This window comes from Perca flavescens, chromosome 14 (genome assembly GCF_004354835.1).
Source record: "Perca flavescens isolate YP-PL-M2 chromosome 14, PFLA_1.0, whole genome shotgun sequence".
Classification (NCBI taxonomy): Eukaryota; Metazoa; Chordata; class Actinopteri; order Perciformes; family Percidae; genus Perca; species Perca flavescens.
Window position 1 is genome coordinate 10678353 of NC_041344.1, and position 121896 is coordinate 10800248.

Consider the following 121896-nt stretch of genomic DNA (forward strand, 5'->3'; position numbering starts at 1 on the left):
ACAGGCCTCAATGCTCCCTCTCTGCATATCAAAAACACAACTGTTTATACACCGCACAACTGAACTCATCTCATCTCTCTTCTGAAGACTCATCCGACCATTATAGTTTTGAAAAGATCTCAGAAATCATGCAAAATATAATTAAGGGATTCCACGCTGCAGATATGAGCTCTGTGCACTAATTATGGCACTGTTGCAAATGTATTCCATCGTGTTTCAAGTTCACTCTATTGATTTCAGCGTTGTTCCCTCTTAATAACATTTCTTTTATGTCTCTGTGACCTCATGCATTAGTCCGCCTCATTTACATTCAGGTCTAAAGCTCCTCAAATGACACGATAAAACCTTTGAAGTAGGTGAAAATGATTTATTCATTTTAGTTCACCTTTTTTTCTAACCAGATATTGAATATCTTTAATATCTTTTTTTAAGGAAAATCTAACAAAAGACAGTAAGAGACACAAACAGAAAAGGGTTCAAATAGATAGACTAGATCTCTAGATCTCATATTACTGCAGCAGAAGGAAGTTTTATTTAGTGCTTTTTAAAACAGAAGTTACTAAGTACTAAGTAACTTAGTATATCTTCCCAAGCACTGTAGTTAAGTACTACAGTATTTTGAGGTACTTTACTGAAAGGTATACTATGTAACAGATTTTCCTAACAAACAATTTATAGACTAACACAAAATCTCTGACTTTGGTGACTCCGAGCGGTTGTTTTAAAATAGACGCCCTGGCAAACAGCAACGCGTGTTGCTAACTAGGGATCAACCGATTCTGGTTTTTCGAGGCCGTGAGTATAGTTAATGAAACCAATAACCGATATTTGGAACCAATGTGCATTTACAGTGAAAATGAAAATCTTTAAATCTAAATTAAGATTTCGGAATGTTAAAAACTCTATAATAAAACTTTGTTCAAATGCTTTAAGCAATTATTTAATACATTAAAAATGTCCACATAATACAAGAAGATAAAGTTAAAAAAAAGAGTCAGATAGTGTTGTGGGTGGGACATTAAGTCAGACTCAGTGGTGGGTGAAACCAAAGCAGAGGGACAGACACAGAGCTGTAGCGGAGCCAAAGTAGCGCCGTTTTTAATTAATTAACTTTATCGGTTATCAGGCCAATAAAATGCTGACACACCCCTAACCCTAACTGCCAAAAAATCAATCCCTATTGCTAACCACCAATGAATGAATACATTGTATACTGTAGCCTGCACATATTTTCCCCAGGATTGTCTCATTTTTTCCTCACAACAAAAACAACTATGTTAAAGATGCTGTAATGAGATTATATGATCCATACGTTGCAGCTTTGGGTCACAAGGTGAAAAGGTTGGGAACTACTGATTTAAAGCATATACATGTCAAAGTGGTATGCTGTCCTTATTCACAGAGAGGTATTCATGTATTCATTTTCTGCAACTAATTAGGGTTGCACATCAGCAGATAGATAATTAATAACTCAATACCACAACAAAAGCTACTATTCACTTTCCATCTGAATTCACTGGTGGATCCTCACTCGCTTGGGATTGAATAGCTGATGTACACGCCTCATTGTCAGTTGAGTGTTGTCTGGTGGGTACTTGAAAATGCATTAACCTACAAACCAGGGGGAATAAGCCAGAGAGGTTCCATGTAAAACCAGTGAACCCATTAAAAGGCCTGATCAGAGCGCTCTGTTTATGAGTGTCTCCACTTCATCCTAATGTAGCTTTTAGATGATGCTAATAGATCACAGGCCGTTGTGATCAGACAAGGTAATGGACCTTTGTCACAGCTTGCTGAGTATGGCTTCAGGGCCCCACACACACACACACACACACACACACACACACACACACACACACACACACACACACACACACACAAAGTAAACAGAAACACATCTGCATACAAAAGAAACACACACACATAAACAGACATGCACGCAAACACACACACACTAGAACAATGACCCTAATTAATAATGATTAGTCCTCTCTCAAACACACTCGCAAAATGTGCAAATGGAACAATAAATATAGCTCTTAAACATGGCTTTTACAAGTGAACTGAAACAATCTCTACTAATCATTAGTAAACATCGCCCCGATTTGTCATTATTACTCTGTGATGCGTGGAAAGGCAGATAAACCAGGGTCTGGTCTGGCACAGCAAGCACTCGTCAAAGTTTAAAGTGAGAATCAAACAGCTCAGAAAGTCCAAATACAAACTCAGACCAGACAAAGAGAACATCTGCTTAGTATAACTAGTGATAGTAAATAACTAGAGCATTTACTCAACTGTTCTCGTGTCCAATTTTGAGATACTTTACTTGAGTATTTCTGTTTTATGCAGCCTTATAGTACTACTACCACAATATTTAAGAGTGAAATACTATGTATTTGGTATTCTGCAACATTTATCTGAAAGCTACGGGTACTAGTTACTTTGCAGAGTAAGGTTTTAAATACAAGACGTACAATATAGTGTATTGTTATACATTAAACTACCCAAAATGAATTAGTTTGCTACACTGAGCACAACATTAAAATGCATCAATAACAATAATCCAATGATGCAACATGCTGTTCAGGAAATTATTATTCAGAAAATCAAATGGAAAACAGTGATATGGAAAGTCCAAGAATATTGAATTAAATTGATTATGCTTAAGATCTGTAAACACACTTTGATGTATACAATCTTCTCCTTTAAGCACTTGCCTCTTTAGAAGTCTGCTAAATTCGCCCTATTATTCTGGGCTGTACCAACAGGGGCGTAGCACAAAGCTCTGGGCCCTGTAGAAAGGCATTTTCTATGGGCCCCTCCCCGCATCCACAGCTATTCATTCTAGCATCTTTTTGGGCCCTTCTCACATGAGTCCCTTTTTTCCCCCCAGTCCGATGCCCCTGCCGACCAAAGTATCATTGTAACTATTTCATCATTACATGTTGCTTGTTGCCACCTTATTTCTGACTGACTCAATTATGCAGATACACTGAAGCTACCTGTAACCTGTGTGGTAGGTTAACATTTAAATTAATTCAATATTCTCAGATTTTCAGTCAATTCTCTTTATATAAAATTTTCTCATGAATAATTATTTTAACGGCATTCCATAATATGAGCATATATAGGCTATATATACACAACACTCTGAAAGGAATAATGAGAACTTTTACTTTTGATACTCGTAGTAAATGAGTATTTTTACGTTATAGTAATGCTAATTTACTACTTCTTCCACCACTGGCTTTACAGTGTATTTTTGAAACTGAAATGCCTGACCCAATCCTTGAAAAATTGGTTGTTTTCCACATATCAACAATTGGTTGTAAATGTCAAAAACATGTATTTTCTGTGCCGTCAGCCCAAATGCTCTTACATTTAAAACTCAAAACTATTAATTTGATCTGGAGATGTTGTTCCAGACAAATCGAAAAAGAAAGGTGGACCTTGGGCTAAATGTTTTGTTTGTTTGTTGGTGAAATTATTGTTTCAAAAGGTTATGAATAAATTTATATGCCCAATATTTAAGTTTAGCCTGGATATAGGCTGGAGTTTGGGATGGGTGTTTTAAAATAAGATACTTTTAAAAAGGGATCATTATATGAAATAGGGTATTTAAAGTCATTTCTCTATTTTTCATGTTAAATGTCATACCCATGTCTTCCAAATTTCCCTTTTGAGAGTACTTGTATCCTCTTTTATGAAATATTGAATGGTCTTCAGGCTTCAGGCCTCCTCTGATCTCTTATCAATGACACACAAGCTGAAAAAACTCAAAGTCATCTGAACACATGATGCAGCCTGAGACAAACGACTGTGAATCAGTTTTTCCTCAAAGATTTAAGTAAGTAATTGCGTTTTTGTTTGTTTAATATATTGAATATCTTTGGATTTTGGGCAAAACAAGCAATTTGAAGACGTCACTAGGAACTTTGCGAGAATTTTTCACTACTTTCTGGCTGATTATTCGATAAAGATGAAGCATAAAAAAATCTATATAATTGTTTATTAAGGCCCTCTCTGGGTTTAGGCGGTAGTCAACAGAACCTGTAGGAAATAGTGGGACAACATAACATGTTATTAAAATAAAAATAAAATAATAATAAATTAATAATAATAAATTGAATTTATATAGCGCTTTTCACAAACTCAAAGTCACTTTAAAATCAACTTAAATATCCCCAATGTCGGAAAATAAATCAGAGGGGGAAATGAGTGAGAGTGTGAAAGTGCTTCTGTGGGGATTTATATGACTTTAATAAAACTGCCAAATGCATTACAAAGAAAATGAATTGGTCACTTTCTTTGAGGTAAAAGAAAATGGAGTTTTGATCCAAACACTCGCTGCTGGGACTCAGTGTGTCTCTCTAAAATAATCTGTTGTCTTTCCGGCAAAAATCACGTCCTCCATCAGTGAGCCGACCATCAGAGCATCACTTCTGACAAACAGCTTATTGTTTTAGCCCAGAGAGACAGAGAGAGGCCGAACACAGTGGTGATAGTGGGTAATAGGGGACATAAAAAAAAATAATGATTAGCCTACTATGTAAATGGCAATTAAAGGACACTAAGTGCTGCAGGCGTTGTCCTTGCATTTCACAGTTGGTTTTGATAGGAACACACACAGCTGCTGAAAGCCTCTGGCCTCTGACACTCATTTGTCAAAATGAGTGTCAGAGGGGAGAAAAAAAATCTGGCACTATGCATTAAATCAATTACGTTTAATGAAGAAAAGTGATCAGAGTGATTAGTCCACATCCCAGTATCTAACCTGTATGTATACGTAGTACCAAACCAAATGACATTACTTTCTTCGCTTCTCCAAAACCCAAAACTTTTGAGCCCAGTCCACACATCCTGAACAAAACACTGATAAATGATGGAAATGGTCAACAGTGAGTGCTAATTTACTACTTTCTGTGTGCTGTGGAAAACGAGCATCATTAGTTTTACTTAAACTCAAAGGGCTCTCAGTGAAGTCGAAGGGGGGCTGTGTGAACTCGGAGATGACGAGGAAGAGTAAAGGAAGAAGAAGAAGAGAGAGGAAGAGACAACAAACAGCAATGGATGCACAGAGGTTGTCTAAATGCTCACTGATTTATCTCTTCAGTCAGTGCACACACAGATGGCAGAGGGAAATTGAAGATGATTTGCATAGAAGCGCCCTGCCACCTAGTGGAAGTTTACATGCAAAAGCACAGAAATGAGAACAAGAAAGACGTTCCTTCTCATTGTTGGATAATTATGATCAAAATAACTTTAAATGCCAGAACACTTCAATAACAGAAAAGATAGGGACAACAAAGAAGAAGAGGTTTGTTCCATAGAGATTGCTAAAATTTATTAAAAAAAATAAAAAAAAGACAGCTCATAAAAAGATCAGATAATGCAGAAACGCTGAGTATTAATTAGTGTTTAGTATAGATTTAATGAAAGTCTAACTCTAATGAAAGTCAAGTTTTTTGCCTCCACCCCCCAAAAAAATGGAGGTGGATGGAGTGTTATTTGTGGTATTTAAAGCACTGATGAAGTACATTTGAATATAGTTAAACAGAAATGTCTCTTTCCATGAAAAAAAAGTCCCGGTTCCTCTGGATCGTCCAGACAACACACTGTCAGCTCTAAATTAGTTTGTTAGTTAATTGTTGTCCACATTGTGTCAAATTGTCTTTGGCTTCTCTCATAAGCGTTAAAAACTAAATGAGGACAAACAACAGGACTATTCAGGTTCTTCCAGTTCACAATTTTGTTGATTTCCTCTGCTTTGAACACCACAAAAAGTCCACATACCTCTAATTTATTGGATTGGAGAAAAAAATCTCAAAACCTGGGAAAAAAAAAAATATATATATATATATATCTGCATGATACAATTATATGGTTAAGTTTGATACGATTTGGGTGAACCAACCCTTTAAACTGTCAGCACCCCATCAAACTGTTCTCTCAGACATGACCTCTGGGTGAGGCAGGAAAGAGGTCTTTGTTCCCACCCGTGGGGACCAGTAATGAAGTGGACTGGCTTCCTGCAGCAGCTCCTCTCAGGTGATCTCAGTGTGGACAAGAGAAGCGATCTGGACGTGAAGTCGCACTTGATTTCATTTTTCAGTGCCAATGAGAACTACAGCTGTTATCTGATGAAATTGAACAACCATTACTAAGCGAATAAAGCTCTTTTGAGAGCTCCCTAACAGAAATCCAGCACGTCACCCCCTCCTCCCCCCTTTGTCCACCGTTTTGAATTCATTGGCCCCCTCTCGACAAGATGATAGGAATAATCTAGCCAAGTGAGATTGACAGTTCATTTCAGAAATCAATATTTACAATTTACTTCTTTCAAAGTTCATTCTAGGAAAGGGCTCCATATTATCCACCTCCCAAATAAGCTGATCATATCTCCGCCGGCCCTGGAATGAGTTTCCTACCCAAAATGTGTCGGTTTATTTCTCCTCCACCCTCTCTCTCCCTCTCAGAAATCAATGTCTGCGTTTGTGCGCTTTAATCTGGCCTCTGATGACAGTAAATCTTTATCTGTTTCTGGGCGAGCAGCAGTGAGCGGCTGACACCATTTCCCATCAGAACAAAGAGCCAGGCCTGTGTGGACTCTGGGAGATACATGGGGCTCTAATGTGGCTGGACATGTTTCAGCAGGGCCATTAATCAGAGAGGGTGACAGCCAGACCTGCTGTGGTTGTCGTCAGCCCAGAGAGCCGCAGCATACTCAGAAAACTGAGGAGTCCAAGGCAGGTGGATAGAGATCAAACCTCAGGTCCTCTGTCACAACATGGGCCAAGATATTTCTATCTGAAAGCCTGTGTTCTCACCAGAAGTTTTTACTCAAAGAAATATCTACTAAGAATTAGAAATATATGGAGAAAGGTCCAGTCCACATTATCGAAATCATTTAAATACTGAGCCATGGCACTGACAAACTTTAAAATAACAGGAGCCTTTAATTTATGTAGCCTACTCCGGAAACAACAGACTCCCTGAACGCCTTTTTTCTCGACTCACGTTCCACTCTCCACACCGCTGTATTCAGACAAGAAGTCACGTCCTGAGATCGATAATGTTGTCAGACCCTTTTAGTAACAATCCGAGCCTGTCAGTAGCAAAAAATAATCACTTTTATAGGACAAAAATCAAGGCTGCACAATTGCCCCATTAGGTTACATTGTAGCTCGGGTCGCGCCGGCTCGTCATTGCGATCTCGCTCAACACTGGACCAAATTCAAAGATTTTTGGTCACATCAGTCTATTAGACACAAATGCATGGGGCAATGGGGTCCGGGCGTCTACCTGGACCTCATTGAAACCTTTAATAACGAAGCTTTCAGTCACTTCATGTCATCAGGGCAAATGTTTGACAAAAGGGGATCTCGATGTTTTTTTCATGCAAGTACACATGGGAAATGCAGTTCACAATTGTTAAAAGCTCTAAATACATACAGTATAAAGCTCTGCAGATAAGTAGCCTACGGCTGGGTATCAGTACTCAATCGCTATTGATCGAAATAACCCAGTGCTGAGTATTATCGGAATCTCTCCAGTCAAACTATACCTGCAATCGATCCTTTGTGTACCCAGTTCTAGATAAAAATTACTATTTGGTTCTGCTCGCAGCCAATCACCACAAGCGTTTGATTGGCCCACTACCGCAGCAGCGAGCGCTGGAGGCATTTTACGCAACTGAAGACTTCCATTCACATGATGAGTATTGAATGAAGTAGGAAAAAAAGGTACCAAATGAAGTAGTCTATTGGTACCGGTTTCACTTTAAGGGTACTGGTATTGTTACTGGTATCCCAATTTTTTAACGATACCCAGGCCTAGATCCAACACACCACAAAATCAATACAGAAATCCAAATAATGGATATATAGGTACAGTATATAATAGGGTATAATGTAGCATATTGGTCATATTACACATAAGCCCGTGAAAACTTCAAATCCTAAAAATTCCTGTGTAACATAAAATATATATGACTAAATAAGAAACAATCAATGTTTGAACAAGACTAGGAGTCCACAGCCATGCTGGCTAACACCAGCATGCTAACATGCTCACAATCAGAATGCTAACATGCTGATGTTTAGCAGGAACTCTTTACCATGTTAACTGTCCTAGTTTAGCATTGATGGGGATGTATTTGATCGTAAACCAAAGTATAGAACAAATAAAAATATCATGACAATCCATCCAACAGTTGTGGAGATATTTTGAACAAAAGTAGTCTGGCTCAACGGATGTACATTGTTGGGAATGAAATAGCAGCTTAGTGCCGCCCAGGATGGTTGTGATTGGTTTCAAGATATACAAACAAGCCAGAGTGTTTTTCCCCCCTATCCCAGAATAGATAGGTGGTGTAGCCAGTCCATAGCGCTGTGGAGCTAGGTCTGGCAATGCAAGACTACTAGAATGGCTAAAAACTGAAGAACAGTCAATATAGACAACAATCAGGGAATTAAATAATGCAAATACAGATCATATTAGAAGTAATAAAAGGGGAGGAAATATTGCTGGAAAACCATCATCAAGGACAGTGATGCAACGCACATCAAACTCCATCTATAGTATAATGCTCATATCCAAGTCAAAATGTATATTAATGTGTGCATCCAGTAGCTACAGTTCTCTTTGACAAAGGTGTTTCTCCATTTAAAGGGCAGCTTCATCTCCGTGGACATGATAATAGAGCTGCAAATCTTGACTTTTAAAGCTTTATTTTTTTCTGAGTTTTATGCATGAGCACTAAAATGTCTCAGCTCACAAAATGAGAATATAATCATTTACAGGACACTAAATCCCCTAATGAGGTATAAAATTCCAACATGATAGTTAATATATATATATATATATATATATATATATATATAGGCCTACAAATACTGTACAATAAGCTCATAGAGTGTATTGCCTGGCCAGATTAATCCAGGGCCCATAAAACTGCCTATCCCCTGATAACTCTGCTGTTTTCTCAACCTCTGTTTAATGAGTTTTTTGCTGTCTTTGCTACAATAGCCTATTGCTCCTCCTAGGTTAATTTTGTCATAATATGATTACATTTATGAATTAAGAATAGAATCATTTAATAAAATGAAACAGAAACATACAAGCACAGAAATAATGATAACTAATGTCTTCAAGTACATTTTGACACAAGGATCCTCAGGATTAAGAACTAATGCAGTAGAGTCAACAGAGTCATTTTGTCTGTTGATTGTTGCATATTCCCAGATACATTACCAATTAAACTAGTACAAACCAATTGCTCATGCTCACTTTACCCACTGGGTTATTCTGACTCACCTTCCTCGTATCAATGTGCCGCTGTAATTTCAGTAGAACAAATTATGAAGAAAAGGCTAAATGAAATACAATCTCATATATCGATGCTGACATTTATATCATACCTAAACTTTAATGACGTAAATCCAAATATCTGAAACAAATGATAGCTGGAGGAGTGGAGCAAAAACACACACAAAAACATCAAACAAATGCCACACAAACAAACAATGACAAGTTACTCTGAGAACCCTCCAGTGAAGTCCAATGATGATTCATAATCTCCTCTGTATTAATAACACCACCTCCAGCACTGAAAGAATGGACTGCAGTAATATTTATTATTCAGCAGATTTATGACACCCCCCCAACGTACCAAACAAGGCTGAATAGCACACTCACTGGGGCTCCATGGGGAATTATTGGGTGGTAATCTATTGTTAAACAGCTTTTAGATTGATGGATGAAAACAGCCACCACCTACACACAATCAATTCATATCTAATTAGCCCGTATTATTTATGACACTTTGAATAGGCGGGTTGAGAGTCTCAGGGGAGGGATAGAGACCTCAGCTTCCAAAGAGGGAAATGAGGAATGGGAGAGGTTATCAGGCTGAGGTATTGATTAGCATAGAAGATCTAAAAATGTATTTCCCACCAGAGGGGGAAGAAATCCAGGTTGAGTTAGGCGGACAGGAAAACCCCCGATCCACCAAAATCACACGAAGAAGCCAAAGTAACTGGGATATTATTTCTGGAAGAACATGTTGCAGTTTATGTTTCATTAAAAGCTTAGAGCCCCAGAAACTAAATTCCAAAGAGTTTATTCAAACAAACACTGAATATTGTATATGGTACCTGATTTAAAGATATACATGAAACATACTAGCATTCCCCAAAAACATGCGAAAAGATAAGAAACTCAGGACTAAATACCTGTACAAGCCTACCATCTGCTGGTTAACTGAGGTTATTGTCACTTTTGAGCAAAGTCAAATATCAAATGTCTTTGTGTCTTCACATTATCCTGATAAACATATAGATTCAGTCCTAATACTTGCGTAAAAAATACTTTTTACTCAAGTAAAAGTAGTCTACTTGTGTAAAGATGTACTAAGATAAAAGTAGGCCTCAGTCAAAATGAAATGTAGTGGTGGAATGTAACTAAGTACATTTACTCAAGTACTGTACTTAAGTACAAATTTGAGGTACTTTTACTTTACCTGAGTCTATTTTTTCATGCCACTTTCTACTTCTACTCCACTACATGTCAGAGAGAAATATTGTACTTTTTACTCCACTACATTCATCTGACAGCTTTAATTACTAGTTACTTTATAATTTTTGGATTTTTGCACACAAAACAAATTTTTAAAATACGATGTTTTATTAAAAATTTAAATACCCAACAATATGACACGTTATTATTTACAGAACCGTTTTGATCGTATCCAGTTTCTAAAATTGACTTTTAATACTTTAAGTACATTTTTCTGATAATACTTACATACTTTTACTTAAGTAAGCACGATTTTTACTTGTCACAGAGTATTTTTACAGTATGGTATTAGTTCTTTAAGATCAGAATACTTCTTCCACCACTGATTACATGTCAGTATAGGCCTACTGTAAGACCCATGGTGTCCAATGCAACAATAAGTTCCATGTCTATGCACACAACTGATTAACAGTTAAAAAATATACAATCATTTTCCTCAGTGTAGCCTCACTTAAATTAATAACCAGAAAAAGAGACAAAACTCAGACAACTAAACAAAAAATATCAATAAATAAAGATGCTGGTGACACCACGGCGGATGCAGCAAGCATTATTGTGCCACATTAATTAGGCCTAAATAACCTGACACTGAGTCAACAGCAGAATAAAACATCACCAAAGCAACAACGCAGAGCTGCTGAAGCCACCAACACACACACACACACACACACACACACACACACACAGCAAAACTGCAGTTTTTACACACCTTGCAGACGCTCTCATCTGTAGCTACAGCTTGTTGTTGAACTTACCTGTCTGAACATCATTCTTTGAGTCTCGTGCAGCGCATAGTTCCTTAATCTGCTCCAGGTTCAACTTCTCTCCTCTTAAATTCTCAATGCAAAATATAACGAGTCCACTGAGCCTCTCTGTCCGAATGTTAGCATATTAGCATTTTACCGGCGGGCATGCACCTTTTTACAGCATCTTAGGCGTGTTTGATTTCGGTCACTTAGCCTGCTGGCCGAATGGTGCATTAAATCAGTGATTGATTAAGGTAGATGCAAACTTGCTTTTTTTTTTAAACTATACTAAATAATGCAAACTATAATACATAGACGTGATCCTTAATTTAATTTGCTTTGCTGTGCTCATTGCAAGCCCCGCCCATGTGCGACCACACCCGGATAACCTGAGACTCTGGAGGTGGAAGATGTAGCTTCTGAGGTGGGCGATGATAAAGCGTTGTAGAATCTGATACTACCTCTCTCTATCTCCCCGATCCCCGCCGGCCATCGTTGCTGTATGGAGCAAATCTGGAAGTTGAGTCTCAAATCCGCCAAGATGCTTACATTTTTAAATTGCTCAATGCTTCATAGTTTTTTTAAGCTTTTACATAATATTCTTTTAATGACATTTGGCATAATGCAGATAATAGGCTACCTAGTTTAATTATCTGGTGTCTGTTGGGAGACTAACAATTGTCTGACTTTGTCTCTATGACCCGACGCCTCACTTCATGTCTAAATAGTTTAAAATTAGGGTAGCCTAATAAAGTATTACTTTCAAGGATATAAAAAAAAAAAGGCTTCAGTGGGGGAAAAGGCAGTGCAAGATCTTTAAACCCCATAAAATCTTCCTGTGTGTGTGTGTGTGTGTGTGTGTGTGTGTGTGTGTGTGTGTGTGTGTGTGTGTGTGTGTGTGTGTGTGTACGTTCTTATGGGGTGGGTGGGGGTGAATAACCAGTGATCAGTAAGTGTGGCCCTGATCTAAACATCTGATCTTTTCTCTGCCCTTGTCCTCTCTCCCGTGAAGCAAAACATTAATTCAAACAACATTCTCATATCTCCAACTATATTCAATAACTTAAACATTTACAATATTCAACAAGACCAACAGCAGAACAACAACATCAGCTACAGCTGCCGGTGCTGCTGCTGCTGCTTCAAGACTGCAGACAGAAAAGAAAGTTTAGGTTAGACCAGTGGTAATCCAATCTGTCCTGTAAGATGATAATTGTATCTAATGTATCTAAAACAGTTGCAGTATATTTAATATTGTATCAAGAAGGTAAATAAAATGTACTTAATGTACTAGTAATGTACTTTATTATGGAACTGACCATAATAAAGTACATTAAGTTAATTTCATTTACCTTCTTGACTGTGTATGGGTGTTTACCAATGGTGTTGTTAAATTACTTTTCATATGTTGGTTACAGCGTTACAGTAGTTTAAGGATAATTGCTAGCTGGTAACTTTGAAGTATGTTATTTGTCTTAATAGTCATAGAAACAAAAAAACTTTCATTTATGTAATAAAATAATAATTCACCTTGGAAAAATAGTTATGGTCCAGAGGTGTCCCATGGAGTGCAGACACCTCGTTTGGTGTGATAAGGGCCAGGTGGAAATACCCAGGTGGAGGGTAAGTCCCCCTAGTGTAGCCGGGGCTGTTCTTCAGGATGCTTCATCATGCACGCAGAGGTGTCAAGTAACTAAGTACAAATACTTTGTTACCTTACTTAAGTAGAAATTTGGGGTATCTATACTTTACTGGAGTAGTTGTTTTTAACGTGCTAGTAAGGATTGTGAATTTAATTGCTAGTCCAGTCATTTCATTGCCCAGTAATTCAAAACCCATTTTCCAGTTCTTGATGTGATAAAAAACTCCAGCATGTGATCAAGATACAACCCTATCCTGTCTGACCATTGACCAATGGAGCTGGAGAAACAGAAACATTGACCCTGACGTGATTTGAACACACAACCATCTGATCTGGAGTCAGACGCATTACCGTTGCTCCACAGAGTCTGAAATCCTGTTTACCAAACTGGTGACAAGTCCAACACTGGGGGAGACATTGATTAAAAACAGTAGTAGTAGTCAGTTTAAAGGTGAGTTATAAAGGCTATTTTCAGGTTCATACTTGTGTTTTGTGTTTCTTCTAGGACATGTTTATATACTTTGATATTCAAAGGACACTTTATTTTTCGTATACGGCCCGTGGGTGCAGCACCTGTACTCTCTGTTGTAGAGCTGTCTCTTCAAAATCCTTCCTAAAAAGCCCAGTCTGCTCTCATTGGTCAGTGTTTCCAGGTCACTGCATCATGGAGTCACATCTGGTTGAAACAAAAGGACAATAAACTAACACATGAATCAAGCCACGGTTTAAGGTTAACGTGACATTAACGTTAGCTAGTTAACATCTAGCTAATATCCATCCGAAAGTGGAGTTGACATGAAGCCGTTCGACACAATAAACTTAGCAGAAGAGTGACTAACTTTAATAGCAATCACGTTAGGCTAATTAAAATAGAAAACGTCAGACAGGGCCAACATGAAATTCCATTACACGTTTGTTCATTTAACATTTTTTCATTCATCTAAATAATAATAACTTACCGTTTAGCGTAATGTTCAGCGGAGCTCAATCGGTGCGTGCTGTCATATCCCCTGAAACTGAAGGTAACATTCAGTGTAGGTCTATCTGTTCCAGAGCGTTAGCTGAGCGCAGGGTGCCACCTTCATGGGGCTCTGCCACACCAGCAGCTCAGATAAACAGACAGACAGGTGAAAAGACAGACAGGTGTACAGACAGAGAGGTGAAAAGACAGGTGTAGAGAAAGACAGATGAACAGACAGACAGGTGTACAGACAGAGAGATGAAAAGACAGGTGTACAGACAGAGAGGTGAAAAGACAGGTGTACAGAAAGACAGATGAACAGACAGACAGGTGTACAGACAGAGAGGTGTACAGACAGACAGGAGTACAGAAAGGCCGGTGTACAGACAGACAGGTGTACAGACAGGTGAACAGACAGATAGGTGTACAGACAAACAGACAGGTGAATAGACAGCAAAACATGGGACTTTGAATTTGCGACATCTGCCTTTTCAATCACATTACATTAAATTATTAAATATTAATTAATAATAATAATAAGTGTCATTTACTAATTTCTCCCTAAAGCTCACCATTAAGTACTCCAAGAATGTTTTAATAGTGTTGATTGCACTTACAGAGTACTAGAAGTATGCATCGAAGCTTAGCAAGCAGAAGGTGAATTTCATTTTATATTGAAATGAGGTTATTGGCTGCATACTAACTGTTCATTTTCATGTTTTTTAAGACCTAAGATGTGATAAAAGAAGATAGTTATTCAACAGGAATTGTTAGTGGAAGTAAAGCAGCTGAGAAACCAGAAAAAAATACAAAAATCATAAAAAAACACCAATAATGTTTTATGTTCTGTATAATGTTAAAACTCAAGTTTTGTCAGACGTTTAATATCTTTATTTACATGTATTGAAAAGAAAACACACACAAAAACAACACATCCAAAATCCAAAAAAGATATTATTCTGTCATATTTCTGCTGCCAAAGACGTGACAGCTTCTCCGCAGTAAGAAGAACAGTTTTTACAAATCATTTTGAGCATTTGGGCTTTGAGTAACAGCAGGGTGTCTTATGCAATACAGGATATTAAAATGAAAACTTGTATGTTTTAAGCAGCCTGACTACCAATGTAGTAGTGTACCTGCATTTAAGAAACACCTCCATACATGAAATCCTCTCCTGCTTTGCATAAAGCCCTGTTTTTCAAATGCAAATCCCTTTTCTCTCTTTTCTGAGGCAGTATGAAAGGCTAGGCTGCTGTAACATTCTGTATGTACATATAATGGCTGCAGGGGGTGGAGAGGAACATGCAGCATTACCTGTTTGCAAAAGTCATCTTAATCAAATTCAGCCTTGGGGATAAACAGGAAACTGTAATCTGTACAGATCAGAGAGCCAGGTAAACCAGCTCTGGTAAAACTGATTAGATCCAAACAAACTGTAGCATGTCATGGATTACAGCTGTGCTAATGCATGTACAGTATGAGCATTTTTGTTTTAAATATGAGTAAATAATTGATTTGTTTGTATTATTATTATTATTATTATTATTATTATTTATTAATCTCTTTGTATAATTCATTCACTCACAAAGAAATATTATACACTTGTTTATGTGGGCTGACTTGAATGCATTTGTTTGCTTATAATAAAAAGACAAAAATGTGAAAACATTTTACAGTGGTGTTAAGTTTAAGAGTACAGACACTAAATCAGAAGTTCCCATTAGCAGAAATGGGGAAAATCCGACATGTACGGTAGGTTTTAAGTATGCATCTGCATGTTTGACTGTGGAAGATATATTAGCGAGAAATAGGACAAAAGACTACTGAAAACCATTAACGAATATCCGATGAGATCAACTTCCCAGACACTTACAATAACTACATCCGGAGTACCGTATTTATAAAATGTGTATGTACATGTGTATGTGTTTAAAATGTGGTGACACTAATGAGTAATGTTACTGAGTTTGATAGAGCTCCCTGCCAGTGATTCAGCCCAATTCAAGCACAGCTTTTACAGTATGTTAAAAAGAAATATATATCAGTAATGTGGGGTTTTTCCATCTCAAACATCAATATGTATTGGATTTAAAAATCCAGGATCTTTATACAGAAAACAGAAGATGCTCTCAACACCAGACATCAGAGCATTTTGCTGATCTGAGAGTCATGACCTTTGTAAGTCACACTGATGTTAGTGGACGGTGCCGTCTCCATCCTGCTGCGGAGCTCTCTGGTGTCTTTCACGGGACACTTGCTGGGCAGCCGGCACCAGAAAACCTGCTTGTAGGAGTTCCTGAAGTTCTCCGACAGGAAAGCGTAGATGATGGGGTTAACGGAGGAGTTGCTGTAGGCCAAGCAGTGAGCCACCATCCTGAACAGGAAGGAGGCCTGGTTCAGGGGGAAAGAGCCAAACTCCACCCACAGGTGAACGATGTGGTGAGGCAACCAAGACAGGCAGAAGACCACGACCACCACCAGGACTGTCTGGGCAGTCTGTGGAGATAATGCTTGGTAATTGTTATCAAATGTACCCGGTAAACTAGAACGTCTGTTCAGGAGGAGTAACACGAGATAACGATGAGAAACATAAGGTAAAGTAAAATAATAACAGACAGGTATTTTATGGATAGTCCAGATACTGAAATACAAGATGACAAAACATGCATTTCTACTGACTGAATTCCATTACCAACTAGACTTTGCACACAAGGTCACTTCCCCACAAGGCCCCTTCACTTATATTTTCAGCGATGTAGTGCAAAATGTATGCAAGTAGTGCTGCAAGTAACATGTCCTTTCATTATTAATCTGCCAGTTATTTTCTCAATTATCATTTAGTCTATGAAATGTCAGAAAGAAGTAACAACTGCCCATCCCAGTTTCTCAGAATCAAATAACATCTTCAAATGTCACGTTTTGTCCGACCAGCTGTCCAAAACGTAAAGCTATTTCCAATATTTAATTTACTATTATATATATGAGAAAGAAAAGTAGCAAATCCTCACATTTGAGAAGCCGGAACTAGTAAATGTATGGCATTTTTGCTTGAAAAATGAAACAATGATTGATTATCGAAATAGTTGCAGACTGATTTTTACAATCAAGCTAATCGATTAATCGTTTCAGCTCTATATGCAAGTCTACAGTGTGCAGTCATTCTTTTCAATGATAATTGTGCACACTTGCTTTTCAAGCACCACTAGCACAGACCTGACCCATCATTGAACCAACCGTCATACAAGGAGAAATCAGGGAAGCATTTCCCCATTGTACCATTGGCCCATTATTGTATAACATGTAGAACATATAGAGACAGAAATAAGCTCCCACCAACCTTCTTTTTGGAGAGCTCTGATTTTTTGGACACATTCTTCAGCTTTTTGTGCAGATGGTTTAAAACCTGCAATAATAAAAGTGCAAAAAAAAGATAAAGGCTGTAAATATGTTGTTTTTTTCTATTTTAAAAAGATCTTAAATATTTTTTTAACATAATTAATCAATGCAGCACAAGCTACCAGAGTCAATACACTTTTGCATATCATTACACATGCATTATACATTCCAGATGTATGTCAGCTGCTTAGACAGATACTGTTTCAGTAATCATTTGTCAATTTCAAACAACTGTGGCTGAAAAGTCAACATTTTTACACTAGAAATGACTTCATGGGAATTAAAGCCACAATCTAACATCATGTTTAACTTTGCAGGTATCTAAATTTGGTGTGAACTGGCACAAATCTGTCATTAACACTGTAGATTTATGCGCATTCATTCACTCTGATTCATGCTCACCCACCTTTGCATAACAGACAGATATCAAAGTGAGAGGCAGGAGGTATCCAAAAACAAAAGTGCACATCACGTAGACTTTCCTCTGGTGATCCGGCCAAACCTCCCAGCAGAAGGTGTTGTTGTCCTCCCTCACCACGATGCCCTGGTAGTGCGCAACGGGAGCTGCCATGGCCAGAGACAGGATCCAGATCAGCACCACTCCGAACTTAGCGTGCCTCCCCACCCGGATCGACGAGGATTTCCTGGCGTGGACGATGGCCACGTAACGGTCCACGGACATTGCCGACAGAGTGAAAATACTGACCAGCATGGACACGGTGAAGAAATAGTGGATGAACTTGCAGATGAAAGCTCCCAGCACCCATGTGGGCAGCATGTAGATGGTGGACTGGAAGGGGACGCAGAAGAGGAGGTAGGACAGGTCCGCCACGCTCAGGTTGAGGATGAAGATTTTGGTTGTGCTCCTCGGTTGTCCCGGTTTACTGCGTGCCAGCACCGTGATCACCATGGTGTTCCCAAGCACCCCGAGGATGAAAATAAGTCCAAATATCAGAAGAGAAATAAAGTTATCTACCCCCATCTCCAGTACAGGTTTACCTGGCAGCCTCACGGTGTTGCTGTTGAAAGGCTGGCTTTGGTTTTCCAACTGTAGCTCCATCTTTTTCCACTATTCAAGAAAAGTTACATGTTGATATAAAACATGCATATCCTCCACGTGAAGCTCGGGTTGGATTTTCTCTTGAATAAAGGTTGGATGGAGCTCATGCGTTTGCAGGCTGCTCCTAAGCAACGTCACCATGTTGTGCGCAACACAGCCAACCAATACCTTTCCACTGTTTCCAGTGACCTGCAGCCAGTGAAATGGGAATAAACTGAAATCCTCTTATACACTGTTTAAACCATTAACAACAGTTCACCAAGCATTCAGTCTTACTTCATTAAAACAAGTTAATAAACACATGTTGACAAATGTGTTACCAAACATGATGTATCAGAGATTCATATAAGGTAGATATGTATTTATAATAGGTTATTGTTTTGCAATATTTGTAGAATACAAACTCATATATTTCACAAGTATTAGATGAATATACTCTAAGATACCCACATACATGTGCCATTGAGATAGTCCACCCCCATTCCCATCCCCCCACCAGCTGTGCCTATCTATTACTCGTCCTTGTTTAAAAGGTACAGACTTATCTCAAACAAATTCACATTATTCATAATTATTTTGCACTAAGAAAACACAAGATATCAAAAGTGTGGCATTGTATAATTCATTATGATGAACTGTACAATGAATGTGTCTGCCAACATTAAAGAAGCCTTTTGTTTTTGTTTTGTTTAATTAAAGAGTGCACTTCAGTCTATTATAATGAATGGATTTGGATATTTTCTGAGACAGCTACTGTGTAGCATAAATATTTATTCTGCTGGTCTTAGAGCACAACTTTATCAGGTCTCACTGTCTGCATCAGTAATTCATCAACTGATTAATTATAAAAGACTTACTCAGTACACATACATATTTATAAATGTATAAATGCTTATCTATGCATACATATTTATTTCAAATATACTATTCCAGTTTGATCTGGATTATCAGAACTTTGCAGTATTGGTTTTGCACAACCAATTTCATTAAGGGAAGGGACGTGTAGGATCAAGCATTGTTGGAGCTTTACCAATTCTAGGACTTAAAAGTCAGCATAGCGTGGCCTCTGTTGCACAGAGTTGTTTTGTAAGAAGACGTTGAATACTAATATAAATTTTATGATCCATCCAAAAGTTGTTGAGCTATTTCAGACCGCCTGACCGACAAACCAACATTACCATCCCTAGAGCCATGCCACTAGCATAGCTAAAATCTGTATCTCAGAAGTCCCACAAATTTATGGAAGTACAAAATTAAATTAGTGGATTTGCCGGTTAATTTTCCTGTAATATTTAATATTTAAGAACATTTTGATTTAATCCTTAAATTCTAAACATATAAGTGAATGTGCACAGACTCAGCCAGGAAATACTTTCTCATTTTTCTCATTTCCATCGATCGTACCCAGCCTTCAGCCTGTGTTATTGATCTGCTGATCAGGTCTGGGAACAGCTGTATGATCATTATGCAAGCATTTGAGTCTCAGGCGGACCAATGCTGAGAGATCTGCCCCGGGGATAACCATCTGGAAATGACGACAGAGATGATGCACATGCTATGTAACCTGAGAGCAGAGGCTGATGTTATCTTGGGGTCCACTTGTCCTCAGATGATTGTACACATTTGAAGCTGTTATTGATTATGCGCCTGCTTAATTTGCTGGTGTTAATCAGGTAAATTCAACACAGACACTATACTCTTATGAAGATGAGGATGGTAATAATGCTGATGAAGATGGTGGTGATGGTTTGGATCTTAGCCTTTCAGAAAAATAATAGCAGTCATTATATCACAGGCTTATTATACTTCGGGGAGCAGGGCAGCTGTTTTGTAATTGGTTCATGTCCTGAAGCAGGCTGAAGTTTCCATGGTGACTCTTTACTCCATTGACTGAGATGTTATCCATCTATCTGCTGGGTAGAAGAAAGGCCCACTGAAGCTACATTAAATATCTGTGCATGAAGATGTATTGGTATATTGAGCAAAACCAGATACATACTGAACCAAAATACATTACATACTCTGTACTGCACACTCATTTTACCATATACTGTATGTTATATTGTGTAGAAGTCTGGGGAAATACTTACAAAAGAATATTTGCACATTGCAAAAAAAGAGCATTCAGGATACTAAATCACACCGGGTATCATGAGCTGAAATTTATGGACATTGTTACATTCAAAACTGCATAATTTATGTTTAAAGTTAAAGAAAATAATTGACCTTGCAACATACACGCAATGTTTAATGAAAGAGACGGGAGATATCATCTAAGAGGTCATTGTATGTTCAAACAACCTCTTGTGCGAACTACTGTTAAAAGTATGTGTTTCAGTTTGTGGGGTGACCTTATGTCATCAAACAGAGCCTTAATGTCATTCAGTTCAAAAATAGATTAAAGAAATCATTACTTGACCAGTACAGAAAAGAATAGACTGAAATGCAGGAACGGAATTGTAATATAAAGGTATTGTCATGTATTGTTTTACTGTTTTAAGTTATTGTAAGACTGAAAAAAGTGTATGCTGTATTTGCATATCTCCTTACTTTGTATCAATTTGATTTTGTTAAATAGGAGCAGGACCAAATAAGCTATTTGCTTCCACCTGCTCCTTCTCGAACTAATCCCTTTTATATTTTTATTTTGTTAAAATCTGATTGTTTGGGTTTTATTTTATATTTTTAAAATTTTGTTTTTGTTTTTTGTGGTTGTTTTGTCTTGCAACAATGTTGATTGTTCGAGATAAATAAATAAAAGGAAATTAAGCTTTAAGACAGCATCTAATTTCCCAAGAAATGTATCAATTATTCCTGCAGAATTGTGACACAGTTTTTGTTCTTGGCACTGTCCGTGGTGCTGAAATAGTTCAGCACTCATCAGCTCATCCGTCATCAACTCATAACCCTAAACCAGCTCATCTGTCCATTTGAGAATGACATCCTTCCTCTTTGCAGATTGACAGTAGTGGTGGTGGTGCTCTTAAAGAGGAAAAAAAAGAAAAAAATAATAACCGAAAAGAAAAAGTTCTTCCCGGACTCCTTGGTCTTATGTGAGGGAATAACATTTATTTCTGGTGCATTGTATAGGGTCCCCTTTATCATAAATCTGTTTTTATTATTTCTGCGCTTGTGAAGATCCTACGTGGTCAAAACCAGACTAAAGAAAGCCTTTTAATATAAAAGTTTTACTGTGTCCAAGAATGTCTGAAGAATTTATTCTTTTTTGTGTTCCAAAAGTCTTTTCAACCTATCATAACCTAATATTTACTGAATGTTATATGTTTGTACTTTCTTTTCTTTTCTTAATCAAGTGGGTTTTTTTTTTACTTTTAATACATTTTTTAACACAGAACACATCTGTGCACAGTCCTTGCGATTAGAAATGAAATGCATTTTTCAAATCAGGCCTTGTCTGACTCTTCCAATGGTGGACCAATAAAGCCTGCTAATGCCAGTCCAAATTATTCTTTAGGTATACTCCATGGTTATGGATGGATTAAGAGATTATGGGCCCCTGGGCACAGACGTGGCCCCACCATCTTTTCTACATTTGAGGAAGACGCAGACTTGTGATGCTTTTGCCATTTGTTATTTTGCATCTGTTTGTACTTGTTACACATCTTTCTGTGGTTTTGTATGTCTTCTTTGTGTTCACTTTGCATCTCTTTGTGGTCGGTACTGCATGTGTCTTTTCGAGTGACATTTTGCAGGTGAAGGCCAGGGGGAGCCCCGACACTTTGGGCCGGTGCCCGGTAGGCCCATTCAGTAGCTCGAGACTAATCTCCTAATAAACAAAGCTGGGGAGATTCTGGCAGCTGTTAATGCAACCATTTTCCAAAACTTTTAATTACTGTTTTCCAAAGAGCATAAACTAAAAAACATTCCCAAATCAAATGAAGGAAAACACCTGCTACATTTTAAACATCCAACAGTATTAATCGCCCATGAGTCCCATTTTTTAGCCATGCTACTTGATTTTGTTAACATTGTCATTCGGTTTGTCCCAACTGTAATTATACTTCCTCTGTGTCTGAGTTTTTCTTTATGCTAATCGAGAGTCTAAGGACAGAGGGTTTGTTGTTGCCATTGACAAATTAAGAAGTGAAGGAAAAGAAGAAGTCACAAAGAAGCAAATTAATGAAGTCTTAATACATGAGCTGTAATACACAGTAATCTCATGATATCATACCACAAAAGCAGTGTCACTGCATCAACTTCCTCCCACCTCTATGTGATCTTCTTTACCAACCTTGTTAGAGACTTAAGAAGATAAGCTGCTTTGGACCCTGTTGCTCTTCCTCTCAGGTAGTTATTCCTTTAGCTCAGAGCTGTTGTTACCATGACACTGAGGCATGAGAGGAGACCACAGCCACAGCTCATCCATTTACCCCAATCATTTGAAATGGACTCACCTTGCTTGGTAAATAGCTGGAAGCTGCAGATTGCCATTTGGGTGATTTAGTCCAGTGTTTTTTTCTCTTCGGTTTTGTTTTGGTCAGATGTAAAAACAGTACGTCTTTAGATTATAGTGGTTGTTTGTAATACTGGGAGATAAAAATGAGGATTATGTCACTTTAAGTGTGTTAGTCTTTCTGATTAAGCTGGCATCAATCTTCAGTGTCTGAAAACTGAAAATGTTGTTTGGCAAAAACATGTATTTCTTTTAATTTACTGGTTATTCTTCACATTGTGGACTGCAATGAATGCATTGAATTTATTTCTGAAATTTATTCTCACAATACCAGAAAGATCCCCTTTTTTGCTAAACAAAACATGTCCGATATACCCTCAGATATCTTGGTGTACTGTAGATCTGGAATGCCAAAGTCAAGACAGCAATGATGATTACACAATCCCCACAATTTGGTTCATCTGAATGTCTTCATATTTAAGTACAGACAGAAAAAGGTTGCTGTATAATTGCATGGTTTAGAAAAGAAGCCTAGTTTGATTTTTCATTTTGGCTCAAATGTTGAATATGAATCCTGGATTACAATCCTGTGGAAGAAGTACTCAAGTAGCAATACTGCTCTGTAAAAATTATCTAACTAACAAAGTCTCAGTGGAATGAAATAAGTGTTAGTGAAGCTTAATAAATCATCAGATGTTTATATTTTGTCCTCCTGCTGCACGTTCATGCACATCGCAGTTCCTCACACCAGCAGTAGAGGGAGTGAGGGAGGGCTGCCCCTACGCTCATGTCTTTACAATGTGATTCATCTTCCTTAAGTGTCTCAAGTGCGAACACAAACAGATGGTGTCTCTTTTACAACCTTTATTTGCTGCAGATAAATGTGTTGAACATGTGTGCTCAGTGTCACCACACACTCACACACTCACATTGGGAGCTGAAGCCCACCATGGCCTGTGAGCTCTTCCACTGAAGCAAATGCAGATTAAAGTTGTTTACTCGCACACAGCCACTTCCATATTCTGTACATGCCACATACTGCAGGAGGCAACATGGCGGTTTATTAAGTATTGAAGTGAAATATCGGTTTGTGCTGGGAACATGCTATTGTCAAACATGGCATCTGAAGTCACTTGTTCTAAATAAATTAACTTTATTTATATAGTGTCCACCTTACCATAACCAACATATGTGAGGCAGAAGAATGAGTAAAGAAAGAAAGAGGACATGACTGTAAAGTAAAAAGAATTACATATTTCATTAGTCGATTACACACATTTTTATATAAATAGTTTCCTGCACATGACACTCGTATTGCTATAAAATTGTTTCAAGAATTATGGTCATATAATCAGATAATTATTTAGTTTAAATGTGTTATAGACAAATAAAGTGAAAAGCTAAAAGTATATTAAGGCCATCTACTGTATGTCAAAATGACTATCATACAGAAAGTTGTGAACATTCTCTGATGCCTGCCAAAGATGACAGACTATGATACCCATTACCTGAAAATGGCTGAAATCACATCCATTTGTAGGGTGTCATGCTTTTCTTTCACATATTTATGGTGTAGTGAAACTCTAAAAGGTGAATGCAATGATAGAAATGGAAAAAAAAAGCTACCAAAAAGAAGCAAAATTATTAAAGATCATCAGTGTGTAGCTTCTTTTCTCTTCTGACATTTACTGTAAAATCAGAAAAAGTCTCCTGTTGCGTCAATCCTTTATTTACAGAAGCAGTGGCTCAAAAATATCCTCCGGGCCTCCGTTTGAAACAAGAGAGCATGATATTGTTGAGATGCTAAACAAATGATAGCATTATGCTCGAGCCCTGGCGGCAGCTCCTGCCAAATGTTGATGAAATTGTTGGCTTTCGACCACCAAGACATTTGCATTGAGTTGTTTACCGGCCAAAAGGAGCACTGTGAGGACGCAGTGTGGGAAAATAAACCATTCACATCTTACGGCTGATCCTATTAGTTCAAACAATAGGAATTTTCAGAGACAATGCAACGTTAAAATGTGTCAGAAAATCAGCAGTACGCCAAGTTCTGTTAGCTTTTAAGACCATGGTTAGTTATTTATCGAATACAAAATGTAAAGTTAGACACAATTACATGTTTTCATCAAAAGGAGAAAGTGTAGAGACTTATCTTGGCCCGAGCATCCACTGAATGGTTACATCAGCTGCTGAGCATCATAGCTATGTTGTCATCTGCGTTATAGGCGGCAGGGACTGCAGCATGAAGACATGAAGAGGTCACCCAGGGTGACAAAGACACACAACAACGCAAAGGCTTTTCACTCTCAAAGCCAATTATTGGTCCCTGATTACAGACAGAATCACGTATTCCTATTTTACCTTGAGCGGTTATCATCCCTGCTGGATTTGAGAAAAAATAAGCAGAACAAAGCTATTTGATACTTCAATCAACTTATGTAAATACAGTCGGATATCTGCAGACGTCAAGGCTTTACAGCTTTCATAAAAACGTCAGTGAATGAAAAAAACCAAATCCTCTGTTGTGTAACAGCAGCTTTCAGGGTCAGACTGATATATTCTTACTGAAGAACACATTTGACGCATTTAACACTTTCACAAATGGTTTCACTGCTTTTGGTAGCTGTTACTCTGAGTACAAGACAGACAGATGGATGTATAGAAGTCATTTTAAAAAAAAATAGGAGTCAAGATGGCTTCAGACAATACAACTGAACACCAGGTTCCATTGGATTGTGTCTTTGGGAAACAATCTAGACTCATCTGACTACTTTTAACTCAAGTGACCTGTAATGCTCGCTGTACAGTAGATAAAAATGTGACAGCATCAAACTTATTCTCACAGAGGTTTCAGAAGTCAAAATGTTTTAACTAATTACTGTAAAAGCCAAAACGTTCAGTTTCTGCACATGTGATAGGACAGAGGAAGGCTTTCTTTCTCTCCCTCTCTCCAGAAGCAGATATATTCAGCTGCCTCTCTGAGTGGGCGTCTTTGGTCTAGATTGACATTCCTGCCGGGGTTCAAGGATATCTCCCGTGTTTGTGTCCCACAGCTCTCTTGCAATGGCCGCTATTGTTTCCCCTGCGCTCAGCCTCAAACTTCCAGCCCCAGGAACAAATCCAAGACTCTTCTGGACATGAGGGCACAAGCAGTGTGACCAGCCCACTCTCTGCATTCCCGTACCCTACCTCTGTCAGGCCCGTGGGTGCTGCGCTGAGGCTCGGCCCTGCAGGACAAACAGACGGAGCACTGTGTACGAGGCAGAGTGGACAAACATGTCTCCCTCTGCATCTATCCCCATTTTACTGTGTTTATACAGGGAACTATGCAGCTATGTAGCCTCCATAGACTTCAATGATATGGCCGCTCATGTTCAGATTCAATTTTCACCCACTTTCGTATTCAGGATTCCTTAGCGGATGAGTTCAATTAAAGGCCTTGACTTTCTCCATTTTGACGAGGATTTGATTTAGTTTTTCCAAAGGACATAGTTGTTTTCCATTCAATTCAGTCAATGTGTAACCAGTCAGTAATCCAGTAATTCTGCAAAGCATGCCATGAATTCTCAGAATATTGATTTATTTAGATGTGCTCCAAATGTATAACCTTATATAGTTTCATAGCCTTTAAAATAATGATTTTTCTGTCAAACCTTATTTGAAATAAACATTTGTGTTGGGTTTTCAGGCTGACAAAAATGCTCAAAATAACAAGATGCAGATTTGATGTTACATTTTTTGGTCATATTCTTTCCTGTTGGGAGACTACAAGAAAAAGTGATTTCCTTTTTTGGGTGTTTAACTACGGTGGCCGACAGGGGAAAACACACTGCAACTTGAAAACGCATGCAAATAGGCAAAACACAAGTAAATGACAACACGTGTAGCATTTAGCAAACACGCTGCAAATACACAAAACACAACCAAATAGGCTACACAAATGCGCTGCAAATACAGAAACGATGCAAAATGGAAAGCACACAAACCCCGAAAACAGATTCAACAGAAAAACGCTGCATCCAGTTTACACAACAGAAGGCGAGGTTATGTGAGACACAGTGGATATTTTGTTCTCCTATTTATTTATTTTTTTAGATTTTTAATAAGTGTTCTACTTTTCAGTAACATTTATGGGCTTTTAACTAGTGTTAGCTAGCAAGCTCTTGAAGTCAGTCTCTAACACTGTAGCTACATAAACCTGTAGCTCTTTATAATACTATAAATTACTTTTCTTCGTTTCCAAAACATAAATTCTCTCTCTCTCTCTCTCTCTCTCTCTCTCTCTCTCTCTCTCTCTCTCTCTCTCTCTCTCTCTCTCTCTCTCTCTCTCTCTCTCTCTCTCACACATCACAAATCAAGCTATACGCTTCCCCTAGGTGCCTGGAGAACTTCCATTGTATAAACTGGATGCAGCATTTTTCTGTTTTATTCCTTTTTGGGATTTGTGTGCTTTTCATTTTGCATCTTTTCTGTATTTGCAGCGATTTTGTGTATTTGGATGTGTTGTGTTTGTTAAATGCTGTGCATGTGTTGTCAAATTAATGAAGATTTATTCTTAATTTGCTTGTTTTTTTTTTTTGTGGTGCTTTTTGGCCATCATAGATAACATGAAAAAAAAACAAGGTAAGACAAAACCAGATTAAAAAGGTGCTGTAGGTAGGATCGCGACAATCCAGGATTTAGCCAAAAAATGTGAACATTGACAACTTTTCAGTCCCTCCCCCTTTTCTGCTAAAGCCCAAAACTGTCTCCTAAGCCCCTCCTCCCACAAGGGAGAATAAATGTGTGTGCCCGAGCAGTGATTGACACGCAGTTAGAGACACCCCCCCCTGGCCCTGATTGGTGTATCTGAACAGGGAGCGGTGGATTTTTGCAAATCGCACTACAGGCTGGAGGTTTTTTAATTACCTGCTTCAACATATGGTCAGTTTAAGCAAATATGACAGAAAGTTAGTTTTATAAGTCTTATCTACTGCACCTTTAAGGGGCTCTAAAGTGGCTGTACATTAGACTCTTGAGGCACTAGGCTAACGCTAACATCATGCTAACATGCTCACACACAACAATGCTAACATGCTGATGTTAAGCATAATGTTTACCATGTTCCCCATGTGATTTTAGTATGTTAGCATGCTAACATTTGCTACTAAGCACTTAAAGTACAGCTGAGGATGATGGGAATAGCAAAAGTTATGCAGGTATTTGGTCATAAAACAAATAAATTGACACTTTGACCTGATGATGTCAATGCTAAATTGAGTCATCAAAGATGATCAAAGGTATTACAATTTATCCTGAGGGGAACATTAATGCCTGCAATGAATCTCATGTCAATTCATCCAATAGTGTTTTAGTTATTTCACCAAGAATAAAAACACGAAATCTTGTCAGGGATCAAAGTCATTAGGATTTATCATCTGAGAACCCTGAATGTCTGTACAATATTTTGTGCCAATGGATCTAGTAGATGTTGAGATATTTCACTGGATAAGTGAAAACTTTCACCTGCTGGAGTCAAAGGAAAATACTGGGGATCACCAAGGTCAGCAGGATTCATCTTCTGGGGACAATGAATGTCTGATCCAATTTTCATGACAATCGAGTTGTTGAGATATTTCAGCCTGGACAAAAGCAGCCAACTTTGCTTACTCAACAACCATGCTGCTAATAAATGGCTTTTGAAAAACATTAAAGAAGATCATAGTTTGAAATTCAATAAATCATCCTGGCCATTTTGCAAAGCATGCCATATTTATTTGATTCATAGCTTAATTGTTCCTCAATCTCTGTGGGTCTATAAATAAGTATTATATTATAAGTATTAAGTATTATTCATATGTGTCTCACATCATACGACTGTTCTGTGCTGCATCTGAATAAACATATGGAGTCTGTCGACTGGGAAATCCACCCAGAAATCATCCCTACTCTGTCTCTTTTACTCTCTAATCTTGTTTTAGCAAGAAACTGAAAACAGAAGATTGGGCTGCTGGATTTCAGAGTCTTAAGGTTTTATATTAGAAAATGATGCCAAAGGCATTTATTTAAATTCGTATTTTGGGGATAACATATTTCCTGATTGTATTTGGAGTTCAATACAGTACAGGCCAAAAGTTTGGACACACCTTCTCATTCAAATGTGTTTCCTTTTATTTTCATGACTATTTACATTGTAGATTCTCACTGAAGGCATCAAAACTATGAATGAACACATATGGAATCATGTACTTAACAAAAAAGTGTGAAATAACTGCAAACATGTCTTATATTTTAGATTCTTCAAAGTAGCCACCCTTTCCTTTTTTATTAATAAGGGAAAACATTCCACTAATTAACCCTGACAAAGCACACCTGTGAAGTGAAAACCATTTCAGGTGACTACTTAATGAAGCTCATTGAGAGAACACCAAGGGTTTGCAGAGTTATCAAAAAAAGCAAAGGGTGGATACTTTGAAGAATCTAAAATATAAGACATGTTTTCACTTATTTCACACTTTTTTGTTAAGTACATAATTCCATATGTGTTCATTCATAGTTTTGATGCCTTCAGTGAGAATCTACAATGTAAATAGTCATGAAAATAAAGAAACACATTGAATGAGAAGGTGTGTCCAAACTTTTGGTCTGTACTGTATACCCCTGACTGTTTCGCTGCAACACTAATGCAGCATCAAAACTTTATTTTAGTTTAAATTTTCTCTTGTTATAATGCTCATCTGGATAATTGTGCTGCATTATAAAAGCAGCAGGATGGCAGGACATAAACTAATTTCGGAAATGATGCAACTGTACTTCCACCTCTGAAATGATCTTGAAAGGTTTTTTGTTTGTCATATGTTCTGCGATGTGAAAACAGATTATACAGATTATAGTATAGAGTGTGGTCCAGACCTACTCTATCTGTAAAGTGTCTCGAGATAACTCTTGTTATGATTTGATACTATAAATAAAATTCAATTGAATTAATCTGTTGCCACATTGTTGTTTTTTTAACTCTAAAAGCTACTTTCTGATTTGAAATAAAAAAACGCTATAACAAGTCATCTGTTCTAAAAAATTTAATATTCTGATGCTGCATGGGTGTTTTCTAACACAACTTACCCTGCAACAGATGGTGCTTTGTTTGCCGACTGCTGCAGCCGCTGCGGATGAAACAACACATCCAGGACTCCTTGTAGTGTTGAAATGTGGTAAACATTAAATCTAAAGCTACACTCAGCCAAACACACAATATTTTAAATCATGCATATAAGACTGACAATGACAGAAAGTATTCTCACAAAGAAATAAACATTGAACTTGGCATTCCTTACCTTGGAAACAGTGGTGAACAAAACAATCTTACTCACATGTTTTGAAGCTTTTAACCCCACACACATGAAGTTTGCTCAGTTGCGGATGTTAAAACCTTTCATTATAGAGCGCTACAGGAATGAGTCCTAGAGCCCGGAAATTAGCTAAGATTTTTGCACTTCCGGTTCCCTTGTCTCTAATTGTCCGTTCATGCCACCTGGGAATATCAGGGACCGCCCCCATGATTACGTTGTTTTTTCCAACTGCCAGCGTTCATGTGCTTCACTGTCTATGGTCGGGATGCGTGTTCTTCTTCTGTTATATTGGTGTTTGGCATAACAACTTGTTGCATGACTGCCACCAGATGTTGGGCGTAGCCTAGAGCATCGGGTGTGTGAAAACATGAAGGCCACAATAACAAAAGGACACCCCAAATCTCTTCAATTACACATTACTTTCCTCACTACGGTTTGTACAAGAATTGTATTGGTTTACTTGTTACTGGCAATAGCACACAACTTTTAACTAATTTAAGTTACTCTGTAGAAACCTATGGACGACTACAACCTAAATCGATAGCACATTGTGGACGTTGGCAAAATATATTACATGCATGCTTGAATTTTCTATATTTAGGAAAAGTTTCTCCCTTCAACACATTTGAACGATCGGCCATGTTTCTGTACGTCAGTTGTCAACAACGCGTCACCAACTGGGAAACTCTGATAGCAAGATCTAGCCCCAGTTTCCCACCTCTGATTCCCACATGAAGTGATGTGAATAATTCCCAGTTTTCACTGGGAAAAATGTTTTTCCGATGCCCATGAACACACGGTTAGTCAATGGGTTTTGGTTAGAAGCCTGAAATAAGGTCTGTGTGGTAAACACAGTTGTCACATGGTTGTGTGAGGTCCTTTTTTTTTTTACCAGCAAAAAAAGTGTCACAGGATGATTCTTTTTTAATTTATTTAAAATAAATCAGGTTACTTCTGCACAGCATAAAAAGCAGGCTACTAAAAACAAAACTCTCCTCTAGCCGGTCACACCTGTGATTCTTTTTCTTTGTCCTCCTTCTCCTCTGCACCTGTTTCACATCCATCTTTAACAAGCACATCATACTATCCTGCGGCCAATCTTGAGCTGTGGAGGGGATGTGGTCCAGGCAATGACAGCTGCTTCTCATAGCCTTGATTCCCAATCCAACAAACAATTAAGGAAACACAGCAAATCAACAAAACCATGCAAATGATAACTGTTAAAACATGCACCACATCTACCAATAAAACCAAATGCAAAATACACACATAGCCTGAACTCAAACTGGGCAATTAACCAAAACAGGCAAAGTTGGGATAAAAATGAAAAGCTGCCTAAAGTGACATTCTTGGAATTTTAAATTCTGTGGATTTATGAGGACTATTGTTGACTGCTCCTCAGATCTCTGCAGGGTAAATTGAGACAGCTAGACTCTCTGTCCAATCTGAGTTTTCTCTCGCGGCTCCGTGCGGAGCTTAGCACCGCCCATGACGATTCGGATTGGTTAAAAGAAATGCAATTAAACCAGAGCACGTTTTCCTCCCATCCCCGAATGCTATGTGGAGTAGCCAGACCCTCCTTCAGCGAGCTTTGGAGGAGGAAACTGGCAAAGTGAGACTAGTAAATACCCCGCTCATGAATTCTAAAGCTTTAAAAAAGGCAGTTGCTATCAAGTGTCTGAATGAGACTACAAAAATTGTCAAACGTCATCCCACTGCACACGCAAAATCAGTTGGAAGATTAGTGTTGATGACATTGAAGTCATGCGACTGTGGTGTAGTTTGTTAGCCTAATGTTAGCTTTTTACTTCTGCCAATTGCATTTACTCTTCAAAACTCTTAAAGTGGTGTTCATTTGTGAAGATTATCTTGCTGAACAAAACGTGTAAATATCATAAACATTTGTTTGCCAAACAGCTTTTTTTCAGCAATAAAGCCCAAAACAAAATTCAAATCCCATTTGGATTTTTGTCAATGGAACCATGGCAATGCTAACTTCCAGGTTGGCCTACAAATAACATCAACCCTGCAGTACTCTACTCTGAGCACTTTTAAGACTTTTGCTCATGTTAGCTTAAATGTTAAGCATGACAGTTTATTCGTTTGATACTCAAAACATCAACAATCTTCTATCTTCAATCTTTAAAATAGTTTAGGATTTAGCCTTGATGTTGACCTTTAACAGCCATTACAGTACGGTACAACATAAAGTTTGGTTAAATCTTAATTTTTTTAAATCAGAAATACAACCTTTGAAGCTCCATTTGTGAAAACACAAAAATGGAGGAAATACGAACATGCAAAGTCACCACAAGTTTATTTTATTACAGTGCAGATGCAGATACTTGGCTCGTGTTCACAGGTTGTCACACTACACGCTTTTTCTTTGTCTTCTGAGCCTCTCCATTTGTTAATCTGGGTGACTGTACATCCAATTTAAACACAATCCATTGAGAGGATATACAAGGCCAATTCAACAATGGCCTCACAGTGCTGCGGGCTGCTTTGCATCAGGGTGTGAGTGCAGACTCAGAGATAACCCTTGTTGTCGCTGTGGCCGGGGTGAAGCAGATGGGGAGAGGAACAATGGCCGGGCCAATGCAGAGGGCGGCAGTGACTGACACAGCCACTGAAGCTCCAAAGAATGCTTGGAGTCGAGCCAGAGACATGGACCTCACTGTCGTTGCAGCCCCCACCACCTGACCCTCCTCATCGAGGGGACGACACCTTCAAAGACAGCCCCCGTGCGTCAGAAGAGCAGCAAACCATCCCGAAGGAGCAGCAGAGCCCAGTGTTGGTACTGTGGACTGGCTTGGAAGAGGACTACTGAGTAGATAGAAAGAGGTCAACGCCATCCAACCTCAGCAACTACTGTACTAGCATGGCTACGGCAAGCACCTCAGGGCAGAGCACCTTTGGGCTCGGGAGGAAAAAGAAGAACCCTGGTCTCATGGATCAGATCACCAAGTTCTTTGGGGGAGACAAAAAGAAAAGGAGCAAGGTGAGCATCCACGCATCTGCATCTAAAGGGATAGTTCAGGGGCGGTTTCTCCTATTGAGCTTCACTGCTCCATGCCTCTTAAAACGTTAACCTAATGTCAGAAAACTAAAAAATTAGATAATCCTTCCTCATTGTACTACAACACTGTGCTATATTGTATTTGTTTTTAGTGCTTTGTTGAATTTGGAAACATTTGTTAGCGATTGTCTGAGTCAGTGGGGCCTAAGCCAGAACCAAGAATTTCAGTTCCTCCATATAACTACCTGATCATCTGTCAAGGACTGTTTTGTCGCTGTCCTGTGAGCTATAGGTTTAAGATGTGAGAGAATGGTTTTTAATCCATGAAGTAACACACGCAAACAAAAGCAACATCACCAAATCTGGAGATTCAAGGTTTTCAGTGAAGAGCATATCTGAACTTCTTCAACTTGTCTCCATAGTTTTCCAGAAACCTTTTTATATAATAATAATAATAATAATAATAATAATAATAATAATAATAATAATAATAATAATAAGAGAGACTTTTCTCAGTTTGGGCTTTTTGAGCTGTTTTTGTAGCTGCTTAAAGGATGCTTAGCACTGATGGCTCATTGCCCCGACAAGAAACTCCTTAATTCATATTTGGATCTTCAATTCTCTCATTTAGGGCCTGCGTTTGAATATTGAGGTGAAGTTCCACTTGGCCTGCACTATATTTTGTGAGAAACGAGATGCTTCATCATTTAATGTCATTGAAAAAGAATATTTATTCTCAGAACTTTTTTTTTCTGGATAGAAGATTTATTTCTTGTTGCCAACCAAGCTTTTCCTTTAGAGTTATCTTGATCTCTCATACAAGTTGATCTAAAAACAATTCCTTAGAGTTATAAAAATAAAAATAAATAAATGAATAAAAATGGAACAGTTGACTGGGTCCAAAATGTTGAAGTTGGTGTAGTGGTTTTCAAAAACACTTTTATCTGCGTTCTCTTTGTACATTTTCATTTCTTCAAGTAGATCAGGTCAGTCTCGCTCCATGTATCCTTTGGCCTGTGGTGTTATTTTGACTCCTCCAAATTGGATTTTAAATTTAAACATTAAGTTAAAGAAATCATGTTTATAACCACATGGCCTATGCTAAGTCTACAGTAGATGCACCACCACCACCACCACCACGGTGCAGGTACATTTAGTTTGTAGTGTGAGCCCGGCCCTAAGCTGCAGACAGAAAAACCCCTAGAAAAAAACTCTTTCTAAGTGGAGTGCTCAGGAGTCAGAGCTGCTCTCATACATTCACCTTTTCATCTGACATCAGCTGATTTTGTGGATTTGTGTGCATTTGTACTGTTTGTTCTTAGATCGTGTGCCTCTTATGTTACAGGCTTTCTATCCTGCACAGTAATATAACACAGTGCCAAAAGAAAGCTATGATGAAAGGGTTCTGTACATATCAAAAGGATCTTTTCAGGCTTATGTTACTTTATTTACATTGAAAATACACATTCATTAGGATAAAGAGACGTGTGTATTTTTGTCAGACTGCACAGAGACAGTCAGATGTGTGAGATTGTTCTGGAGGTTGTGCTAGTGACAGTGTGTCAGCCAGCTACACCTAATAAATCTCTGAAACATTGTATCACACTGTAGTCGACTACACCATCCTTCACTCTCACACTGTAAACCGTACACACTGTTTTCTTTTAGTATTTTACTTGCCTCTATCTGATTAGATCTGCAGATTACCCATTGTCGCACGTGGTAATAGTCCTTTCATTGTGAGACTTGATGCCCAGGAGGACCTTAAAACTACTGTAATTATAATAATCTTAGGAGGTATGGCGCAGTTTTCAGAATAGAATTGATGTCTTTTCAAGCTCTTGCCGCAAAGCTACTTCATCATTAGTCGGATTGGATAAATTTCTTACGCTCCGGATGTCCCTCTTCTTGCGCTATCTCTCTCTCTCCATCGGGCCTAAGCACCGCCCAGGACGGCTGTGAATGGTTTAAAGAAAAACAAAAAAGCCATTTTTCTATCCCAGAATATATAGGCCGTGTAGCCAGACCATACTCAGGTGCTGACACAGCACTGTGGTTGGCTGTGGAGATAGGTCTGGCAATGGGAGATTTATCAATAACCATCAATCAATTAATCATCAATAATATAGTGAATAAAAATACTTTGCCATGCTGTTGAGTTACATTGTGCCTAAAAGTTTCACCGTAGCATTACTCAATATTATGGTAGGCCTATAGTACCATATGCCATGTACACTGGACCTCTGTTGATCCTCACAGGGCTCGTTCCGGGGTCACCTGGCAACCTCACCCCAGTCCTCCGCTCGCCGCCGGACCAAAGAAAATGCTGTGGTGCATTTCTTCAGGAGCATTGTAAGTTTCATATTGTACACATCATATCATACATTACATACCTTTAGCCGAGTACATCAAGTTTTTTGTTGTGTCATGCTAACATCCTGAGCTTTATTTAAATTTGAAACAGTTTTTAAGACTGCTGTGAGTTGCATTATCCAGAACGCAGAACAAACCAATTTTTCTCCAATTTAAAGCCTACTACTGTGTGAGTGTTGAATTCTTTCGATTAACTTTGGCTCTAACTTTTGGCATCATAAGTGCGGCAACGTTTCAAAGCTAAACTGTTTTCCTCAGCTCCCTCAGTGTGATTACAAAGCTGCCTGACTCTTTTTATACGTACTGATTAAAAAACAAACAGGAACTGGGTAAAGTTTCAATCAGCAGCTCAATCATTTGCTTACTTCAAAACAGAGTTTCTTGTTCTATTTCCCTGTGCAATCAGTCATTTTGTTGTTGTGTCTCTCAGGTTTCCTCTCCTCGTCCTAAATCCAGGGTGAGTCTCATTTATTTTTGGTTTTCAATATCTGTTTTGTTGATCACTCCAGAGGCGTAAAGCTGCAGAGGGAAGATGCTGAGATGCACTGACAATTTACTTCTGATCACTTGTTAGACTTCCTCATCTGTAGTAAATGTTCTCCATTATATTTCTCAATGTCAAATTCAACAGCTGCATTTTTTTTTGAAGACATTTTTTTTTAAAGGTCCCATGACATGGTGCTCTTTGGATGCTTTTATATAGACCTTAGTGGTCTCCTAATGCTGTATCTGAAGTCTCTTTCCCGAAATTCCGCTTTGGTGCAGAACTACAGCCACTAGAGCCAGTCCCACAATGAGCTTTCCTTAGGATGTGCCATTTCTGTGTCTGAAGCTATTGAGGAGGAGAGAGGGAGGGGCAAGGTGGAGGGTGGGGGTGTGGCCTTGACCAACTGCCACTTTTCTCGTTTGAAAGCCATGATGTCTCTCTCTCTCATGGGTGGGCCAAATTCTCTGGGCGGGCAAAGCATAGAAAGGGGAGGTAACCTTGCTAGTTATGACCTCATAACAAGCAGATTCCAAAACGGCTCATCTGAGCTTTCCTTTTCTCAAAGGCAGAGCAGGATACCCAGGGCTCGGTTTACACCTATCACCATTTCTAGCCACTGGGGGACCATAGGCAGGCTGGGGGAACTCATATTAATGTTAAAAAACCTCATAAAGTGAAATTTTCATGCCATGGGACCTTTAAGCATTTTATTTTGTTTGGATACTTTATGTGTGGGAGTTTATAACTTTGGCACCACCCAGTGGTAGTATCACATAGGATACTGTGTCAGACGGCATGTCGCTAGCCCCACTCCCTGTCCCCCAGTGGATCATCTGACCCGGAGACCCTCACTCACCGGCATTGTCAGCTTTTTTAACAAACAAAAATGTACGCCATCAAAATGTTTTAAAAGATGCTATAGTCAAACTCTAAGATTCTGCAGCCACACATAGTGGTCAACGTTAGCATGCTAACAAGTACACAATGACAATGCTAACATGCTGGTGTTTAGCAGGTAGAATGCATGTTTAGCGTCTTAGTTCTGTGTGTTAGCATGCTTACATTTGCTAGTTAGCACTAAACACTAGTTTGACACTATAAGCAAGTACAGCCAAGACTGACTGGAATGTCATTAGTTTAGCAGGTATTTGTTTGTCTTGAATCAAAGTTTGACCAGATGATGGCGCTAAAAGAAAATTCCAAGGAAATCAAAGTCATTCGGATTCATCTTGTAGGGAACATGAACTTCAATGGTAATGTTAATTCATCTTGTATGTGCTTACATTTCATTGAATAATTGAACACTTCGCCCTGTTGGTGACACTATATAAAAAGTCAGGAGATCAGCAGTGTCAGTAGGCTTCATCCTCCGGGGACCATGAATGTCTGTAGGCTAAACTTTTAGGATGTAAATGCATGTTTTACATGAGTGGATCCCAACCTGTACGTCTAGACCTTTAACCTTTTTCTGCCAACCAAAAGTGGAAGGTTTTATGGCGTAAGTTACTCTTATGTGCAACCACTCATGCTTAATTTTAAGTGGATACAAACTTGGGGCCACTGGATGACGTATTTACCTATATTAGTGATCACCAATGGAAATTACCACCATATCGCTGCCTTTTAACATCTTTAACTGGATGATTCTCAAATGTGTTGAGGTGGATGCAGATGCCACCACACTCTCACTGTATCATGTATCATCCCATCATGTTGCTGTCTGTTTCTTTTTCATGTCCAGTGGAGAGATGTCTTGGGCTTGGTACGTCACACAAACTTCTCTTTTCGATTCAAACAAAAGCCCCACTGCTGACTGCACCGTTCTGTGTGTGTGTGTGTGTGTGTGTGTGTGTGTGTGTGTGTGTGTGTGCGGATGGATGAGCCCATTTAAATCTGTCCAATGTGTCTTTTGTCTGCAGCGCACCTGTTACCTAACCTCCACACTCGCCCTGTCTCTTTCTCCTTTGTGTGTTTCACTGCTTTCCTCCTTGAAGAGAAATGTCTTTAATACCTGAGCAGAGCTGATTCATCAGCATCTACATACAGTGGCTGAAAGGCAAAGCTCACTCTTGACGTGTGTCACAGAAAATCACTTTCATTCACTGTTTGATCAGTTGAAAAGATTGATTTATCATTAATTTCTGACACACCAACACATATTGGCTCATTGGTAAATTCATCACATTTAAATAAATTCTTTTTTGCTTCAATCCAGAGCGACTCGCTGCTTCTGGATGACTTTGAAACTGCTCAACTGTTTATGAACCACAACCGGTAAACATTTTCTCTTAGGACCTCTTGGCCTGCATCACCCTCCTCCTCCTCCTTCACTTCCTCTTCCTCTTCCATACCTCTAGTTCTCTGTAACACCTCCATCCCCTCTTTGCCAGAGATGACGATCGATCCATCTGTTTTGGCTTCCCACCTTCTTTGTGTCTTCTCATCTGTCAGGCGACCCTGGACAGCCGATTCATATGTTACTGACTCGTGTCCTTTGTGTCAGTCATGTCAAAGCCGACCTTAGCTTTCCCTTGTTATCCATTTTCTTTTCCTTGTAGGATGCTCCTATCTGAGTCTGGTCGTGTCCCATTTTCATGTTTTACCCCCGGCTCGGACATGTTACTCTCTCACATAACAGATCGAAGCGCAGACACAACTGTTTCTTCCACATCACACTGCTGCTGTTGCAGAGAAACCACATACCTGCAGTTTTGTTGTTTTTCCCTCAGCTTACAAGTGAAATGATTGAAACCTTAGACCTTTAAACTTGATTTAAAAAGCCAATGAAAACTAAGATCCAAATACCAAAAGGTTGACCCCAATGCAATTAGAGGATAGGATGGTAAACAAAGAGATATAGCCTATGTGCAAAAAGTGCAAACGTTTAGCCACTAATAAGGAAGTATGCAGTCTTTTCTTCATTTTTGAAAGACTTATTATTTGGGGATACGTGTTTTTTTGTCCAACAGCAATCATTGTGCCCTCTATAACATTTTTAAACAATTGTTTTTGGCATTTTGGTGAAGTAGTGGGGCATCTACACTGATGCTCTGAGGTCAAATGTGTCTCATCTCGTAAAAACAAAAAGGCCATCAATGTAAAATGAATTAAACGTCTGGTTAAAGGTTATACAGTGACAGAGCAGCAAACGTGCTTTCAGGCCCCGGTTTTTCAGGTCTCCATCTGTGCTTATAGAGCGTCTTTTTCTAGGCCTCGTCGCCGCGTGCCGAGAGCACAAAGTCGCCGGTCAGAAGACGCAGAGACCAAAGCACACTGTCCAGGATCTTCAGCCTGGTGAGCTTACTGCACGTTTGCCTCATTGTTTTAATCAACATTTTCTCTTTCGATCTGTAAAACTGGGCTTCATAAACACTGTTTCCTGTCTGTGTTTGCCCAAATGCAACAGTGATGCTCTCAGCAGAGATCAGTGAGTAATAAATCAATACAGTATAATGATTCACCATTTCAGTTTCATTCATCTTCTTTCACCAACACGCTTTCACAGCAGCCTGTCATCATAATAAACTAACGAGCTTAAGAGCAACATTTTCATTTTTACAGTGACACAACATGTAAACTTAGATATTACATTTCTCACAAACATATTCGTTGATTATTTTTTACTGCAACTGCCATCTACCTCGACTCTTCTGAGGTTTTACTTTCAGTGTGGATGATCTCGTTGAATCCCAATTAATGTGAAGTATTCGACAATCAAATCTTTCAGCACGGTTTTAACAACAAAAAAAACACATTACCCCAGATTGCTCTTAGAAGCCATCTCTGGGGACAGAAAATACATGTTATTTTTCTCAGCCACCTCATCATCTTCCTTCTTCTTCTCTCCAGGGAGAAACCAAGTCCCGTCCACCCCCTAAACGCTGGAGCACCATCTTCTAAGCTCTCCGCCGAGAACCACACCACAGATCCAACGCCGATGGGACAAGACGGAGGAGGGGAAACAGATCTGCAAGCGGCGGACTCACAACCTCAAGAAACGTTAACCCACTAACAACATCCTCCTGTATGTTTAGACAGTGACATTGACAGAGTATGAAACCACTCTCCAGGGATGTAGCTGGTCACTGTGCCTTTTTTTTCTTCTTTTTTTAAAAATCCTACTTCTATGGATATCTTGTCTAGCTGTTTATAAGAGGTTTGGTCATGCTTTTAGTTATCTTACTGTAAAAACTCTCCCATTTGAGTATCTTGTCTGATGGTGCTAGTGTGTGCTGTCTGAGGTTCATGCCAGATGCTTGTTTTTCTATTTGTCTCCCGTCATCTGCATTTTGTAAATGAGTGACGCTTTATGTATGTCTCTGCTTTTTAGAAACACCACTCACACACCAAACGTGAAATCTAGACAAAGAGTGGTCCTGTTTGTGGCTGTTGTGCTCGAGTGAAACGTATGTTGCAAAGCATGTGAAAACACACCTGAAAAACCTACAGTATATGATGGACTCTAAAATTGCTTTAATGATACTGTTTGTGGTTCATTATGGTTCAATGTAATTAATAAACATGTACAGTATGATTACATTCAAGTTTATTGGAAAATAAAATGCCCTTTTCAAATGCACTGTTACATAACTAAAGAATGTCCTAAAAACAAATGGTCTGCTCTCTTTTCTTATAGAGTAGCTTTTGCATTTGATTTAATTTATTGTGAGTTATCTGTTTGCATCTTAAATTAAGTTTTAACTTTTAATGTTATTTGTGTTTAATTTAGAAGATAGACAGACAGACACCAGTTTGTTTTATCTGATGGTCAGATAGTAAGTGGCTCAAAGGTTAAAGGCGGAAGCACCAAGATGGTTGGAGAAGTACTAAAGGACAGTATGTTGATTTTAAATGTTCTGACGCATTATTTGTTGATTTCATTTGTTCATAACACAACAAATCACATTGCCACTCCCATTTGTACATGCTCTGTTTGTTTGTTCACTTTAACGGAAAAGTCAAAAGAAATATAAAGGTGTTTGTTTATTTTTTTTGCTGACGTGGTGGTGCTACAGGAGTGTTTTTTTCCCCTCTTAATGTAAAACTATGTTTTTAATGTTCAGCCTAACTGGAAATAAACATGTTATGTCTTCTCTCAGTTATTAAATGTTTTAAAATCTGAGTATTCTGGCAATTTGTTGTCTTTATTACATAATTTGTTTCCCTCTTTAGGGATTTTTGTATGTAGCCAAACAGTATGAGACAATTTTTCAATTAGCTTTACATTTACATTTACATTTTGGATAATGTGCTTATTCACTTTGTTGCTGAGAGTTGAAGAAAAAATATCACTCTCACATATGTAGCTGGAGCCAGGAGAGAGTTAGCTTTGCTTAGCATAAAGACTAACAACACTGGAAAAATCTGCCTACCATCATCTCACAATTCACTTATTATCAGATTGTATCTTGTTTTTTTTAAGCTGTACAAAAACCAAAGTGTAAAGACAAGAAAGTCATTTTGCAGGGAGGTTGTGTGCCAAAGCAGAAGCAGGCTAGCTGTTTCCCCCTGCTTCAAGTCTTTATGCTAATCTTAGTCTATATCCACGACATTCCACTTCCGGGATAGCCTCATTGCCACTGGAAATTCCGCCGCTTGTCCTTTTTTTCGACCGGATTTGTGTTGGAATTTTAAACTGCGGTGGATTTATGAGGACTATAGTTAACTGCTCCTCAGATCTCTGCAGGGTAAATCCAGACAACTATCTGTCCAATCTGAGTTTTCTGTCGCACACCTAAAACAACTCTTGAACGTACACATGTTCCACCAAAACAAGTTCCTTCCCAAGACTATTTTCCAGCGACACCGGGGCACCGTGCAGCGCTTAGCGCCACCCATGACGATTTTGATGGATTTAAAATGAATGCCAATAAACCAGAGCATGTTTTTCTCCCATCCCAGATTGCTGCGTGGACTAGCCAGACCCTCCTCTGTAGCGCTGTGGAAGAAGGTCTGACAAAGCGAGACTATGCTAAGCTAGGCTAACCAACTACCGGCTCCACGCAGCTCCATTATGTCGCACAGACTTCAAGCTTCTCTTGACAAGATAGCGAACAAGCATATTCCCAAAATGTGAAACGTTTCCTTTAATATTACAGGAAAGAATCAAAGTGCCTCGTCTTTCCTACTCATCTTTTGACCATAGGTTTAATTTACAGGGGGGGGATGGGGTTGGGTTACAATCCCCCCCAATAATTAAAACTGGCCAGTGCAAGCCACCCCAAATATCTAATAATTATTTCCTTTACATAAATAAAGACACTGCACCATAACTTGATGCAGAAAAGGCACAAATTCTTGCAGAAAAAAAATCACCAGAAAGCAGGAAATTAAGCATTTGATATGCATAACATTTTCTCAACCCCGCCCCCCAATGTTCAAACCCAAAGTTACGCCCTTGCATTTGAACCTATGATGTTTGTAACCATGGCAATAGCGGAGACTGCAACATCATGTCTTAGCCGTATTCAAGGTTTCCTGAGCAGCAACATAACTGAAGAGGGAAAGAATAAAGTATGTATTCGATTAGCCCCAAACTCAACCCATGATTCATAACTGAAGACTCCCACACACTCTGTAAACATCCTCTGGAGTCCAATCATCTATCTCAGACAGTAATCCTAATATCAAAGTGTTCTACAGACTACCGAAAACATTTTGTGCTACAGTTAACTGAACACTGAACAAGAATAATACTCAGCTGGGAAAAACAATTTTCACATCACTATAAATAATGCTGAGATAGAACCTTTCAAGGACAACTGCCCCAAAGACCACAATTAGCAAAGAGCTCCATCTCTCCTACGATAATTAGCTCAGTGGCCTAAAATCCGCATCACACAAAGGCAATTTTCCTGTTTGATGTATTTTAGCGTTCACACAAAAGGCTACATACAGCCTAAACCTTTCACTATGGTTTGTCTTTATACTGATTCTGGCCATGCAGATGTCTGGTATGAGAAAATATCCCCTACAAATGTATTCAAATCTCAAAAATTATATTCTGATATAAGCTCAACCCAATGTGATTCAAGCATTCAATTAACCCACATCACTTTACTTAGAGAATAATAAGAAAAAATATCAACAAACTTCTCTAACTTGTTCTAATTTACCTGGCTGTATATACAGTGCCATACAGTATGTTACACTTTTGTTCCTCTTTGACCGCCACAACCTCATGTTTGTCAATGAAATGGAAATCTCCATTGGGCTGTCCTCCCCAATGCACCTGAATCCATTAAATGACAATCCTGTTAATTGGCTTGTTATCTTTCAGAGTCTCTGGGTCTTTTTTTTAACAATTAATGGAAGATGCTTTCTTGAAACACAGTGAAAATCTTTTCCACAAATTGATCACAGGAAAGGGATGCTGCACTGCTGAGCAAGAGAGACCTCTGGTGCTCCACCGTTGTGCTGCAAAATAAAAGGAACTGTTGTGAAATGTGTTCTAGAATGACCCACAATGTTTTAAAATGAGCCTCAGTGTTCTAGAATAAATCTCAACAACTGGTTTTATTACCATATATAACAAGGTTTCTTTCCTTTACATAGTAGGAAGAGACATAAATATGGCATAGAACATTTTTTTTTTCATAACCTTGTATTTATTTTTATAATGTAGATCGATGGCAAATCATTTATGTGCAAAATGCATTGAACTTAAATCTGGCTTAAGATTACATTCACAACACAGATGTACAGTTTACAGCATCACTAAACATGGACTGAGGCTACCTGGCACTGCACACATTAAAAAGGATCACTTGAATGAAGCATGATTGTTCCTTTTTTATCTTCTATTTATATCCATGACATGAAAATAATGTACATAAAAAGGACGAAAACAAAAGCGGCAGCTCAAATAAAGCCTTCGATGATTTGTGTCGGCAGACTTTTGAATTCATCATGTAATGCATTGTCCTTCTTGCATGTATTTCTTTATGTATACACTTTTAACAATGATGTTTAATTTCCTCAAAAGCTCTCACTTGCCTCCTCTTTAAAAACATGACTACCGGAGTCCAAGTTTTGTGACTGAGTTCTCAGCTCATCCACAATCCCAGACACACTGCCCAACAGGCCATGCATCCCATCCTCCATCTCCCCGTGAAAGTCCACCTCTTCGACTTTCACTTGTCCTCCGGTTGCAAGAAAAGCAACCCCGTCTTCAAATCCATAACTGTAGCTGTCATCCACATCCGCTGCAGCTGTGCTTGCGTTGTTGCTGTTAGCTGAGGCGCTGGAGGCAAGTCTCTCACATCGGGCCTGATGCCTGAGGAAGCTGTCTCTCCAAATGACTTTTTTCCCACACAAGCCACACTCGTAGGGCCGCAGCCCTCCATGAGTCTTGAGGTGCTTGGTTAGGTGGTGCTTCATCTTGAAGGACTTTGTGCAAACGGGACAGCCGAAGGGCCGTAGATTGAGGTGCTGCATCTTCACGTGCCGGTCACGCATACTCTTCAGGGTGTAGGCTTTTCCGCAGTGGCAGAAGTGGACTTTGCCCGTGTAGGGGGCGCCAGCGAGGGACACGGAGGAGGACGAAGATGGTGTCGGGGGTGAAGAGGGTGGCGGAAATGCAGCAGAGGACGGAGACAAATGCCGACTTGAGTTGGGGGTCAATGAGCTACCCTGTCCCACGCTGGTGGAGGGCCAGTTGACCTCCGAGTCTGCCGTGGTGAAGTCAGGAGACACAGGCACTAAAGGCCTCTGGGAAACCTGTCCTGTGCCATCTTCAATCTCATCATATGTGTCTCTGCTAAACATCCCTTCTGTGAAACATTCAAAGTCCACATCCTCCTCCTCCTTATCGTCTTCATCCTCATCTTTACTGCAGCTGCCACCCTCTACTTCCTGCGGCCTCTGCTCTTGTTGAGACCAGGGACTCGTCTGCCACTGCATTCGGGCCGAGACTGGACAGGAAGGGCCCGGAACTGCTTCACCTGTTTGGCAAGCATGAACACTGGGCAGGTCTGAGGAAGGATCTCTTCCTACCAAATTTCTTTGCACTTTTTCCTTTGTCTCCTCCACACCCGCCTTGACCGTGACTTGTCCGACATTCTCATTCGAAATTGGGTTGAAGTCTGCTGGAGAAACGTAAAACAAAATCAAATCAAGTCTATGGACAGAACAAGGAGAAGTAATGTGTGACCCAGCGTGGACGAACAGCCACACTAAAAGGTTGTGTATCTAATCTCAATACTTTTTTGGTGGTACTGACCTAGAGGGGAATGAATGGTGCTCGGATTTGAAAATCTTTTAGTTTACCCATTTTTTAAATCTGATTTCTGATTTTTCATTTATTTAGGCAATCCTTTTGTTTGTGAATGAGGAAAAAACACTAACATTTGAGAATGTTGGCTTATTTTATTATATGAAAAGAAAAAGGGTTCGATAGAAAACATGTTTTCATTTCTTAAAGAAGGTTTTGAACAGAGTAAAGTTTTGATATTGGAACTGAAACTCTGCGCAATATTTGTTAAAGGCAAAATGTGTGTCAAACCATTCTCAATTAAGTATCGTGGTGCTGCAAGGACGTCCCAGCCTACAAATCCTATCCTACAGACTAAAGAAAAAATCTTTGTTTGGTACAGATCCTCGCAAAAATCACACTTTAATCATTTTAATTTTTTTTAATTTTAATATTTTTCAATGAAAATGAGAATAATGATACAAAAATGATCATTCCCTCCAATATGGTGAATCATATCGCAATATCAGTCAAAATAATCGCAATTAGATATTTTCCTCATATCGTGCAGCCCTATGAATACATGAAGACATTAAACTTCCCTCTGTCTTCCCTGTATTCAAACAGCCCTCTGCTTCCAGCAGCAGAAAAAACACACCCACCATTTTGTTTGACAGAGACATACTATTTGTGTTTAAAGTGAAATAAGACTTTTGTATCTTACCGCAGTGTCCCATTTGTGCAAAGCCTCCCTTCTTCTCCACCGCTGCTTCTCCGACTCCCTCATCTGCCTCGGTCTCTCTCTTCTTCCTCTTCTCTTGTGTCTCATCAATGTCCCCGCTCTCTCTGTTCTTATCAAGCCGTCTAACAACGCTCTGCGGTGCTCCTCGCTGTTGAAACCTGACTTTCTGCTTTAATGCTTCACCACAAGGGACCCCCCCATGGTACCGGCTATTGTGGCCAGGTCCATCATGAGCAAAGTGGCTCGTTTTGGCATGGCTTGATACCCATGCCTCCTCACAGTTGGTGTAATCACTCTCTGTATAGCAAGGGAGGGTGTCCAGTTGAGAGTCAGCTAAATTCTGGGCTGATGAAGGCCGTGGCCGCCCCCATCTAGGAAACTGCTGTGGACGTCTCCATGTAGCTAAGGGAGGCAAGGCATCAGGCTTTCTCTCTTTCCTTCTTTCCTCCCTTTCCAGATATAAGCAGTCTGTGCTGCTCGGGGACTGCTGGCGAGATGCCGTGCCAGGGTGAGCTGCAGCGGTCTCTCCAGGGCTGACCTCTGCTGGGGGCCGAGGCCTCTTCAGGATCTCAGTGCATTTGTCCACGATATGCCACATCTGGAGGAAACTGGCCACAGTGACATAGTTAACAATGTCATCAAGCACAATGCTCAGCTGGCCTGTGTATGCAGAACTCAGGACACTCTCAAAGGCCACTGGGTCCATAACTGAGGGTAAGGAAACAGTTGTAACATTCTTCAGTAACACCTGTCAAGAGAGAGGAACAAAGACATACTTTTGGACTTCTAAGTTTTGGGCATCTGGACAGAAATATGGGGTGAGTGAAAACAACAATAACTTATTATAAATGAATGAATCAGTACAGACAATATATTGCACACTGATGTACCCTGACTTACCTGGTCATGAAAGTAAGGTGAGCATGCAGCGAGCACACAGCGGTGGGCCCTGAACACTTGTCCTTGCACCTGGATGGAGAGGTCACACAGCCTGCCCTCTTCCCGCTGGCGGTTCAGATTATCCAAAACAGCCGCACGGGCACCGGGGAAACACACCTGGACAGTTAACGCTGCTTGAGCAGCCGAAGCACTACAGGTCGGATCCATGGTCACACAAAACTATAGAGAAGATTAAAACATGACAAAGTGGTCAACCTATCTGATATTTTGCTGTCAGTCGACTCAGTTATACAGTAGCTTTATATAATCGATTCAACTGTGTCAGCTCTAACATTAAAGTAGGTGTCAATAAAGATATTAGTTAAATGATAACCAGTTGTGTATCCCAAACTGTATTGATTAGTGAAAAGAATGTGAAGTAAGGGAGCTTCCACCTGATGATCACTTCCACATTTAGCTAGCTAATGCAGCAATAATCTCTAGCATCACATTCTGCAATCAATAGGAAACTTGCTAGCTTGAGGATTGTTAGAACATCATAAACAAATTGAGATAAGGACGGCCTGTAGGCAGAACACTTTGCACTTCACAAAGCATGTTTGGCTGCTACTAGCTGACACAAACATACGTTATCAGAATCAGAAATACCGTAGATTTATTGCCAAATACATTTTCACTTACAAGAAATTTGCCTTGGTGTTTGGTGCATACAATAAACATAATAAAGGAAATAAACAATAAAGCAAAGTACTGCACTAGTCAAAAACATAAATAAAGCTTCCACCTGATGATTACTACCACATTTAGCTATCTAATGTTAGCTACTGTAAGCATTAACTTAGTTAACATGGCTCGTCACATAAATGGTTGTCGTTAAAAACACTATTATTAACATGAAGTCTGGTGAAGGTCTGCTTTAGCGTGTTAGCATTTAACGTTAGCTTAGTTACTTTACCTTTGATATGTCGGTATGTCGAGCTTTTTACTTTTATAGGGAACGTCGCTGGCTATTTGCAGCACAACATTATTATTCGTGAATTCCAGATAAAAAAATACCATCGCTTCTTTGTGAAACAAGAGAAAAAGTAGCAAGCTCGTAAATGCTAACAGCAGCTTGCCCGTAGGCGTAGCTGATGCTAGCTGGTTGACAACTAAACAGCATCAGCAATCCTCACACACAACGTGAGTGGGTGTTTGGTGTCAAAGTTGAATTGTTATGAAATACCATCACACTGGCCACATTAACCCGCGGCGTTAGCTGCAAGATTATCTAATTGTATTATAAAAGCTGAACCCACAACTATATGGGCAGTTATTGGAAGTTGGAGACTGATCAATCCAGCGTTATGTGACCATCTTCTGTTGACAGAAAGACGGCATCATTACCCCGCCTCCGCCGCAGTGGAGCTCACTTAAAGGGCCAGTTCACCCGAATATCAGGTACCACAACGAAAGCCCATGTCGCTCATTAATTGTGCTATAAACGCTAGGTGAGGCCCCTGCAGTGGTTAACAGACAAAGCTAAACTAGTATCAGTTTAAAAGCGGCGGGGCAGAAGCTTAAATAGCCGTCACACACTGGATCTGTATGATCTGCTCAGTCATACACGCGCGGCCGTTTTTACCGCAGTGCATCTGCAGCATCCTCTGATCCGAGCGACTGAGGTGCCGCGGTGGCGTAGGAAAAATCACCGTTAACTGGCACAGCCTCACAGGACGTATTTTATTTTATTTTTGGTGGGCTGGCTCTACGATGCTCTGACGCAGTTTTATCTGCAGGAGCGGAGCATCTTTTCTACGAGTGCGGAGTCATTAGATAGGTGAAATTAGAAGTATTTCCACATTCAGCTGTCATCGAAGGAGAGGACAGTATTTTTTTTTTTTCCCGAGGAGACGACTCGAGGAGAGGAGGCCTCTATTTCAGGACAGTAGGCTTTGATTTCAGTGATCCGATATTGGTCTGCATTTAGCGTGTAGCCTGTAAAATGTAGCAGTTTCTTATCAAAGAGCATGCAAATCAATTATATGTGCTGGCATGTAAGTGTAGGCCTATTCGCATAGTAGCTTGCATGTTGCACATAATAAAAACACATTTATCATAATCTTTGTGCACCCTGTAATTTGCATTCATAATAGAGCAGAGCATGTGGCTCCAGGCATTATGATTGCTCCGTGCATCTCATATTAGACCTCAGGGAAAAAAAAGATAATCAGATCTCAGGGTGTTGATCTGGGGAACACTGTGAGTCACCAGCTATCTGGATTGTTTCATTTGCTGCTTGATAATTAAAAGCAGAAAACCACTACATTGCATCAGTTGAATCGAGATGAATTACCGGGCTCTGTCAAAAAGCAGCAATAATCTGTAGCAATTCGGCAACCAATAGGAAACTTGCTATCTTGACGATTGTTAAGACATCATAATCAAATGTAGGTGTATATCTGATATAAGAATAAGTTTTATTGCCAAGTGAGTTTTCACTCACACAGAATTTGCCTTGGTCTTTTGTTTGTTTTGTGCATACAATAAACATATTAAAAGGAAATAAACAATAAAGCAAAGTACTGCAACAGTCAAAAACATAAATAAATAACATTAGTCTTTCTTTTTTTTTTAAATAGGCTATATAAAAGAAAACCTTTGCAAATATCCCTTCATTTATTACAAAGTTGGAGGTCAGTTTAATGAGTGTCATGATGGTCATTTAAAGTTTCAACAACAGTCAGTTGGAGCTCGGATACAGGAGTGTTGTTGTTAGTACTTTTTGAGGCTCCTCCTCAAATAAAACCGGTGACATGGAAGTATTAAGCCTACGGATCCTTTTTCTTCTGTGCTGCATATTTGGTGAGTTGACCTGATTTTCTGTAGCCTTCATAATTTGTTGCCACATCATGTTAACCTATAGTAGTGCTTGTCTCGTTTTGTAGCAATGTCCGAGTGCCGTGGGGCGTGTGCAGAGGTGGACTCTGACACAGAGGCAGTGGCGGGCAAGGGCTTCAAACTGGGCTGCATCTCCTGCAAGAGGAGGAGTGAGGTGGAGGCTACTGCCACCGTCGAATGGTACTTCAGGCCGAAAGGAGAAGCCGACTTTGTTCATGTGAGTGCAAAACATTGCTAAATAATATCTTAGTCTGATGCCAGCACATAATATAACTGACACAACATATTGTGGAGAGTACAGGGCAAGGTAACTGGGTTTAACATTGGGAGGTGGGGGTTGAGATCTCCACTTCATTTTCTGCATTCTGGTGAATTTTTCTGCAACAATTGGTCCCTTTTCTGCATCAAGTTATGTTGAAAATGTCTTTAATTATGTAAATTATTATTACATTTGGGGCCAGTTTTGATTATTGGAGGGGGGTTTAACCCACCCATCCGTACATGGAGTAGACCATTTGTGCTTTTAAAGGAGATTGTGTAAGCATCCTTTATATCACACTTGTCATAGCCCACATTCCTCAAGGTACAAGCTATTTATATATTCATGTATAAAACCCATATCCAAGCTCTCTCTCTCTCTCTCTCTCTCTCTCAAGCACACACACATACGCCCTTGATCGCATCATAGCGCCCAGTGCAGGGGTCATCCTGACTTTCAGATGCAATCGATTGTGATATTTTACACCAGAGATCATTAAAGCTTCAGAGATGACAAATGGCTGTGGTGACCTTGTGTTGGATCATGTTTTCCACTGCAGTGCATGCTGTGATAATGTAGCTGCATTTATGGTTCAGTATATCCAAATGATAGACCCTTTCCAACAAAATAGCAACACGTTTGAGGATCAAATGGATGATGATGGATGTGCAAATATAGTTTTCTATCACATCTGAATTTTGATTATCCTTGATGTCTCCGTTCACCAGATCTACACCTACAACGAGGAAGGCCCCATCATTGAACACGACGACTTTATGGACCGTTTGGATTGGAACGGAAGTAAGAGGAGCCAAGACATCCAGGATGGATCCATATACCTGCTCAACGTCACCTTCAATGACACGGGCACCTACCGCTGCTTTTTCAACCGCATCCTCTTCTACGCTAACTATGAGTACAGCACCGTTATCAGCAAAGTGGTCCAACTTTCTGTGGTGGCTAAAGGTACGATGAAATTAACTGCAGTGCTCTACAACTATTTTGCTGATTGAATCACAAGGAGCAGGATTTAAAAACATGCCCTGGAAAAGTTAAAGAAGTTACATTACATACAAAAATTAAAAGTGCATTGTGGCAGAGCAAAATTATATTTAAAAAGTTTGAAAACTGTCTCGTGAGATGGTAAGAGCAATCAAATTTCAGTTTGTCTTAATCACATTTAAATAAGGGCATTCTGCGTTAAGATGGAGGGTTTAAAGTAATACATAAACTGTGGGTGTCCCTCCCATCTCTGCACCTTGAGCAGGAAACATCCCTCACTATTGACAGTGATGGACACCTCGCTCATTCAGCTTCTTGGTTATATTATGTACAGTTTACCTATGAAAAATGAACCGTCAGCATGTGCTCTAAACTAGATGGTACATTCTTCTTTAACTATGCATATGGCAAGCTGATAAGATCTACATCTATGTTAAAACAATGTAATGGTTTCTTTTAATTTGATGCAAATTATGTGATTTTAACATTAAAAGTCAATGTAAGGGAAGTGAAGCAAAGGTTTAGGTCATGTACATGACTAAAATAATGCTTAAGAAGTAGCAAGATAGAACTTAAATGTATGTTTCCTTCATTATCTTGGTTCCTGCACTTCTGGGGAGGAGTGTTGGAGAACAACAAATCGCCAGAGGGTTTTATTGTCCACTTTGACTGACAATAGTGAGGATACAGCCTCACTTGGCTTTAGTCATTTTGAAATAGTGGATATGGAGGTTGAGATAGAAATGGATGTTACGCATTCAGGATTAAAGGTCCAATATGTAATATTTGTACTGTAATAAATCCAAAAATGACACCAATGCCTCATCAGATATTAAGGAAACATGTTAAACTGAAAATGACAACAATGCTAATGTCAGTATTTTTTCTTTTTGAAATTTACATTCCGTGACGGAATTTATGTTTATGTTTTGATCTGTGTGTTGTTATCAACAGCCCAGTTTGACAGGCAGGCCGGGTTGCCAGATATACCTGTAAAAACATAAACCCAGCGCGCTACAGCTGTAACGGTAGTACAGCCATGAAAGCAGCAAACAAACGAACAGGATCAACGGAGATAGATTCTACATGACATAAAAACAGTTGCGTGACCAGAGACGTAACAACCCCCTGGTAAATATTGGGATGTATTTGAAAGATGGAGACAGCTTAGATCCCAAAAGGACGCGGAGTTGGCTTATTTTCTCCTGAACAGGTAAGCATTAGCTTCAGGCTAATTTATCACAGCTACTAGGGACGGGCATTTTTTGTCATTTCAACATTTGTGTACTCACATTGAATTATATAGCTAGAGTAACCGAGTTGGTTACTCGCAAAAACAATTGAGACCTAGCCAGTAAAGTGATCCCGACTGGTCCTAGCTAACGCCGCCATGCTAACCCCGCTAACTGTTAACGTTACCGGGAGGACCAGGCAAGCAGCCCATGGCTGTTTACAACGTGTAGCTCAGCGGCCGAAGCCGACAACGGTGAGTTATTTTAAGCCACGAGAGGGGGGCTGTAAATCGGAAAGAGAGGACTGTGAGTTTGCAGTGTGTTTAGCGATTGTTACCGTAATTCTAAGCCAATGAAGTGTGTTCCGTCGGCAAGCTAGTGGTATTTTTAGCGTTTCGTATTGTAATTCTAAGCCGAGGAAGTGTGCCTGACTGGCGTGTAGAGAGGACAGTGAGGTTGTTGTGTTTTTAGCAGTTCATACTGTAATTTTAAGCCAAAAAAGTGTGTCTGTCAGTTGGTTACAGAGCTCAGCATGAGCACGGGCTTTTATGACTGTCAATATAGCTAGCATCTACCGTTAGCTACTCCGCTGTGCTGTGGAGTAATGTCTGGCTATGTGAGACTAGCATCTAACGTTAGCTACTCGGCTGTGCTGTGGAGTAATGTCTGGCTATGTGAGACTAGCATCTAATGTTAGCTACTCCGCTGTGCTGTGGAGTAATGTCTGGCTATGTGAGAAAAGCGTCTAGCAACCTTGTTGTGAATGCTGCGGTCTCAGCCTGGCAACCTCCGTGAACTTTGAGTCTGGGCAGGAGGGGGCGGGGGAAACGACTCTCCAGTATTTTGAATTGGTAGTGCAGTAACTATTTTAACCGCTAGCTGCCAGTATTACATACAATATTACATATTGCACCTTTAAAACCAAACCGTGTCAGATGACTATGATACACAGGTAGCCTGTACAAAATCCCAGAGGGAACTCCTGAACAACGAGAAATCAGGAAGAATATAATGCAGTTGATTACGTTCTTAAAATGTATAAGATGTCAGCTGCAGCTGCGTACTCTCTTCAGTCTCACTCTTGCTGAAAGAAATCCTTTCAATTGCAGATTGGATTCATCCTGAATTCCAGAATGTTTTCATTGTCAGGTTGCCTCTTTGGTTATTGTCTGATTTCTTGGCTTTCATGTGTGCAGCGACCAGAGGAACGGCTTCCATCGTGTCCGAGGTCATGATGTACGTGTCCATTATTGGCCTTCAGGTCTGGCTCCTCATAGAGATGATATACTGCTACAGGAAAATATCAGCAGCTGGAGAAGAAGCATTAAGAGAAGCAGCGTAAGTATTTATTTTATTACATACATGACCTATATGCACATATGCTCACATATGTAAAAACCTTGTAACTCCACTTTTGGTGATTTGGTTTTCTGTTTTATTAAGGATTACAGTGCTTGCTTCTTCTCCTTCTTCTTGCATAGATGAACAGAACAAACTAAAGGAAGATATTGTAGCTTATTAGCATAATAGCTCCACTTTTCTTTAACCTTCCTCTGTCTCCACAAAAGAGCAATGGTTTGCACAGTTAGGAAGCGATGCTTCAAATGTCTCATGAAAAAAATTGTGAATTTTTGGTCCTTTTAGCGAGTAAGTTAACTGACAGCTAGCTTAACTGACAGTTAGCAAGCTAGTTTGTGTGGAGTGCTTTTTTTAAGTTCTTCAATATCTCTTCAGCGAATTAAATACAAAAAAAAATTATAACAAACAGAAGCTTGATGAGCTACTGTGAGTGACTAGCAGTAGCATGTTTTCCGGCTGGCTAGCTTGTAGCAGTTAGGTCTGCAATTGCTGCAAGTATTCACTATGTCGCCAAGCTTCAAGAAGCAAATATTTCACATAGCTGAATTACGTTGACACTTTCTGGTGTGACTGGGCCTTCACTCTAAAAACTAACTTCCAAACTCACTGATATGTTCAAAATAATAAATTATGCTTTGAAAAGTGTGTATTTCCCTAAAAATATTGCCATGTTTTTATTCATGCTCTATTGCTGTCACACAGCAAGTCACACATCATTTAAACTTTTACTTTGTTACATCCTCTCTTTGGTTCATATTCTTCTTCTCCACTTAGCCATGCTTCTTACCTACTTATGTTTAAGATTATCAATGTTTCCATCGTGTTTGTGTGTTTTCACTTGTGTCTCTTTGTCCCACGCTCCCTCCGTCTACTTGTCATGTTTTCGTCTTGTCCGTCCCATCCTGTCATCCTCCTCCCTAGTAAAAACCAAAACCTTCCTCCTGTAAGTCAAAAACCTGTCATACAACCATAGCTGTGATGTTTTGTTTTTGTATTTTTCACCCATTTCACTGTGTTAAAGTTAAAAGTTTGACATTGTTTGACATTTGTTTTTTCTCTTTTCCTCCTAGAAATGCTGAATATTTAGCGATAGCCTCAGAAAGTAAAGAGAACTGCGCAGGGGTGCAGGTTGGAGAATAGCACAGGTAGGTTTGTGATCCCGAGGTGAAAGTGCATGTCAGAAGCATCATTCCCAGGTACACTGAGTCCCTTGTTGACCACTTCTATCCAGGGCTGGGTATCAAACCTTAATACTTTAGTTTGGTCCCAACAATTAACATTTGAGAAGTTTGGCTTCTTTTGTTAAAGAAAGTGTTTTGTGGTATATTTCTGAAAGATATTGAAAATAAAGTGTCAGTACCTAGACTCTTCAGCTTTTAGTTTAAACACCTCTCAGTATAACTCAATGCAAGCCAACCGCACCACTAACTACATCCTCAAAAATGATCATAAAGTTGAATCAACACCTGTCTAAATCAGTTCAAACACAAACTGAACATTATAATCTTCATGAAGGTGGGATTTATTAAAGATTTGTTGTGTTAGACTGAATTAGTTTTAGTTAAGCGTAACTAAACAATGAAGTGTATATTATAGAGGATATAGTGTTTATTAATTAACAGAATTTTTTTTTATAAACAGTGGTTTTGAATCAGTACCATTGAATCTATTAATACATGTTGTCTTTATCTGCAGGCTTCTTCCCTGGACTAAAAACATCCTTCCACCCTCTGACCTGAATGTAGACAACTTGGGGTAAAACCAGTGACGGACTAAGATCAAGAAATGGCCCTGGCATTTGCAACACACCGGCCCTATTTTCAAATCACACCAACCAACCGAACATTGACAGAAAACGCAAAAAAACCTACAAACTGAATATAATGAAGAAATTCAGAACACATACTTAAATGACACGCACTATCGCTACAGTCGGTGACCTATGCCGATAACAATTTAACATCTAATAGCGCCGGCAGATCGCTAGGTGCTGCGAAATGATACGCTCCACTAAAGGCACATTCAGCACAAATACAAAGGCTCGACATTAAAGCACAGTACATAATAACACGGCTCCACCAAAACATGAAAATGTTTGTGGCTACATGCATAAAATAACTTTTTTTAAAACAACTGAAGACAAGTTAGTTATTACTGTAGGATATTTTATTGTGTTACCTCTGTTAAATGTTAAGAGTGTAACATATTTATGAAAAAAAATCCCATTCGAATAGTAATTTCAGCATTCGAATAGTATTGATTTTTTTACTATACAAATTATATTCGACTTTCGAAATTCGTACAAACAACCCTAATAGATGGCGGCCCTTTTGGCATCTGCCCAAATTCCAGATGGCCAGTCCTTCACTGGGTAAAACTCCTCTTCATCTCAAGCCTCTATTTGACCTTTTCCCTGACAAAGATCACACATGGATATTACATACAAAGAAGGCATGGTACCAGCACTGTATTTAGTATTCTGTGTAGAAAAAGCATTTTCTGCTTCTGCACTTATTTGACTAACCATTATGCATTAAAGAGCCACATTCTCATATTTTTCACATATAGTATTTGTATCGTAAATGTAGTCGCATATTCATATACACAGAGACATTGATGCATGCTTTTATTTCCTGTTGGATAGACCATTGTAATGCCTTACTTTCTGGTCTTCCGAAGAAAAGAATTGTTCACAATTTTTTTTAAATTCAGCTGCACGGGTTGTTGACGAAGACCAGAAAGAGAGCACACATTACACCGATTTTAAAGTCTCTGCACTGGCTATACGTGCGCTTCAGAATTGATTTAAAGGTCCTTTTTATTGGTTTATAAAGCTCTTAATGGTCTAGTCCTAGTTATTTATCACATTTGCTTTTACCTAAAATGTGGCACATCAAGAGGGTTCTCTCGATGATTGATTGGTATAATATGTCAGTGGTACTATGGGTGTCTGATGGACTCTGACGAGGATGATTTTAAAAGAAAGCTTTTTCCTGAATCATCACCACCTAATGTATAATTAATGTGACACGTTTTTTTTTTTTAAATAGAATGTAATGGACCTGGATAGACTGTCTTTCCAGTTGCTAGTTGTACATTCAAGTGTTCAAGTCTTAAGATGTACTAAAAAAACTTAAAAAGTATACGTGATGATGGAGAAATCTTCTGATTTGCCTAATAAATATTTCAGAGAGTTGAAATGGATGGCTGTTGTTACAGAAATAATGACAATGTAGACAACATCCATTGTTTTTTTAATTTTAATGTAGCTGAAGCAACCACCACGTTAAAGCTTTGTGCTTTTACATGAAAAAAACTCTCTTCCAGAGAGTGAATATAGCTCTATTATATCATCTTATTGGATTTAATGATAACCAATCAAATTACAAGATTTAAAAGAAATAGTTCCACATTTATGGAAACATACTGTACTTGTTTGATTTATTTCCAAAGGTTAGATGTGAAGATTGATACCACTCTCATGTCAGTGGTTTAGGTACAGAGCTGGAGTTGAGACGTGGAAATGGTTACAGCACATAACTCCCTGTACAACTACAACTTGTCATTTTTACATTTCAGTTTGTGTATGGATGAAACAAACGAGGTAAGTTTTAATTGGTGAGCTTTAGAAGTGCTAGTAGGCATATCTTACAACTTTGGACAGAGCCAGACAAGCTGTTTCCCCGTTTCCAGTCTTTATGCTAAACTAATCTAAACCAATCTAAGATAATCTAACCGGCCTCCCAGGAAGTGGTATCGTTCTCGGAACAAGGAGACAGACTTCTTGGGAGCAGTGAGAGAGATGAGCATGTCGGGCTGCAGGCCATCTGCACTGCCCTGCTCCACATCCCAACCTTTAAAAAAAACACTCCAGGAAAAGTAAAAGGGTCACCGAAAAACAATAGGATTCTTCCTTTTGTGAGCATAAACAGCCAATTTCATGCAAATTCTGTGATTGATTCATAAAATATTCTGGTAACACACAGATGAATGGAAGCAATCATATAAAATCTGATTAATTATGAAATATTGAACGATTCTGCTTACCAAATAACTGATACAAATTTAAAAAAAAGGACATTTCATATCTTATTTCAAGGATTTTAAGCGTGTTTTAATGCATTTTCGCAACTGCCAAATTCAAATATAATTAATTGGAAATAACTTATTGTACACAAAATTTGCAGAACACACTTTTTCTCAGAGTGTTTGTTTGGCCTCTTCGGGTACAAGATGGTAGGTTCGTAACCCTGTAAGAGAACACACAAAGTGGCAGGAAACATTCTTCAGTTTGAAATTTGAAAACAGCCAGTTAAAGTTAATCTCCAATCTGCACAGACCAGTTTGATGAAAGTAAAAAAGTAAAGAATGCCTTCAGATTGGTTCAAAGCTGCCACTGAGGATTTATTTACCAAAGACTGTCCTTAAATGGTCTTCTGTTAGCACTACTTACCCGCCTGAAGTCAGAATCCAGCCAAATACACTAATGGAGCAGTAATATAGTGTGTTGTGCAGCAAGGTTGGAAGAAGTATCGTTTTAATTTTTTTTTATTTTAATATTTTTCAATGAAAATGAGAATAATGATACAAACGTTATCATTCCCTCCTATTTGGTAAATCACATTGCAATCGCAATATCAGTCAAAATAATCACAATTAGATATTTTCCTCATGTTGTGCAGCCCTATGAATACATGAAGACATTAAACTTCCCTGTATTCAAACAGCCCTGTGCTTCCAGCAGCAAAAACCTGTACCTGACCAGTAATTCAATTTAGGATAAAAAAAAAAAAACAACCACACCCACCATTTTGTTTGACAGAGACATACTATTTGTGTTTAAAGTGAAATAAGACTTTTGTATCTTACCGCAGTGTCCCATTTGTGCAAAGCCTCCCTTCTTCTCCACCGCCGCTTCTCCGACTCCCTCATCTGCCTCGGTCTCTCTCTTCTTCCTCTTCTCTTGTGTCTCATCAATGTCCCCGCTCTCTCTGTTCTTATCAAGCCGTCTAACAACGCTCTGCGGTGCTCCTCGCTGTTGAAACCTGACTCTCTGCTTTAATGCTCCGGTGCCACAGGAAATTCCGCCGGATGCACACATTTTCGCTGATGTCCATTAACTCCCGCTTTCTTTGTGTTGGAAATCTAAACTGCGGTGGATTTCTGAGGACTAGGGTTAACTGCTCCTCAGATCTCTGCAGGGTAAATCGAGACAGCTAGCTAGACCATCTGTCCAATCGGAGTTTTCTCTCACACGACTATAACATTTTGTGATTGGTTTAAAGAAATGCCAATAAACCAGAGCGCGTTTTTCTCACATCCCGAAATGCTGCGTGGATGGTCTGGCAAAGCGAGACTATATACTCTAGGGCTGACTTCAGCTCTTCAGGATTTAAGTGCATTTTACCACGATGTGCCACATCTGGAGGGAACTGGCCACAGTGACGTAACTAACGTTTTTGTTTCCAACCTGGAACTCTGGAAACTCTAAGCCACATGGGTCCATACCTGAGGGTAACAGTTGTAACATTCTTCAGTAGGCCTAACACCTGTTGAGAGAGAAGAAAAAATACTTTTGGACTTATATGTTTTGGGCATCTGGACAAAGAATGAATCAGTACAGAGAATATTGTACCCTGACTTACCTGGTCATGAAAGTAAGGTGAGCATGCAGCGAGCACACAGCGGTGGGCCCTGAACACTTGTCCTTGCACCTGGATGGAGAGGTCACACAGCCTGCCCTCTTCCCGCTGGCGGTTCAGATTATCCAAAACAGCCGCACGGGCACCGGGGAAACACACCTGGACAGTTAACGCAGCTTGAGCAGCCGAAGCACTACAGGTCGGATCCATGGTCACACAAAACTATAGAGAAGATTAAAACATGACAAAGTGGTCAACCTATCTGATATTTTGCTGTCAGTCGACTCAGTTATACAGTAGCTTTATATAATCGATTCAATTGTGTCAGCTCTAACATTAAAGTAGGTGTCAATAAAGATATTAGTTAAATGATAACCAGTTGTGTATCCCAAACTGTATTGATTAGTGATAAGAATGTGAAGTAAATAAGGGAGCAACCACCTGATGATCACTACCACATTTATGGATAGGTGATATGATAAGCCTTGTTGAGCTTTTGACTTTTATAGGGAACGTCGCTGGCTATTTGCAGCACAACATTATTATTCGTGAATTCCAGATACAAAATACCATCGCTTCTTTGTGAAACAAGAGAAAAAGTAGCAAGCTCGTAAGTAGCTGATACTAGCTGGATCACAACAAAACAGCATCAGCAATCCTCACACACACACACAGGGCTCTCAAGTTTTGAACAGAGTTCAGAGTGAGATTTTGGCAGCAGGGGTTTGGGTGGGGACGGACTCTGATCTGATAAATGACATAAATGTAGGCCTGTGTTCGATTGAAGAAATTCTTAGTCGACTAACACTCATTCAATTGTATCGACTAATCGATTAGTTGATTTAATCGACAGATCTGTAAATCTGAGTTTCTCTGCAAAGAGTCATGCAAAATGATGCATATATTGAATAAGATAACGCCTCCTTTGCATATTTAAACACAACATTTCAGAAAATGTGTAATACAACAAAAAATTGCCTTAATGAAAGTAATCAAAGTAGGTTTCACGGTGATATCTCTTGGGTAAAATGTCAACCCTTAATTCTTGTGTTTACCAGAGATGTGCTCGTACATTTCTTGGAAATAAGTCATTCAGCATGAAAAAAGCATCAAACATGACTAATGGACTAAAGAGATCTAAGTTGACTAAGACCAAAACCACCGATTAGTCGACTAATCCACTAAGAGGGAGCAGCCCTACATAAATTCGTACAAATAATTTTTATTAATTCAGTATGTCTTTGTGTGTGTGTAATAATTAATACTATCAATTGTCTGGATACAATATAATGAAATAGCCTAGGCCAAAGGTTTTCACAATGGAGCCCGGGAGGTTGTGCAGTAAAAATAAAAAGGAAAGAAAAAACTAAAAATATTCCAAATTATTATGGGTACTGTTAAAATGGGTATCTTTATAAAAATATAAAACTGTCAGAGTAGCCCTGCAGCCGATTCAACATGTAGCTATAATAATAATAATAATAATAATAATAATAATAATAATAATAATAAAAGCTACCCAGTGTTTCCTCTATGTTGATTTCTGCCGCCACAGTATCAGAAATAGGGCAGACACACATCAGGGTTTCCTGTTCCTATGTACATGTAGTATATAAAGTCATAATTCCACGACTCTACAGAGCCGTGTGCTCTACTGAACTCAAGCCAACTGTCATCCGCTCTCTCTGAACTCAACTGGAACAGTGGCAGGACGTCATCACCCGCCAAGTCAAGGCAACCAGATAAACAACAGGGCGAGTACACAGAGTACACTTGTCACTCAATCTCAGGCAAAGTCACAAACAGCGACGAAAGCCGCAACTTGAAATCCGCACTCACTCAGCTTGTGCGTGGCAGGCACCAGGCAGGCACCAGGCAGGCACTAGCGGCGCCAGGATTTTGATTGTAGGTGGGCCTCCAGAAAACTGGACGGGCCAATTAAAATAAGCCAAATGTATTCAGATTCCCCCTTCATTCAGACAGCCAGACACTAATGGTGCGTCTTTTTGTCTTGTAATCGCCACTAGTAGCTCGAGTGTGACGTCACATCCATGTCGGAAAACGAGTAACCGGTTGTTGCGTTCTTTTTGTCACACAATACTAGGAGTCGGAGAAAAGATGGATTTTTGTAACATTTTTAGTAACATTTAGGATTCTATTCACCCAGTTATTGACATATTACACACATATATTTCACAGTTTGATACATGAAAATTACGTTTTGATTAACATTAACGTTCGGCTACTGCTCTGCTTTCTGCTCAAGGCTCGGCTTAAAGCCGTTGTTGTCATATAGCAACTGAGCGTCTCTAGCCAATTTCAGCTGCACAAGCTACAAAATAACTAATCAGGCGGTATTTAACTCCTAATAAGACTGTAGCAACATGCCTATATGTAGCAGTATACAGTGCTATGTGTACCACTTCTTCATTTGGTTACAACAAAGACAAAAGTGCTTAAAATTGTAGAAAACCACAATGTTTACTACGTGTGATGCACGACGTAGCCATCTTTGAAAGTGAACTCGGGGTCCTCTGAGTTCAGACGACTTGACGAGTTGTATATTTTTTTTTTTTATTGCAAAAAAAGGGTACAAGTCACATGTGAATAGCCAACATGTACATAACATACAACAAGGAAAATGATAAACATAATATAAAACAGAATTGCTAGGGGAAGCTTATAGGTCATTATAAAGAGAAAGAGGACCATATGTTGACAGTTTTAACAGCCTTTTTGTTGTTTGAGGCAGAAATCAAATTAATATAATGTTCAACTTCATGGAGAAAAAGTACAAAACTAGGTTTTTTAGTGCTGAATTTACACTTATGAATGTGAAATTTTGCCAAAAGAATTAATAAATTTATAATGAAGAATATATTTTCTTTACTGTGATATTTATAAAAGCAAAAAAAAACATCCTTCCACAATAAGGCAAATGCTTTATAAATATGGTCAATAATGAATCTGCTGAGGTTTTGCCAAAATGTTCTAGTGTGTGGGCAATGCCAAAAGAGGTGCAGAACAGTCTCTGGGTGGTCTTCACAAAAAGAACAGTATGTGTTGATGTCTCTTTTAAATTTAATCATGTAATGATTAGCAGGGTAATATCTGTGAATTATTCTGAAAGATACTTCTTTCACCTTGTTTACTATCAAGTATTTGTGAGGAATCATCCAGACCTTTTTCCAATCAATGTCATTTACAAATCGGTTCCAATAAAATGTAACATTTGGAATAGAAACAATCTCTTTTTGAAATAATGCACGAATGTTCTTATTATTATGAGGAAGTTGGGAAAAACAGATTCTTCCTACTGGTGATTCAGCCACATCAGGGAGGGAGACAGAAGTAGGTGGAAGTCTGCCAGTATACTTAAAAAGCATGATTGTGCCTGATGGAATGGCATCAAATACAATTGCGAATTCTTTTGGTGTAACTGGAATGTTATATGTTGATAAAAACTCTCTATAGGAGAAAAGTCGCCCCTCTACATTAAATAGCTGGTCCACCAGCAGAATCTGATTAAGTACCCAATTCTCAAAATAAAGTGACTTGTTCTTACATAAAATGTCTCTGTTATTCCATATTAGATACCTGTGAGGTGAGAAATTATGTTTGTAAATAAGAGACCAAGCTAAGAGGACCTGCTTGTGAAAAGTCGACAGTTTTACAGGAAGTTTGTCTACGTTGTAGTTACAATTCAATATAAAGCCCAGACCACCAAAACGAGAGAATATATAATGGGGAATAAAATTCCAAATCGAGAAAGGGTTTTTAAGAAAATGCTTAGTCCAATTAATCTTAAAGGTATTATTTAGAGTATTGAAGTCCAAAAAATTTAGCCCACCAGATTCATATTTATTCATAACAACACTTTTTTTGATATAATGGATACGGTTTTTCCAAATGAAGTCAAAAAGCATTCTATCAATGTCTTTACAGATTTTACTATCCAAGTGTAAGGAGAGAGCTGCGTATGTAAGCCTAGATATTCCTTCAGCCTTGGTAAGCAACACTCTGCCTTTTAGAGATAAGTCCCTTTGCAACCACTGGTTCAGTTTCTTCTGAGTTTTTTTAATGATTGGAGAGAAATTTAACGGACATCTCATTTTCTGATCTTTAGTGATAATAATACCCAAGTACATAACTTCTTTCTTGATCGGAATGTTGCAAATAGTTTGTATGTTACAGTCTTTTAAAGGCAACAGCTCACATTTATTAATATTTAGGCATAAACCAGAAGCCTCTGAAAACCGCTTAATTACTTGAATAGTATCAGGTATCTGGCTTGCATTTTTTAAAAAGATTGTGGTATCATCAGCTAGCTGACTAATGAGGATATCCCTACCTGCAATAGAGATTCCTTGTATAGTACTATTACATACATAAGTTGTCAGAATTTGTGTACAAAGTAAAAACAAATAAGGGGAAATTGGGCATCCCTGACGAATACCCCGTTCCAGATTAAATCTAGGGGAAGTTCCATTTTTCAGTTTTATAGAGCTATTTCCATTAACATATAAGGTTTTAACTGCTTTGCGGAAAAAGTGACCAAAACCAAATTTCTCTAAAGATAGAAAAATAAATTGGTGTTCTATTGTATCAAAGGCCTTATAGAAGTCTAAGAAGAGGATGAAGCTATCTTCAGATATTAAGTCTGAGTAGTCAAGAACATCTAATACTAGTCTAATATTATTAGAAATATGTCTGTTTCTCATAAAGCCTGATTGTGTCTCATCTATAATTGTGTCAAGAGTTTCTTTAATTCTTCTGGCAAAAATTGACGCCATAATTTTATAATCATTGTTAAGCACACAAATAGGTCTCCAGTTGTCAATAAGGAGCGGATCTTTTTTAGGCTTGGGAATCAGTGTGACCAGCCCTTGAGTGAGGCTAGGAGGAAGGGAATCATTCTCTATACTCTCCGTAAAAACCTGTAGTAAAAATGGGACCAAATGCTCTGAGAACGCTTTATAAAGTTCTGCAGTTAATCCGTCAGTGCCGGGGGATTTATTGTTTTTAAGTCGAGCAATCGAATCAGCGACCTCTGCCAATGTAAGCGGGGTGTCACAATAATCTTTGTCTGCCACATCAATCTTTCTTACATTATTTAAGGAGTTAAGAAAATGAGACGTAGCTTCTTTATTATATTTTGAGCTGTATAAGTTGCTATAGAATTTTGAACAAAAATTTGCAATTAATTTAGCATCATCAGTAACGATCCCATTAATATCTAAACTATGTATGGAATTGAATTTAGATCGGTATCTTTCAAGACGGAAAAAGTAAGCAGAATTTTGCTCCCCCTCCTCCAGCCATCTTTTCCTAGACCTTACAAAGGCTCCCTCTGCTTTTTGTCGATATAATTCGTCCAATTTGTTTTGGAGTTGTAAGAGAAGTAGTCTATCCTCCTCTGAAACTTCCTCGGGTGGTCTCTGATAAAATGATGAAATTGTATTTATGACTTCATCTTCTTCTGCTCTTTTGGTTTTAGCAATAAAGGTTCCATACTGTCTCAAAAATTTTCCTGACTCGAACTTAAGCAGTTCCCAGTTAGTGTTGTAGGATTTTTCCTTTTTAGCCTTGTTGTAATAATGAGTAATTAACCTAATCATTTCAGTTTTAACCTTTTCATGTTTTAACAGGGAATTGTTTAATTTCCAGTAGCATGATCTATGGAATGTATTAGGTACACTAAAGTGGATGTTTATATGAATTGCTCTATGGTCAGTAAGGGGTGTGGCATGGATAGTTACTGTAACTTTTTTTTGTTCAATGTTATTGGATAATAACCAAAAATCTATGCGAGACTGGCTGGATCCTGACCTGTTGCTCCAAGTAAAGGATCTTTCATCAGGAAATTTCTCTCTCCATACATCTACAATGTTAAATCTTCCCATAAGTCTTTTAAGGTTTGTGCTGATGGAGGAAGGCCGCCCAGGGGGCCACCTGTCAATAGCATTATCTAGGGCAATATTAAAGTCTCCACCAATTAAAAGAATAGAGTTTGGGTATCTGGTGAGCCATAATTTAATTCTTTCTTCTATAGAATCAAGTAATGTATCATTCTCAAGTTTGTTATTGTAACCGTAAATATTAATAACAATGCTAGAAATTTTGTCAACTCTAATAATAAGACATACGTAGTGTCCTAGGGGGTCACAGTCTGAGTGTAAGACATCACCTGAGAAAGTATTTTTGAGCGTGGTTACTCCAGCAGATCTTTCTGAGCCCTGAGAGAACCAAATATCGTTACCCCATTGTGATTTCCAAAAATTGACATCAGCAGATGTGGAATGACTTTCTTGAAAAAAACAAAAATCTGTACGAAGTTGTTTGGCAAATAAAAATAAGGCTTTCCTTTTACAAATCTGTCTTAGTCCCCTAGCATTTAAAGAAACAATAGATAAAGACAAAGTTATTAACGAACACGAACAATGAGTAATCTAGAAAGCGATCAATAACCAATTGGTTAGAAGGGTAATACTGGATAAGGGGACCGAGTGCTGCTTCATATAAAAAATAAAAAAGTACGGTAAGGAGAAAAGGATATAGTTCCGGCCAACTAAAAAGCACAGCGTTCCTAATCAGCTGCCTCGTTCATTAAACGGACTAAAAGAACAGAGCATATAATAGAAAAGGCAGCGATTTTGTAAATTAAAGTGCCATTGTAAAGACCTACAAACAGACCAACAAAAAATATGATAATACCAACTCTGAGTGTAGTGCAAATCAAACCAGTGGGTGTCCTTGTGTTAACAGGTAGCAGGCGAGACTGTTTCTTAGGTGGGCAGAGGGACTTCTGATCCATTGACAAATCCGCGACCACCAATGAAGAAGGCTGGTTTGCCCTCCTCTCGAGCTTTTTTTATCGCTGGCCAAAGTTTGCTCCTTCGTTCTCGGTCTTCTTTAGAGAGATCCTCCGCAAATCTTAACCCGTTGTCGCGCAGGTGCGGTGAAGTCTTCGCAGCTTTCCACACGGCGTCTCTGCAGACACGTGCAATGAATTGGATGATGATGCCTCTGGGTTTGTTGTCATTCTGCCGCTTAGTGCCGAGCCGATGTACGGTGTCGATAGCGTCAGCCAGCCTGTTCTTTATCTCCGGCAGAACAGCCTGACAGACCTCGATGGCCTTCTTTCGTATGTTTTCCTTTTCTGATTCTTCGACTCCGTAAAGTCTAAGGTTCCATCTCCTGGAGTATCTCTCTAACTCCGAGATTCTTTGCTGACATGTGTCTACTCGTGTTTCTTCTTTTGCCATTTTCAGCTCGAGTGTACACACTTTGCTTTTTACATCCTTGATCTCTGCACACACAAAGTCAATTGTCTTTTTAAGACCTTCAATTTTAAGTGCATTGGCACTGACCATGCTTTCAATGTTGTCTGACCGCGTGTTTATCAGAGCTGAGAGGCTGGCTATGATATCGTTGGTGTTGGTTTGTTCAGACCCGGTTGCGTACAACATTTTCTTCGGTGCTGGCGACTTACTGGGAGTGTTAGGAAGAGGTGGAAATTCATCCATAAAGTCTTCCGCAGTGGCAAGAGGCAGGAAAGTGGAGGTATAATCGTGACAATTGTCAACTAGAGCATTGCCAGCCTTAGGAGTAACGTTGCTAGCATCTGGATTTAGCTTCAGTCCGGCACTCTCTTGACCTCTTTTCCTGTCGCGTTGGTTTGGCATTGCTCAATACTACGTCTTACGAGTGCTGTAGTATTTCTGAGAAAAAAAAGTAGCGCTTGGCGAGATAATAAATTTTAGTTTTACCGTTTCCAAAACTTTTCTTTGCAGAGCTCGGTAGAAAGCGTCTACTCACTCGGCCATCTTGGCACGCCCCCCCTTGACGAGTTGTATATACGACCTCGGTGGCGTTCTTTTTGCAACTTCCGGTTCGTAACTCCGGAAAACAACTCGTAAATCGACTTCGGTGGACAAAAAGAACGCACCATAATAACGTTAAGACACTACTTGCCTTGCTGGTGTGACGGTGTGGCTACGGGAGGACTTGATGGGGAGAGGGCGGCCAAGCAGGACGGTAACTCGTCACTTGTAACCGCGTTACTTAAAATGTCCTCCTACTGCTCCTTGGAGTGTTTCTTGCTGAATTTAGATGAAAACAAGCTGCTTTGCTTCGCTTTGCGTTTCATATTAGCTAGCTAATAGCTACACTCTGTGTCTGTCTCATTGAGCTTGCTTGAAAAGCTTGCGCACAAATGTCATTCATTTCATTGGATCACTTGCTGGTGACGACGCAGCCTGTGGGCAGGCGGGTAGAAGCCGCTGATTGGCTGAGAAGCCTTCACTAAAAGCTTTCCTCAGGCTGCTTATTGGATGAACTGCTAGATGGGTCAAAATGGGCGGGCCCGAACCTAAAATGACCAATGGTAGCGCCGCGGATGGTGGCAGGGCGTTCTGAACTCTATGGGGAACTCACTTGATTCCTCTACCTGTTCCACTGTTAAAAATAGCGGCGCAACGTGGTGGGCGTTATCCTGGTAATATCTCTGCGTGAGAAATACAAAGTGTGGCGTGTGAGCGTGTGAACGGGTTGAAATGCGTGTGTCGAGACTTGAGAGCCCTGCACACAACGTGAGTGGGTCAAAGTTGAATTGTTATGAAATACCATCACACTGGCCACATTAACCCGCGGCGTTAGCTGCAAGATTATCTAATTGTATTATAAAAGCTGAACCCACAACTATATGGGCAGTTATTGGAAGTTAGAGACTAATCAATCCAGCGTTATGTGACTATCTTCTGTTGACAGAGAGACGCCATCATTACCCCGCCTGCGCCGCAGTGGAGCTCACTTAAAGGGCCAGTTCACCCTAATATCAGCTACCACAACGAAAGCCCATGTCGCTCATTAACTGTGCTATAAACGCTAGCTGAGGCCCCTGCAGTGGTTAACAGACAAAGCTAAACTAGTATCAGTTTAAAAGCGGCGGGGCAAAAGCTTAAATAGCCGTCACACACTGGATCTGTATGATCTGCTCAGTCATACACGCGCGGCCGTTTTTACCGCAGTGCAAATGCAGCATCCTCTGATCCGAGCGACTGAGGTGCCGCGGTGGCGTAGGAAAAATCACCGTTAACTGGCACAGCCTCACAGGACGTATTTTATTTTATTTTGGTGGGCTGGCTCTACGACGCAGTTTTATCTGCAGGAGCGGAGCATCTTTTCTACAAGTGCGGAGTCATTAGATGCACATACGGCCTAGAAGTATTCTATTCATTCAGCTGTCATCGTAGGAGAGGAAAGTATTTTTTCCCGAGGAGACGACTCGAGGAGAGGAGCCCTCTATTTCAGGACAGTAGGCTTTGATTTAAGTGATCCGATCCAGGATAATTATTAGACCATTAGATTGGTCTGCATTTAATATTGGTAGCGTGTAGCCTGTAAAAGGTAGCAAGTTCTAAGTGTAGGCCTATTGTTAACGTTCAGTCACTATCTTGCATGCTGCACATAATAAAAACACATTTATCATAATCTTTGTGCACCCTGTAATTTGCAAACATAATAGAGCAGAGCATGTGGCTCCAGGCATTATGATTGCTCCGTGCATCTCATATTAGACCTCAGGGAAAAAAGATAATCAGATCTCAGGGTGTTGATCTGGGGAACACTGTGAGTCACCAGCTATCTGGATTGTTTCATTTGCTGCTTGATAATTAAAAGCAGAAAACACTACATTGCATCAGTTGAATCGAGATGAATTACAGGGTTCTGTCAAAAAGCAGCAATAGGCATAATCTGTAGCAATTCGGCAACCAATAGGAAACTTGCTATCTTGAGGATTGTTAAAACATCATAATCAAAGAAAACCTTTGCAAATATCCCTTCATTTATTACAAAGTTGGAGGTCAGTTTAATAAGTGTCATGATGGTCATTTAAAGTTAGTCAAAGTCAAAGTCAGTTGGAGCTCGGATACAGGAGTGTTGTTGTTAGTACTTTTTGAGGCTCCTCCTCAAATAAAACTGGTGACATGGAAGTATTAAGCCTACGGATCATTTTTCTTCTGTGCTGCATATTTGGTGAGTTGACCTGATTTTCTGTAACCTTCATAATTTTTTGCCACATCATGTTAAAGATCCCATGACATGGTGTTCTTTGGATGCTTTTATATAAGCCTTAGTGGTCTCCTAATACTGTATCTGAAGTCTCTTGACCGAAATTCAGCCTTGGTGCAGAATTACAGCCACTAGAGCCAGTCCCACAATGAGCTTTCCTTAGTATGTGCCATTTTTGTGTCTGTAGCTATTGAGGAGGAGGGAGAGGGGGGCGGGCAAGGTGGAGGGTGGGGGTGTGGCCTTGACCAACTGCCACTTTGCTCGTTTGAAAGCCATGATGTCTCTCTCTCATGGGTGGGCCAAATTCTCTGGGCGGGCAAAGCAGAGAAAGGGGAGGTAACCTTGCTCCTTATGACCTCATAACAAGCAGATTCCAAAACGGCTCATCTGAGCTTTCATTTTCTCAAAGGCAGAGCAGGATACCCAGGGCTCGGTTTACACCTATCACCATTTCTAGCCACTGGGGGACCATAGGCAGGCTGGGGGAACGCATATTAATGTTAAAAAACCTCATAAAGGGAAATTTTCATGCCATGGGACCTTTAACCTATAGTAGTGCTTGTCTCGTTTTGTAGCAATGTCCGAGTGCCGTGGGGCGTGTGCAGAGGTGGACTCTGACACAGAGGCAGTGGCGGGCAAGGGCTTCAAACTGGGCTGCATCTCCTGCAAGATGAGGAGGGAGGTGGAGGCTATAGCCACCGTCGAATGGTACTTCAGGCCGAAAGGAGAAGCCGACTTTGTTCATGTGAGTACAAAACATTGCAACAGTAACTAATCATTAACTACCTATTTTGTTTTTGTACCTTTATTGTAAAGTGTTACCCATTTAACATAACCAGATAGCCGTTACATCAAAACTTATGTCTACTTGTTAAAGTTGGCAAAATAGTCGTTTCTAAAACCCGTATGTATTTTCTAAATCATACTCATTAAACCTGTCAACATAACTGTTTCTAAGAAGCAGAGTGTCGGAGCTCGAAATGCTAGCTATGCTACATGAATGAATGGGATGACAATGACCCAGTTCGCTGCGAGACGGCAGCTAGCCGTCTGCAGTGACGTTATCCCAGTGCACCACCACAGCTTGTTTGCGAGACGGTAGCTGACTGTTTACAGTAGGCTACCTCAGCTAGCTGCCTCGATCAATGGCAAACTTTCTATTTACACTTTAATTGTTATATTACAAACAACACTAGAATCAGTTAACAGGCGTAAAGAAAAAGGTTGAGACCCCAACAAGTAAAGATGGGCAGTTTACCCATTACTGATCTGAAAGACAGGGGAAATAAAAGGAGAGTTTGACACAGCAGCTTTTCTTGTCTTCTCCCAAATTGCATCTGAGAGCGAGCAGAGGCCCGTCCCCATAGCAACCGGAACACAACTGATTGTGCTGTGTCACTCCTTAAAGTTATATATATATATATACAGTACAGGCCAAAAGTTTGGACACACCTTCTCATTCAATGCGTTTCTTTATTTTCATGACTATTTACATTGTAGATTCTCACTGAAGGCATCAAAACTATGAATGAACACATATGGAATTATGTACTTAACAAAAAAGTGGGAAATAACTGAAAACATGTCTTATATTTTAGATTCTTCAAAGTAGCCACCGTTTGCTTTTTTTGATAACTGTGCTAACCCTTGGTGTTCTCTCAATGAGCTTCATGAGGTAGTCACCTGAAATGGTTTTCACTTCACAGGTGTGCTTTGTCAGGGTTAATTAGTGGAAGTTTTTCCCTTATTAATAAAAAAGCAAAGGGTGGCTACTTTGAGGAATCTAAAATATAAGACATGTTATCAGTTATTTCACACTTTTTTGTTAAGTACATAATTCCATATGTGTTCATTCATAGTTTTGATGCCTTCAGTGAGAATCTACAATGTAAATAGTCATGAAAATAAAAAGGAAACGCATTAAATGAGAAGGTGTGTCCATATATATATAGATAGATAGATAGATAGATAGATAGATAGAGAGAGAGAGAGAGAGAGAGAGAGAGAGAGAGAGAGAGAAGAGAGAATATGTAATCATATCAATACATGAAATGTCTTGTGGACACCTACTTGGGTGTGCCACACAAGCATCCTTAATATCACACTAGTCCTAGCCCACATTCCTCAAGACACAAGCTATTTATCTGTCTCCGTTCACCAGATCTACACCTACAACGAGGAAGGCCCCCTCGTTGAACACGACGACTTTATGGACCGTTTGGATTGGAACGGAACTAAGAGGAGCCAAGACATCCAGGATGGATCCATATACCTGCTCAACGTCACCTTCAATGACACGGGCACCTACCGCTGCTTTTTCAACCGCATCCTCTTCTACGCTAACCATGAAAACAGCACCGTTATCAGCAAAGTGGTCCAACTTTCTGTGGTGGCTAAAGGTACGATGAAATTAACTGCAGTGCTCTACAACTATTTTGTGTGACATTAGCACTGATTGAATCACAAGGAGCAGGATTTAAGAACATGCCCTGGAAAAGTTACATTACATACAAAAATCTGGAAAAAGTGGCCGGGTTGGCTCAGTGGGTAGAGCAAGTGCACATATACTGAGAGTTTTATGCCTCGACGCAGAGGTCCATGGTTCAAATCTGACCTGTGACGATTTCCTGCACATCTTCCCCCTTTCTCACCTAGCTGTCCAATCGATTAAAGGCAGAAAAGCCCCCCAAAAAAATAATTCTTTTTTAATTTAATGGATGCCCAAATTTAATATTAAAATATATTAAAAGTGCATTGTGGCAGAGCAAAACAATATTTAAAAGGTTTGAAAACTGCCTTGTGTAAGAGCAATCAAACAAACAAAACAATGTAATGGTTTCTTTTAATTTGATGCAAATTATGTGATTTTAACATTAAAAGTCAATGTAAGGGAAGTGAAGCAAAGGTTTAGGTTATGTGCATGACTAAAATAATACTTAAGAAGTAGCAAGACAGAACTTTCGTTTCCTCCATTATCTTGGTTCCTGCACTTCTGGGGAGGAGTGTTGGAGAACAACAAATTGCCAAAGGGTTTTATTGTCCACTTTGACTGACAACAATAGTGAGGATACAGCCTCACTTAGCATTCGTCATTTTGAAATAGTGGATATGGAGGTTGAGATAGAAATGGATGTTACACATTCAGGATTAAAACCAAACCGTGTCAGATGACTATGATACACAGGTAGCCTGTACAAAATCCCAGAGGGAACTCCTGAACAACGAGAAATCAGGAAGAATATAATGCAGTTGATTACGTTCTTAAAATGTATAAGATGTCAGCTGCAGCTGCGTACTCTCTTCAGTCTCACTCTTGCTGAAAGAAATCCTTTCAATTGCAGATTGGATTCATCCTGAATTCCAGAATGTTTTCATTGTCAGGTTGCCTCTTTGGTTATTGTCTGATTTCTTGGCTTTCATGTGTGCAGCGACCAGAGGAACGGCTTCCATCGTGTCCGAGGTCATGATGTACGTGTCCATTATTGGCCTTCAGGTCTGGCTCCTCATAGAGATGATATACTGCTACAGGAAAATATCAGCAGCTGGAGAAGAAGCATTAAGAGAAGCAGCGTAAGTATTTATTTTATTACATACTTGACCTATATGCACATATGCTCACATATGTAAAAACCTTGTAACTCCACTTTTGGTGATTTGGTTTTCTGTTTTATTAAGGATTACAGTGCTTGCTTCTTCTCCTTCTTCTTGCATAGATGAACAGAACAAACTAAAGGAAGATATTGTAGCTTATTAGCATAATAGCTCCACTTTTCTTTAACCTTCCTCTGTCTCCACAAAAGAGCAATGGTTTGCACAGTTAGGAAGCGATGCTTCAAATGTCTCATGAAAAAATTGTGAATTTTTGGTCCTTTTAGCGAGTAAGTTAACTGACAGCTAGCTTAACTGACAGTTAGCAAGCTAGTTTGTGTGGAGTGCTTTTTTTAAGTTCTTCAATATCTCTTCAGCGAATTAAATACAAAAAAAAATTATAACAAACAGAAGCTTGATGAGCTACTGTGAGTGACTAGCAGTAGCATGTTTTCCGGCTGGCTAGCTTGTAGCAGTTAGGTCTGCAATTGCTGCAAGTATTCACTATGTCGCCAAGCTTCAAGAAGCAAATATTTCACATAGCTGAATTACGTTGACACTTTCTGGTGTGACTGGGCCTTCACTCTAAAAACTAACTTCCAAACTCACTGATATGTTCAAAATAATAAATTATGCTTTGAAAAGTGTGTATTTCCCTAAAAATATTGCCATGTTTTTATTCATGCTCTATTGCTGTCACACAGCAAGTCACACATCATTTAAACTTTTACTTTGTTACATCCTCTCTTTGGTTCATATTCTTCTTCTCCACTTAGCCATGCTTCTTACCTACTTATGTTTAAGATTATCAATGTTTCCATCGTGTTTGTGTGTTTTCACTTGTGTCTCTTTGTCCCACGCTCCCTCCGTCTACTTGTCATGTTTTCGTCTTGTCCGTCCCATCCTGTCATCCTCCTCCCTAGTAAAAACCAAAACCTTCCTCCTGTAAGTCAAAAACCTGTCATACAACCATAGCTGTGATGTTTTGTTTTTGTATTTTTCACCCATTTCACTGTGTTAAAGTTAAAAGTTTGACATTGTTTGACATTTGTTTTTTCTCTTTTCCTCCTAGAAATGCTGAATATTTAGCGATAGCCTCAGAAAGTAAAGAGAACTGCGCAGGGGTGCAGGTTGGAGAATAGCACAGAGGTGAAAGTGCATGTCAGCAGCATCATTCCCAGGTACATGGAGTCCCTTTTTGACCAATTCTACCCAGGGCTGGGTATCAAACCTTAATACTTTAGTTTGGTCCCAACTAAGCTGTGTCCATGTAGTATAACTGGGTATTAAAACTGTCAAGGCTTAAAAGCTGGCATTGAATACTCACTCAGATTCATCTGAGTCTACTTATTTGATCAGTTTAACAGTTTTCAAATAAGCATATTTGCATAGAGTTACTGTAGTTAATGTGTCTTTTTTTTCCACCGATTAGAATTTTCCAAAATGTCAAAGTATTCCATTAACTACTATCCTCCCATTTTGGCCAGGTGTCTCTTGTAAAAGATAATATATTTTCGGAGACTTACTGGTTAGAAGTTAAATAAAATAATGATAACATATTTAGGCAAAGTTATTGTCCAGCTGTTTGGGTTAAAACAATTAACATTTGAGAAGTTTGGCTTCTTTTGTTAAAGAAAGTGTTTTGTGGTATATTTCTGAAAGATATCGAAAATAAAGTGTCAGTACCTAGACTCTTGTATCTGAGTTAGGATCAAAAAAGGAATGCCCAGCCTTAAGATACCTTGCTAAAACGAATGTCTAATACAACTGCCCTGCAATATATTGTACCTTCATGATGGTTTTAATGTTTAGCTTTTAGTTGAAATAGTTTTTCTAAATTTGTCTATTAGAAACATCTCTCAGTATAACCCAATGCAAGCCAACAGCACCACTAACTACATCCTCAAAAATGATCATAAAGTTGAATCAACACCTGTCTAAATCAGTTCAAACACAAACTGAACATTATAATCTTCATGAAGGTGGGATTTATTAAAGATTTGTTGTGTTAGACTGCATTAGTTTTAGTTAAGCGTATCTAAACCATGAAGTGTATGTTGTAGAGGTTTTAGTGTTTGAATTTTCTAGCAGTGGTTTTGAATCTATTAATACATGTTGTCTTTATCTGCAGGCTTCTTCCCTGGACTAAAAACATCCTTCCACCCTCTGACCTGCATGTAGACAACTTGGGGGTAAAACTCCTCTTCCTCTCAAGCCTCTATTTGACCTTTTCCCTGACAAAGATCACACATGGATATTACATACAAAGAAAGCATGGTACCAGCACTGTAAATAGTATTCTGCGCCAAAAAAGCATGTTCTTTTTCTGCACTTATTTGATAAACCATTATGCATTAAAGAGCCACATTGTTGTATTTTTAACGTACAGGATATCTTTAAGTATATGTAGTCACTAGGGGTGTGACAAGACACTCAGCTCACAAGACAAGACAAGACACGAGATTGGGTTCACGAGACAAGACGAGATTTTAACACTATTTTAAAGAAAACTTAAATGATGAAATATGAGTGGAAAAAGTCTTTTATTCAATCGAAAGTCACAAAATTAAAACTGAGCATTGTGAAAGGTTTTGCCACAAACTCAGATAGCTACTCTCCTGTATTACTAACCTCTTCAGACCTCTCTCCTCCCAAACCGGTCCATAGAACCTATTAATCAAAAATATTAATTTCTTACACACTTTTATTCTTGTATTTGTATCTTAATCTTTTTTTAGCCGTTTTTATTTTCATTACGTTATGTAAAGCACTTTAAATTGCCTTGTTGCCTAAAGGTGCTATAGAAATAATCTTGCCTTGCCTTGCCTGTACAACTTTAGCCTGTCAGTCTGTAACCAGGGCATATGAATGCTTTTGTCTCGTCAGTCAATAGAGAACACCTGTCTGTCTCGGAAGTAAACAATAACTGCATGGCAATCTCGCTATTATATTAAAGCAAACAGTGTCTGCGTGAAGTTTTGAAAAGTATAACCACACTGTCCGCTTTGCCATGTTTCACTGTGACTTTAAGAAACTGCAGAGGCAAATGCAACTTTCACGCTGTGTGTGTGTGTGTATGTGTGTGTGTGTGTGTGTATGTATGTGTGTGTGTGTGTGTGTTATAAAAAAAATAGAATGTAATGGACCTGGATAGACTGTCTTTCCAGTTGCTAGTTGTACATTCAAGTCTTAAGATGTACTAATAAAAACTTAAAAAGTATACGTGATGATGGAGAAATCTTCTGATTTGCCTAATAAATATTTTAGAGAGTTGAAATGGATGGCTGTTGTTACAGAAATAATGACAATGTAGACAACATCCATTGTTTTTTTAATTTTAATGTAGCTGAAGCAACCACCACGTTAAAGCTTTGTGCTTTTACATGAAAAAAACTCTCTTCCAGAAAGTGAATATAGCTCTATTATATCATCTTATTGGATTTAATGATAACCAATCAAATTACAAGATTTAAAAGAAATAGTTCCACATTTATGGAAACATACTGTACTTGTTTGATTTATTTCCAAAGGTTAGATGTGAAGATTGATACCACTCTCATGTCAGTGGTTTAGGTACAGAGCTGGAGTTGAGACGTGGAAATGGTTACAGCACATAACTCCCTGTACAACTACAACTTGTCATTTTTACATTTCAGTTTGTGTATGGATGAAACAAACGAGGTAAGTTTTAATTGGTGAGCTTTAGAAGTGCTAGTAGGCATATCTTACAACTTTGGACAGAGCCAGACGAGCTGTTTCCCCGTTTCCAGTCTTTATGCTAAACTAATCTAAGCTATTAACTCCAGACTCTAGCTATGTAATTATGGCACAAACAAGGGAGTGGTATTGATATTATTATCCTCTTATTTCCCAAAAAAGTTGAACTATTCCTTTACAGATAACACCCTTCCTCTCATCAAACCTTCAGTACATCCCCTACAGTTGTAACACACAGTCCAGGCCGGGGTACTGAGGCAGGTTGAGCTGGTACTTCCTCTCTAGGCCCGGTGGCACAAACCGGCCTCCCAGGAAGTGGTATCGTCCTCGGAACAAGGAGGCAGACTTCTTGGGAGCAGTGAGAGAGATGAGCATGTCGGGCTGCAGGCCATCTGCACTGCCCTGCTCCACATCCCAACCTTTAAAAAAACAAAAAACAGACGTGTTGTCACAATCTAGTCCAGGCTTCCTTTTCTTCTTGTTAGTGAATATGCACAGTAACAGTTATGACAGGTCATTAGTTTTCAAGATGTTTTGGTTACAGAAGGTTTTGATCTAATGATGGCACTCCAGGAAAAGTAAAAGGGTCACTGAAAAACAATAGGATTCTTCCTTTTGGGAGCATAAACGGATAATTTCATGCAAATTCAGTGATTGATTCTCAAAATATTCTGGTCACACATAGATGAATGGAAGCAATCATATAAAATCTGATAACTTTTTTTTTTTCTATATTTATTTGATTGGGACAGTGCATGTTAATAAACAAACATGGAATACATGCATGTAAACATGCCGGATTGTAGCCAAAGGCTAATTTCCATCCGTAGTCCCACGGGCTAAGATCATACAGGTCACAAAACATTGCATAATAAAATTTACATTACAATTTACTACAGTAAGTACATTGTGTAAAACATTGCATAATAAATAATACATTTTACATTATAATTTACTACAGTAAGTACATCGTTTATCAATGAATTAACAAAAGCCCTATATACAATATTCACAGAAGACTTAAAAATTCATTCAACTTCAAAAACCCATATACACATTACAAAGTGAAGAAATTCAGAAAAGGAAACAACATACCCACTAATGTGTAAAGCTTTGGTTTTCCCATAGCCATTTTTTCAACTGAGCTTTAAATGAGCTATATGTAGGGCATTCTCTCAATGTTAGAGGAAGACTATTCCACAGGTTCCCACCTCGGACAGACAGAACCGTCTGACCAAAGGTGGTACGCCTGTGGGGTATTATGAGGTCTCCTCTAGTAGAGGCTCGAGTGGTCCTCTGCGAAGTTTCTTTAGATTTAATAAAATCCTTCAATGGTGGAGGAGCGAGGGAGTGTAGAACCTTGTATATCAAACAGGCCATTTTCAAATTAATCATATTTCGAAAATCCAATAGTCTATGTTTTTTTATAACATGACAATAGTGGAAGGATAGTGGTTTTTTATCAAGTGTTTTTAATGCCTTTTTATAGAGACTTTCCATGGTTGCAAGTATTGTGGGGCAAGCAAGAGACCAGGTAGTCAAGCAATAGTCAAAATGAGAAATAATCATTGAATAAAAATATGTTTTAGCAACATCCATGGTTAAATTATTTCGAATATGTCGGAAATTTTGAAGATTAAATTTGACTACTTGTGCTACTGTTTTTACATGACTTTTGAAACAAAGTGTTGGATCAAGGACTACCCCAAGGTATTTCAATTCTGCGACCACGTCAAGTTCCACTCCATTCATAAAGACATTGGATTTGGTTACTTCGACCTGGCGTTTTGAGAAATACATGCACAAAGTTTTTCTGGTGTTCAACGTGAGGCGTGAATCCTTGAGCCAATCCTGAACATAGAATAGGGCATCTGTAAGATCAGCAGCTGCTGGTTGGATGTTTTTTGCTTGAGTGTAAATCACTGCGTCATCCGCATACATCTGCGAGAAGACGTTTGGACATGAATTTGGTAAGTTATTGATAAAAAGTGAGAACAGAATTGGCCCAAGGATAGATCCCTGCGGGACACCAACTCCAGGATCTAAACAGGGAGATTTGACACCATGTACTACCACATACTGTTTCCTGTGAGACAGATAGGATTTAAACCATACAAGTGCTTGATCAGAGATGTTAAACTGAATCAACCTGGATAATAAAATCTGATGGTTTACAGAGTCAAAGGCTTTCTTCAACTCTAAGAAGACAGCCCCGACACAGGAACTCTTGTCGAGCAAACCTTTTATGTTTTCTGTTAACACACACAGAGCACTATCTGTGGAGTGATGGGTCCGAAAACCAAATTGTAATTGATGTAATGAAGGTTGGACATTTTCCAGATGGACTGCAATTATTATTAACGATTCTGCTCACCAAATAACTGATACAAAAAGGACATTTCATATCTTACTTCAAGGATTCTAAGCGTGTTTTTATGCATTTTTGCAACTTCCAAATTCAAATATAATTAATTGGAAATAGTCTATTGTACACAAACTTTTTTTTCTCAGCCAACCAATCATTATGAGGCTGGACTTCATGAAACTGGCCATAGTAAATATCTTGTATCTTTAGCAAGCAAAGCAGTGGAACACGCAAAGTATTGAGTAGCAATCTGTTAGGCAGCACTTTTCAGAAGATTCAAATTCAGTAGGAAGTACATTTTAAAATCCTGATTCTTCTCCTTAAGAAGTGCCGAGCATGCGAGGACTGACCTGAGGGGATGTCGATGCTGGCTATGGGGGCTGTCGTCTTCTTCAGCACGTCTAGGATGGAACCAAAAGGCTCTCGCACAGCCCCCTTAAAGCTGAAGCCAAAGATGGCATCAATCACCAGGTTGTAAGCCTCGTCAATCACTTTAGCCTGAAAAATCATTTATTTCCAGATTAAGTGTATATCTTTTACATACTGCCTCAAAAGACCAACAAACATCAATGTTTTACAAAGTTAATGTGTAAAAACCCTCTACAAGTGAAAGTCAAGTCAACTTTATTGTCAATTCTGCAACATGTGCCAGACATACAGAGCAATTGAAAATACGTTTCTCTCCAGAAATTGCAGATCTGTAACTTGAAATTATCAGTAAATGACTCTCACTTAGCAAAACAATGTGTAATATACAATACATTCATAGCTTGAAATAAAATGTACACTCATGAACACAATACGCAGAAGAATTGTCTTCACCACTGTGGATAACACTGCTGCATAACTGATTAACACCAAACCTCAGGCATATCAGTCAGGAAGGGGATCTCCATTTTCTGGCACTGTGTGGTCAGGCCCTGGAACAGAGGTTTGTTTGGCCTCTTCGGGTACAAGATGGTAGGCTCATAACCCTGTAAGAGGACACACAAAGTGGTAGGAAACATTTTACACAGTTTGAAATTTGTTAATCTCCACTCTGCACAGACCGGTTTGATGAAAGTAAAAGGGTAAAGAATGCCTTCAGATTGGTTCAAAGCGGCCACTGAGGATTTATTTACCAAAGACTGTCCTTAAATGGTCTTCTGTTAGCACTACTTACCCGCCTGAAGTCAGAATCCAGCCAAATACACTAATGGAGCAGTAATATAGTGTGCTGTGCAGCAAGGTTGGAAGAAGTATCCTCTAGGATCCTTTACTTCAGTAAAAGAAGTAATATATTATTGTAAAAAATACTCCAGTTCTGCATTCAAAATCTTACTTGAATAAAAGTACAAAAGTAAAAGTACTACTAATAAAGCGTAGGGCAATTTAATTAAAAACCTTAATCGTGTAGATCCTAGACATTTCTGGAAATAATTGAGTCCGCCAAACATTATTTTGCAGTGCAATATATCAATCTGTTTTAAGTTAAAACAACTTAGTTAAAATATATTCTAAACATGTCTGTCTTGAAAGCAGAAAGAATAAGGCACTATAGCTGCACTATAATTAAGAAATCGATTTTAGAACCACAAGCAGATTGTTGGTGAAAACAGGCTGAAATATTCCTACTACATTTCAAGGACTTGAATTCAGACTAAAATTACTTAACAAGACGGGGCGTTCTTTTCATTCAACGCATGTTTTAGAAGCTGACTGAGGATGAAAAAACATCTGCAAAGTAAAATAACTAGCTATAGCTGTTAAATATAGTGGAATAGGAGTATAAAAAAACAAATAGGAAATACTAGGGCTGTCCTTGACTAAAGAAATTCTTAGTCGACTAACACTTTTGTCGACTAATCGATTAGTTGATTTAATTGACAGAGCTGTGCGCTTTGAGAGGTGGTTAAGACTAGAAAAGCACAATATAAATGTAGTTAATTAACCATCTGTAAAACTGAGTTTCTCCACAATTAATCCTGCAAAAGCACCACTTTAAATCTTGTGTTTACCATAAATGTGCTCATAAGTTTCTTGGAAATTAGTAATTAAGCATGAATAAGCATAAAAAATTACTGATCGACTAAAGAAATCTTAGTCGACTAAGACCAAAACGACCGATTAGTCGACTAATCGACTAAGAGGTGGCAGCCCTAGGAAATACTCATGTGAAGTTTTCCACCACTGCAGCAGAGTACAGTATCTTACTGCCACACAAGTAAAGGACACTCACAAAGAGTTTAAGATGTCGGGCACAGACCAGGCCATCACCTCCGTTGTTACCTGGTCCACAAATCACCAGCAGAGAAGGTCTGGCCTTGACCAGGGAAGTCAGTGGATACGCCTGCAGGAAAAAACAGAGAGAACAAGATCTACACAGCACTGCTCCACCACTGGCATTTGACAAGGAAAAGAGGATTTTCTCTACAGCAGCTACTCAAGAGAAATGCTTCTAGAGATGTAGAGTCAGAAGAGGGAGTAATCAGATTATTCCCCTCTTCAGGCAGTAATCTCATTCAGACATTTCCATCTACTGTAAATGCAAAACCTGATTTCTCGGTAACACATCTTGACTTTTGATAGCGAAACCAAGTATACCTGATATCAAAAAGGTCTTTAAAGTGTGTGCATGTGCAGTGAAAAAACACCAGTCAGTAGGTAAGATCATGCTGCAAAATGTTTTTGGAGGAATGCATTATACAATAATCCATTATAATGTTAAAGGGGTTGCTATGGTTGTTGTTTTCATTGTCTGTATCTATTCTACTTCACTGTAATAATTCTATTCACATTTAAAAATATAACTACATTTTTACTTTTTGTTGCATTTATCTGCTGTTGCTTTTTTTCTGTTGCCTGATAACAGATCATATCACATGAAAACTGCTGTTTTTTAATAATCAGACAAACACAACACACATTATCCAGATTCCTGCCTTAAACTGGCCACTTACCAGGACATTGCTTAGTGGGCTGCAACAAAGACTATTTTCAATATTGATTAATATGGTGATTATTTTTTCTGTCTCCATCAATCTATTTGTGCATTAAATGTCAGAAAAAGGTGAAAAATGGCCTTTATAATTTCTCACCGTCCAAGTTAATGTCTTCAAATGTCTTGTTTTGTCTGACCAACAGTCTAAAACCCAAAGATATTCAGTTTACTATCATGTATGACAAAGAAAAGCATCACATCTTCTAAATTCAAGTACCAAAATAGTTAATAAAAATTTAAAATAATTTCTGTCTATCGACTAATCGATTAACTGACTAAAAGTTGTAGCTCTAGATTAAATGCAGTCATTTTTATTTTAAAATAAAAGCCTTGATTGACATCTCACCCTGGCAATGGCTGTGGCACAGCTGAGTCCAGCCAGCTCCATCAGCTGGTCCACACTGAAGCCGTACTCACTGAAGAGCTCCTCATCAATGTGTTGTGCCTCCTCCTGCCTGTGGAGCATCTATAGGTCAGTTTGGACAGTGACACGCATGCAAGCTCAGTAAATGGTTTTACTGCTCTGTGTACAAAATATAAAACTTTACCCAAGATATTTCATTGTTTGGGCCATGGTGGATGCTGGTCTGCTACTGAAACAGTCCTTCTTGTGGTTGTTAGCTGCAGCGGACAGCGGACATGTCCCTGTCTGAGCGAGGACTGCCGTGGCCCTTGAGGTGACCAGGAAGCCGATCCCAAACAGAGTCCGCACACTCAACATCCAGATGGATCCAAACTCCTGGAACCAAAGAGACCACAGAGATCTACCCTGAACTGAAGGAAAACTAAAAAAACAACAATAAACTATGACATGAAGCAAAGCCTGCAGGCTAATTGCACAACTCAAGAGTTGTTGTACTTTTTCCCCACTAAGGAAAGCTCTGCTGCTCAGCCTGCTGACGCCGGTGCCTCTTACAGCTGCTATATTGCTTGCTTGCATTTTTTTCTTTGCTCCCTCCATCTTCCTGCAGGATCACAGTACCTAAAGGGTATTTGCGTCAATCATCCCTGTGTTCGCGGCTCCTGCTCAATATGATTTACAGTAAGAGATGAGAAAAGAGTCTTATTGCCGAAGTAAATTGCATTTTAATACACAGGACTGAACTTGGTAACTAGGGCAGAGTGAAACAGAATGAAACTGTACTGAAATGATCATACCAGGTAGGGCACTTTACGCGCATTCTCTATTGATCTGTTATTTATTTTTTTATTTATTTTATGACTTATAAAGTATCAGATAATAATAATTAATAACAATTGAAAATATACATTATATTTTCACAGAGCCCATTGTCAAATTGGTTTGTCTAAACTAATGCTGAAAAGTTCAGTCGATCATTCGATTAGTGGATTTACTAAGCTAAACACCAAACATTTGCTGGTTCCAGTTGGTTGACAGTCCAACATCCAAAAATATTACATTTACAATGATATTTAACAGAGACAAGCAAAATTATTCAATTTTGAGACACTGGAACATCATATATTTGGCATTTTTACACGTAAAAAGAATAATTATTGAAATGTTTGTCAATCAACTAATCATTGTATCTACAAATCCTTTCAGTACTAATATCAACAATTAACAAGACATGAACATTAACAATTATGTTGCCTAATTTCAACATAAAAAAAGAAAATACTAATTAAAATCTGCCACAAAGATACAACACTGAGAAAACTAGTTTTACTTTATAACATGCAGCTCAATTTTATAACCTAAACTTGATTGTGCACATATTTGATATCACCGCACGCCATGTTGATATTATTTTATGTGATTATCTTGATTTTTGTCAGTTGCACACACCTGTGTAAGCTTTACTAATTAACAACTTTAGCAAAAAGCAACTAGCTAACGTTAGTTAGAAAGATCAAGTTGTACTTATGAATTTAGTCTAATTATAGGCCAAGTTGTTGCTAGCTAACATTCTGCTTTGGCCTGACTTTTCTTGACTTCGTAACACATTATCAATGACACTCACCAAATGTTGGCAAGCCTTTCTTTAAAACAACTTCACATGCACGTTTTCATTTTCAAACAATGCAGTGACACAACTTACAGATCAATAATCTAGTGAGAAAGAGGTAGGAGTCGTGCGACAACACTTACAGCTCAATAGTGTCAGCCACTTCCGGGTTTAACAAATGTAAACACTGCTCTAATTTCAAAATAAAAGTCCTACCTCTGGAAACGTGTGCTGTACCATCTAACCAAGTGTTGCTTCACTTGGGTAGAAAAACTTCTCTATATAAAGATAGTCAATGTAGAGTTAAAAGTCCTGAGTACTTGTTACTTGAGTAAAAATACAGAAGAATGTTTTGTTGTTGCAAAATGCAATTAAAATGTATCAACAAAAAAGGTACTCATCATTACACAGAATGGCCCCTTTAGAGGGGTATATTATATATGATATTATTGGAGTCTCATTATTGTTGAGCATGTAAGCATCATATTAATGATATATTTTAAATCTTAATCTGTAAATTAACTATAGCTGGAAGATTAATGTAGAAAATGGAGTAACAGTAGAAAGCTGCCTTGAAGTACCTTAAAATGGTACTTGAGTACAGTAAATGTGCTTTATTACTGCACACAACAATAATACCTTATCACTATACTTGTATTATCTATTGTGATAGACACCTGAATAATGGAAAATATTCAACTCTTATTTCTCTTATTTTGAGTGGTGTATGGATACAATAATCTGAAGTAAACATGTTTCTTGTGTTGATGTTTTAAATGTTGATGGTTTTAAATATAGCCTCCAGAATGGTTAAAAGAAATCAGAAATTCACTTTTTGTGGTCTTAGATTTTTAAAAGGCAAAGAACCATCCATGCAAAAAGGAATCATAGTTGGTCAGTTAAATAGATTTAACCACACAATTACAAAGCCTGCCCGTTACTATAATATAATATGAAATATACTGTACTTAGACAGCGATCACATCATTATGGTTGAACAAGAAACATTCTGAAAAAATGTTTATTGATATAAGCAACAACAAAAGTAGGATACACCATATTCTGTAGACCTGTAGCGAGGTTGGAGTTGGATTACTTAGAAGAAAATTCTATTAAAAATAAATGTATTTAGGATATTTCCAGCCCTTAAAAATACAAGTGACTGTTTTAAATTCACCATTTAAATTCAAGAAAGTATTTCTGAAGCATGCCTATGTACATACAAAAAAAAGTGGTATAAAGTTTTATTGCATACATTATCTTAAAGATTATTCCAAAGTACATGAACTGAAATTAATAACTACTGGTAACTAAAGGAATAATATAATGAAAACTAATAGAGTTGAAGTGTTTCAGCATGGATCCAGGGGCTCACATAATTGGACAGTTCTCCATTCTGGCTCCAGTCTAAGAGAAAAAAGATTGACAAAGTTACAATCACCACTCTCCAAGAGGAGCTGAATTATTTAAAAGGTTTAAAAGGAAGTCATATAACAGCTGTATGTGTTGCAGTGCCCACCTTGCGAGGAGTGCTGGCGCTGAACACGTAGGAGTGCGGCAGTAGACCCTCAGAGATGCCTCCGCTGCGGAAGGAGCGGGAGGCTGAGGTCATGGAGCAGTTGCTGGATTTGTCTGAAGGAAGTCCACAGGAGCCGCAGACCACCGTCCGGCTCCGCAGGTTGTACTCACTGTCTCCACAGGTGCTGTGAGCCACCTGCTGAGGCAAAGAGACAGATTCAGTGTTAATATCAGAGCATTTAATACGAACACACTGGAAATCTGCTAATACATCTCATGCATGATGGTTTGGTTGTTGTAATCCTGTGGGGCTAACTCTGAAGGACCATGGGAGAGAGCTCCAAAAGACTTTTGAAAGGGGATGCAGAATTAAATGCTAAACTTGATGAAACAATTAGTTGATCAACAGAAAATTATATCACCAAACTATTTTAATAATTGATTATTTATTTGAATCATTTTTCAAGCAAAAAATGCTAAATATTCCCTGGTTGTATCTTCTTAAAGTGTAGATTTGCTGTTTTTTTATTTATATGATATCTCTGGGTTTGGGACTATTTGTGTTACAAAAGAAGCAATGGGAATGTCTCTTTTGGCAATTTTCTTTGTGAACATTGTGATGGCCATTTTTCACTATGTTCTTACATTTTATAGACAAAGTAATGAATTAGTTGATACAGAAAATAATATGCAGATTAATCAAAAATAAAATGTATACCAATAATTTTATTATGCTAAAAAATCTGGTTGTTTTTCCACTCTTTCAGACCATTATAAAGCAACTATAGGCAAAGAAATTAACATTTCATTACAGATTGACAGGTTGTGTATCTGTTTCTGCATTGTGTCAGTGCACATGGCCAACTTCCAATATCAACATTAATTTGATTTATCAGGACAATCTGTACCGCACTCAGATTTATTGTTTTTGAAGTGTTGAAATAGCAGATTTAATATTTCTGGGATTCTGAAAAGCAATGTTTAGTGTTCAAGGTGTTGTGGGTCTAATTCAAGGTATAACAGCTCTATTTATTATGAAAATTAGGCAGCAGGTGAATGTTGCTAAATGCTTTTTGGTCCTGCAGACTTCTGTGTTATTACATACTATGTTATCAATACAATTTCTCTCACCATGTCATCATCGTCTTCTTCAAACTGTGTGCGGGTGACCTTCCTCATTGCCATTTCCTGGAGGACAAAGTATGATAGTATTTATTTATATATTCATTAATTAATATATACATTGTTTGCCTATTTCTGACACTTTAAAGCTCAGTGTATAGAACTTGACACCAGCACCGTGGACATAACAAAACTTAATGTAATCATAGTATTTTAGGCTTAAATGAAGTACTATAAGTTTGACTGTTGAATTTAAACTACCTCTCCATTGGCACTGATCAGGGTGGTCTGGAACAGGTCTCCAGTGCCCCAAGAGGGCTGAGTCTTCCACACCAGGTCAGAGGGAGGGTTGTGGGTTCCACCAGCACCGGAGGCCCAGATCTGTCAACCATGGTAAAGGTACAGCACGGTGAGGTATTTGTAACTGTGTTCATCGCTGTGCTGATTTGTGACTCCGGTAAGTAAAGGGGTTTCTTACCGTGACCCTCTGGCCGGCCTTCAAGGTGAATTTTACCGGGAACTTGAAGACGATAGGAGTCCCAGATCCCACCTGCCGCTTCAACTGCCAGTTCCCCAAGTTCTGATCCTGATGGTTGGATAAAAAGATGGCAGTTCTTTTTTATAGTGTCAAATCATCCAAGTAAAATCTGGCCTCTGATAAAAAATGTCAGAAAACTGTGGACAACATGCTCGTATTGACCAACCACAACGTGTGCAACTTTAGCAGAAAGAAGAATTGGTTTTCACACACAGTGTTTCTCAGCTTATATTATATTTAATTATCCCATCATTTTGTTTATCTACTCACCTCATCTGATTTGTTGCTGAGTCTGACATATTTCCCTTCCAGGTCCACCTCGTCCACAGTGACCCGTCCGCTGGCTGAGGCCTGCTGGGTGATGCGAGTGCGGGCCACAGCTCCACCTGCGATGCTGGAAGCCTCGCTGTCGGTGTCGTTGGGTCGGCGCCTCTTGGCAGGAGAGCTCTGCGCGTTGTAGTGGACTGATCGAGAGAGAGCTCCTGAAGTAGAGGAACGACTTCCTGTCATTTTGGTGGGCGGGGGGCTTGGGGAGAGACGCAGCCTGCAGGGACAAAAATCAAAAACATGATGTTTATTAACCGGGGAGGAGAAAAGTGTGAGAGGCAGTGGAAGAGGTATGACTGACAACTCTGTAGCAAAGAGGAAATCACAATTCAATTACTGCAAGACTCTTATTTTATTGAATACACTGATTGTGAGGGGCCAACATACCTCTGTTCCTCCCCTTCCAGCAGCTTCCTGTAAGCGCATATCTCCATGTCCAGAGCCAGCTTGACATCCAGAAGTTCCTGGTACTCATCCAGCTGCTGTTGCATTTGCTGCCTCATCTCGGCCATTTCTCTGTCTTTCTCCCCCAGCAGGCGACGGGTGTTGTCCCGCTCCCGAGACAGGGCGTCCTCCAGGTCCCTTACCTTCGCCTCGCGGGCCGCCAGCTAGATCAGACAGAGGAATCACACAGTTATTGACAGATCAAAATGAGACAAATATAAAACACTCAGAGGACTTACTAACTACATGCAATACAAATACAACGTATTAATCGATATCATGTTGGGTGAAGATGAGGGCTAAGTGACATTTTGGCCACATGATGAGTGTTATACTGTGTCTGTGTTTTTAAGCTCAGCCAAAAGATGGCGAGGACTGTCTATTTGTTCTTAGAAAATAAAAATAAAGAAAACAGGAAAATCTGATTGAAATATGAAAACTAAACTTTTAAATGAACTTTTGAACTTTATATAGAGTATACATTTTAATAATCATAACGCCCCTTTTGCTATGAATCTGCACATGTTCTTCATGATGCAATGCGTTATGCACACACGCATCGTGCATAAGGCACAAGTCACGATAAGAACCCTGAATGTGATCTGTGTGCTCATTTCAGTTCACCTGTTTCTGCAGCTGGCTGAGCTGAGAGGACATGGACTCCAGGCGGGTTCGTGTCTGCTGGAGCTCCTCATGTGCTGCTCCAACCAGGTGGCTGCTCCTGTCCGCTGACTGACGAGCATTTTCCAGCTGACAGAGAGAAACAACAAGGTAGAAAACGACCAAATCATTCAATAATTACGCTGCAGTCTGACTCTCACTTTGCTTCATTTGTACCTATTTGTGAAACTGCATGGCTGCGGCAAATCAAAACTGTCCTACCAAAACATTTAATGCATTCCTATGTTATGATGTTTGGGATATTTATTCTGTGCTGTCATGTTTATCTTCCACTGAAACGCACAATTTTTTTATTTATTTTTTTATTATAACAATAAATTGATGGTCTACCTTGGAATTGTAGGTCTTCTCAATCTCATCTTTGTACATTTTGACCTGCAGTTCGTGCTGGCTACGCATGTCCACCAACGCCTCGGCCAACTTGCTTTCAAAGTCCTGCTGGTGGCCATTGTCCAACTCAACCATACGGGACTCATGACGCCGCTTTATCTCCCGTAGTTCCTGTTGGAGGATTACAAAATCAAAATCATTTTCACTCCCAAATACATATACATGTTTTTTTTCTTAAACTAATGTATGAAAGAAAGAAGTGGAGAAAGTGAAAGTTCCTTTTTAAAATGATGAATTCATGATAAGAACTTTTCTCAGTCTAACCTCAGAGTGGAGGTTCCTCGAAAACTCCAGCTCCTCTTTGAGGGTCTGGATGCGATTCTCTCCATCCACCCTCCTCAGCATCTCATCCTGCAGTTGCTTCTTGGCATCGGCCAAACTGGTTTCCAGCTAAGAAAGGACAACAGGAACGGATTATAAGTACAAAAACAGAGCACAAACAGTCACATAAACAGGCAGCAGAGTGCAGAAATATGCAGTAAATAGTTAGAGGGCAGGAGAGTAAGGAGACTGTTCTTTAATCAAAATGTCTGAGTTTAAGCAGCCATGACAGAAAGGCTGGCACACACCAATACTGAATATTATATTTCATTTTAAGTCCTGGGCTTGTGAGGCCCTTTCAAACCTCCAATGGAAAAACTTAGAAGTAAATAGCAAGTGGTAAAGGCAAAAAAATAGGATTGTAACTGGGTCTCTGATAAGCTGGCATTTATTATCCCAAAGTGGAAAACACAGAGGAGGATGAGGGACAAACCAAGAGGGGGTGAGCTTGTAGGATAACTGCAGAAAGATTGACCCCAGATGTGTTTCCACTGAGCTATAAATTGAGTTTAGATATACCTTGGCAAGCTGTGCCTTCAGGTCCCTGTTTTCCACCTCGAGGTTACGCTTCTCTCCCAGAGCCGTGGTCAAGGACGCATCCTTGGAGTTCAGCAGAGCCTCCAGGTCTTTGAGCCTCTGCAGCGCTCCAGCCAAATCGGACTCCTTTTTGGTGTTCCTGCAAAGACACAAAGAGTCTCAGATGTTTCATCTTGCTGGATGTGTTTTCAGTATTCATAGAGGATATTCCAGTTCATAGAATAGGGGAGACATCCATTTTGCTTTGTAAGTTAAGAACCAAATGGAAACTGAATTACTACGGTTTCCTTTACGCAGTCTAATGAAGAAAATATGAGCTATTTTTGAATAAGGATGTAGCCCGGATAGAAACGGGAAAGACCTCGGTGCATATGACTCATAGGCCACAATGATCTACGTCCAATCCCATTTATGTGGTAGCCAGACCACAGCCGTTGGTGTTTAGCTGAGACGCTGCCATGGCAACTGCTTGGCTTTGCCAAACACACATCGACTGTCGTCTCAATATTTATGGAAAAAAAAAGGAGGCGAGACACTGCCACGTATTGTGTGCATAATGATTACTTTGGTGAAGGAGGAGAAACTGGGGAAAGAGTTAGTCATCAAGCTCTGGATGTGGCAGCATGGGAAGAAGTCTGAGTAGAAGTCCAACGTCAAACTGCAGTGAGCAATGAGGAGGGTATGCTGAAGTCAGGGAGTGGCCCCGGCAGCAGGGCAACGCTGCTCAGAGTATCAGCTATTAAAAGCTAATGTGTAACTGTGTCCAGCCGCTGTAGATCACACGCAGAGATGTTTTAAGATATTACCACTGTAATCACAAACTCTCTCATTCATGCTTTAATAAATAAATACACTCTACAAATAGAGCAAGAGTCAGTTGAACATGGGGATTTCAGAAGCCTTGAGGCAGCTGTTTCCTCTCATCAGAATATCTGGTTCAGTTGAGTCTTTTTGTTTTATTAAAGTGCTCATGTTATGCTTTTTGGCTTTTTCCCCCTTCCTTTATCGTGCTACATATCTTTTTTTGTGCACATTATAGGTTTACAAAGTGAAAAAGCCCAAAGTCCACCCCAAAGGGACTTACCATCTCCAACAGAAAACACTGTTCACAAACTGCTCCAAACAGCTCTATTGGAGTCCAGCCTTTACTTCAGAGACAAACGTGCGTCATAGTACGTGTCCATTGTCAGCGTCATTTCCCCACTTCCCACTCATTTACATGGGAGCAGCCACCCAATGCATTCTGGTAGCGTCGTGGGGACTTTGGAGAAGCGGGGCATCGAGTCGCCCTCTCCTCATTTGCATGAAGTTGAATACAACCAACTTTATGCAAATGAGGAGCGGCCGGCTCGGCTTGATGCCTCTCTAAAGCTGACGTAAACTGACCTTTGTCAATCCGAAGACAGATTCAGCAACTGCATGGCCTATTTCTCTCTTAAAATGTTTTCAGAAACACGTTTCGGTGAACTATTTCTCGTGAAATACGAGATCGTATTCTGAACGAGCCGCCATTATGGTCAGTTTTGAAATTCGGGAGCAGGCAGCCCCATGTGACGCGTTCGTCCAACCAGCTGCAACCATGGCGGTTGTAGGAGGGTAGAGACCACTAGCGTGCAATGCTGGGAAGCAGGGCAATCGCATCCGTGAAAACAACGCGTATATGGACATGTACCATTACTTTGTAACACACGTTATAATGCTCGCCTAGCTGCTAGCGTGGCACGCCCTCATACTCTGACTAGCAGTGCTGACCTAGGTACTGCGTATGTGCAACTCGCAACAAATAAGTGAAGTGTGATGTCTCACTCTGTAGCTAAAACGGAGAGCTCAACACACAGGGTGAAAAGAGGAGCAGCAGGAATGTGCAAGTACAACAAAATTATAGTGTTTTTTGAAAATTAAACCACATAAACCTATTCTGGTACAACCTCTAAATACAATTATACACCTGAAAATGAGCATAATATGAGTACTTTAAAGGGTATACCAGGCTGATTTGGTTTAGTTTTGACTAAAAACCTTTATAATCTTGGAAAAACTTTTTGCTCTGTTTGCTCTCATTACCTGTTGTCTACAGTTATATTGCAAATACAATCCAAGAAGGTTAGGTAATTCTGATTTTAAAGCTAGATTATGTTATTTTAGCTGAAAAGCAGCCTCTGTGGCCACAAGTGATAATTATGGGACAAGAGAGTAAATGCTTAAACAGTAGTGTAGATATGAGTCATACAGAAAACTGACTCAGTAATATCAGTTACACAGGAATATCTATCTAAAGTTTGCTAACATTAGCCACCATACTGGTCATACCAGACCACGTGAGGATGCAACAGCAAAACTCCAGAGTGTATTGTATTCCTCTTTGACTTTTGACTATTGAATTGAGTGAAGGTGCTTTTTTTGTGCTTATGAACTCAGCTTTTCAATTGTAAAAGGAATATTGTGTTATTTGGTCTTTTAAAAGTTACATAGTCTCACGTTAATTGTGAAGAAACTACACCTCATAGATGAATATGGATGCATTAAAGGTGCCCTGCCACACAAAACCGTTTTTACTTGCATTTTTTTTAAATATGTTAGGTTCATATGTGTTTGTGTTATGTCGTGAATGTGACATGCCACCTCCTCTGTCAGCTCTAGCCACCGAAAAGAAATAAGCGGAGAAATCTGGCCAATTACAAAAGCTGGTCAGTCTGACGTGGTGTTGTGTGAGCTCATTACTATTCATGAGCTCGGCCAGTTGTGCTGGGTAAAGGATGCTGATAGCCAGGCTCTCATTGGCTAGCTGTTAGCCAATCAGAGTCAAGCAGCTGAGCTCGTTGAATATTAATGAGAACTGGCACAAATCAAGCTGAGTTTTCCTGCAGGCTTTCTATACCACGCTAGAATGCCTTGAAACAAGGTAACCAAGGCATTTTTTCCACAAAATTTTGTACAGAGTCCACGGTAGAACTTCAGACATTACCACAAAGTAAAGACATACGTGTGGCAGGGCACCTTTAAAGGAATTCAGGGCTTCTTACGGGCTGAGAAACCCATAAAAACTTACCCCATACCCCAACGCTTATCAATGTAACTTCTGTTACAATTTTTTTTCTTTACTAGCACACACATGCATAGAAACACACTGTAGAAATAGCTGTCAGATTTAGATTTTGGACAGGAGTGATGTGCTGCAATCCCACCTTGCTTTCAGCTCCTTGTAGTCCTCTCGCAGCTTGGCCAGCTCCAGCTGCAGACGTGCTCGCTCTTTGGCCACAGAGTCCAGAGTCTGACGGGCATCGGCCAGCTCGGTCTCATAAGCGGCCTTCAGGCCCGTCAGCTCCCGGCTGACCTCGGTCTCTGACTCAGTGATGCGCAGACGCAGGCCGGCGTTCTCAGTCTCCAGAGAGCGCACCTTGTCAATGTAGACGGCCAGTCGATCGTTGAGGTTGCACAGGTCATCCTTCTCCTGGAGCCGGGTGATACGGTTCGGGGATAGTGGTGTGTTGGCACCTCGGGGAGTGTTTTTGGGTGTCGCCATTGCCATTTTATCCTTTCAACACACATTGAACGACACATTATCAACTCAATTATTCTGAAATTATATTTTTTCATGCATACTGGCATTATAGTGTATACTTAGTACGATAAAAGCATAACTTTTCTACGAGGATGGAGGAAGTTGGCCATGCAGTTCAGTCTACAAATCTACATTCAACATTCACATCTGTTATTATTAAAATAAATCCAGAAAACGATGAAAAACATGCCTAATACATCCGTAAAAGTAGATTTTTACTTTTAAGGATTTTTGTGGACTTCCATTCAATTTGAGTAAAACATAGTCGTAGCTACAAGTTTAGAATTAAAAAGAAAACATAATTCACTGTAAAGTGTGCAGTTTCCAGAAGCTTCCAACTCTTTTGAGTGCAATGACATAAAACATACAAAAGACAAAGTAGAATTAATCAAAAGACATGGGAGGGGTTGTCGACTCCACCCAAAGATCAAAGTTAAGTCTCTGCACAAAAGATGTCAACTTTCAACAAAGATTTACCTTTTTAAAGTTGGTCAGAAGAAGATAAAACTCTGCTCCGAGGATATTCTAGACTTCTGTGTTAGTTTTTTATTATCTTGTGATCAGAGTTTCTCTCTTAGTTCTCCAACCCTCCTCAGTCTGTTCAGTTACTCAGTTACTGTGCTGTCTGCAAATCCATCTGTGGGTGCCCATGTAGGAAAGAATGAGATGGGAGGAGAGGAGAGAGGTTGGCCTCAAGTTTGGCACTTGGTAGGTGCTTGTTCCTCTCTCTCTCTCTCTCTCTCTCTCTCTCTCTCTCTTTCTCCCACTGTACTGGGTGTGCAATCTGAATGAATGAGTCACCCTCTAGTCAAAGAAATGCACAATGCCATGCGATGCATACAAGGGATAATTTCAAGCAGCTCTATTGCCTGAGAGTTGAGTTGTAACTTACAGTGTTTGACTCAAGCCACATGTGCTCAAACATCTCCAATAAGTTCAAATGAACAAGTATATAAGACGTTTTAGATAGTTTTAACCCTTAAATACAGAACAGGGGTTTTCAGGAGATACTGACTTGAGATAACAACAAAACTAAACATGCTAGCAGAACCCAGTACTGTATTACTGGTTTTCTTCTGCAAACTTACAGTTTGAAAGATTTTGTAACCAATTTAAACCTAAGTAGCCTGATGGTGAGCCAATCATTACAACCAAACTACACATTTTGGGGAAATGTGTAGATGCACAAGACAGATACATATACAGTATTTCCATTTGATGGCATAGTGCAGCCAAATAAATAATGGGTGCAGCCATAAAAAGAGTCTTGGGTTTGAATATTTTATAACTTTTTATTTTATTTTACTGTAAACATCATATACTGCGGCTTCAATGAAAAGTTAGAACAAGCTGATACAGCATATAGCCTTCTGTATGTGATAATGTCAGACGATGCAATATTATTTATTTTCCAACCTTGAAGCTATGGGAAATAAAAGATAAACACTGGATGTTAAGGGGTCAAATAGCTATTTCTTTTAAATGAATGTATTGTATGTGTTACACATTTCTATCAGATGATCCGGCAGACCCCAATTACTGGTTTTCTTTTGAAAATGTTATGTTTACAAGGACTTTATTTATTTGTTTGGCTGTGTAATTAACATTAAATATTTATTATAAAGAGGCAATTTCTTTTAACAAATTCTGAGTTAAAATGTGTTATTGTTGCATATGTTAGACCCTGCTGCTGTGAAGGTTTTTGAGGGTTAAGGCCTCAGTGTGGACATGAGACAGATTTTCCTTAATATGTTGTTTCATTTGGAGGATTTTTGCAGAATTCAAATCAAAGTAGAAATCAAAGTACTCCGTATTTCACAAGGTCAGAAAGAAACAGAATTGTGTTCAAGTAATTTATTTTCTTTCTTTCTTATCCTTTTAATCATCTTGTGGCTCCTCAGATTTACAGTGCCTTAAGTATTCACTATTTTCCTGTTTTACACCACTGACGAGTTTTAATGAGGATTGGTTTTACACTTTTCAACAGAAAGACCTCTGTGATCCAAATAAAGTACATATTTTCAATTCTATTTGTGGTGCCAAACACACTCGATTGTGTTGTTTCTAATTTATGTGGTTAACATGTTTTATTTTAAATGTAAAGTGAGTGTCGATGGGCTTGCTGCTCTCTATTTGTTTAACTCAAGCTATTTGAGTGCAGATGTTAACCTTGCAGATCAGCAGTGTGGCTGCATGTCACGGAAAATTTCACTCAATTCAATGCAATTCAATCAGGCTTTATTGGCTTATATGTTTACATTGCAAAAGCAATTGTGAAATAAAAACCCAAAGTACGTACAATAAGTAAAGATTTACTAGAGTAAAGAAATGTATAAACAGAGCTGTGTAACATTGAAACATTGTAATCAAATAAATGAATGAAAAGGTTTTACTCAAAAATACAGAAAGAATAATTGTGATTTTGCTCTTACAAATATGCACACATAGGCTACAGGTAACTAAAGATAACTTAAGATAAAAAAAATACACAAAAACAATCTAAAATATAAAAGCAAGTTATGTAAGTTATATATATATATATATATATATATATATATATATATATATATATATATATATATATATATATATATATCTCAGTCGTTGTTATATTATTCGCTGTATAGCCTATTATTCTGCTGACAGATACAGATCGCCTCAGTTGAATTTGATGGAAAGGTTTGACTGACACCGACTGCACAAAGACAACATGATACCCTCTAACTGTTCTCCAACTCAACCGATCTTCTCAATTTCAAGTAAAAAATAAGTACCAGCTGCCCAACACGACATAAAACAGTGAATTACGAGAAGCGTTGTGTGCACTGCGCGTTGGGTTGTGGCATACATGCACAGTTTTTGTCATGTGGTTTGTGGGAAAACCCGTATTGGATCTCTGTGGTCACCTGGGCAAAGAGAGCCTGAAAAAAGTAGTGCAGTTGAGGAGCTGATTGTCAGCTGTTAGATAAATACTGTACAGATTATTAGGATTCCCTGGAAAATATATATATCATTGTAAGACAAAGGCATATCATTCATGCGTATGCAAGTTTTAGTGCAGAAATAAACAAAGAAAAAAAAAACACGACAATCCATTTAACCACCAAAACTATTTGCATTCGAGGAGTCGCGTGAATGCTGGGTTACTATATCTGAATTCTTACAAAGCCAGGCCAACACTTGCAGTAGAAAAAAACACTTATTTTTTTAACACATATTAAAACGAACAAACTAGTCCACTCCGTATCTTATTGGCCGCATGTCGCCGCAGCTTGGCGCGGATAAACAGCAGCTGTGCGCCGCGGAGCAACGAAACGGAAACCCAAGGACAAAAAAGATTTCCAACGAACGCTTTAAAAGGAAATAATCTTCCAGACTCGCATCCATCAGATAGTCTAAAATACTTTAACGGTCTTAACCACACGACCGGAGCACCCCCGCCTCCGTGAAGCTGCATAAACACCCCGGAGTGGTTGGGTTTTTTTTTTTCCGCACAGACGCAGACGACTCCCTCCTGCTCGGCAGCGGCCTCCATTTTAGCTCCTTGCCCGGTCGGTGCCTCACGTGTCCTGGACTGTCTTTCTCACATGACCCGTGTGTTTGTCCCCGTGATCAGCGCTTCCATCTCCGTAAATCAGTGTCGTTGAATAGCAACGTTTTTACACCCGCAAAAGCTTCATGGATATGCTGGAGCAGAGTCTGGACAGCTCGGCGAGGTGAGAGGCTGCTGTCCGCTTCCTGCTCAGCCATGGCTCCCTCCACGGCCTAAAAGCGGTTTCTCTCCTGACACCGCAGTGCTCTGTTAATGTTAATAACCAGTATGGCCCAGATAACTTTTTAATATGGGGTGCATTGTTTTGGTTTTTGGTTGTATCAGTGTGCAGCTTGCGAGGATGATGCGTTTCTGCGTTTATAACGTCATTTTCAGCAGAAAACCGTGCGTCATTTTGCATATCTGGAACCCCACAATGCATGTTTTTATTTATTAGACAAGAAAGACAAATGCACTGCAGCAACTTGAGTCTAATTTTCGGGGTAACCCTTAATTGCACGGTGCTGTTAACGTTGCCCTCCCTTTATGCTACTCTTGAAGAATTAAAATGCTTTAATCGAACAGCAGGAGGGCGGTGTTAAGAGTGTTGTAGCTATTTGAAAAGTGTTCCTTGCCTTGTGCACTTAATCGAAGCACTTAGACTTCAGTTTTAACTATCAAATAATTGTAATTTTCCTTCTGGAAGTTGCAGAAAACATGATTCGTATCACGCCAGTTCTGTATCACTTTATTTATGTCTTCACCGTCATCTCCTCGTGTGGCCACCTGGGGGCGCGCTCCATCCACAACTGGTTATGACAGCTTGGTCCACATGTACTTTTAGGATAATTGACTCATTGTTTTTCTCTTTTTGGTTGTAGTCACGACAAACAGGAAACGGAAGAGGTGGTGCAGTTACAGGAAGGTGGGGGCCTTGATTCTTCTAATCCTAAACCAATCATCTGCTTATTTTCTGAAAATAAAATGTTTTCTACATGTGCATCACATTTTATTATTATAAAGGTTTTGTCTTCTTTGAGACACATAAGAGTCTAAGACTTGATCTTGAACCAATATTCTTGTAAAAATCCTACTTTGAGCAAAACGTGTACATGTCTGCAGTCTGCAGTTCTGTCATACTCCGCAGAAATACATCCACTCGCATCTGTTTTTGTTTATAGGTCTGCCTTGGTGCACAGTCACAGATTTGAAACATGTTGACCTGTGTGTTGCAGGAGAGACGGTGGGCGCGGAGGAGCAGACTGCAGTGACCATCACTGGCGTCCCGCAGGCTGCGTTCGCTGACAATGTGCAGTACCAGTTCCGCACAGAGAACAGTGGAGGACAGGTGAGCGTGGAAAGCCTCTCTTCTGCACAAGCAACATTTGCACCGCTTCAACAGGTTGAGAGAAACCCAAAGCTCCACATGCCTGCCATGCCAAGTTACAGATGCTTTGCCACGATTGGACAATTGCTGTTCGGCACAGGGGTTACGCTAACGGTTACTTTAAGGGTTGAAGTTCAGCGTGCTGTTAGGGTTGATTGCAAGTCCCTTGGTAAATATGTTAGAAGGACACGGAGGTTGACAGTGTTCACACCAGGCAATTTCGTAGCGACTCATTTGAATTCTAGAAATAACCACAAACCCCAAAGGTTCAACAGAAAACCGATGAGACAGATGGTAACACCTGAAAACCAGTTACTCGTGCTTAGAAGCTGAGCAAAACGGAACAAATCGATTTGTAACCTTTGATCTAAAGGTTACATTCGTTAACATGTCCTTTTTTATATGAGGGGCCAAATAATGTCGAAAACTGCTTCAGGTAAAGTCGGCTCCTTTTTATTAACAAGTTCTGGTTTCATTTTGAGCTTGTGGAGTAAAACGTACAGAACTTCCAAAGAACCCCCAGTGTGATCACTTCTTTTTATTTATTTATTTATTTTTGTAAACTTTGACTCTCTGCTGTGTCCCCAGGTGACATACCGTGTGGTTCAGGTGACAGACGATCAATTAGAAGCAACAGCTGATGGGACTGGAGCTGTCAGCGTCGTCTCCGCTGCAGCGTTTGCAGGAGCTTCTCAGGCTGTGGCACAGGTGAGTAAATGTACCGTGAGACTACACCGCAAGTCAAAAGATGTGATTTCTTTTTTTTTTTTTTTTTTTTTTTGTAGCATTCATATGGTGTGCACATCCATTACTAAAATGACAAATCAATAAAGAAAAGCTCCGTGTTAAACTGCAAAAATGTGTTATAACATGTAGTAACATCAATACATACAGTAGAGCACTTTTTGGTGAGTCCCTTTTATAACAGGAACCACAGCTTTGGTTCTTATTCCACCTTTGTGCCTAGAGCTAGAACTATAAAATAGTAAGCATGAACTTATTTTTTTTTGCCTACGTTACCCTTAGAATAATCATTACTGGGGTGGGGGGGATGTGAACACTTGTAAAGACATGCACAGCCTTACCGTATATTATATATTAGTTGTTTAATGTTTTACCGACTCCACCTTTTGCCAGGCTGTTATCCAGAACCCTTTCAGTAACGGGGGCAGTCCTGGCGGGGAGACCGTGGGAGGAGAGACACGTTTCGCTTATTTTCCTGCCGCCACCGTCAGCGATGGAACAGCCGTGTCCGTGCAGGCCACCGCCGACCCAACGATAGCACAGGCAGGAGGTGAGAAAACGACACCTTGTCTTATAAAATGTGGCACAGGACAGAACGAAATACATATGCGTCAACAGATTTTGTTAGATGAATCGATAACATTTTTAGAGATATTAAGGATGGGATTCTGATGATGATGATGATGATTTACAAAACTCATGTTGCATCATTAGGCTTACGTTATTTTCATTTTCCTGCCGTCCTTTGACTCTGATCACATTCCTGATCGAAAAAAAAGAAATCCAAAAATGTATAATTCAATCATCACTTGAGGAGAACTTTATTTTTCGTCATTTGTCTCTTGAAATCCAGGCCAGTTTTACGTGATGATGAGCCCCCCTGAGGTGCTACAGACGGCAGCTCCTCGTACCATCGCACCGCGCACACACACCTACACTGCGTGAGTATAACAAGACACTATTGCATTACCAAATCACCATAACTCTCCCCACGTGTTTGGCCGACTTCTTATCCCCTTTTTCCTGAAACTTCACGGTGGATCGGATGTTCTTTACTTCTTCCTTCCCTTTCTGGAATGATTAGTTTTGTCATTGTGTGTACAAATGAAGATACAAAAACAAAAATCAATATCCATCAATTAAAACATCCAACATCTGAAATAGGGCTGCAACAACGAATCGATAAAATTCGATTACTAAAAAAGTTGGCAACGAATTCAATTATCGATTCGTTGTGTCGCGCAACTATTACGCCACCTAGTCGCGGAGATAAAAAAAAAAATTGAGTTGAACGCGGAGCGGAGCAGCGCGGAGCGAAAGAAAAGAAAAAAAGAGCAGAGCGGGGGTAGAGGAAATACGGAGAGAGACCGGAGAGACCCGTAACGTTGTTCTGAAACACTCGGCGGAGGCAGAGAAATCAGTAAACCTAAGTCATCCAAGGTGTGGGAGCATTTCACACTAAATAAATCAAAAACGTGTTAATTGCAAGATAAGCAAAAGAGACGCATGGCACGGGCGCACCACGGTGATGAGTCTAAAACGTAAACATGTTGGAGTCCTTGATGAGGAGGAAGGGAGTTCAGCAGCAGGGTAAAGTCACTACACTATCCTACTTCTGTTCCGGTCTGAAGGGAGGAACGTACCGTCCCTCCAGTAGCTCTTCTGGTGCTGGTGTGGTGTTTACTCGTTATCCAGCTGACTAGCATGACAAGCTAGCGTTAGCTCGGTAATAACAGTAATAAAGCAGGGGTGGTATACTTTGCAAGACTAAAGACACTGTTTTATTCACTCGCCTTTTTTGGCCCATTAATTTTTCAATCTGTTGTCATGTATATATTATGTGCTTTGTCCCATATCAGTTATTGTTGACAAAAATATTAGTGTGTGGTGTATAAATGAACTTAACTTGCACTTACTACAATGATGGTAATAATTTAATGAATAAGTGTCAGTCTGTCTGTCTGTCTGTATCTGCTATTTGGGTTACTTACCTTTACACAACTATTAACTAAAACAACAAGTATGTATGTATTGAGTTGATGTAAATTAATGTTTTTTTTTTTTTTTTTTATCCGATTCATCGAAAAAATAATCGACAGATTAATCGATTATTAAAATAATCGTTAGTTGCAGCCCTAATCTGAAAACCACACTCTGTCCTACTTACCTGCCATCCCCAGAGACCTTGGTGAAAGCGAGATGTTGCAGCATGGCAGTTCAGACTGGTGAGATGAACTTTCACATACGCCCCCACCCTGCCCCCATCATGTGTTGTAGAGACAGACGTTTGGTGGCTCACTAATCAATCATTAGCATCCTTGTATTGTGAATAATATGTTGACAGGTTTAGCTAACAGGCAACTTTAGGCTAGCAGTATCCTGGGACTGAGTCCCATTAGCACAAATAAGGCTAATACCAAATTATACATCCTGATTCAGTGGCTGAATCCCACAAACCTTTGACCCCCGGGGGATGTGAAGGTTCAGCTGTGCCTGTGCCTTCTTCCCCAAGGCTAATTAAGACCAGTTAATGGTGCGTTTGGGTCCTCCTCGTCAACCAGCCAAAAATTATAACGATAGCCAAAGAATTAGTTTGGATTCGTTTGACATTAAATAAAAACATTTTGTTAGCTGGATTGTAGTTCAGGTGTTACATATTTGGTTAATATTGAAAATTGGACAATTTATTTATCATGTAATTGTTGTTTGTTTTGCTGTCTTTACAGGAAGGTGGACGGTCCACGGGCGCCCCGAGATGAGCGGCGAAGAGCACAGCACAATGAAGGTATGTGGTCACCGGTGTTATGCGTGTCTTATTTTTGTCTTTGTTCGAGATGATTGTTGAAGTCAAAAAAAAGTTCATTTTCTTTCTTTGCAGTGGAAAGAAGAAGAAGAGACAAGATTAACAACTGGATTGTAACACTTTCAAAAATCATCCCTGACTGTAGCATAGACAGCAGAACTGGAGCGGTGAGTGCGGTACAGAAATCAGCCCTCCAAAACAATGTTTTCTAAAAGCCCGTATATTTTCAAAAGTAAAATGGTGACATTTAGCTACCTGTCTTTTCGATTAGATTAGACATCTGGCTCTTGAAATGGTTTTGGTCACTGGAGTAAAGTTGAGTCAAGATTTATGTGAGTGACAGTGGGAGGGAAATACTGAACAGTAAAAAGGAAGAATTAGTAATAGAGCAAGTGATGAGTCATATTGAACCCATTTGGTCTTTTAACATCTCAGTGGGCTGTTTTTCTCAGAGTAAAGGAGGCATCCTGTCCAAAGCTTGTGACTACATCCGAGAGCTGCGTCAGAGTAACCAGCGACTGCAGGACAGTTACAAAGAGGTGGAGCGAGTGGAGATGGACAACGAGCTGCTAAGACAACAGGTTAACTTCCAATATCAACCTGTCATTCCTTGCTTTCAGGCAGAATAAACTGAATGTACATGTCTTACCTTTTATTTTGTGCGATAGAAGCAAAATGTTTAAGATGCAGGGCCTGTGAACACAAGGTTGCCCTTTTTAATTTGTCATGTCGTACTTTTGAGCTACGTGTTAGTATACGTCACACAAAAAGATTTAAATTATTTTATCACAAAAGTAAAATGTGAGTAAAATATGCCACACCTCATTCAAAGCCTCTTTTTTTGATGCTCTTCTACTTGTTGTCAGTCCGGCAAGTGCTTTACAGAACCCACACAAAAAATGAAGTGGCTTTGTAACTAGGGTTGGGTACCGAAACGCGGTGCCAATAATGGTAACGGTTCCGACGTAAACAGTAGTAACGAGACCGAATAAGAACGAAAATTTCGTTGCCTGACTTTTTATTTTTTTCAGAAGCATCGCTGCACGGGACTCTACGTTACCGTTAGCTAGTAGCTAGAGTAAACACAGTGGTTAAAATGCTGACCAGTAACGTTAAGCGGTGTAAAGTGTGACTGTATTTCCCTGTAGAGATTCCAACACCGAGACGTAACCGTCTGACCGCAGTTGCCGTTGTCGGAAAAAACAACACAGACGGTGTGTTTACTTGAAACTCGCCAGCCTTGTGGTGCATTTTTAGTTATTGTAAAATACCCTTTTCCCATCTGGTGCTTGTTTTTGTCGTTTACCAGCAATTTACTGGTGAAATAAGTCATTGTTATAAGTTATTGTTATTACATTATTAATCAATCATTTAATTTTAACCATATGGCCTTAGCAATAAACAAGTCATTCTTTAATGTTACCAACTTGTGCTCCTTCAGGCACCTACACCGTTTTTAAAAGTATCGTTTTAGCACCGGTATCAGAAAAAACCCAAACGATACCCAACCCTATTTGTAACTAATAATACCAGTATTTACTAAAAATAAAACCATGGGCTGAGGAAATGATATCCTAAATCTCATCGTATTACAGTGAGGCAGGATAACAAATGCATAACAATATACCATCATACACCAAACAGGCTAAAATACATAAATCGATAAATAAAGCTCAAATAAAATCCAGATTAAAAAGGTAGGTCTTCAGTTTGCTTTTAAAAGTATAATGCCAAAACCATGTCATTATAGCAACTAACTCATGTAGGAGTTACCAGTTTTCAGCTTATAGCGACAACATCCAAGTTATAATTACAGTTGAGGTAATAAACATGAATCTTTCCCATCGCTACGGTCTATTTCAAATGACATGAACACGGTATAACTCAAAGAATCTTGGGTAATCTAGAAAAATACAATGTGCCAGTATCCTGTAATTACCACTTGTGTCCACTGTGTCACAGTCACACATACGCACCCTGACGTTTTAACTAGTGTTGTACCTTCAAAGCCTTCTACCTTGTTTTCTATTTATTTGTCATTGTGTCTAATTATCTTCCTTTTCCGTTTCTAGATTGAGGAACTGAAGAATGATAACGCACTGCTTCGAGCACAGCTACAGCAGCACGGCGTAGAAGTCAGTGGAGATGCAACACCTCAGTGATTGTGGACTGGACACATGAAACCTCACAAACACAATGTTGCATCCTCCCACCCACCTGAACAATACCATGAAAGGAATAACAATGACAGACAATTTCCATCCGAAACTGGACCACACAAACGCACACAGGGCTCGAGAAAAACACTGAAGGACTGCAAGGGCCTCCTCCACCTCCAGCTGTTGAAGGCTGAACACTCTAAAATCTGTTAACTGTGTAGCTAACTGAACCTCTCACCTATGTTTCAAGGAATACGACCTCAGCACCGCACCACCAAGCTTGCACCAAACTTTCTTTTTACTTTAAATTATGAACCTGCCACAGAAAATTTACTTTTAATTATTTCACTTTTTTTTTTTTTTTTTTTTTTTTGTACCGCAAACTTCTTCCTTTTTTTGTTGTTGACTTTTGCTGTGTTTGAAACTACTAAATGTGACATGAATGATAGCTCCCATTTACTTTTTAATTTATTAGTGTTTAAGGAATGCGTACACGGAAAGAAAAGCTGATTCTAGAATTTACTTTCCCCAGCAACAAACGCATAACGGGCAAATCTGATATTTTGATCATGCTCATCTCTGTTACTAAGGATAGTTTTACTGTCTGTGGATGATGTGTATATAGTTTATCTGTGTACAATTTTAGGTAACTTTTTCAATGCCTGCCTCTTTACACTGACACTCCAAGCACCAGGCAGAGCTCACACATTTTATAAACATAATCCAATGTCGGTAAAAAACAAAACAACTCATACTTCTCTGAAAGTCAAAGTAAAAGCAGCTTGATAGCACAGGCACGGAGGTTTTATTTTTTTTGTGCAAGGCCTTAATAAAAGCCTGTTGGGAGAGTCTAGGTGTTAACATAGCTCAGGTAATGGGGATAGTGCACTGGCAAAGTGGTTCCCAGACTCCATGAAGTCTTTACATATAGAGTTTAGAGCTCTCTTGTGTCCCCATTAGGTGCAATGTACAGAAAAAATGAGAATATGGGGATCATTTTTAAACGGGCATTAAAATATGGGTGGTTTGTATCTACTAATAGGTCACTGGTGTAATGCACTGAAATAGAGGTTCAGTCATGAGAGGGTGGTTAGAGACCAGCCTCTGTTTGGTCCAATAGTCCGGCTGCATTTTAGTGGACACCTGAGTTGTCTTTTTTCTGCAATCTTCCCTAATTGTTTAAAACTTTGGGAACCTTTGCTGCTGACAGAAGACCTTAAAACAATCATGGTCAGGAATGTGCTGAGTAGTTTGGAAGCGAGCGATGATAGTAACTAACCAGCTTTTGTCCACACTGAAAGTCACCACAGCATGGAAATATAACCACTGGCATGACTAATTCTGATACTACAATAAAACAAAAGTGTTTATACCCGAGGCTTGTGTATCGCACATGTTGCCTACATTTTGTGTGGTTTTATGAAAACGTAGCATACCGTGACACTCAATCCAACTGGAATAATAAGAGATTGGGGTAACGTCACCTCCTTTACGTTCCTTGTTGGCTGATGGCGTCATAGATGGACGTTATGAACGTAAGTATTTGATTCGAACGTTGTGTAGACTCGTTGCCTGGATACGGCTCGACTTGTTGCCATAGGAAAGCTGGTCCAGAAGAAGCAGCTCGCACCGACTATCTGAACATTCTAGAATTCGGGTGAGTAAAATACAATGTGAAGAAACTTTGAAATCAGATTTTAAACTCGTCGTCACGGTGTTTGAGATTCAGCTTTGTAAACAGCTATGAGAAGCTTCATGTTTTGGGAGTAACCGTACACTTTATGGTTTTGGCACCTCGGCACGGTGAAAATACAATGGAGATCAAATGAGCCGTTTTATGGGAACAGTGTTATTTGATGGTTTAAGCAAGTTATTTGCTCGTCACTATTGCTTCAAAGAGATTCCCTTCATGTCATTCCCACACAAGTTATTACTAGTGTCCAACTAGCAAACGCTGCATTCAAACTTATATAACTTCGTTACATATACATGAACTGTGCATATATGATTATGGTAACAACACAACACCCCTCTCAGTCACTTATATACATATATACACACACACACACACACACACATATATATATATATATATATATATATATATATATATATATATATATATATATATACACACACATATACACACACACATATACATACATACATACATACATACATACACACACACACACACACACACACACACACACACACACACACACACACACACACACACACACACACACACACACACACACACACACACACACACACACACACAGTTATTTAAGTTAAGTTATACTGAAGGCCCAAATGGTAATAATGCATTCAATATTATATAACAATACACTTTTGGGTATCAATACAATACAAAACTAAAATGCCAAATTGCAAAACTGATTAACAATAATACAATCTCAAAATGAAAATAATTAAAGAATAGTGCTTAACTAAATGCAACTTAATTTCCCTAACTGCACTTTGTACATCACCCTCCTACATCAACTTTGGTTGTTTTCTGGGTCATTCAGACTGTGCTAAGGATATGATATTGTGATCAGACTTTTCCTGTCAAAGGCTATAGGCTACTTCTCTTTCCTCTTTGAAAGTAGCTTTATGATTTAGGTAGTCTGGAATTGCCAGTCCTATCTCCACAGTGCTTTGGAGTAAGGTCTGGCTACACCACACATACATTCTGGCATAGGAGAAGAAGAAAAAAACGCTCTGGGTTATTTACATTTCTTTACAACCAATCAAAATAGTCTTGGGCAGCGCTAAGCTCCGGATGCAGCAACGTTGGCTCTGCAAAATAGTCTTGAAGGAACTTGTTTTTGCACCGTGCAAAAGAAAATACCACATTAAATATTAAATGACGTTAACTGGTCACACAGTACAGTAACGTGAGTTATTTAAATTAGCTGAATACATGGTTAAACTTAAGTTGCTCTTACCAGCATCTACGCTGCGTAGAAAGAGTCCACCAATCGGTCTCAAAACGTCCCAGTTACATAGTGAATGTCGTAAACATATTATTTGTAAATCTTTACAATCATTCCCTTAAAGAACCAGGCAGGTGTGCCTTATTGCACGATCCAAAGTTTCTCCAAAACTTGCCATTTTCAGCGTGTAGCTCGCTAACTCGAAGTTTGTTGTTGTTTCCCGAAGCGAACCGATTTTACACGCCGGACATCAGGCAATTACCCTGGAAATGTACTTCTGTTGATCCACACTATGATTTAGGAAACCCAGTTGTAATGCTATTTGAAAACAGATGTGTGTTAAATGTATATGGACTACTAATGCAAATTCCGCTGCATCATCTCTCACTGTTCCTTTGTGCTGCATGTAGTAGCTCTGTTGGACTTGTACCATGTCTGTCTGTGTTTACTGTGAAACTCAACTGGGTGTCAATATGCTTCCCAAATCCTGCACATTCGACTGTACTCGACAAATACAGTGATCTGGTTGTTTGCATGTTACTGCTACAGTAGGATGTCTGCACTTCCTGCAAAGCCTGGCCTGCGCAACGTTGTGTCAGAGTGGATCAACAACAACCACCAGCTGTCTGCCACAGCACAACATGAGCGACGTGTTTCTAATGGGATCCGGCAAGAAGGGAGTTCACTACGCAACGAGACCAACTGTAAGGTGGGTTCATGTTGGTGAGAAAGCTAAACAGTCAGTGTCACTCTAGATAAGGTATATTCCATACCTCCATGCATTGTCCACACATTACTTTATATATCCAAATTGTATTAACCTCCCCTCAGTCATTTTCTTGCACCTTTTCTCTGTAGACTACCTGGGATGAAAGCGATACCTCTCGCAGGTTGAGTGACCGGGTGTGGGATGTTGCCCGGTGGAAAGAGGCGTTAGAAACCTGTGCACAGAGAGTTGACGAAGAGATGGAGGCTCTGACCTTGGTGATTTGTCCAAAAACGTCTGAAACAACTGAGAGTTTGTCTCATTTTATAATCACAACAGTGCAAAGATGACAGCCTTTTTAAACTGTTGGACCCATATATATTTTTGTGTTTCCCTTTAGGAAGTATTAATACTCTTAGAATCATTCGATTTAAAGTGTAAATAGAAAGTGGGGAAAGTGAAACTGTTCCTTTAATAAATAACAAATCATATTCATACTCAGCCATGATGTGTGTTGGGATAGTCTAAAGAGCAAACCGAGCAGGCCCTGGCTGCGACTGCTGTTCCCCTGGAGGTTGGCAGTGAATGCTTGACGCTTAGGGACGGGCGGCGAGGGTACGAGCTTGCCACCGACCCCGTAGACGAACAGCTGAAAAAAGAAGTGGAGCTTATTGAAAGAGTGCAGCAAGTTCAGCAGCAGCACATAGACAAGGCCTTTGAGCAACTGTGGTAAGAGACGCTATGGTGCAATGCAAAAAGTGCAGAGGGACCTTTTTTTTTTTTTCTCTGACCAGTTTCTGTTTTTGTTCCCAGTGTTTTGCAGGAGGCTCGGCACCAGCTGACCGCTGACCTCCAGAACAAGATCGACGCCCTGGACATTGATATGTCCTGCCTGTCACTTACTATAAAGTCACCTCAGATCTCCCTGAAGACCAACCCAACTCGCATACCATCGGGGTAATCTTTGCGATGAGGGTGCATGATGCGATGATGCTTTCTTTTTCCAACTTTCCTGGTTAACTCAAGCCCCATTAGCTAAAATGCTGAAATGTCATTGTCATTGCTGTAGCTCCTCCACCCCCGAGGAGTGGGTCCAGTTCAGCCAGTATAACGTGGCTCGTGCCCAGGAGGCCATGCAGGTGTCACAGCAAATGAGGGAGGACATGAGTCTCACCAGAGCCCAGGTGTGTATAATCTAATTACACCTGACAATATTTGAAGTGCAAATACTACCTGGCAAAATAATTGTTTGCAACATCATTCAGCTCAAGACTAAATGAAACACACACAGAGAGTCAGGCAACGTTAAACAATTAATTCATGTTTCCCTTATGGGTGTTCTCTTAACTATCTGGGGATAGGTGCACCCTTTCTGCCTTGATTTCTTCTATTGTGTCAAACGTGGCACATTTGCAATTAATTCGTTCTCTGTCCCGTTGTTTTAGCTGCAGAATGAGTTGGACATTCAGCGCCGTGCCACAGACTTTGCTCTTCGTAAGCGCAATCACCAGGAAGAGCAGGCTCGTGATGAGCTGGAGTGGCAAATAAGAAATGTGAGTTATAATAGTTTTATAATAGCAGGACTGGGGATTTGAGATTAAGCATGCAGGGGCTGCAGCAGTTTGAATCCAGCCATGTTCCTCGTAGGTAAGAGATTATTGTTTATAGTGAAGTGTTTCTGACTGTCTGTACATCTGCCTGTAGACTGAAGATGAAATGGCAGAAATGGAAAGTGAAATCCACGGGTTGGATGCAGATCTGCAGGCAAAGACGGCCTCCCTGAAACTGGCTCACACTCGACTGGAAAACAGAACCAACAGACCTGGCATGGACCTCTGCAGAGATGAGGTTGAAATAAAGCACAGTGTAGTTGATCAACTATACAATATACAATTAGGAGTAGCAGTGAAAGTAACAGTAGTGTTTAGGTCAGGTAAGGTTGTTAGGGTTAATGTTCCTTATAATATTTTTTGTTTGCAGGTGCAGCACGGCCTGGTTAATGAAGTCCAACAGCTGGAGGCCACAATCACAGCTCTGAAACAGAAGCTTTCTGAAGCTCAGTGAGTCAGCGTTTTCTTTTCTATGATCACCAATTGGAGCTTTTAGGCTATTCACATTTTTATTTACCGGCTCTTCAGCAAAAACTTTTTGTTTTTCCAAGCAAGGTTGCACATACAGGGAAGTCAAACACATTCAACATCAAAAAAAAAAGATAACCACAACAGTCAGTCATTTTAGGAATTTACTCTGTAGTATGTACTGTGTTTTAAACCCAGCAAATTAAAGCGACAACAAGCCGGAGAAGTTAAATAGAAAATATAATAATACAAAATAAAATGTACAGGCCTACAGAAATTGAAAGAAATAATAGTTGTGTCCTAGTCGGAGGGTTTTCACCCGTGTTTGTCTCTCCCGTCCCATGCTGCCTCAGGCACTCTCTGCAGAAGATGAAGCTGCATCACTCCCGCATGCTGCAGGATCTTTCCAGAAAACAGGAAGCCCTGTCTCTGGAACAACGAAGCATGAACACCCGCACCCGCCTCACATCACCATCCTGCAGTGAGAAAACCCCGGTGCTGCTGGTTCCGCTAACAAACTCCAGTGGCCGGAGAAACCTGCAGCTGCTGGCTCAGTAAGATGATGGTATCCAATTTTTGAAGGGAAGGGAGGGCATAACTCAAATACATTAAGCTGTCGTTTTTAGCTTTTACTTCATGCTTTAAGCCCTGTAGCCAATGATTCGTCCACACTTGAGGTACATTCAATTCTCTTAGTCTTGAATGAATTCCCATTACTGCTCAAGAACAAAACACTTTCCTGAATTTAACTGATTTCAACAACTGTAATCCTCTCCCGCCCTGTCTAGACCTTTATGTGGTTAGTTTGCTTTGAGTTGTGTTAACGATCAAGTATATGTACTTTATCTGGGTTTATTTAAGTTTTACCAAAAAACTGTGGATTATATGCTTGTTTCCTCCCGTCTTAATAAAACTCAAAAAGTCATGAAGATATTTCTGGCATATGAATGAATTTATGCATTTGAGGTTTTCTTTTTTTAGTTATTTCGTACAATAATTCATGTTCATGACTGGTAAGGTCATTACTTTTATTGACCATTACATCTAATGGCTTTGTTTTGCCTTTTCATATTGTTTGATCAACTGATGCTGTTTGGAGCATGAAGACCGTGATAATGACCCATATAGTAGGAGCGGTTTAGATAAAAAAAGAAAAATATGGAAAATGGGCACTAAACGTGGTCCCTTAGACAATAAACAATAAAAACCCTCACCTACCTAAGCTGTTATGTCTTCAAACTGATGTGTTTGTGTCAGTTGCTGCATTTTTACAGGGATTTAGATGAGAGAGAAAGATCTGTTTTTAGGAAATGTTTGGTCTGTGGCGAGGGAGATCTACGGCAGTAAATCACCGGATAATACAGTTGGATGCTTGCCTGTAGACTAATGTTTGCATGCTGACTTGATCTGTTGTTCAAAAAAGATTCTCAGTTATTCCAGCAATCGACTAGAATCAATTAAAAGTGTACTAATTAAACACTGTTAATTTACCCTATAATTAGTACCATATTACATAGTTGGATGTAAAAGTTACAGGAGAATTTGAAACCTAACTAATCCGAAACTATAAGCCACTATCAAAATAGTAAATTTTTAGGTCTTGTCATTTTGGACTAGTTGAAGCATTAAAGCAGCTATAATCAATATTTGTAATATAGCAATTTATCAAATGACAATGAGACAGTGTGAAAGAGGTTGGCATGAACCTACAGCTCATCACCTGAATCTGCAGCTCCCCTCTCGGCTGTATGGGGCTTTATGGTGAGATTCAGCTCATTGTGTAGCTGTCCAGCTCGCAACTTTCCTGTTTGGTTCATTCTCACAGTGTCTTCTCTGCTGCAGCAGGCAGCGGTTTTCAACAAAATAGCTCTAAAAACCGACTGTACACTACCTGCTCGGCACCAAACAGCAGACAGGCACAGTTAGAGACTAGGTGGTGAACATAGTGGGAATTTAGCAGATAACAAGCCAGATATTTCTTTTAGTAGTTGGTGGAGACCAACAACAGAGCTAAAAGAGAGGGAATATTGGACTTACATTCATCAGGTGGCCAGAAACACGACTCCAAATTAATGAAAATGATTCTCTGTTACTGCTGGATGTGTAAAGCAACTGATGGCTAAACACGTTAGCCATGACAACTCAAAAGATTATATGTCAACGTTGTGTAAACAACTTGTTTCCGCTGCCACTGAGTGGCCAAAAAAAAATATTATTTTATTAGTTATTGCAGGTTTAGGTGTTTGGTTCTAGCTTACTACTATATTAAGAATTAGGCGAGATAAGAACATTAGAGAACACTGTGGGATTTATGTCTTTTTGCAATATGAGCACAATTAATCATTGAGACAGTCATACCAATGTCCTTCAAAGCCCTAGCTTCTGTGATTTACAACTTAGCTGTGACAAATTAAATGGCCCTCATGTTGGAAATCCCCACTGCAACCTCCTGAAAAACAAAACTGGGAATAAATGTGAGAGGTGAATGCTGATCACTTCAGCTAATGAATAAGGTAAATATGTAGTAATTACATTGCAAGATATCAGAAGAGAACACACACAGTGTGTGTGTGGATCAATAGACTAATCAAACAGATAGCATTCATGTTTTGAACTGCTGCAGGTCTTTTCTTGGAAAAACACTTCTTGGTATTGGTCATCCTGCTCTAAAGAAGAAGAAAAAAAATGCCTCTGCAACAAGCCACAGTGACTTTCAGCTCCATTACTCCTCTTACACTCACTCTCACACATACACACGCACACTAAAGAACTCAATTGCTACCATAAAACTGTGAGAAGCGTCGTCATGCCACAAAAAAAGACACCGTTTCCCAAAGCCCAACCCATCCTGTCCTCGCATAGACTATCAACTTCAGCACCTTTATGACTTTACTGCACGGCCCTCCAGTTCATTTAGACAACCTTGGCTTTAAAAAGAGGATGGCCATGTGCTTCCTGACATGCTGAATTATTCTGAATCATTTCACTTAAGGGCCCAGATGCTACCTGTCTGTTGCCCTCCACCAAGAGGGCAATTAAGGCAACCTGGTGCCTGCTAAATGCCCCCTGCTTCTGCATGAGTGGATGCATCTCCTTATCTGCATCTCTGTCATCATGTCGTGTGCACCTCGCCCCCTTCTTGCCCACATACATCAGCACCTTTGTGGCCACCGCCTCCTTTTTTTTTATTTTCCTCACGGTCACCTGTCTCGGGTGTGTTTATTACTTCTCAGAGCAGAGTTTGAGAAACATGGCACTACAGCAGCTGCCTTACCAGCTTGGAAACGAACATTGCTGCCACGAATGGAGAATCTGTCTTTTAAAAAGATGTGGTTAATAGAGAGGACACGAGGACAACCGTGCACCTAACTATTCATCTAATAATCCGTTTGTTTGCTCGTTTTAGTCGAGACTTTCCTGTCAGCTTGTTTGAAGATTTATCCTTGTTATGGTGAATTGGAGGCAGTGCATCCTCTCAGCACTGTCCATGTCCTAAACTGAAGACATGCAGTTGGCTACCATGGATTACATCGCCCTCTCGGTCTACACCTTCACCTTCCTGCTGGGCCTCCCCGCCAACCTGCTGGTCCTGTTTGTGTATGTGCGCAAGGCCCGAAAGCGTGGCACCACACCCAACGTGGTCTATGCCCTCAACCTGTGCCTGGCCAACCTGGCGCTCGTGGCCTGGCTGCCCGTCAAGGCTCTGGAGACGGTTCTTCAGGACTGGAGGCTGCCAGCATCCATCTGTCCCATCTACAGCTTTTTCCTCTTCTCCTCGCTGTACGGCAGCTGCCTCTTCATCACTGCCGTGACAGTGGGGCGCTACCTAAGCATCGCATACCCAATTATCTACAAGATATACCGACGGGCTCGAATCTCTTGCTTCATCAGCGCGGCCTTGTGGGCCGTGGTGCTCCTTCACCTCAGCTTTGCCCTGGTGGCTGAAGGAGGGGGTAACTTTGTCATTATTAATGGGGACACCTTAGCCTGCTATGACCATTTCAACACCTCCCAGCTGGCTGTTCTGCTGCCTCTACGCCTGGAAATGGCCATCACCTTGTTCCTTCTGCCTCTTATTGTGACGTCCTTCTGCACCCTGCGTTGCGTCACCCTGGTGTGGCGCTCAAATTTGCGTCCTGTGGGGAAGAAAAGAGTCCTGACCGTCGCGCTCTCCACTCTGGCTGTGTTTGTGGTGTGCTACGCGCCCTACAACGCCTCGCACATTGTGGGGTTTGTGTTGAAGACAAATGTCGATTGGAGGACATTCGCCATGCTGACGAGCTCCTGTAATGTTTTCCTGGAGCCTGTGGTCATGATGATGCTGTCGCCAGCAGTGTCGAGGGGAATCATGGGAAGAATCTGTGGACAGCAAAGCCAGTTCAGCCATATTGAGGGGTGTCGGCATCAGTGTAAGAGCATTAACGGTGTTGCAACTGTCAGGGCACCACATACACTATCCGGAAGGAGCCAGGCGGGGGCCGAGGTGACGAAAGAGAGTCAGGAGTGAGGTCACAGTGGGTGGAGACGTCAGAGATTTGGGTGAAAATAATCCTGACAAATCCAAAAGGAGAAATGGGATTTAAAAAAGAAAGAAAAAACATTCATGGAAAGTCTGATAGAAGCCAGTCATCCTTTGTGCCTTCCAACAGCTCCAGAAAATCTACCATCACCACTGGTATCTGGATCAGATCCAGTTTTATCACCTCCCAACATATGGACCAGCACATGATCCACATAATGTTTCTGGGTCTGTCTGTGTACATCACACTGTCATCAGGTTACAATTTAGTTTTTTTCTTTAAATGAAATGTTTCTAAAGAAAAAGATGACAAAAGATGTATTTGGAGTATTGCTGTATCCCATGTCATGTTTCTTGAAAAAGACAAGCTGTCCTGCAAGCAGACCTTCCCCACAGCAGATATTTGACAGGTGCAATCAATGTCACTAATTACAGCTGCATTGTATGTGAAGCAGATCGTTAATGTTATTAGTTACACCTGTACTTTTCCTGCTGTGACCATAGACTGTTAATATTACAGTCTATGGACCTTTTTCACAGCAGACATTTTGACTTGTCATAGTAGGAAAAGCACAGCTGAAATTGATAACCTTAGCGATGGCTCAATTCCATCAAGAGTCCCAGTAAGATATTTCAGTGAGTCAGCATGCACAATACCAGGACCTCTCCTAAGTGGAATGCAGCCATCATTAATGGTTTTGAACACACCTGTGCTTTTCCTGCTATGACATGTCAACATGTCTGCCGTGAAAAAGGTCTATGGCTGTGACGAGTCAAAACATAAAGGCATAAAGGTTCATCACCAATTTGATGTTTGAAATTAGTTATCCATTTTTCTAAATATGAAATTTAAGAAATTGTTTTTGAACAAAATTAGCTTTTCTGTCTGTTCACTTGTAAAATGTCCTTCAAAATAAAGTATGACATTTACAAATGTATTGGGTAAGTTGTCTGTTTTCTTTAAAGAATGAAGACAAAAATGTGAAAATACTTTAAAGGAATATTACTAACGTCCTGTTTGCTGCAACACACTCTACAATCAGCTGGAGGATGAAGGCAATGACACCAAAATAAAAGAGTCAGATTTGGAACACCAGAACAGTGTGGAAAGTTTTAGTAAATTAAGTTAAATACTGATTAATGCAATGAGTGTCTTGTTTTGATAAAAACTTCTCGGCAAACTATCGTCTAAGTTTAAATCAGTTTCTGATTATTAGTTTCTGTTATCATAGAATGGACATCCGATATCAAATCAAGTTTTATAAGCAAAATAAATATAAAGTTACAAAGGTTTTGCACAACATTTAAAAATCATCAATGAAATCACAGAAAGAGAACAACTTGCTCTGCTGCTTTTAATGAAGCAGAATCTGTTAACAAAGATGAACTGAATCTAGGTGTGTATACCATTTACATACAGACTTGCAAATGAAAATATATAAAATAGTGTGTCTTGCACACAAACCACTTGATAAACATGTCTGGTCTTAATGCATCTTTAATGTTAAACCTCAGGTCAGCCAGAGATCATTTGACACCGTCCAGTAATAATGGTATAATTACAGGTTTGTTGTTGAGAATGTTGTTGTGCAGACGGTTTAAAAAGGGGGCTGGTGGGAGCTGTTGTGATACAAACCGACGGACCACAGTGGAGCTGAGTGGTGACCCCCAAGGCCACGGGCTGAACCTCTCTGTTCCCTCTGGCAGAACTGGAGAACATGTCATGGTAGTAACAGATAACAGGGAAGTCAGACTTATTTTACTGGAATAAATGGGGCGACGCCTGCGAGCTAGTTCAGGCAGCCAACTCGAGCTGCACTGCGTACACACACGTGACATGCCTCACTCCCCGTGTCATTTACCCAACACGGCAGACATGTTGACATGTCATAGCAGGAAAAGCACAGGTGTATTCAAAACCATTAATGATGCATTCCACTTAGGAGAGACCCTGTTATTGTGCATGCTGACTCACTGAAATATCTTACTGGGACGCTTGATGGAATTGAGCCATCGCTAAAGTTATCAATTTCAGCTGCGCTGTTCCTACTATGACAAGTCAAAATGTCTGCTGTGAAAAAGGTCCATTTGCGCTGCACAATTTCCCCATCTCTGCCTTGTCAATGCTGCTGCTGCTGCTGCTACCTTGCACCTGTATCACTTCCCGCTGTCAGCCCCACCACAGCATCCACTCCCCACTATCTCATGTAAACCCATACTGCGGGGAGTGATGAGGTCGGAGGCTGGTGATGATTTGACGTTAATCTCAAACTACTTTGGTGTATAATGTAAAATAAGTTTTCGTGTTTGGCTCTTAAAGTGCCAAAACTCGCAAGAGGGATACATTTGACTCATTTAAGCATATTTTATACAGGGCTTGGTTTGATTTGTAAACATTAAATAGTATTTAAAGTACATTGACAGCCATATAACTGTAGTTCGTTTATTTCACTTTCATTGTAAACCCCCCTATTGATAAAATATGGTTTTTTTTTGCTAAATAATGTGCTTTTGTTGGGTTTATAAAAAGATAAAATCTCATAAGAGATGAGAAGGCTCTAGGACTTAATTCCAAAATCATCTGTAAATAAAATGATCAAAGGAAAGTGTATAGCTTGTCCTTTGTATCAAGAATTGTGAATACAAAATAAAAATTGCAATTTTTGAATGGGAACCAGTAGGGTGAACATGTAAATCTGAGTTCTCTGCCCTCTGGTGGCCAGTATACACCCTCCCTCATGCAACATCTGCCCTTCTCTTTGTCCCCGTTAAAGCCTTTCACACAAAAAAAAAGTTATGACGACACATTTCCACCCACATCACACCAAGCGTTGAAGCGGTTGCTGAGAGATGATGTTTGGAGAGCAAAGATTGTGTCCAGGAGTTTATTAAATTTCCCCCTACTGAAGGCGAGACAGCAGATATATTCAGTAGGACATACATTTTAAGAGCATCCTTGTGATGTGATCAAAGAGTCTGCTTCCAGGAGGCAAAGCATGCTGTCAGAGTCACAGTGATGGAGAGCCTGGTTTTTCAAGCTTTACAGAGGTAAGTTCGTCACACTTCTTATAAGTAACATATGTAGGCTGTACATCGATATTTATTTCCCATTTTTTAAGATGTAAGTAAGGAATTCAAATCTTCCATTATTGTAATTTAAAGCATTTAAAGCAAACATTATAATGAGTGATGTGATCCTTCATTACCATGAATGGGCACTGTAGTTTATTTTAGTCAATCCCACAAAAATAGTCCCCAACATATTTACAATTTACTCCTATTTGAGTAGCATATGCAAAACGCTACAGTGCCCAGTTGTTTAAGGAAATGTAGCCTTTTTTTAAAGAAATGCACATAAAGTATTTGTCACCATTTCTTCTTCAGTGTGAAGCAGTCAGAGAAGTTGGAAAGTATTGACAGACTAAGACATTGTTGTTTTGGTCTTTTTATTTGTTGACAATAAGAAAAACAAAATATAAATAGAATAACATATCCTTTGACCCCCATAACCAACTGAAGTCTGATTCGTGTTCATTTCTGTACTGTCAATGTTATCAATTTGCATCTATCAATTTAAATCCCTAAATTTAATTTGAAAGAGTATGTGGCGTTTTTAAGAAGATGATTATTTCAATTTGATATTTGAAGCAGAAGTTCTACATCTTTACTTGCAAGAGTTGCAATGTAGTAAATTAGTAGGCTAGTAATTGTCTTTACTATTAAATTACTAATTACTAAATGTTGTTTTCTACAAATGAAAAGAAGAAAAGACTCATCGCCTTTAAGGAGGCCTTGAATCTGACCCAAAGTTTTGGGTTGACCGACGTCACCATCCAAAGAGACAATACCAGACCAAACGTTCCCTTGACGTTCCCTTGACGTTCCCTTGACTAGGCTAAATAATTGTTCTCAATCAGATATTCAAAAGAGGGAATGCGTCTCTAAAATGTTAACTATTCAGCAAAAGCAGGCTCCAATGCTTTGCTTCTATGAATCCTGATTGGTGTTTTCTTGCGTCCAGTGTCTGAGAGAGTCTGAGAATCCCTGGTGTGAGCGGTCGCCATGGTGTACAGTTGGCTGATGCTTTCCGTCTACATCTTCACCTTCGTGACGGGGGTCCCCGCCAACATCCTGGCATTCTGCACCTTGTGCCGCAAGGTGCGTCGCAAGGCAGTCCCGATAGACGTCCTCCTCCTCAACCTCACCATCTCCGACCTCATCTTCCTGGCTGTCCTGCCGTTTAAGATGAAGGAGGCCTTCGACAACAAGGTGTGGATGATGCCCTACGCCCTGTGTCCCTTCACTGGCTTTATGTTCTTCGTCACCATCTACAACAGCACCCTGCTCCTCACAGCTGTGAGTGTGGAGCGCTACCTGGGGGTGGCCTTCCCCCTCAGGTATTCTGTGTGTCGCAGACCTCGCTACGCCGTGTTTGCCTGTATCATGTTCTGGGTGGTGTCCTCTCTGAACCTCAGCATCGTCTACATCATTCAGGACGCCAAGAGGAGCAACGGAAGCAACACCACCTGCTACCGGTATTTCGAAAAGGACGAGCTCGACATCCTGCTGCCGGTCCGCCTGGAGCTCTTCTGCGTTCTCTTCTGCGTCCCCTTCTTCATCTGTTGCTTCTGCTACGTCAACTTCATCCGCATCCTGTCCCGTCTCCCAAACATCGGCAGGCGCCGGAGGCTGCGTGCCATTGGTCTGGCGCTCGGTACGCTGATAGTCTTCTCGGTCTGTTTCGGGCCTTACAACGTCTCCCACGTGGTGGGGTATATTTTTAAGGTGAGCGAGGGTTGGAGAGACGGGGCGTTGCTCTCCAGCACCTTCAACGCCTGCCTGGATCCATTTATCTTCTACTTCTCCTCAGCCGCTGTCAGAAGCATGTTAAATCACTGCTTCAGGAACATCATGGCCAAGCTGCACATCCTGAGGTGTGGAGGCGCTCCTCACTCTCCTAACCAGAGACCCTCCAAGACTGAAAAATACAAGGAAGCCCCTCTTCCTTGAAAGTTCTGGAGAAATGATTATTAACATGTATTTTTGATAGTAGGCTATGTTTGTTTATTTCATGCAAAAAAAAAATATGGACAAAATGAATGGTTGGGAATTGTTGTTCCACTCTAACCAATGAAAAGGGGCTTTGGGCAAATTTTAGACGACCAGTCCCTGTTGCTGACAGACAAGTTAGTGGTCTTTATGCTGGCACCTTTTACAGAGCTTAAAGGGGATGCAATAAACACTCAAATGTGCACGTTTACTTTCTGTTATTTATCTGCTGATTTTGTTTCTGTAAAGCTGCAACAGTCACAGCTGAAATTGAGTGAGTGGTATTAGCATACAAGTTTTTTTCATGTTTATTAATGTTTGGCATTACAGATGTGAAAACTGAAAAAAAAAAACTGATTTATTAGAAACACAGTCAAAAGAACTGGTGTCCATAACAAATGTATAGGACCGTAACATAACAGCCTGTGTTTCTGCGGACGATCACTGCAATTATCTTTAAAAGAAAAGATTTAAATGGAAATACATGATGGGGACGAAAAAAATACAACCAGGAGAGTTTCATGCCCGTGAGCTTTGGGTATAAATGAAGCAGGAAACATACAAACAGCATTCTAGTTAAATATCCTGTTCTGTGACTCACAGTGCAACAAGGACACTGTTTAAACAAAGATGAGTGTTTTACAGGAGCGAGGGATAAAGCAATTATAAAACCAGGGGATGTTATACTACACAAGCAGGAAGTGGAGATGGTACACTGCCGAACTAATATGGAGTTATGAGCACGGACAGGCAGAAGTGTAAACAGAGATTACACCACGCTGTAGTGAAGAACAGTTATGAAGTGTGTCTTTCAAACAGGCAGTGACTGATAACCGCCTTGTGGCCATTTCCTGTCAGCAATAATGAACGCTGCACTCCTACGTGGAGTGCATATACACAAACATAATATCCCTTTATAGTGTTGTGTTGTTTACTGCACTGAGTACAACCAGGCCTGCTGGTTCAGCAGTGCACTGAGTGCATTTATTAGTTTAATGTGCGTAAACCTACAATTTCGAAAAAGTTTAATGTATGGACTGCATTTATAGAGCGTTTTTCTAATCTTAAACGACTACTTGTAGCGCTCCATGGGAACCATTCAGACACCCAAGGCTTCAGGACGTCATACAACGTGCCACCTGCTCATCAGATAAACATTCATACACATTCAATTCTGGGGTAAGTGTCTTGCCCAAAGACACTTCAACACGCAGACCAGGGATCAAACCAGCATCCTTCTGATTGGTAGACGACCACTCTCCTCCCCCGCCCCCCGAGCCACAGCCACTCACAGTTTTATGAATTCTTCTTTTCTCATGTTCCCCAGCACGTAAAGAGTCTGCTGAAAAACACTGAATGTTGGATGCAATTATTGCAGAAATTACAGTTTACACTGTTGCTGTGTTTGCTTTAGCTCAAATTCAACTAACAGCACCGTGTCAGCATCATTCAGTTGCATGTTTAATTTTGGGCTTATTGCCTTCCAGTTGAATCATATGATACACAGTGCTGTGTAACTCTTTATTGGTCCCGTCGTTTCCTATTAATTTCCTGAAAAGTAACCCTGTTCTTTCTGAGGAAGGTTTCTGTAAAGGGCCATTCAATTTAGTACTAAAAATCTGTACACCAATTCATTAGTAACAATCATTTATTCAGTACACATTAGGCCAGCTGAGCGTGCAAAAAGTGTTACTTTGTCTTTCTGTGAAGTAAATTATAAGCAAGGATGAAACTCAAACATGAAGTTACAATATTCAGTTTACAACAATACTTTTTTTTTTTTTTTTCATTTTGGAGTTTTTGGCAGAGCATCGTCTCCATTTTACCAATAATCAGTACCTTTCCAAGAAAGTAAGAAATGAATGGACTCTTAAAATAAAGTTTAACAAAATCACATCTGGAATGAAATTAGGATGTATTATTTGTATAGAAGAATTGGTAAGACTTAACCAGACACACCAGATGGTTTGGTACATATTGTTTTATGTGTGATCCTGCGATTCTCGCGTGATCTCACCAGAATCCACCCGCCGTGCAATTGCATAAACACCTTGAGGCAGCGATACCTGATGTGAACGTCATTAAATTCATTTTAGGATTGTTCACACAGTGCAGACAGCACGCACGTGTTCAACAACGATTTTCCTTTTATGATGAAAAATCCTGCTGATGTTGTCAAAATATCAAAACAAACACCCGTTTCATACATAGAGTATTTATTAAAAAAAAATTAAATATGACAACCAAATAAAAAGGCTCAACTTAGGACCAGGATCAGATGAGTGTTAAGACAAAAAAAAGGTCTTGACATACAGTTTTACTTCTAAAAGTGACACCATTTAATAATCAGGCAAAAAAAAAAAAAAAAACATTAATTAATATACTGTGAAACCCAGAAACATTGTTTTCTTTTTGAGTAGGATATGCAGCCACCCAGAGAGGTTTAAAGATGTATTGTTGTGGGGAATCCCTTAACGTGGGAAACGGGCACTCGTGGAGTAACAACTCAACCGAAGAACTAGCGCACGTCTGTAAACGTCTACATTTCACATTAACAGATAAAAGTAAAAATTTAAAAAAGGGGGTCCGATAGAGACATGCATACACACACTAAGGGGAGGCCAGACAAAGTG

The 121896-nt window shown here is 39.6% G+C and overlaps 11 protein-coding genes and 2 long non-coding RNA genes across 23 annotated transcripts; 7 read left to right on the forward strand and 6 right to left on the reverse strand.

Moving 5' to 3' along the window:
• Window positions 1-16066: 16066 nt before the first annotated feature.
• On the reverse strand, window positions 16067-18442 carry galr1a (galanin receptor 1a). Its single transcript, XM_028598180.1, has 3 exons — window positions 17727-18442; window positions 17262-17327; window positions 16067-16420 (listed from the first exon to the last, which is right to left on the reverse strand). Exons 1-3 carry the CDS (start codon window positions 18378-18380, stop codon window positions 16067-16069), a joined length of 1074 nt encoding a protein of 357 aa, XP_028453981.1. The 5' UTR covers window positions 18381-18442.
• Window positions 18443-24428: 5986 nt separating this feature from the next.
• On the reverse strand, window positions 24429-30234 carry LOC114568675 (uncharacterized). Its single transcript, XR_003694304.1, has 3 exons — window positions 30147-30234; window positions 29899-29968; window positions 24429-26024 (listed from the first exon to the last, which is right to left on the reverse strand). It is a non-coding gene; the product is annotated as an uncharacterized LOC114568675 (long non-coding RNA).
• Window positions 30235-32878: 2644 nt separating this feature from the next.
• mbpa (myelin basic protein a) lies at window positions 32879-40355 on the forward strand. Of its 2 annotated transcripts, XM_028597193.1 has the most exons (7): window positions 32879-33126; window positions 35404-35496; window positions 35948-35974; window positions 37746-37766; window positions 38220-38278; window positions 39215-39298; window positions 39854-40355. In XM_028597193.1, the coding sequence occupies exons 1-7, from the start codon at window positions 33007-33009 to the stop codon at window positions 40014-40016; spliced, it is 567 nt and encodes a 188-aa protein (XP_028452994.1). In that variant the 5' UTR covers window positions 32879-33006; the 3' UTR covers window positions 40017-40355. The 2 variants fall into 2 exon arrangements, with proteins under 2 accessions (XP_028452994.1, XP_028452995.1); XM_028597194.1 differs by lacking the exon at window positions 38220-38278.
• A 3158-nt stretch (window positions 40356-43513) lies between these two features.
• Window positions 43514-52992, reverse strand: zbtb22a (zinc finger and BTB domain containing 22a). Of its 4 annotated transcripts, none has more exons than XM_028598212.1 (4): window positions 52963-52992; window positions 46837-47055; window positions 45919-46684; window positions 43514-45090 (listed from the first exon to the last, which is right to left on the reverse strand). In XM_028598212.1, the coding sequence occupies exons 2-4, from the start codon at window positions 47041-47043 to the stop codon at window positions 43982-43984; spliced, it is 2082 nt and encodes a 693-aa protein (XP_028454013.1). In that variant the 5' UTR covers window positions 47044-47055; window positions 52963-52992; the 3' UTR covers window positions 43514-43981. The 4 variants fall into 4 exon arrangements, with proteins under 4 accessions (XP_028454013.1, XP_028454011.1, XP_028454014.1 ...); XM_028598210.1 differs by lacking the exon at window positions 52963-52992 and adding an exon at window positions 47792-50100; XM_028598213.1 differs by lacking the exon at window positions 52963-52992 and adding an exon at window positions 47792-50097 and having other exon boundaries at window positions 43514-45087.
• Window positions 48189-56772, forward strand: LOC114568617 (sodium channel subunit beta-1). Its single transcript, XM_028598218.1, has 6 exons — window positions 48189-48276; window positions 49764-49933; window positions 50704-50941; window positions 53406-53547; window positions 54639-54713; window positions 55264-56772. Exons 2-5 carry the CDS (start codon window positions 49766-49768, stop codon window positions 54706-54708), a joined length of 618 nt encoding a protein of 205 aa, XP_028454019.1. The 5' UTR covers window positions 48189-48276; window positions 49764-49765; the 3' UTR covers window positions 54709-54713; window positions 55264-56772.
• A 33-nt stretch (window positions 56773-56805) lies between these two features.
• Window positions 56806-58749, reverse strand: LOC114568618 (uncharacterized). The gene is made up of 2 exons (XR_003694296.1): window positions 58438-58749; window positions 56806-57818 (listed from the first exon to the last, which is right to left on the reverse strand). It is a non-coding gene; the product is annotated as an uncharacterized LOC114568618 (long non-coding RNA).
• Window positions 58750-67213: 8464 nt separating this feature from the next.
• Window positions 67214-75254, forward strand: LOC114568615 (sodium channel subunit beta-1). Its single transcript, XM_028598217.1, has 6 exons — window positions 67214-67247; window positions 69860-70029; window positions 71446-71683; window positions 72713-72854; window positions 73945-74053; window positions 75004-75254. Exons 2-5 carry the CDS (start codon window positions 69862-69864, stop codon window positions 74012-74014), a joined length of 618 nt encoding a protein of 205 aa, XP_028454018.1. The 5' UTR covers window positions 67214-67247; window positions 69860-69861; the 3' UTR covers window positions 74015-74053; window positions 75004-75254.
• Window positions 75255-76193: 939 nt separating this feature from the next.
• naxe (NAD(P)HX epimerase) lies at window positions 76194-84135 on the reverse strand. 3 transcript variants are annotated; one of them, XM_028598215.1, is made up of 7 exons: window positions 84048-84135; window positions 82483-82673; window positions 82281-82389; window positions 81173-81283; window positions 79818-79928; window positions 79305-79452; window positions 76194-77008 (listed from the first exon to the last, which is right to left on the reverse strand). In XM_028598215.1, the coding sequence occupies exons 2-7, from the start codon at window positions 82653-82655 to the stop codon at window positions 76809-76811; spliced, it is 852 nt and encodes a 283-aa protein (XP_028454016.1). In that variant the 5' UTR covers window positions 82656-82673; window positions 84048-84135; the 3' UTR covers window positions 76194-76808. The 3 variants fall into 3 exon arrangements, with proteins under 3 accessions (XP_028454016.1, XP_028454017.1, XP_028454015.1); XM_028598216.1 differs by having other exon boundaries at window positions 83998-84062; XM_028598214.1 differs by lacking the exon at window positions 84048-84135 and adding an exon at window positions 83920-84041.
• A 776-nt stretch (window positions 84136-84911) lies between these two features.
• LOC114568103 (lamin-A) lies at window positions 84912-94030 on the reverse strand. 3 transcript variants are annotated; one of them, XM_028597490.1, is made up of 13 exons: window positions 93822-94030; window positions 92968-93317; window positions 89765-89921; window positions 89189-89314; window positions 88865-89035; window positions 88478-88603; window positions 87797-88017; window positions 87353-87626; window positions 87023-87130; window positions 86806-86925; window positions 86554-86610; window positions 85424-85621; window positions 84912-85311 (listed from the first exon to the last, which is right to left on the reverse strand). In XM_028597490.1, the coding sequence occupies exons 2-13, from the start codon at window positions 93309-93311 to the stop codon at window positions 85276-85278; spliced, it is 1938 nt and encodes a 645-aa protein (XP_028453291.1). In that variant the 5' UTR covers window positions 93312-93317; window positions 93822-94030; the 3' UTR covers window positions 84912-85275. The 3 variants fall into 3 exon arrangements, with proteins under 3 accessions (XP_028453291.1, XP_028453293.1, XP_028453292.1); XM_028597492.1 differs by having other exon boundaries at window positions 85424-85618; window positions 93822-94029; XM_028597491.1 differs by lacking the exon at window positions 93822-94030 and adding an exon at window positions 93564-93633.
• Window positions 94031-96333: 2303 nt separating this feature from the next.
• Window positions 96334-105346, forward strand: usf2 (upstream transcription factor 2, c-fos interacting). Of its 3 annotated transcripts, none has more exons than XM_028598202.1 (11): window positions 96335-97060; window positions 97758-97801; window positions 98058-98224; window positions 98852-98971; window positions 99401-99557; window positions 99861-99948; window positions 101188-101232; window positions 101734-101792; window positions 101886-101977; window positions 102263-102391; window positions 103883-105346. In XM_028598202.1, the coding sequence occupies exons 1-11, from the start codon at window positions 97023-97025 to the stop codon at window positions 103970-103972; spliced, it is 1029 nt and encodes a 342-aa protein (XP_028454003.1). In that variant the 5' UTR covers window positions 96335-97022; the 3' UTR covers window positions 103973-105346. The 3 variants fall into 3 exon arrangements, with proteins under 3 accessions (XP_028454004.1, XP_028454003.1, XP_028454005.1); XM_028598204.1 differs by having other exon boundaries at window positions 96373-97060; window positions 98112-98224; XM_028598203.1 differs by lacking the exon at window positions 101188-101232 and having other exon boundaries at window positions 96334-97060.
• Window positions 105347-105528: 182 nt separating this feature from the next.
• Window positions 105529-110820, forward strand: tekt2 (tektin 2 (testicular)). Its single transcript, XM_028598206.1, has 10 exons — window positions 105529-105626; window positions 107461-107620; window positions 107770-107895; window positions 108141-108346; window positions 108431-108574; window positions 108687-108801; window positions 109063-109170; window positions 109322-109465; window positions 109598-109677; window positions 110049-110820. Exons 2-10 carry the CDS (start codon window positions 107465-107467, stop codon window positions 110251-110253), a joined length of 1284 nt encoding a protein of 427 aa, XP_028454007.1. The 5' UTR covers window positions 105529-105626; window positions 107461-107464; the 3' UTR covers window positions 110254-110820.
• Window positions 110821-113215: 2395 nt separating this feature from the next.
• LOC114567740 (free fatty acid receptor 3) lies at window positions 113216-114407 on the forward strand. The gene has a single exon (XM_028596847.1). It carries the CDS (start codon window positions 113216-113218, stop codon window positions 114200-114202), a length of 987 nt encoding a protein of 328 aa, XP_028452648.1. The 3' UTR covers window positions 114203-114407.
• Window positions 114408-118061: 3654 nt separating this feature from the next.
• LOC114568359 (free fatty acid receptor 3-like) lies at window positions 118062-119460 on the forward strand. The gene has a single exon (XM_028597945.1). The coding sequence runs from the start codon at window positions 118277-118279 to the stop codon at window positions 119222-119224; it is 948 nt and encodes a 315-aa protein (XP_028453746.1). The 5' UTR covers window positions 118062-118276; the 3' UTR covers window positions 119225-119460.
• Window positions 119461-121896: the final 2436 nt, after the last annotated feature.

Coding starts and splice junctions, on each gene's coding strand:
- usf2 (XM_028598202.1), top strand. CDS start 97,023: ATGGATATGCTGGAGCAGAGTCTGGACAGCTCGGCGAG. Junction 99,949..101,187: donor CGCACACACACCTACACTGC/GTGAGTATAACA, acceptor TGCCATCCCCAG/AGACCTTGGTGAAAGCGAGA. Junction 102,392..103,882: donor ACGAGCTGCTAAGACAACAG/GTTAACTTCCAA, acceptor TTCCGTTTCTAG/ATTGAGGAACTGAAGAATGA.
- galr1a (XM_028598180.1), bottom strand. CDS start 18,380: ATGGAGCTACAGTTGGAAAACCAAAGCCAGCCTTTCAACAGCAACACC. Junction 17,328..17,726: donor TATCTGTCTGTTATGCAAAG/GTGGGTGAGCAT, acceptor TTATTATTGCAG/GTTTTAAACCATCTGCACAA. Junction 16,421..17,261: donor CAGAGCTCTCCAAAAAGAAG/GTTGGTGGGAGC, acceptor TTATCTCCACAG/ACTGCCCAGACAGTCCTGGT.
- LOC114568617 (XM_028598218.1), top strand. CDS start 49,766: ATGTCCGAGTGCCGTGGGGCGTGTGCAGAGGTGGACTCTGACACAGAG. Junction 49,934..50,703: donor GAGAAGCCGACTTTGTTCAT/GTGAGTGCAAAA, acceptor TCCGTTCACCAG/ATCTACACCTACAACGAGGA. Junction 50,942..53,405: donor ACTTTCTGTGGTGGCTAAAG/GTACGATGAAAT, acceptor TCATGTGTGCAG/CGACCAGAGGAACGGCTTCC.
- mbpa (XM_028597193.1), top strand. CDS start 33,007: ATGGCTACGGCAAGCACCTCAGGGCAGAGCACCTTTGGGCTCGGGAGG. Junction 33,127..35,403: donor ACAAAAAGAAAAGGAGCAAG/GTGAGCATCCAC, acceptor TGATCCTCACAG/GGCTCGTTCCGGGGTCACCT. Junction 39,299..39,853: donor TGTCCAGGATCTTCAGCCTG/GTGAGCTTACTG, acceptor TCTTCTCTCCAG/GGAGAAACCAAGTCCCGTCC.
- LOC114567740 (XM_028596847.1), top strand. CDS start 113,216: ATGGATTACATCGCCCTCTCGGTCTACACCTTCACCTTCCTGCTGGGC.
- zbtb22a (XM_028598212.1), bottom strand. CDS start 47,043: ATGGATCCGACCTGTAGTGCTTCGGCTGCTCAAGCAGCGTTAACTGTC. Junction 46,685..46,836: donor CACCTTACTTTCATGACCAG/GTAAGTCAGGGT, acceptor CTCTCTTGACAG/GTGTTACTGAAGAATGTTAC. Junction 45,091..45,918: donor TGCACAAATGGGACACTGCG/GTAAGATACAAA, acceptor ACGTTTCTCCAG/CAGACTTCAACCCAATTTCG.
- LOC114568103 (XM_028597490.1), bottom strand. CDS start 93,311: ATGGCAATGGCGACACCCAAAAACACTCCCCGAGGTGCCAACACACCA. Junction 86,611..86,805: donor TGATCAGTGCCAATGGAGAG/GTAGTTTAAATT, acceptor TTTGTCCTCCAG/GAAATGGCAATGAGGAAGGT. Junction 85,312..85,423: donor GCGCCAGCACTCCTCGCAAG/GTGGGCACTGCA, acceptor TTTTTCTCTTAG/ACTGGAGCCAGAATGGAGAA.
- LOC114568615 (XM_028598217.1), top strand. CDS start 69,862: ATGTCCGAGTGCCGTGGGGCGTGTGCAGAGGTGGACTCTGACACAGAG. Junction 70,030..71,445: donor GAGAAGCCGACTTTGTTCAT/GTGAGTACAAAA, acceptor TCCGTTCACCAG/ATCTACACCTACAACGAGGA. Junction 72,855..73,944: donor GAAGCATTAAGAGAAGCAGC/GTAAGTATTTAT, acceptor TTTTCCTCCTAG/AAATGCTGAATATTTAGCGA.
- tekt2 (XM_028598206.1), top strand. CDS start 107,465: ATGTCTGCACTTCCTGCAAAGCCTGGCCTGCGCAACGTTGTGTCAGAG. Junction 107,621..107,769: donor GCAACGAGACCAACTGTAAG/GTGGGTTCATGT, acceptor TTTTCTCTGTAG/ACTACCTGGGATGAAAGCGA. Junction 109,171..109,321: donor TGGAGTGGCAAATAAGAAAT/GTGAGTTATAAT, acceptor ATCTGCCTGTAG/ACTGAAGATGAAATGGCAGA.
- LOC114568359 (XM_028597945.1), top strand. CDS start 118,277: ATGGTGTACAGTTGGCTGATGCTTTCCGTCTACATCTTCACCTTCGTG.
- naxe (XM_028598215.1), bottom strand. CDS start 82,655: ATGTTGAGTGTGCGGACTCTGTTTGGGATCGGCTTCCTGGTCACCTCA. Junction 81,284..82,280: donor GTGCCACAGCCATTGCCAGG/GTGAGATGTCAA, acceptor TTTTTCCTGCAG/GCGTATCCACTGACTTCCCT. Junction 77,009..79,304: donor CAGCATCGACATCCCCTCAG/GTCAGTCCTCGC, acceptor GTTTTTTTAAAG/GTTGGGATGTGGAGCAGGGC.